Consider the following 123,764-nt stretch of genomic DNA (forward strand, 5'->3'; position numbering starts at 1 on the left):
ACTCGAGTAGAACTGTAGGTTAATAAATGAATATGTTTTAGAACAAGCAAGACTGGTGAATAAATAGCAAAGGACAGGACAAATCAAATCAAATGAAATAAAGAATAAATAAATTGCTAGGATGGGTTGGCCATCTAATGCAGCACTGAGAAACAGACAGCAGAGATAAAATACTAAGAATCAGGTAGCAAAATTAAGGCTTCTTCATCCCATTATTTCTCAATTTCTGAAGAGACTGGCTTGGATGACTAATGGTGACCTGATTGCAAATCTCACACATCCTTTTTCTAGCCTCCCCCCTCCAGTTTTCTGCCCCTGGGTTTTTCAAAAAGCCTTTTTTTCCACTGCATTTGCAAAAACAGTTTCAGTGAGGATGTGAACTAAGGTCATATTGGCCCATTCAATTTTAGGTCTGTGAAAATGGTTTCCCAACTACCCTGCTTCATCTCAGGATTTGAGTATCTGCCCAATCCATCCAATGTCTGTACCTAGAATTGTCTAGACCCTTTGATAAAACCTTCTCTGTGAATTTTTCTTATTTTATTCTCTACCTCAAGATCACTTAGAGTATTTTAGTCTGAGGGAACAAAGCAAGATTTCAGTGTCTTCTCACTAAGAGTGATTTCTTTGCTAGAATCAATCCCTTTTGAACTTATTTTACATTTTTGATTCCTTGATGAAAAGAATTTAGTTTGGTCTTTCTTTTTCTTCATAATTTATACTCAGAGATGGACATATCCCACTGATTTCTCCATTGCACCAGATTTCCTGCAAATCAAAAACTCTTTTTCACAAATATATCTATGTATAATAAACAGTGTGAGAAGAGAGGAAGGAAACAATTTTCATTCATTTTCATTTTCATTTTATTAAATTTGTATACCGCCCTACTCCCGAAGGACTCAGGGCGGTGAACAGGCACAAAATAAAACACATAAATACAAAAGTTAAAAAAAAACAATGATGAAGGATCAGAAGGAGAGAACAAAGGGAAGGAGGGCGAGAGGGGGGAAGGAAGAGGGAGAAAGAGTGAAGAAGAAATGGAAGGAAGGGTGAAGAGGGATGAACAGTGAGAGGGAGGGAGAAAAGAAGGAATGGTGAAAGAAACTAGAAGGGAGAAAGAAGGAAGGTAATGACAGGGAGGGAGGTGTGAGATGACAGGCTACCTACCAAATGGCCAGCACCTATCCCTTTAAGGCCTCTCCCTAGCCAGTTCAGCAATTGTTGGGTATAAAAGCAGAGGCAGCTGGGGTTAATGGAGTTGGTGTGTGGAAGAGAGGGAAAGGTGTGTATGTATAAAGCAATCTCAAGTAGATAGAAAAAAATACTGCTCTCCAGCAGTAGGATTCACAAGGAATAGTAACTGAAGTAGTAGTAAAAGAGGTAGTAGAAGTGGAAAAGAGCAGAGTAGTAATCAGTGAGTATTCAGCCTTTGAGTGTTTGTGTATGTGTGTTGCATAAGGACCTGTGTGGTTGTCTTGACTGCCTTGAGTTTTAGAGCCCACTGATTTGGGTATACATAAAAGAACTGTGACAGGAAGGGAGGGAGGGAGGGAGGGAGAAAAGGAATTAAGGAAGTGGGAGAGGAGGCAAGGAAAGAGGAAGGGAGCGGGGAGGCAAAAAAGGAAGTAACCTATAACAATATAATATACAGCTGTATGACTTATTTGCATGGTGTGATGAACGCCATCAAAGCACTGTATAGCTAAAATATAAACAGAAAAATGCAATTAAAAGCATATTAAAACATTTTAAAATATTAAAAGCCACTAGTGATTATAAGACAGTTTGGGGCACCATATTTCTAATGATTACATTAAACAAATATTTTTGTGTCTACACTATGATTTGGAGATTCAGCCAAAAAAGAAAAGTTCAAGTCCTTGCCCAACACCCACAAGTCCATCACATGGTCTAATCAAATATCGTCCCAACTGGGGATGCCTCCCAGGTCCAGCCTCCCAGGTGCAGGGCAAGTTGTCCTTCTTGAGAAAGGAATGTTGTTATGACTATCACCCATACTCCATACAATTCCCCCTCCCAATTTCCCACAATAGTAAACGTGGCAGGTCTGAAGGCCTAATTCAAAAGATGGCTTCCAGGCTTGACATATTGATCCATCCAGAAGTATGAATTTCTGGTGAAAATACACTATTTTCCTACTCAGACTGAAAGTTTTCTAAACCACATTGGCTGCATTTTAAAAAAATTGAAGATTACTTGAGAATGTTATAATATCAGAGATTTCCCAGGTTGATTATTAGGTCAATTCACCCAATTTTTATTAATACAAAGATTGGACTGTCTTTGTAGTGAGTCTCCCAAAATCATTGAGAGTCAGGGGACATATAAATTTAATAAATTATTTTGATTGGTTAGAGAATCAGCCAGATGTTTAGACTGAATTTGGCAATTTTGTCCACCTATCGAATCCTTCCCAAGGACCTGGGATACTAAAATGTTGTTTGATGGAGCAAAAGATATTGTAGCAGGATATAAGCTTTCCAAGTAAAACTATCTTTTGCAATTGATGGATGGGGATTTGGTCAATGCTAATAGTGCTGATGTTTCAGGATTGCACCTAAGGCGCTAATCACTATTAGTATCATCTTTCTTTTCTTTGCCACAGTCATTCTACTTCTGTTTGCAGATCTTTCTATTCTGTGATTTTTCTTCAGTCCTTTCTATTCTTATCTTATTCCTATTCTTATGTCCATAGATGCTTTGGGAAAAATGAAACAGTTATATTGTAGTCATTTTCAGTTTCCTATTATACAAATTTCTTCATGCAAAGAAATAACATATTCCAGAAAGAAAGAAATCACGATGATGGACTTTAGCATGAACCCAAAAACTTGGAAGAATAAACCTTTAGTCCTGGTGACTGACTCAGACTGGATCTTGCAACAATATCCTGGGACACACATGTGAATGAAGGGACACACCTTCATTCACGAAAGAAGTAACTGTCTAAACCTTATTCACCAATATTCAATATTCAATAATATGAGCCATGGTGGCGCAGTGGTTAGAGTGCAGTACTGCAGGCTACTTCTGTTGACTGCTGGCTGCCTGCAATTTGGAAGTTCAAATCTCATCAGGCTCAAAGCTGACTCAATCTTCCATCCTTCCAAGATGGGTAAAATGAAGACCCAGTTGTTGGGGACAATATGCTGATTCTGTAAACTGCTTAAAGAGGGCTGTAAAGCACTGTAAAGTGGCATAAGTGCTATTGCTAAGTGCTATTCATCACTCTATGTCAATAGAGAAAAGTAAAGCAAAGGGAAAGAATTAGAACAGTAACTGTTCTACTTTGAGATTTCTTAATTTAGGAACCCTAGATAAGCAAACATATGAAAAGAAATTATCTTGCTCTCATGCTGATATGACATTCTGCATTGACTTCAGCATTAAGGCCAAACACAGTCATATCAATCAAGACACACAAAAGTTGGGACCCAAATGTTTGCATCAGCATTAGATTAGTGAGCTGTTCTGTATATTGGTATAACAGGGTGTGAAAGCATGTAGATTGATTAGCAGCCCTGAATGAAAGTAATGATTCAACAATTGTGGGAGACATATATCATGGCCATTCATCTTAGATGGATTTTATAACTGAAAGAAGAGGCAAGCATTGGACTACACAGTCCCCCCCCCCCCCCAAACCTGAGGCTCCTTGGCCTGGATGAATTGAGATAGCAGTTCTCAGAATTTCAGCCAAAATGCAGAAAATTAGTGTCCCAACATATTGCAGTGAGGAAGGCTGTGGAAAGTTGAAAATATACTGTACATAGGCATAAACTGATCAAAAGCATAGTCATGGTGTAACTTCTTCACAATGATGAATTGGATTTTGTTATTTTTAGTGCCAACCAAAATATTTCTCAACTCTATTGAGAAATTGAGAAACTCAAATCAAAAATAAAATTTAAAATAAAGTCCTTCCCTCCCTCCCTGCGCATCTGTAATGCAGCCCTGGACTATCTTCTGCTGTTGATGTTCTCTGACAAGTAAATACTCTGCTCATTTTTATTTAGCTGGGAGTTCCTTTTTGGATTTAAGATTGGCAGGGTTATAACCAGATATCTCATCTTCCTGGATTCAAGAAATTGTATTCTGATTCTGTTTTCAAATAAAGTACACAGCTTCTATTGTTACCATATATAGTTCAACTACCGGTACACAGGCAGACATTACATAGGCAATGTAAACAGTAGACTCTGCTAGAGTCATATACAAGTAAAATGGTTGGCTATATAAATTGACTTAATTAATTGCCCCTATGCTTTTGCAAAAGAAAACTAAGATCATGGCATCTGGCCCTCTCAATTCCTGGCAAATAGATGGGGAAGAAATGGAGGTAGTGACAGATTTTATTTTCCTGGGCTCCAAGATCACTGCAGATGGGGACTGCAGCCAAGAAATTAAAAGACGCTTGCTCCTGGGGAGGAAAGCCATGGCAAAGCTAGACAGCATACTAAAAAGCAGAGACATCACCCTGCCAACAAAAGTGCGTATAGTCAATGCTATGTTTTTTCCAATTGCAATGTATGGATGTGAAAGTTGGACCATAAGGAAGGCTGAACACCAAAGAATTGAGGCCTTTGAACTATGGTGATGGAGAAGACTCCTGTGAGTCCCTTGGACTGCAAGGAGATCAAACCAGTCAGTCCTAGAGGAGGTTAACCCTGACTGCTCTTTAGAAGGCCAGATTCTGAAGATGAAACTCAAATACTTTGGCCACCTAATGAGAAGGAAGGACTCACTGGAGAAGAGCCTAATGCTGGGAAAGATTGAGGGCAAAAGAAGAACGGGATGACAGAGAATGAGGTGGCTGGATGGAGTCACTGAAGCAGTCGGCATGAGTTTAAATGGACTCCAGAGGATGGTAGAGGACAGGAAGGCCTGAAGGAACCTTGTCCATGGGATCACGATGGGTCAGAAACGACTTCGCAACTAACCACAACAACAAATGCTTTTGCAGATCAGTGTTATATTTAAGTTTCACATAAGAGGAGTCATAAACTATCATGAAAAAATATTTGGAGTAAAAATACTTTTACACACAATCTAAGTAAATTTTGCAATAAATACTGATTTGTATCAGAATGCCCAACTCCTTTTCTTCTGATCCCACTCATGAAGACAGTCACACCATTAAAGCCTTGGCTGGAAGCATAGTTAGTAACTTTAAATAGAGTGCCCAGAACATTTCCCTCGTGGTCATCATGTCATCCTTGCTTCTTCTTTTTCTCTGCATGTTTGGTTATCATATGAGATTCAGTTGATATTTGGAAGAACAGAAATTCCCTTTTCTTCTTTTTACCAAGGAAAGCAGTTTTCAATAGGAAACTGGAAACAGAATTTTCTATCGAGGGACATTTGTGGGTCAAATTATTACAGAAGCAATACTCTAGTTATCCCCCTTTTAAATTCAGAAGAGCTGCAGTAATACCTATCTCTTGGAATACTTTGGGACTTTGTTCTGGTAAGTTGTGTGTGACATTTGAAGTGTGCATCAGAGCAGGATGGCACTACTGAGAACCAAATTCAGTTTTAAAAATCCGGTCTGAGATGAAAAAATACAGAGAAGGAGGCAGTGCAGCAATCCAAAGTTGTTGGACAGTGTGTGCCAAAAGTAAAATATGTACAAAAAACACAATACCTTTGGGGGTGGGGAAAAACCAGATGAAAAATAGTAAACAGATGAGAATAATAGAAAGTATCATTCCAGTGTTGAAAAGCTGCTGGGATAGTAGAGAAGGGTAGTCAGGAAATGATTATAATCTGTCGCGAAAAGCAGCTATCTTTTCATACCGTTTGTCATGCAAAAAGCCTCTGATATATAATTTTTTATGCCACCATCCATGCTCCCTTAATCAGAAATCAAGTACATTTTCTTTCCAATTTTAAATGTTGTTTTTCTAGTGGAAGGAGAACAGCTCAGCAAATTTCTAGTTTGCCCTATACTCTCTGCTTTCTTGATATGCCTCATGAACTTTTGTGTACAGCCCCTAGATCTTTCCCCCAAAGCTGGTATATTATAATTTTTAATAAGATAAAAACTCAAATTAATTTTTAAATCTTGTCTTATTTTGCCATTACTTTGTCCTATTCTCCACTCTTCATATTTTGGAGGACAGCCTTGCACTTGAACTCAAGGGTGAAGTATGACCTTTTCTCCCATCAAATTATGCAGAACTCCATACTATAGTGTTAATAGAAAAATTTGATCTGATCATGGATTAGATATATAGGCTATGGACTTTTCTTCAGAGGAATGTACAATAGCCTGGTATCAAACTATAATTTCAATTAATCAAAATAATCACAAGACCATACATCCAAATTCCTTATTTAGCCATCTCCCACCTGTTGGTGCAAGATGAATAGGTCTTATCAATATGAAATGTATATACAGTATAATAACAGGGAACAAAGGAAGTAAAAATAAGTAATTAAAACTAAGAAACTAAATTATGGAACTAAAACTAAGGAGCTAACTAAAATTAAAAAGAGCAAATGGCTTAGAGTCAAGTTGTATGATCTTTAGTTGAAATGATTGTGATTGTTGGTTGATTTTATAGTTGGCTAACGGACAACAGATTAGGAAAAGGGAATGAATGCCAGGGTTTAAATGGAAAGGTGAGAATTGGCAAGGATGTGGCCAATCCACTTTTGGGTTATGAATCCCAGCACTGATACCCAAGGGCTAAACGTTATACTACTGTAGAGATTGTGCAGGTCTCCCAGGCATCACATAGGGAAATTATAAAAGACAGATTAGTCAGTCTTCTTTCCAGCATTTAAAACCTGATAGAAAATTCAAATGGTGAACAGGATATTCTAAACATTCAAAAATTGTTTGTGGATTGAATAATTTCTACAATAAAGACCCAATGTAATTTTCTAAATCATAGTAAAACTAAGAAATGTTGACAGCTGCCTGCCTGAGTAGATGCCACAGAAATGTCATTGTAGTTGTAAGCATTCAGATGATTGGATTTATTACATCAGTTATTTTTCCAACAAAATGGAAGAAAATCTTTATAGTAAGTAATAGTCAAGGAATGACATGAACAACACACCCTTTGCAAGCAAGATTTTAGAACTGATAAGAAGGCAAAGGCAAATACTCTGCTGAGTCACAGAAATGATCTGTTACAGAGAGGGTTTGTCTTTGTCTTCCAGGAATTTTAGTCAACTTTCCAGTCTAGCTTGTAGTCCTAGGATTAAGCCAAATCAACAATTCCTACCTTCTGGTTGCTCTGACATCTGTAGTTATGAAAACCTTCAAAAGGTTAGTGTTGGCCCACCTGGAAACTATCACAGATGTGCTGTTAGATTCCTTGAAAATTGCCTTCCAAGCAAATAGATCGGCAGAGGATGCTGTTAATATGGCTCTGCACTACATCTTACAACATCTTGAATCTCCAAGAATCTATGCTTTTTGTTGACTTCAGCTTGGCATTCAATACCATCATTCCAGATATTCTTCTCACTAAACTGACTCAACTAGCTGTGCCTGACCACACCTGTAAGTGTATTATAAGCTTTCTAACAGATAGGAAGCATCAGGTGAAGCTAGGCAAAATTGGATGCCTGTACAATTAGCACAGGTAGCCCCCAGGGTTGTGTGCTCTATTACTCTTCTCTCTATATGCCAATGACTGCATTTCAAAGGATCCCTCTGTTAAAGTACTGAAGTTTGAAGATGATACAACAGTCATTGGTCTCATTCAAGATGGTGATGAATCTGCATACAGATTGGAAGTTGAACAATTGGTCCTGTGGTGCGGCCAGAACAATTATGAACTGAACACACTCAAAACTATAGAAATGATAATAGATTTTAGGAGAAGCCCTCCTATTCTACCACCTCTTACAATACTAGACAACACAATATCAATAATAGAGACCATCAAGGTTCTGGGTTCTATAATCTTCCAGGACTTGAAATGGACACCTAACATCAAAATGTCGTTGAAAAGCACAAAAAGAATGTTCTTCCTGCACCAACTCAGAAAGCTCAGACTGCCCAAGGTGCTGATATAATTCTACAGAGGAATAATTGAGTCTGTCATTTGTACCTCTATAACTGTCTCTCTTATGTACTGGAGACAAATTCTTTGTGTGTCCAATCACTCTTAACTAATTAAGAATTCTTATGCTATGCTATGCTGTGCTGTGCTGTGCTGTGCTGTGCTGTGCTGTGCTGTGCTGTGCTGTGCTGTGCTGTGCTGTGCTGTGCTATGCTATGCTATGCTATCCTTCTAAGTGTCAGGGCTCTAAGTAACACCTCCAACAAAAGAAAACTCAGAGGCTAGCAATTCCTCAAAGTTCCATTTTATTAGAGATGTCATATTGGCACATCTGGGAAAACCCGAATCTGAGAGTTCCAGGTTTTCCCCACCCAAAAGAAAGTCAAAGATCCATCTCCTGAACCCACAAGTCCATCACATGGTCCAATCAATTCATCGTCCCAACTGGAGACAGCCCCAGTCACTCCCATCCAGGTCCAGGCTGAATGTCCTTGACTCCCAGAGAAAGAAATGTTGTTATGGCTAATCCTCCACCGACTCCATTTAATCCCCCCTCCTGTTTTCCCAGGCACTAAATGTGGCAGCCCTGAAGCTCCAAAGAAAAAGATGGCTTCCAAGGCTAACACTAAGATTATCTAAAGTTGGTTACTTGTTAACACCTACTTGGGTACTCCAAACCTATTTTTATTTTACTTATTTTTTGTGCTTTTGAGTTTGTACTAATTCCTGAGACTGCCTGGATAAATTCCTGCAGTTCTTTTGGCAAAATTTCAGAAATGGTTTGTCTTTGTTTCCCTTCCTAGGGGGGAGATAGAATGAGTGGCCCAAGGTCACCTCCCAGGTTTTGTGTCTAAAGTGGGACTAGAACTTCCAGTCTCCAAGTTTCTTTCTCTTAAAATTGCCAGACATTTATATTTAAATTGCACTGGTTGTGGGATTAATATCAGTTAATTAGCACAAAACAAATCCACAAGGCATATTGAATCCATTGAGGTATCCATCTCTTTAAATGTAAAAATAGAAGATGCTAAGGTCTCACATTGTAGGATATCCTTTACATGTTAAAGAGGGCCTCATATGAAGATGGGACATGTAATGGCATCTCAATATTGCTCACATTTTATGAAAACAGAATCTTCAATGGTCCTGAAAAAGCCAAGCAGGATCACATCAGGAAATCTTGGGGAATGACGATGCAGGCAAGTTTAGAAGTTTAAAATATCCAAGATATAATGGGAAAACCTGCCCAGTTGCCAAGATAATTATGTGGACATGTTTGTAAAATCATAGTCAACTCAAGGAATCTCACAAGCCTCTGTTGTGTAAATAGAAACTCAACATAGATAAACAAGAAAACTGTATGCAAGAGGAAGATTTATTTATTTATTTATTTATTTATTTATTTATTTATTTATGAGATTGGCATGGCCATCCAACTCAAACAGTTGCGATTCTGGGCAATGTATATTAAACAAAATTAAAATAACTATAAATAGGTGCTCAGCAACCCACAAATTACATTAGAACGCTCTACCTGGGAACTCCAAAGATAAGCAGCTATGTCACACTCTGCTGAATATTACCTACGAAGGAACATCAGCCTTGCTTTTTGGCAGGTACTTCTGTTATGCTAAAAATTGGTTCATTTCCACATTTCAGCATTATTTGCCCCAATATTGTTTTTCCCATACCTAAAGGAATGATTAAAATATATTTTTAGCAGTGGGAGACAATGACACTATCTCTCCGACTTCCACGTCCCGAACAAACATAATTTTTTTAGAACATAAAAAAATTTTATTGCAGGGGATGGTTTTTTTCACACATGCTCCTGTGAAATTAAAAATATAAATTCATTCAATAGATATTGAAGGTCTAATAAAAGACCAAAGGGTTGGATAGTCATGGTATTTTTCCTTCCTGTGGGTCTTTTAATGCTGATGATTGCTGATTATTGTCACAGAGCTTACAAATTAGATTTGAAAAGATATTTGGACACATACAATAGGGGCTATTGAAGATTTAACTGTGGAAAAATACAAGCAGCACACCTTTTAAACAACATAATGAAAGAGTGAACATGTGACTATTTCAAATGCTACACCATGCATGACAATCAACTTTTACTGTGCCAAGGTGAGCGTTTTTCTAGTTTGCTTGTGTCTGTGGAAGACTATGACTCAGTATCCAGCTCTCACATTGCCCTCCACATGATTGCAAAATGTTGATAATGGTCCTCTAGGTAGGCATGCAGGTTTGTTTTAGTTCTAGTCCTATCTTGGTCACAAAGCCAGCTTGGTGACCTTGAGCTAATCATTTTCTCTCAGCCCCGAGGGAGGCACTGGCAAACCACTTCTGAAAAACCTTGCTAAGAAAACTACAGGGACTTGTCCAGGTAGTCTGAGATTTGGAGATGATTGAATGAAACAAAGACAGAGAGAGAGAGGGAGAGAGAGAGAGGTGGGGGAGGGATGGGTGGGGAAAGAGAGAATTTGCTTTTTTTGGATCAACCATGTGTTGATCCCTCGGTTGTAACAGGAATCGACCAACTGGTTTGTTGCCCAAAGCATGATGTTGTGGGATGAGAGAGAGAGAAACTAGCCTAAAGTCACCCAGCCAGCTTTCATACCTAATGTGGGACTAGAAGTCTTTGTCTCCCTGTTTCAGTCTAGTGCAGGGCTCCCCAAACTTGGCAGCTTTAAGACTTGTGGACTTCAACTCCGCAAGTCCACAAGTCTTAAAGCTGCCAAGTTTGAAGACCTCTGGTCTAGTGCCTTAACCACTATTTATTTTATTATTCATATTTCTATGCTGCCCACTCTCTGGGGACTATATAGGATTTTAAAGTGATAATTAATCCATGGTGTTCTAGTGCCTGATCACACCTACTATGTGTTACATACTTGTGCCTCTGGGAAAAACCTCTGGTTACATGAGTAATTTCCATCCCCCAGTGCCTTTCACAATGAACAGCCCTCTAATCTCCTATAATTATGATGACCATATTTTCTTGGGAAAAAGTAAAGGACAACCTCAAAAGGGGACAAATCTGAAAAGCGGTTCATAACAATGAAAAATGTAACTGTTTATATTTGTACCTTTTCTTCACAAAGGAAAATTCAATAGCTAAGACAAGAAAAAACTGTGCAAAAACCCATATTCTAAGATAAGTACATTTGCTTTAAAAAGACAATTCAATTTCCGTATTTTTCACAAGACTGTGCATTAAGTGGTTCCCTGCCTGTCTACTGTAAAAGTTAAATGACGAAAATAAAGGACAAATGTTGGCTTTTGAGAAAGAAAGAAATCTAAAAGACTGCTTTCTGAAATACAGGACTTTCCTTTTACAATAAAGGGCGTATGGTCACTAGACCTATCATATACAGCTTGCCTCTATAAATCCCTCTCTATGGATGATTTCACCCCGCTAGGCCTCTGAACGCGAGAAGTCCAAGCATCCGAGGGTTTGGCGAACTTCTCAGCGGAGTAGTGCCTGCAGGTGTGCGATTCGACAAAAGGGACAGGTGAGGCAGGGGCGGGGCGCCCTCGTCGCGTGTGGCGGGCGGTGCAGGTGGCCGTTCCGAGCGTCCCTCGCCTTCCTGTCTTCGCGGACTGGGGAGCAACTGTCGGAAGGAGGGTGGGAGGAGTCGGTGTGCAGAGTAACGCAGCGCAGCGCAGCGCAGCGCAGACACCCGGGCGGCCGTGCAAGGCCCCTAGTCTCCGCCGCATCCCTGCAAGAACTAGGAAGGGAGGCAGAGAGAGAGAGGGGGGGCGCTTGCCTCGCCTTTCTTCCTCCGGAGCAAGCGCAGGTTTTGTCCAGAATCGCCGCTGCGCCTGGAGAAGGTGGAAGGAACAGCCTTACGGCGAAACGGGAGACTGGAATGAAGCGCCTGGAGCAAGAGTCTCCATCCATCCGTCGCCCCGAGTGGAGATGGCGAGTCATCTGACTTGAAGTGCCCGTAATCCCGCTGCTTCTTTGGGGTACTTTTCAGTGAGTGTTTGAACCGGGACTCTGATTGCATTTCATTTGCCCCGGTAGCTTTGGAGGCAGCGCTTCGGAGAGTGTGCAGGTTTCCTTCCGTGGTCGCTCCTGAAGCCAGAGCAACACGTTCACTGCCATTTGATCTCCCAAGCCTATTTCAGTTCGCCCTCCCCGCCGCCCGCAATAAATTAGCTCCTGTTTGAAAGAAGACCTCTTCGTGCTCTTCTGTTGCAAATGATCCTTGTTTGTTTTTTTTCCGGCAGACTTGTTGTTCTGGGTGGGAGTGATTGTGTTTGTGTGTGTACATGCGCGCGCGCCCGCGTGTGTTTTGTTTGTGTCTTGGATTCGTGGGCGGCGGTGACGTTATGCCGCTACATCTTCCAACTGTGATGTGTTGCTTACAAGTAGTTCTTGCAACGGTTTGGGATAATGAAGAATCTGGCAGCCCACAAAGTAAGTACGGGGAAACGGTGAAAACCCTCGTTTTCCTTTGGGCGATTTGGTCTGCTGGTCTGAGCGGAGAACTCAACCTGAGTGGATAAACCCTCCTTTCCCTCGGCTTCGCCGTGACGGGTCCCAGGCAACTTAGTAGAAATCAGAATTCAGAGGCGAGAACTGTAAGGAGGCTTTGTAATCACAGGCAGGCATGTTGGGAGGAAATCCTTTCGAAGTGTCGTTTGCATAATACGATTTACTGCTCCTCAGAGCTGTGATAATTTCTACCCAGAACTATAAGAGAAGAAGGACTTCTTGAATGATCCTAGTGGAGATGAGAGATGCAGCCTTGTTGGAAATTTTTCCTTCCTTGTTCTTCCTTTTAGTTCATTAGCCACAGGAATGCCTCCAGACAAGTCCCTGCAGTTTTCTTATCAAGATTTTAGAAGTGGCTTGTCATTGTCTTCTTCACAGAACAGAGAGAGACTGCTGACACTTAGAACTCACAATATCCTGATTTCTAGCCCTGTGCCTTAAGCACTACACTAAACTGGCAGTCTTGCATCTTAGTTGTTCATAGGGCCTTGGAAAATTCAATGACAGATAAAAGGGTAAAGTTATTCCTTCCTTCCAACAAAATCCACAGCAAGCATAATTAAAACAATTGTAATGGCTGCTTGTATGTTTTGGGGAACAATTTACAGTCAATCAAGTGACCTCAGCTAGTTAGGCATCCAACCTAGAATTAGAAATAAATTGCCACCAAGGGGGTGGATTCGAACTGAGAGAGGCAGCATCAGTTCATGTGCTCCTGTTGTTGTTTTTTTTTTGCTATCCGTATTAGAACTGAGTTGGTTCGAAGATCTAGCTCCTGAGGAAATGAGTTCAGTTTCATCTTTACTGAATTTGGGGGACTTTTAATAACCTGCAATGTTTGGGGATATGGGGGGATTTTTTAAAATATTGTGTTGGGATATTACTCTTTTTTTAAGAACATGCTTAAATAATAACTTGGAGGTTACTCATGAACAGAAAAGCAATTTATTAATCCTATTAGTTAAATACAGTTATACTGTTCCTCTCTTTTGCGATTGTAGAAAACTACTGCTAGTTTTTCTGAATGACTTCTAGTAGTTTTTTGTTCTTTAGTATATAATCTAAACCTGAGTTCCCTGTTTGGTCCTGAATCTCTTATAGCTAATTTATGACATGTTATTTTAAAATTAATTTTTAAAGTTTAATTTTTGTACTGTTTTTTCCTTAGTGTCTTTACCCAGCTTTGATTAAAGGATAAAAATATTTTAATTTTAAAAAATATTAAAAAATATTGCTGTCACATGGACAAAAAAAATGTTTGTTTATGCTTCTGGCATTGACTCCAGACAGTTAGTTTAGTGCCAAGTAATTCTTTTTTCTTACTCCCAAACTCTAGTGTAAAATAGACAAGCCTGAATGAAAATTCAGGAACAATCTTAATTTGCAGAATCTAGATTGAAAAATCATTAAAGTTCTGGAAAATGAAGCTTGAACTGTTTGGGTACCTAATGCGTAATTCATATGAGCATGGTGCAGTACAAGAAAATGGATTCCTACTATGCAGTAAAATGTTTATTTATTTGATTTATATCTTATCTTTTATTTTGTAGGTCAAGGTGGCATACATACTGTAGGGTTCCCCTGTTCTGTTTTTCCCCACAACAACAATCTATGATTTAGGGTGGTCTAGGATGGTGTGACTGCTCCAAAGTTACCCAGGAAGCTTCTAGATTTGAGGATAGGCTAAGATCTGGTTCCTGCTCATAATCCATCTCCTCAACTACTATGCCACAGTTCAGCTTGGATTAGTTTTTTACTTCCCAATGTAAATATTACTATTGATGGGAAAAGTGGATTGTTAGACATATAATACATGAAGCTATATTCCATATTTCTGTCTCAATTACCAAACAAATGACTGAATAATAAGTAAAATTAGACGGGAAAACATGGAGCCTTGTTTCAAAAGTTGAACATTTTGGGAGTTGACATTCCAAACATCTGGAAAGATACTAGCTTGGAAAATGGGACTCCCTACTCAGTACAATACAAAATTATATTCATCCAAATGGGAATTTTTCTTCTTGTTGTTAGGCAGTTTTTGGACAATAGGCATAGAGTTTGGCTTGGATATCCAAGTTTCTTAATCCTTAAAAATTCTGCAATATTCTGTAAAATTCTCTAAAACTTCTGGAACAGGATTTTCCCCACTATAAACAATTACCAGATAATATTGTACATAGAAACATTTGGTAAAGAATGCTGAGGTTTTGCCATGGCAAATCAATTGTTTTCTTGGTAGTGTGGGTCTATGTCAGGGGTTGGTTAAACTTACATTTACTACCAGTTCGCAGCGGGAGTGTGCACACACTTGCTTTGCTCATGCGCGCGCTTCTGCATATGCACAGATTACCCACAATGATGTGGGTGGGCAGAGCCTCCCACTGGCTTTACTACCGGTTCTATAGAACCGGATCAAACCGGGAGCAACCCACCACTGGTCTATGTTGAGGTAGAGTTGGTATGGTGGTTAAGGCATCAGGCCAGAAAATGTGAGTGTGTGAGTGCTAATCGTGCCAGCTCAGTGACCTTGAGCCAGTCACTTTTCCTCAGCTTTAGGAAGCAGGCAAGCGCAAACCACTTCTGAAAACTTTGCCAAGATAATTGCAGACATTAGTCCAGGAAGTTGCCAGGAGTTAATAATGACTCAACATGATAGAGAGATATAGAGAGATAAATAATAGATTAGGTTAAATTAGATTAGGATAGATAGGGAGAGGAATAGGGAGAGAGATAAAAAGTAAAGTTGAGATTGAAAACATGCTTATTAAAGGTTAGATACTTTGCTGCTTCCCATTGGCTATACTGGTCCTGCATACAGTATAGACCTCGCCTTCCTGTTCTCTGGAGGCTCAGACAGGATTTGCATAATCCTGTGATGAAATACAATTGTAAGTGAATCGTTGCTCTCATTTGTATTTTTCGCAAATCCCATTTTTTTTTACATTTATATCTCTTTTCTTGCATTTTTCATAATCCTATTTTTTTCAGTTCTTGGGGCTGTTTATATTTGTTTTCTTTTTTTCTTTTATTAAAAAGTGTGAACTTATGTGAAAATTCTCTTCAGCGCTATCTCATCATGTTCATCATACTCTGTCTCCCCAGAGGATATTTAATTGATATACACTACACTTGATCTTAGCTAAAAGACTGAGAAGTGATATAACCATTATGAGCATATTTTCTTGCTATGTGAAAAAAACTCATACATTTTGTAATGAGCTTGTTTGAGTCATCTGCTTACTTGCGTTTCTTTTCTGAGCTACATAGGGGAAGGTTGATTCCTTCCTCAGCCGCAAGCAGTGCTGGGCTTTTCCTTATTTTCTTTTGCTGAAATTTCCTCTGCTGAATTTCGGTGGCTTAATGATGAAATATCATTGACACAATTTCCCATCACGTTGAGGTTGTTTCTTACAGAATTATAAAAAAATGTCCTAAAATAAGCTGATTTTTAAAATGATCATACATCTAGAAAAAACAAATGGAAAGCTCCATCCTCAGTGTTAGGTGGTGGCATTAATTATCAAAATGTTTCCCAACCCAGTTCACAGTCTAGGATTTGACTATTGAACAAAACAGGTATGTTGTTTTCATTTTTTGGCAAAGTCCAGCTCACACAAGCTATGTGTTCAGAAACAAAGTTGGTCAATAGAGTTGAAATAAATGCTAGTTAGATTGAAGGAAATATATGCAATCCTATTTCCCCTTTTGGGGGAATAGAATACGAATTGACATACTTGTATTCCCTGATCTGGAGACTCAGCTTGCAAAACTGAATCCATCAGGCATTTTTATTGGCTTCCTGGTGACACTACTAAACATTAAGTAAGTTTTTACTGTACGAGAATAATGCTGTTTTTCACTCAAAAGGAGGCAAAGAGATACTAAGCCATTATAGCTGGAGGATGCCACCCTATATTCAAAATGCAAAGAGTGATGCAATTTATTGTTCTTGGATTGCCAATTCATCATAATATTAATACTTTTTCAAATTGTTGACCTTTTATATTATTGATTTATAGTATGTTTTTATTGTACGTCACTCAGAATCTGATGAGCAGCCATATAAATAGGATGACTAAATAAATAGTATGTGTGTAAATATTTAACACTGGACATATGTGTGCCAATGTTGGAGAGCAACTGTCCCAGTTGGGAGGAGGGTTCAAGCAGGGAATTAGTCTGGACTCATTACATAAAAAGAAGAGGACAATGTCTGATCTCCCCTGAATTTCTTTGAGCCTTATCTAGTGTTTCCCAGGCAAAGCTGCCAGCCTGGGGAGATTCCTTTGAAATAGGCATAGAACAATAAAGCAGCTAGTTTGATGAACCCTACATGTGTAGGTCTGGTTTGTTCACACCTGACAACCCATAACTGTTAAGTTTTTACTGCTGGTTGCTAGGACAGTGAGGAGTCTTGAAGGGGTACTTTCCTTAGCTTGAAGCAACCATTCAAGACTTACTGACTGTTGAATCTCTTGATATTTACCAAATGTGTGACTGAGCAACTATTTCAAGGGCTTTTTAACTATGTCCATAGATGCAAAAGTAATGTTGAGAGAAAATACCTTCCCATTTCAAGCAGAGCCACTACTACTAATTGAATCCATCTTTTAGTCCAGCTTGTGGTGGCCTTGCAAAGCAGGCACTCTTCTTACAAGTCTACTGGACAGCGGAATCATTATGTAACCTAGATGCTTATGTGAAGGGCAAATCTGAAAATATCCTCCTGCATGTTAATTATTGAAATGGCCCATATATAATTGAGTGGTCATTGTCATTCAGATTCTGTTTTCAGGCGTCTGTGTGCACTTCTGATTGAAGTTATCTACATATCTAGAAAAGGGGTAGAACATAAACAGTTCAAATTGACTTTATTTTTCAAATCAAAATAAATACATAGAAAAAATTGTCAGGTTCAGTTTGCTGTTTATGGAGGTTATTTTATACTACTGATTTGAGAGTGACACATAAAAATAAAATATTTAGAATTCCTTATCAGGAAAAAAAATTTCTAATTAAATAGTTTGTGGTGGATTATATATAAAAAGAAGAAATAGAGGAAAGCATTTATTACCTGAATTCAAATTTATTTTTCTCCTAGAACTATTTTAAAAGTAGGAGAGAAAAGTATTCCAGATCCCAATTATAAAAATAGAGAACTGGTGGCTGGAAACAGTTTAAAAATTAAACAGGGATAAATTCTGAGCCACAAACATTAGCTTTCAGAATCTACTATAGAAGGAAAGAGAAGGGTGAATGATTATGACCTGCATAACTGTCCCTACTTCTGATTAGCATGATGATAGCATGAAAATGTGTTCAAGGGACACAGTTTGTACAAATATAGAACTCAGTTCTTTTTACGTAGAATGTTGATAATGTTCATTATTAAAAAAATTTGCAGGAATGAAAAATCAACATGTTTATTTAGAACTTCTATTGTAGTGTGGTAAAAAAATAAAAATAAAAAAGGGTACTTGAGGAGATATCAGTGCTGTGGAGTCGGAGTCGGAGTCGGAGTCGAGGAGTCGGAGTCGGAGGAAATTTTGGGTACCTGGAGTCGGAGTCGGAGTCGGCAAACAATGCACCGACTCCGACTCCGACTCCTACTAAATTTAGATTGGAATTTTAAAAAAAGCAAGTTTAAATGTCCCAATTCACAAAAAGTTATAATTAATGACTTCTCTACTGTAAGAATAAAGACCAATGCATGCAGTGCCTCACGTAACCGCAAAATGAACACGTTAAGTGACCGTGAAGAAGCATGCTTTTCATGTGCTTCACTATAAGGCACGCAACGCACAATTAGGAGTGGCAATACTTATACTTTCCATAGTGTTGTGTTCTGCTGTTACAGGGAACGCAGCGCCCATGGGTAACCTAGCCTCTCACTGATAAGGGATTAAGTAAATATGTTTTTTGCAGGACTAGAGACACTTGCATAAGTGAAGGGAATGGAGGGTCAATAGTTCAAGACTGAAGCTGTAAACCATTGGAAAAACTGCTGTCATTCAGCTAAGGCTATAAAAACTTGTAACTCTGATTGTTAGCTTAAACTTTAAACATGACTAAACACTGTTTAAATTTATGAACCGGCCAAATACTCTGTTCAAAGAAAATACATTGTATGTTTGTATGTGTGTTTCTAATTATTGTTATTTATTCATATTTGTTCTCTTTTATTCTTTAAAGTTTAACAATTCATTCTTTATCTTAATATCTTTATATTTGTTTGGGGTTGGCTTTCTTCCCTTTCATCTTTTTTATTGTACAGCAATCTTTCTCCTCAAACCTACCACCTCTCTCTTTTCTTTCCTTCTTACTTTCTCTTCCTCACCCTCTTCTTCTCCTCCCTACTTCCTCTTCCTTTCTCCTTCTCCTCCTCTCTTCCTCCCTCTCTTACCCTCACTCCTACTCTAATTTCCCTTCCCTTCCTTCATCCCTCTCTATTGCTGTATCCTTTTATGTATATGGACTACTCAGAGGGCTGAAAAAGTTATTTCTGACTGGTCCTCTCCCTTTTGACCAGTCCTCGAACTTACGACTGTCCTCACATTTTACGTTTTTGCCCTATCTTGTCACCATGGTGAAGAGAAGCAGTTGTGAAATGAGTGACATGGTTGTTAAAAATGCTGCACGGGCATAAATGTGAGGATGGTCATAAGTGTGAGGACCAGTCAAAAGTGCGAGGACCTGTCAGAAATGACTTTTTTCAGCCCTCTATACACATAGCCATGGCCACCCGGTCACATGACCAGCTAGCCACACCCACCCAGTCACATAACCTCCAAGCCATGCCCACAAAATAAGCCACGCCCACAGAACCGGTAGTAAAAAAATTTAGAACCCACCCCTGGTTGGGGGTCACCACAACATGAGGAACTGTATTAAAGGGTCGCGGCATTAGGAAGGTTGAGAACCACTGGCTTAGAAGAACTTGGTGGAACAGCTTCTTGGATTCAACTGTAAGTGTTTATATTGTATAGGACAAATCATGTCTAGGTTTAGTGCTGGGATATATAGCTTATTTGTTTGTATAAAGCCATGTACGTACAACTTACAAGACTGTGTATGTTGATATTAAAAATCTAATTATATGCCAGTTAGTATAACATATTTTATATTTTAGGGAAAGAGGCATCCTAAACAATGGCAAAAAGACTGCTAACAACAAACACAACAAAGTCTACTGTTTATGAGCACTTTGCATTATCAAGTGATGGAAAACATTACGTGTGCCAATGTATTAGAAAAGATGATGATGGTGAAAAACAATGTGATGCAAAAATTAGCAGTTTCAGTGGGCCTGATAAAAATGCACCTACAAGAGCATCAAATTTGAAAAGACACTTACAGCGTTTTCATCCCAAAGTGTTAGAAGCCGTGAATGAGAAAGATAGCAATGAAAACATTGCATCTACTTCTGTGACAAAAAACGTTCAGAAATCTACTGGAGAACAATCACAAATAAGAAAATTCTTTATATCTGACAAAGTTACCATAAGGATGACACCAGAAAAATTCAAACACCACATTATTGAAATGGTAGTAAAGAATAGTGTACCACTATCCTTCTTTTCACAGACAGCCTTTTTAGGCCTAAATGGAGAAATGGCAAAAAAACTTGGTGTTTCTCTGGAAAGAGAAAGTATAAGGAAACTTATAATTGAGGAGGCCAAATGTAAAAAGGAAGAACTACAGAAAGTTATGAAAGGACGTTTTGTCTTCCTTAAAATGGATGCATGCACACGTCACAGAGTCAATTATTTCGCTATTAATGTTAGATTTGTGGATGAAAATAACAAAACAATAACACGGACCCTCGGAGTAAAGGACACTCAGGCACATCACACCAGTGATTACCTTCAGAAGTTAGTGGAGGGTGTTCTAGAAGATTTTGAAATTAAAAAGGAACAGATTTTATGTGTTGTGACAGATAACGCTTCTAACATGTTGAGCACAATTGAGAAGATGAAGGCAGATGAAGAAGGTATCAAACAGATATTAGACTTAGAGGAAGACAGCTCTGCAAGTATTAGAGAAAGTTTAGAAACTGAAGAGAATGCTGACATTTTTTTAGACAACTTTGTTGAAGAAGCATTGAAGCTTGCTACTATTCATCATATGCGATGTGCTGTTCATACACTGCAACTTGCCATAAGAGATGGATTAAAAGATCGCCATGCAGCTACATTAATTGGCAAATTACGGCAAGTAACTGTTGCAGCCAGGGCCCCAAAAACAGATGCAATTTTGAAAAGACGTGCAGGAAAAGGAGCCATTTTGGATCAAACAACTCGCTGGGGAAGCACTTATTTAATGGTGAAGCGTTTGCTTGAACTTAAAGACTTCATAGAAGAAATGGACAATGAAAATCTTGCATTAACTGCAAGCCAGTGGACACAAACAAAAGAGCTGGAGAACCTTCTTTCTCACCCCTTCACTGTCACCAAGAGGTTGCAATGTGATGATCTAACCCCGGGTAAATTCCTCTTGGAATGGAAGAGCCTGTTATATCGCCTGAACAAAAATGGAGGGTTAATAGCTGAGGGCATTGCATCTTCAATGATGAAAAGAGAGAGTCTTTTGCTGGAAAATGAAATCTTGTTAGCGGCTATTTATGTCGACCCAATGAGCCGACTTTTATTGAACAGTAAACAGATTGCTACTGGGAAAAAGGCCCTCTATGATGTAGCAGTTCGCATGAAGGGATTACGACCTGAAATACCTCCACAGGAGGATGGAGTTCTTTTAAGCAATAGTGGTAACTCAGAATCATCTTCTTCAAACGAAGAATTAGACTTTGATTCCTTCTTAGACAAAATGGAAGTTGCTAAAGGAAAGCGACGTCGCATAAGCGTTACAGAACCAGTAAATGTCCAAATAAAAAAATTCCAACAGGAGTTTTATAAAGCACTAAAAGAAGTTGAAAAGTATGATCGCTCATCAAAACTTACTGTTGAAGAAGCCATCCTTGTTTATCCAGAGATCGTTAGTGATGTGGCCAGAATAGTTACTGCAATGCCACCCACCCAAGTCAGTGTCGAAAGATTATTTTCAGCCCTAAAAATAATAAAGTCTGACTTAAGAGCCTCTATGAAAGAGGATCTGGCAGAGGCAATTCTCTTCCTTAGAACTCTACATTGAATTGATTTGCATTTGCTAAGCCTATAACTACATTTCAAGATTAATATAAACCATTTCTAGGTTTTACAGATTTTGTTTTTGGTTCATATAGATAAGCTTTGTTTTTGTTCTAAAACAACCAAATAATGTGGTTTGTATTTTTGAACTGGTAAAGTTCCTGTTCCTGATGTTTATGCCTGCTGCTACTATCCAGCAACTTGATTAATTAAATTAATAAAAAAAAATTAATAAAACTTTGTTGTTTTCATTGTGTTTGTCTTTTGCTTAAACTGTTCAATACAGTAGACTGTTGGCTTCCCAGCCAGTAGTCCTGTGGTAATGACATGTATGTTGCCTTTCTTTCCTTCAAGGAATGTATAAAATACATTCGCATATTAATACAGAGGAGTCGGAGTCGGGGAGTCGGAGTCGGAGTCGGAGTCGGAAGTACAAAAAACTGAGGAGTCGGAGTCGGAGTCGGAGTCGGAACATTTATCTCCCGACTCCACAGCTCTGGGAGATATTAGAAAAAACTCGAGATTTTAAAAAAATTATCACACACTCCTAATTATGTACACCAGACAGTGTCCTTTCCTGCCTGCTTTTTTTTTTTTTTTTGCATTTGAGTTACCAGGCAACTTGCATACAAATGCTGTTGTTTGGGACTGAGGCTGAAATACATGCCCTCTAAACTGAATATAGCTTTTCAGCAAAATGCTACACCCACACAGAAAAGAAGAGAATAGAAGCTTTGTGGAAGTGGAACAGTAAATGCTGACCAAGGATTTTCCCTCTGTAATGTTAATTGCCTATTGCTTTGTTCATCATTGGCACATGACAGCTGAAATTAAGCAAGTTCTTATTTTCTAATACTGTAGCCTGGAATCTGGCATGAAGGAATCTGTGAGTTTTGTTAACTTTCTCTTATTTTCTGTTTATTAAAAAGTTTATTTATAATCCTGGCATTATGATGCTTATTAATTATTGTTGTTTACTGTTGTTGCTGTAGTTGAAGTTTGTATAACTGAAAAATTCATCTAGCTGGTCCAGAAATTTTGGACCATAAGGAATTTTGGATGCTTCAGGAATAAATAAAACATTTCATTGAACCAAAAGAAGGAAGGAAGGAAGGAAGGAAAAGAGGGAGGGAGAGAGAGAGAAAATACCTGAAATCCTGTTAGTTCAGATAAAATCTCAGATATATTTATTTATTGCAAGGTGGAAGAAGTTGTACCTATTAGTAGACTCCAGCTTTCTTCAGCTTATGAGGATGGCTAGAGTCAAGTTGACAGGAGGAGCTCAAAGCCAGTTACATATGAAGAAACACATCTTAACCATCACTAGGTGATGGAAGTATATGAATCTGATAATGGATAAACACTCTAGATTTTATCTTATTGAGAAATGTGTTTGATGACCAGTTTGAACAAGTATTTGGTATGCAGTATAATTCAGTAAAAAGTGAATCCTCAGTCAAGTTGAGCTATGGACACATCTGTTCAGTGTTCTTGTCATCATGCATTGCCTTCTTGCAGGACTTTTTCCTCCTGATTTCCTATTCTTGCCCAAAGTAGTTTCCCACTCAAGTGCTAGCTAGACTATTCCTTTATAGCTTTCTGAATTGGTTAAAGTCTGCTGGGTGGTGTCACTGCTGATTCAATAGTTATAGAAAGTACTGTATAATAGACATTTTTTTCTGTTGTAAGTTATTAAATGTAGTAGACTAAAGATAAGTTAGTTTGGCATAAGGAAAAAAATAGCTTAGGTAATGGATGTTGAATAATAGATATTTCTGCTCAGAAAACAGAAAACTATCGAAAACATAAAATGGAGTGGAGTTATATTAGTATATTACTTTAACGTCCCTCCATCAGTGTGCTGTGATTGGAAAACTATGTAAAATGATTCCCTCCGATTAGAAGCAAGGTGTCACAGTACAAAGCCAGTTGGGTGACTTTCGGCCAGTCACTCTCTCTTAGCCCAACCCACCTCACTGGGTTGTTGTAGGGAAAGTAAGAGGAGGAAAATGTGTTGGATATGTTTGCTGCCTTGAGTTATTTGTAAAAATAATAACATCAGGATAAAAACAAAAAAAAAACACTCTTTTTTTTCACCTTACCCTAATGTCTTCCTTCTTGTGAAATCTTGGATCAGAATGCTACACCTTTGTGGTCTGGTCTGTTTTTCTATTTGTATCCAAATTGTTAATTGAACTTGGACATCTCTCTGAAACAAGCCATTAATTTGGGATAGAACTAAGCATAACACATACTCAAATAAATAAATGAATGTGATGTACAGGAACATTTAACTGAAGTTTCTTCAACTGTTTCATCTATTGTTTTGTCAGCAATGAGAGTATAAAAGAGGGCAAGAGGAAAAATGGGAACTCTTCCTTGATTTCAGTCTATCTAGGGTAAAGCTAAGTGTATATAATTTGTTTTATCACACTGGCATTTTGATAATATTAAGAGCCTCATAAGTATATGAGAAAAAGAGACAGATGGATCCTCCTTAAAATAAATGCTGCAAGACGGTCTCTGATTTTTTTAAACTCAGCTTTTAATTAAAGTTAACATGACTATTAAAATTCCCAATGGCATTTTTTTAATTTGAAGGGAGAAGAGTATAGCAGATGCAATCCTCTTAATCTGTATTTGAAAACAAGTCTTCCCAACACTTTACAAACTTTTAACATGTTAAAACATATATCTATCTATCTATCTATCTATCTATCTATCTATCTATCTATCTATCTATCTATCTATCTCTGTGTGTGTGTGTATGTTCGTTAAAACAAATATATATATATATATATAGTAATCATGTCTGTCTGTTTTGTTCCCTCCTTAAGATCAGACATGGACCAAGTGAACTCGTGAGGAGAATGATCCAGGCAAAAATTGTCCCATATGCTATTATCCAAGAAGAATCTCCCATTGGTGCCAGTAGGTTTTCACATATGTGTATATAGGTATGTGTATAAATAGGAAGATACTAATATTAATGGAAGGAAATTGGGAGGAAGGAGTTGAGCTGAGCTTTCCCACTCAAGTGTTACTGTCCTGATGAAATTGAGGACCATCTGCATTTATTAAAGGTAGAAAACAGCATTGTTTCCTAAACTCATTTAGTATAGCATCACATCTAATTTGTTTTTTTAGTGCTGAATGAATGAAATTGGCTATATGGAAGGGGATCAGCATTACAAAGCTTTAAAACAAATGGATAAAAAAATAATTGTGAGATTTCCTTTAATGTATACAACTAATATATGCTGAACTTTAAGACATGAAAGTAGAAAATCAGGCTAGCAGGTTAATAGCACTTGTCTTAGAATAACTGAAAGTAATCTGAGTTATTTGAATTGAAGACTTTTTAATTGGGAATGGTGACTTACAGTGTGATTGAAATAGATTATGTAGTCTTTTCCCATTTTAAGAAAGGTGGAATGGTTTTACTGAAATCTAATAATGAGATACTATTCAAAAAGTGAATGTTTCAGAAAGGAACTTCCAGAGAACGAGGTCAGTGTAAAAAGCACTGAGATATTAGAGGTAATACAAAACTCAAGAACAAGAATATCACACAACAATATGATCAGCAGAAATATTCTTATTTTCCAAACAAATGAACATATTTTTCTTAAGTATTCCTCATGTTTTATGAGATACGTCTATATCATCTAGCATCATGCTTAAAACATAAGCTTTAGAAATACAAATATCCGTCCTCCATGCTTGCCATTGAGATATCTGGCACAGCTATTACTTTATATTTCTGAGACAGTCACATTAGTCATTACTCCAGTCATTACTGACTCTGAGATTCAATACATGGTTAGTAACCTATGCACTTTTGTAAATAGGGAGTATTTGAAAAGTATTTGAACTAGGACCCAGGATGTTGAATCCTGCAGTGATTTACTTATACTGAATGTGCTAAACTTGAGATTTCAATCTTTGTTGTTTCATTTTAGCTATCACGAAACTTGTTCTTGACATTTAGGGATGCAGCATTATTTTGGATAATTACCACTATAATTATTTTGTAAGAATGGGAGATTGATGATATAAATCTCACTATTTTTTGGAAGTAATTTTTGGGGGTGAATGTGGAAATAATTTGGGGCTACTGTTTTTGAACACCCTTTATACCTCTATACCTGACTCTTTCTCTGGCATTATTTTCTGATGGAAATAATTTCAGTATACCTGCTGTTTTTCCCTGAATCAAAATTTAGGAATAACTTAGATGCAGTACTTTTTTTTTTTTTTTGGTAGAACAGTCACAAATGTAAATGGTAGTGATTTTTTGAAGATTTGTTTCTTAAAACTTTGTTGTGGGCTTCAAATTATACACTTCTGAAATACATTAATTTCACAATGGTTGTAATGTATCCAAATATTCTTTTCAGAATCAAGTGACTTTAAAAAAATGGAATAACAATGCTAATTTTGATTAATAAATGGAAATAAACTTGTAAAAAGCAAGGAAGGCAGTTTGACTGTTCAATAAGATCCATTTATGTTCATTTGGGATATAAGTCTGTAATACAACACAACATGAAAGAGAACATTATGGATTAAGCATCATTTTTTTTTCTTTTTTTAAATGGAAACTGGGAATGCAATTTTGAATCCTAATTGAGTCCCATCTTACCATCCTTATTGCCACCTCCTTCCTCCAGTTGTTTGTCCAAAGAAACTTTGATAGTTTCTCTAAACATGGTGACATATAGAGATTGTAAATATTTGCCTCTGTGTATTCTTCATTTTCCCTTCTTATTAATATTGTTCACATTCTTATCACTTCAGGAATCATCTAAATGATGACGGCTATTCTGGAACGGATTAGCACCTTGTCCATCAGTGGACAACAACTCCGTCAACTTCCTCTGCTCCTAGAAGAAGGCTTTCCCAAGATGCCTTGCACAGTTAAAGAATCTGATGTGCCCCAACTTTTCAGAGAACCCTACATCCAAGCTGGCTATCGCCCCACTGGTCAGGATTGGCGCTATTATTTCTTCAGCCTCTTCCAAAAACATAATGAGGTTGTTAATGTTTGGACTCACCTTCTGGCTGCTTTGGCAGTGCTGCTGAGATTTAATGTATTTGCTGAAGCAGAGGACTTGTCTCTGGAGATCCGCTCCTTACCTCTCTTCATCTTCGTCCTTTCCTCTGTTACATATCTGACATGCAGCCTCTTAGCTCATCTTTTGCAGTCCAAGTCAGAAATATCACATTATACTTTCTATTTTGTGGATTATGTTGGAGTCAGCATCTACCAGTACGGAAGCGCCCTGGCCCATTTCTACTACAGCTCTGACCAAGCCTGGTATGACAAGTTTTGGCTTTTCTTTTTGCCAGCAGCTGCTTTCTGTGGATGGCTCTCATGTGCTGGCTGTTGCTATGCCAAGTACCGCTACCGGCGCCCCTATCCCATCATGAGGAAAGTGTGTCAGGTGATCCCAGCAGGATTGGCATTCATCTTGGACATCAGTCCCGTGGCCCACCGTGTAATTATGTGCCACCTTGAAGGCTGTGAGGAGTTGGCTGCTTGGTATCACACCTTCCAGATACTTTTCTTCCTAGTCAGTGCTTATTTCTTTTCTTGTCCAGTTCCTGAAAAATATTTCCCTGGATCCTGTGATATTGTTGGTCATGCCCATCAAATTTTTCACACCTTCCTTGCTATTTGCACACTCTCACAATTGGAAGCCATCTTCTTGGATTACAAGAACAGGCAAGATATCTTATTCAAGCGACATGGATCTCTCTCCATCATCCTGTCTTGTGGCTCCTTTTTTGGCTTAGTTGCTTGTAGTGCTATCACTGCACTCCTATTGCAGCGCAAAATCAAGGAAGAACTGGCCATGAAGGCATCCTGAGAGACTGACATAGAAACGGGGTTCAGTCCTGATGTGCTTGAAGAAAAGTAGGAAGAGAGAAGTAGTACTGTACTGTATATAAGTAACTTAACCAAGTGGTTTTTTTTTTTATAAATTGTAATCAAGGAATTGATTACAGGCAGGCACTAATTTATTAAATATGTCTTATGCCCTAAACATTTTTACTAACTGTGCCTATTGCTGGGCAAAGGGCATTTAGGATACTTAATTGAAGGCAGATTTTTCTAAATGGTCTTTTATTTATTTACAGAAATTTGTATTATATGAAAGGGGATACTAATCACTAACTAGAAGAGTAGAGGATTGCCATAGACTTGCACATTTATAAAGCTCTTATCTCATTGGGAAATTGAAATTGTGTCTAGGTTATACTACTTCAGAATATAAACTAGGATGGGGTCACATAAAAGAAAAAAATTCCTTCATACATTGGGTCAAAGTTCCTAATTTACTAGTTTACATGTAGGGATTTTTTTTTCATGTTAAATCGTAAGACTCATTTCTTGCAATCTGAAATGATACAGAGTAGTCATAGGTTTATGACTTCAGTGATGATTAGAGCAAAGATTATGGTGAAGGTTGACATAGTTGGTAATCTCATTTGGTCCGTTTCATTTTAGCTGTGGCCTTGATACCACTGGTACAAGCACTGGTACAGCTTAAGTAGTGCTGAATCTTCTCCTGAGTTGTAAGCTTCAGAAATAGTATGGTGGTAGAATAACAGTCATAATTTGGTAGTTGTCAGCTCGAAATGATTCAAGCCCAGGTTAGCTAAAGCAAAGAAGGGTAGAATTCTCAAAGGTAGTAAAAGTTACTAGCCTTTTCATGAGTTGTTTTATGATGTTCATGAAGAAATAGTCATCTGAAAACACAGGACAAATAGCACTCATTGCTATCAAAATAGGATGCTATTTTCATGGTTTATAGTGCCGCTCAAAGGAACTATTTTATCATTTTAATACTGATTAGCAGCTAAGACTATAAATAACATCTAGTGTTTTTCCTGTTTGTTGTCCATAAAGCCTCTTTTCTTCCTAATTCATTTCTGCATACTTTCACTCATATTGTCAAAATGTTAGTTTTCCTGGTTCCTTCTTGATTTTAGGCATCATCATGTCACTCAAACAAAGCCATTCAGGACTTTTACAACCTGAATGTTATTCTGACAACTAAGATAAGGGTACAGTACTTCTTCCCTGTTTGAGCACCAAGTTAAATAATTAGAAAAGGAGCAGTTTGATTGTAAAAAAGTATTACATGGACAAGTACCATGCCATAGTACCAACCACACATTTTCCTAACCAGTTTTATTTGTGCTTTTCATCACTAGGAGTCCAGTTGGGTTGTGCTTTGAGTCTCATGTGGTATTTAACTACTAAACTTTTATTTCCTCTCTTCCAAACACAAACACCATATCCAAACAGAAATTGCAGCTATGGAATGTTTTATTTATTTAATGTTATTTCCTGTGAAATGTTACTTGCGCATAGCAGACTAGCATATAATTGAAAGGTGTGTGCCAAACTTGGTTTCTGGTGGTGCTGGGAAGTGGAAATCATTTTGCATGTGTGGACATTCATGACAATGAGTAACCCCATTTGCAGTCTGGAAATGGTACACTCAGAATTCTAATTCTAATTTCCCATCTTATTCTCCTTAATATGCAGTATATCAGTTATCTAAGATGTCTATGTTTACACCTACTCAAATTTTGGTGAAAATACTTAACATATAGGTACAAAGACAAGTGCAGTCCAAGCTGGATTCAACAAAAATAATTAATAATAGTTTTTTTTAATATTAGAAATGGGTCCAGTCACAAGAAATTTAAACCATTTTCTGCCAACATAAACACTGAAAATTTTTGTTAAGAATATATAAACTATAGGAAGAAAATAAATAAATCCACCAATTAAATCCGATGGGCTGTATGAAAATTCTTAGTGATTTTATATCACCACCTAGTGGCATAATCAACTAAGATTTTTCTAATAGTTGGAATGGCTTTGAGAATTTTAATTAGGTTGCTACTCAGCAGAGATACTTTTCATTAAGATGAAAACTAAAGTCTAACTAAAATCAATAAACTATGCTTATTTTTTCATAGAACATACATTATCCTTACTGTTAACTAATTTGCATTATTTTCTGTGATTTCATAAATGATATCTTTGTTTCACAGCAGTTCTCATTGAACATGTATTTCATACCTCTAACTTGGTTGCTTACAAGATGACATACATTAAAAAGTTTAAAATACTCCAATTTAATCCATTGTAAAATGTGTACTATAATCAGCATTAGTCAAACTGCAGAGATCCCTCAAATATAATTTTAAAGATGAAAGCACTCTTAAAATATATGGCTGGTTATTTAAGAAAAATTGCTGCGTACTAACTTTCTTAAAATTGTCCTTCAGACTTTTTCGGATATCTGCCTCTGATAATTCCTAGGTCCTTTTACTGCTAGTTCTGTACATACACAAAATGTTTTAATTCCGACTGATGAATCCAAGTGAATCTGTTACTATTAGAAACAAATGTGATGAATAAAAGGACTGGTTTTTAGGACCTTTTCAAATAGTTAAAGCAGCCATGTCTTGAAAAAGGTTCATTGAGCTATTTCAGGAGCTAATCCTGGTTGATTTTGCATACTTGTGCTTGCACAACAACTTTGTTTCCTCCAAGCCCAGTGATGCAGAGATCACATGGAGTACTCCTGAAGCAGCCACATGCCATTTTGAGAGACTTTAGAAAGCCTTACTGATTTTACTTTACAATTACATGGATCTAAAGCAACTTTTTCTAATTATTGTTTTTTCATTCCAAAGTGGTATGATCTGGCTGGTTTTAGATTCTGGAAATTGAAGTCTAGAATACACAGAGAACAGTAGGTTGGGCACTGCTAGTTTAATATTAATAACAATAATTGCAGATACAATCCAAATTATTATTAGAGTTCCACCATTATGAACTTTTTTTTTTTTTTTAATAAAACTAGCCTTGCTATCTACAGGGTCATGCCTATTTTGCAGTTGTTAACTTCAGCTTTATTTGGATTTGACATCCAGACATTGTGGTAGCAGACTTACATGTTATTTCCAATACTTCAAATAAAATGTGGTGGTTTCAAGTGTGCCTTGGATGTTTATATCTTTCAGAGGCAGTTTTAAAAATATATATATTTATGATAGGCATTATTTGTTACTAAAATGAAATGATAACTGAGTTTTTTATTTTCTTTCTTTTAAAAAAAGTGTTAGTTTTAGAATTATATGAACAACTTCTGTATTAAATTCTTGAAGTCTGCATTGTTGAGAACATTTGAAAAACTATACTGTGTTATAAACTGTTGAAGTGTAGAATGGGAAGAGGATATCTTAAGTAAAGTTTAAGAAATTGATGTTTTATGTGAAATTTGTTTATATCAAAATGTTTATATATCAAAATATGGCTTCTGTATGATTTGCAAGATTAAGGGAGAGTGTTAGTAAAAAACTGTTTGGAGAAAACCTTGATGCTTCTGCAGACATACAAGTATTTAATGCTTTTATCATGCTAAAAATGCCATTTTCATTCAAGGTTCTGATAGATGTAATTATTACAACACTTGAGTTCAAAGTAATATTGCACTGTTTCCCCCTGTGGAGACCTCAGAAATCAAATCACAATCCATCAGAAAGTCTTAGAATTGAGCAAATATTCAGGTGAGCGACAATGATGTTTCCTTTTTCCATTAAACAAACTCACTGTGTATGTAATAACAGAATATTCTTGTGGTTAAAGCAACCAGGAATGATTGAATTAGTCTACTTTAGAGATTTACACAATGCACTGAATGTGCTAAACAGTGGTGGGATTCAAATTTTTTAAATTTTATTACCGGTTCTGTGGGCGTGGCTTGGTGGGCGTGGCATGGCATGGCATGGCATGGCTTGGTGGGCATGGCAGGGGAAGGATACTATAAAATCTCCATTCGCTCCCCACTCCAGGGGAAAGTTACTGCAAAATCCCCATTTCCTCCCAATCAGCTGGGACTCGGGAGGTAGAGAATAGATAGGGGCAGGGCCAGTCAGAAGTGGTATTTACCAATTCTCCGAACTACTCAAAATTTCCGCTACCAGTTCTCCAGAACTGGTCAGCACCTGCTGAATACCACCTCTGGTGCTAAACCATACTGGGTAGCTTTTTGCAGGACACTGAGCCATAAAATATATTTTAGCTTAACACCCAAAGTGCCTTCACATTTCATATAATACCCACACATCTAATTTTGTAACGGCTATTGTAAGAGTTCAGTACATGTAACAATACATTAAAGACATAGATTTACTGTGGATAGAAGGTTTTCTCACTAATTTTTCCCTAAGGCAAGCATGCTTAGATATGAAGCTTTTTTCCAACTAATTCCCAATTTTGTAATTTCCAAACCAAGATTTATTTATTTATTTATTGAATTTTTATTTTATTGAATTTTTATACCGCCCTTCTCCTGCTGGACTCAGGGCGGTGAACAGCCAAGAATAAAACATCTGATACAAAATTTAAAATTATTAAGAGAATTAAACAAATTTTGGCCCAGATTTAAAACATCCCAACTAAAATTTGTTACAATTAAAATATCTAAGGGGGGGGGGGGGTTACGCCAGCCCAGCTTGGTGAAATAAAAAAGTTTTGAGGGCACGGCGAAAAGCACGGAGATCTGGTATCCTATGTATCTCCGGGGGCAGGTCGTTCCAGAGGGCAGGTGCTGCCACAGAGAAGGCCCTCCCCCTGGGGGTCGCCAGCCGACATTGCCTGGCTGACGGCACCCTGAGGAGTCCCTCTCTGTGGGAGCGAACTGGCCGGTAGGAGGCTATCGGTGGCAAAAGGCGGTCTCGTAACCCAGGCCCTGTGCCATGGAGCACTTTAAAGGTGGTAACCAACACCTTGAAGTCACCCGGAAGACCACCATTTACCCTTGAAAAAAATGTAATTTTCTGCTAATTTTATTTTTTAATATTTTTCTCACTGTCCTGTGAGTGGAATAATCATCATTCAACTTTACGCCTCTGAAAAACTGCACAGATTTTTCATTAAGTCATACAAATGGTAATCCATATAGATATACTTTCTGTGATTCAAAATGACTCCCCTCTTAAAGTTTTATGAATCCTGTGGGTCACACATAGTGACTGGTATGCAAAAATATTATATAACTGTTGTGCACAAATATTTTCCTGAACGCTCATCTAACAGTGCTTTATCATTTTTAAAACAACGGTTTTCTGTCAACTTCATTTTTTTCTTGAATACTTTTGTACATATTGCTGTGTGGGCCAATATGTGTGAATCTAAAGATAATGACAAAATGAGGGTGAGTTCTGAGATTGGATCATGGAAGAAGGAAATGAGCCTGCTATGCTCAATTAATATTTGAGATCTTATATTACCTGGACAAGTGGTGGTTCAGTCCTTTCTTGAAAACCTTCAATGATGGTGCATCCACAACTCTGGGAGTCAAGCTGTTCTGTTGATTAATTGTTCTGTCAGGAACTTTCTCCTTAGTTCCAGATTAGAGGTCTGGAGAAACTTCCTGATAGAACAATTAATCAATAGAACAGCTTGCTTCCTGGAGTCATGGCTGCACCATTGCTGGATGTTTTCAAAAAAGGATTTGACAACTATTTGTGCAAGTTACTTACCTTCAATGTTCTCGTATTTAACCTCTGCATAGAAGTCTTGATATACGTTCTTCCAATCTTTCTGGTTTTGGTGTAAGGGCACCTCTTCACCATGCTTCTGGATTTTCACATATGGATGTACATGGTTTCAAGAAGGCTATTTGCAATGTTTGAGTTTTCTAGGAGGTTTTTTTTTTTGTAAATTGTAATTTTTATGGAGATGAAACCTCAGTTTATAGCAACCTTGATTTAATCAAAGGATTCATGTGCAACAGAAAATATGCATTTCACTCTCAAATTTCCAAAGTCTATCCAGACATTACATCATTAAATGTAAATTGATGCAAGGGATACAAATTATATTATCTAAATAATTATGCAAATGACATACTACTGTAATAGCATGCATTTAGATTCAGACATTTAGATTTACAGATATTCCCTCCCCACAAATCATCCATTAATTCAAGTTTCACTATAGATAAATTATGGCATGGTAAATAGAAAGGGCAGGTTGGGATGCTACCCTCCTTATTTTCCAAAATGGTCTGTACCACCATGCAAACAAGAAATTAAGCAATGTTATTTTTTGCAAATTGCATCTGAAGAAAAAAATGACATGGTAGAATATTGGAAGTGGGAAGGGAATACAGCATGATGTTATGTAGTATTGCATACAGCGGACAATCAGGAAGGCTAATAGAGTTCTAAGAGAAATAACGTCTTCCTAAGATAAATTCACATTCTTACCGTCCTAATTACCCAGTTTTTAAACCCATGCACCTACTCTCCGCGTGCGCCCCCAAACTCCGCCCGAGGTAAACTTCGTTGCATTGAATTAGGCTTTGCTCCTATGTCAATCCTCTACATAGGACCAAAGCTGCAACTGCCAAACCACAATAAAAGCATTTACAGTACAACCAAACTTCAAGCCAGCCTGTTTATATCCAGACATTTCTTTCCCTCAATCTAGCGCTACTCAAAGACGATACGAATGGGTGGTAGGAGGGTGGGTGAGATAATCTAGCAACACAATGACTCGAGCCAAACTCAACCGCGGGCTGAAGAAAAGCGGCACCTGAACCTACCAACCGAGCTGAGCGCCTCGGTCGCTACTGCGCAAGCGCTCTCAGAAAAAGAAATGAAAGCCGAACTGTTGATGGTTACCGAGGAAACGGCGTTGCTTAGTTACCCGTGGTAGCGGATCTGTCCCTTGCCAAGCCCTTCGCTGCTCGACCGTCCATCATGAGCCTCCAGCCGGTGCAAGGCTTGCCGCTTGTTCCGGGCTCGTCCTTTCGGGACCCGACGGTGAGGAAAATCTCCTTTTTTCTTTCCACATCACATTTCCTCCGAAATAGCTAGCGGTGTGGCCCATTAGACTAAGCGTCTCCCCTGAGTCTTGCGGACTTGGTCAGAGACTCCGATCGACGCCATCCTTTAAGAGTGAGATACTTCATACATAATCCCACCTTCCTGTCATTGAATGTGGCAGCTCTAGGTCTTTAAAATATGGCTTTACGGTCTCTAAAAGCCTTTCAAGCTATTTTGTAGCCATCTGTATTTTTAAAAGTCAAACCCGATAGCGCCAACGTTAGAAGGTTTCTTAACAAAAGTTACAGAGGGGCGATAACATTTTAAGAGAAAAAACATTGAATAGCCTCCTGCCTTTTCAGCTCTTACTACCAAATATTAAAATGATTGAATGTTAGTAAATGTTTTTAATGTTTTTAATTTAATATTAAACGTATCAGACGTGGATGTGATACGTCATCTTATGCAAACTCATACATCTCACCAATAAAGGAGAATATTTGTAGCTCAGGATTGAAAGGAGGGGTCTTTGAGCTTGGTTGTTTTCTTGCAGACGTCTATGGAGATTCTCAGTCATCCAGGTCATGGTTGTCTCAAAGGAGCTTTTTTTCCTCCCCCCCCCCCCCCCAAGAGGCAACTGGACTTTTCTTTGAAGACGTTTTGCTTGTCATCCAAGAATCTTTTTCATCTCCGTTTTCTTTTCTTGCAGATGTTTCATTATGTTGGGACTGATGATGTTACTTAGTTTGGGTAGTGAAATATCTGTAAGAAAGCAACCAAGCTCAGAAAGCACTAAGGAGTCCTCATACGTCTCATTAAAATGTACATCAATATGTTAAATGTAGTCTAAGAGTATTATTAAAGAGTATTATTAAAACATATTTTACTTCAATATTCTTTTTATTTTTATTTTTTCTAAATATAGTCCTCATTAAAAAAACGTTTGAAACTCTATGGTGCTGAAGAGTTTAAAACTGTTCTAGAGGTTGTGAACTATTATTATTAAAATATAATTACATATTTTTGAGGTAAAAAATTACCTTAATGTATTTTTTAAATTGTTACTATATGGGAGGGTCCTAAATGAAATTTAGCTCTAAAGACAAATATATTTGAGACAAGGCAATTGAAAAATAAATGTGTTATTTTAGATACATCAGTCTGGTCAGCATTTGAGTATGTATTTTTGTTGTTGTTCTGTAGAAAACTGCTTTTCATCGTTCCCAAACTCTAGATTTCAAGAATGGTTTTGCCTTTAAGAAACTTCCAACTGTGGGGATAGGTGGAAATCGGCTTTATGTAAACCAGTTGTCTCAAGCTGAACTTGATGAATTATCCAACAAGAGACCCACCTTAACTTATGGTGAACCTAAACAAGCCCCACCTTCAGATTTCATCCCAGCACACGTGGCTTTTGACAAAAAGGTATTTTCTCAAACATCTGATTTCAGGTACAGGTATTTATTGCAAAATTAAGTGTTTAAGATTAGCTGTTTATTTCTGATATCTATTTGTTAGCCCATGAAAGTAGTCCATATCAAGAAACAAACTTTGAAAAGACTTTTGGGTATCTCTTATTTGCAGGTTATAATCATAACCTGCAAATAATAGTCTTGAAAGACTGCCATTCTTCCCTTTTTATAATATACAGAATTAAAAATGTCTTTCTCAGGCTCACTTCTTTTTATCTATTAACAGAAAATGACATTAAATATCTTGCTTTCCTTCACCATCATTAGTCTACTTTCCTCTATACTATCAATAGTTTATTTACATGTTTTAAGACCTGTAGTGTAGAGCCATATTCAAGTACATCCTCTTCCTTGCAGCACATCTCTGGCCCAGTCATTCGGTTTAGCCTACTTAATGGAGACAAAATGGATCAACATATGAGCAACCTCCAAGTTATACTTTGGGGGTGGGGGGGGTTGTAGGCAGTTTTAATTCTACAAAAATAAATGTTACAGTGCAGAATTTAATATAAGCCGTTAATGCTGTGTAAAAAGACTTCCGCTTCTACATTTAAAGTGACAATAAAGTTATTCTAAGTCCAGCATGAACACCTATAGAAAATTAAAACATGTTATGTTGGTTGTATTCTTGTCAGTCAAAAGTTATTTATATTTATACTTCCATTTATAGCTGTATCTTCCACAATTATACCATCATAGGATACAAAAGAAAATTTACCATAGTATTAGCTTGGTGTTAAATAGAAATTCCCTAGCTTCTATAAAGATAGTGCAGCTTTTTGTAAACTTACATTTAATATTAATAGAATATACAGTAATACATTTCTGTCATTTGATGATCTCACACAGCATCAAGTGGGTTTCCTGTCATTTTTATCATTAATATAATTTTCCTTATATAGGGATTTGTTTGTTTGTTGCTAGGTGCTCAAATTTGATGGATACTTTCAAGAAGATGTTCCTATGTCTACAGAAGAGCATTTCCGCATTCGTCAAGTGGGCATTTATTACTATTTGGAAGATGATAGCATGTCTGTCATGGAACCCATTGTTGAAAACTCAGGGATTCCTCAGGGCAAGTTCATCAAGAGACAGCGTTTGCCCAAAAATGATCGTGGGGATCATTATCATTGGAAAGATCTGAATCGAGGAATTAATATTACTATCTATGGCAAGACTTTCCGGATAGTTGACTGTGATCGATTCACCCAGGTACTGTAATCTTGATTGCTAATCTACAGCATTACAGTAATAAAACTATTCCTAATCTGGGGATAAAATAAATTTTAACTATAGTAAGATATATAATTTGAAGACAGAAATTAACATCCTAAATAACATTGTGTATATGTGATTTGTTTTTAGAATTATGAAACATATTTTTACCCATGCTAAAATTATCAGCTGAGTTCTCATAATGGTTATTTTTTATTCTTGTACACTTTCACAGTAGTTTTAGTAATTTATTTCATTTACATTTGATTGAGATCTCTGTCTGTCTCTGTCTGCCTGTCCCTCTCTCTATATAGGATAATATAGGAGGTCTGTTTTGAGAATAAAAACAATGGGATCTCTTAAAAAGAGCCTAAACTTCAGTTCATTCATAGAGTAGCATTTTACTCAGTTTTACTAAGTTTAATAAAGCCATGGCAGATAAGGCAGTGCAGGTTTTTTTGCAAGTTCTGAGGTTTCTTGCCTTATTTCAGTAACATGGGAAGACATTTTTAGTATGCCCACTAAACTGCCCAGATCGCAGTTTCACCCCCAAATGCAACTTTAAGGCAGTCTTGCTGTATGATTTCTTACTGTGCTTATTTGTATATTAACAATGTGATTACTGCTTTACAGACTTTTTTGGAAAGCCAAGGAATTGAACTGAACCCTCCAGAGCGAATGATTTTTGATCCTTATATAGAGCTACGTAAAATGCGTCCACGTATGTATGTCACCCCCTCAGATTTTGATCAACTTAAGCAGTTTTTGGCATTTGACAAAAAGGTGAGCTTTAGGTTTGTTTCATATTACACATAATCTACTTTTTGTCTATTCAAAACATTTTAAGCAGCAAACAAAATCTATCCCCACCCAAGAAAATAAATAAAATTACAGTAAATGAAGCTGTGAAAAAGTAAGTAGCAAGTACAATTGTAAAACATACTTAAAATGAGAGAAAATTAAATTATAGGGGCTATATAATTTTCATATATTTAGAACATACCAGAGGAGATGCTCTGGAGTGCAGAAGTGAAACTCCAAGGGCCTCTTTGTCAGTGATAATAAGCTATGTAATTGCTGAGTGAGTTTTCTGCTTTTCATCTTCAAAGATAGTAAAGATATTTTTGGTGAAGTTTACAAGTCATTTTACTTGTAGTAAAATTTTATAAATAGTAAAGTTACAAATAGTTTTCATTTAACAGCATTTGGGACTGAAATTTCTGTTGCTAAATGAGGTCATAAAATGCAATGTCACATGTTTGTGCCACTTAGCAACAGAAATCCCAGCACACTCAGACGCCATTATTAAGCAAATCACTGTGGGTTGTTAAGCGAGGACATTACATGGTTACCTATTGTAACCTGCTGACTTCCCCGTTGACTTTACTTGTAGGAAGTTGGCAAAGGTCACAAACTGGGGTGCTGCAGCGTAATTGCAAACCAGGTATCAAGCCTCCAGTTTATGATCACATGACTGGGAATGCAATGCTGTCTATGAGGATTGGTCATACCTACCACTCATTCAGTGCCATCATAAAGTTTGAATGGTCACTGAACAAATGCTTGTTAAATTAGGACCATCTGTATTCATTTGTCTCCAAAATCATATGAGCCTACACAGTTAATAGATTTAATCAATGGCTTGCTATTTTATGTTGTTTTGTTGAAGTTTCAATGTGACTTAACTGTAATTGTAAGGAAGATATGATTTTGTCCTCTTTATTAAGTTGTGATTCACTTTGATTGTGAGACATCATGCTTATATGAGAAAAGTTTCTATTCTTCCATGAAGAGAATGAACCCTTCACATTTTTTTTCAGGTTCTTCGTTTTTATGCCATTTGGGATGACACTTGGAACATGTTTGGTGAAAGCCGGAGATTTATTATCCACTACTACTTGGCAGATGACACAGTGGAGGTGCGGGAAGTTCATGAACGAAATGATGGCAGAGATCCTTTCCCAGTCCTGATAAGACGCCAGCGCCTGCCCAAAACTTTTTTGGAGAAGAAAGGTAATAACTTTCTCTGGTTGACAATTCTAGGATAATATGTATATAAATAAATATTTTCTAGGATAATATGTATATAAATAAAAAGTTTAGTGCCTTCAAGATCTTCATACAAATATTTTTAGATATAACATGAATTTATTAACATTTGCTACACAAAGTATACAACTTGGGAATCAGCTGTAACAAGATAAGGAAGGCATATGTTTTCAGAGAGGCTGATGTACTAAAATTAGTAAAGTAAGAGTGCATTTATTCAGTCAGTCAGTCAGATGCACTATTGAAGTACTCATTTCTAATTATACTGTTTTATAAAGTATTGAAATGAACCCATGCTTGCCTTTCCTAAAATTAATGCAACTTTTTCAGATGCTGGCTAAACGATATTTGGCAATATGTTCTCAGATGCTATGGAAATTAGGCCCATGATAATACAAAAAACTGATTGTCTTAAAAATGTGAGCAAGCCAAGGAAGGTCTGCATTTTCCAGTGTCTAAATATGTCTTCATTTGGAATAAACAGCAGCAATGGAAATCTTACTAAACTGCCTTTTTTTTTTTTTTTTTTTCAAGAAAACTTCCCAACCTGTGTGCTGGAGATTTCTGATCAGGAGGTCTTAGAATGGTTCACAGCTAAAGATTTTGCAGTTGGCAAACCCACTACTCTACTTGGACGTACTTTTTTCATCTATGACTGTGATGAGTTCACTCGACAATTCTATCAAGATAAATTTGGCATCACTGACTTCCAGGCAGTTGATGTAAAGAAGCCACTCCCAGAGGAAATCAAACAGGTAAAGGAGAAAAATAAAGAAGAAACTGCAAAAGAGGCCAGTTTTTAATTAAAGGGCAAGGAAATGGAGGTCAGAACATGGAGTAGGACTGAGAGGAAGGACTGACAAGCAGTGGAAATGAGAGTTGATAGAGAAATTCCAGAAAGCAAGTCAGTCTTCATAGACACAAAGAATAGAAGTACTAGGAAGCATCACTTACATTAAGTCAAAGTATTACTGTTTATTCACTTGCCAATGGATAAAAGTTTCAAAATACACAGTAGAGAGTTTAACTTATTATGGTGACAAAGACTGCTTTTCAAATGTTATTTATTTAGAAATAATAAGTAAGAATGTAGTAGAAATTAAAAACAGGTAGGAAGTGTCAGATATCAATTTAGCTAGACTATGTTTTTTATTATCTCTTCCATCTCTTCTTTTCAAATGAAGAATGCTTTTTGCTATTTTTTACTCTCCAAATGCAGTTCTTCCAGTTGGAAGAGTGATTGGAGATGAACATTTCATTTGCATCTGTCCCTTGAATAAAACTTCCACATTTATTAGAAAATAAACAATTCTACATTGAATTTTTTTGTCAGTGACTAGAGAACTAAGATGAACAGAAACATGTCAATGCTATTTCCTAGGAACAGAATCTCCTAGTTATAAACATAATGGTGTCTTACCCACCCCATTTCTGCTTTTACTGATGCTTCACAACAGAGTACAGTAAGGTTCTTTAAAAAATTTAAAACATTTGAATTTATTTAAATTTATTTTTAAATATTTTTTTAAATTTTTTTAAAACATTTCATTTTACAATATTGTGAGTGAATATTGGTTCAATATTGTACTTTTTTTCTTGGTTTATTTTATGTACAGATAATTCCTCCCTACAATGGTTATGGTTTCCTTGAAGACTCTCTTCAAAACTGTTTCAGTTTGATTCCACAACCCCCTAGAAAAAATATTATTAAAATGCTAGAGAATGACCACAAAATTTTGCGCTATGCTGTTAGAATGGTGAGTTGTCATGATTTACAGTTTTCAGAGTGATTATTGAGTTGGGGATTAGAAGTTCTTTTAATTTTACCTCCAATGGTAAAGGTCCAAGGAGTAAAATTTCAGTGTAATAAGAAGTATTCATATATATGAGTTTTTAATTTAAACTCTTTATGACTTTGACAACCTGATGAAATTGCTGAAAGAAGATCAATCCCTAATAATAATAAAAACTCCAACTCTATTTCTCACAAGTCAATGAAAAATAGAAGCAGATGTTAAAATATTATATCAGATAGTTTTTCAATTCAAAGCACTATGGATACATAGAATCTGATTAAAATTTCAAACTAGGGAGTAATGGGAAATACATATCTATTTATGTATACAGTATAGTTTGCCTTGGCTGATTGAGGATATCTATTGGGGCTCTATATTTAGTTCTCAGCTTAAGTAACTATAGTTCTTTTATGTTGCTTTCATTTCAGAACACCCAATCATTTTATTACTATAAGATTGCATTTCAGAAGATTTTCAGTAGTGAGAGCAATTGTAATGTGTATAAAACCAGAAACAAGATAAAAGATAGATGTCCTGTCAAAGGAATAAATTTCCACTAAGTACTCAGGTCTGCCACATGGTATAGGAGCTTGATTAAATCATAAATTACACAGGGTCCATCAGTGTGATGTGGCTGTTAAATAGGCTAATGAAGTCTTAAACTGTATTAACAGAATTATAAAGTCCAGAAAATTGCCGAACAAAATTTGTTTAAATATTAGGAGAAATTTCTTATGACTCACAGCTATTTAACAGGAAAACAATTTCCCTTTACTCAGAAGTGGTAGGATCTCCTTTCAATAGAGATACTGTATTTAAGCAGAAGTTATATAGGCATCTTCATGGAGAGTGATGTAAATGTAATTTGCTTTGAACAGAGAATACATGACTTCTGAGGTCATTACCTGATCTATAATTTGAACAATTTAAATAATGATTCAATTGGCTATTCAGTTGCTTTTTACACAATGGATTAATTCAGTATGACTGAGAATTCTGGGAGTTTCAGTACCTTCAAGAAGATGTAATTTTGGGAATAGCCAAACATGAGCAAGCCCTTTAAGCACAGCATATTTTGCAGCTTACATTTGACCTTTAATCTGTCCAGGAATCCTCAAACCCTGATGACAGCAAGAGGCATTTTGTCCTCTCCTATTGCCTCGCTACTGACATGATAAGCATTTATGAACCACCTGTGCGCAATTCAGGAATTATTGGTGGCAAATACCTATGCAAAACCAGAATCCCAAAGCCAGGATCTTCTACAGATGACCCTGTTTATTATGAACCTGCCGATTTAACCATAGGCGCTATGATAGAAGGTAAGTAGAAAGATGGAGTATAAATATTTTAGAAGCGAATATTTTGGCACATATTCATTCTTCATTTTTTGCATAAGAAATAATGTTTTTCTCTGTTAGAATTATTCAAAAGAATATAGCAAGCTAGATAAATTTTTTCCAATTTCCCTTGCTTTCATTAGGTACTGTTGAGCTATTTGAGCTGTAAAGTTCACAAGTGACATATCTTTTCAGATTATTTACAACCTGGTTTTTGGAGAGGGATCTGACTTCGATATCCCTTGAAATGATAAAATGCCATTTTACTGACAAATAAACAAAGCACTAAGAAATGGCAGAGGGAAAACATATTGTTAGTACTCTTGCAGCTTATTCCTATAGCCGTACACATTTTCCTCAGATCAGAATAGAAATCAAAATGTTGATAGAAAGTAACTAGTCACATGGTTCTTGTCCTGTTTTGGCAGGTCTGGCTAGCTTGCTTCACATTTTCCTTCAGTTGTTTTGCAAAACAAAAAACAGGTTGTTGAGCTGCAAGTTTAATTAAAACCTTTTACTTCTTGGACTGCAAGAAGAAAACAGCCAGTCATCTATGGCAAGGGTAGTTCCATACCATCTTTTCCATTTATGGAGCTTCAAGGATTCCACCAATGCAATTCAATGGCATGTTGATACTTTCCAGATTTTTATTTTTCATGCATCACTGAAAATGTTTAAAATAAGCACATTATGCTATTGCTAGTCTTAAAGCACCTTTGGGTGCTTTTAAAAATTCCAAAATATTCAGCTTTGCCCCTCCACCAATATTGCCACATCACTACCAGTGTTGTTGAGAATTTAAACGGCTGAAAAAATGTTCACCATCCCCACCTCTGAAAAAGTTGCACAAATTTAATCTATATTTCTGGAACTGGCAGACAGTTGGTCATGATGATGACAGATTGTCTCTTTTATGCAGTGTTTGGCCACAGGTTCATTATTGTGGATGCAGATAATTATGTGTTGAATTATATGGAAAGTAATTTGGAAAGCTTCCCAGCATCTGTTGTGCAGTCTATGAGATATCATTTTGCACCCCGCATGGCAGCAATAGAGGAACTAAAGAGGTGAGCACTTGAAGAAAATATCCATAGAAAATGTTCCATATCTAATATTAATTATGCTGATTCAGCAGCTATTGGTCTGAGGATGATGGAAGATCTTCCCTTTACCTGATCTTAGACAATAAATCAATAGCTATTATCACTTTACCTTCAAACATCACAAGTAGTCGCAGCTTTCATAAAGATGGGCTTACACTATGGACCCATCCCAGTTACCAGAGAATAGTATCAGGAAAAGGTACTTGCTTTCATCCTCCACCAAAGATGCACATGGTTATTGTGAGTAAAATAATGCTGGACATGATAAACTATTCACATTTTCTTTCAAGTTCCTAGATGAGTTAACTATCCTTGTAGATGATGTTCAATCAGATTGAATAAATCTGAGATAATCATTACTGAAACATTTTATTTATGTCACTACTACTTGCATGGAATGAGAAGTAACAGTTCTACTAGAGAAAAATTGGAATTGAATTTTAATTTTAATTAAAAAAGACACAGGGGAAAAGAATGGTGATTTACCTGGAAGAGTAAAAGCAAAAATCTGATAAATCTGCGAAAGTTATGTTGAAATGGTTTATGATTTGTTTTCAGCCACCTAATTAGTAGGCTGATTAAAAATTTAGTAGAGTGGTCAGAGTGCATTGCAAATTGGGGGTATTCACTGTCGGTGTAAAATGTGCCTGCATTACTGTGACATAGAAGTAAATCTTAAGAATGGCTTTTCTTTTGAACGGCAGATGATAATTTTTGTCCATTTAATTGTAAATCCTAATATCTCCACAGGCCCACAATGCTATCCATAGAGAATGTGCCTCATCATAGTTAGATTAAAATGCAGGTGATTGATCATAATTTTAAGAAGCATTTCAAGATGCTTGAGTCTTGAGGACATCATATGACATCCTAGTTCTTTCTCCCTCTAGGTTAGCTTCCAATGAGCCTGACCCGCAGGAACTAGCTGCATTATTGGAGCAGATTCAGGAACACATGAGGCGGCATAATTATCTGCCAGACAGCAGTATGCAGGAAGCTTTCCTTCAGCAAGATAAAGATGGCTCAGGGCTTCTAAACAAAGCAGAATTCTTTGCCCTTTGTGACCATTTTAAAATACCAACTGATGACCCAATTTTCCAAAAGGTAAAAGTATGAGCTGGCAATCTGTTCTATCTGTAAGCCAAGATTGATCAACAATGAGAACAATGATAGAAATGTTCAAAAGGAGAAATAACTGTATTTAGGCTTTTGAATTTGGAAATACAGGTAACGGGGTATTAATAGTGTATGGAGATACTGGTACATCTGTTCCTTCCATAATTCTATCCATATGACTCAAGAGACTGGGACCAATCTAAAATCATTGTGGCTATACATTTACTTTCATTTCTTTATAGTACCGATAAAAAAGATAATTGTGGCATAATACAGAATAGAATACAGAATAATAGAGTTGGAAGGGACCTTGGAGGTTTTCTAGTCCAAACCCCCCTGCCCAAGCAGGAGACCCTATACCATTGTGGACAAATGGCTGTCTAATCTTTTCTTAAAAACCTCCAATGTTAAATGTTATATGTCCTACAGTCAGGTCCAGAAATATTGGGACATTGACACAATTCTAACATCTTTGGCTCTATACACCACCACAGTGGAGTTGGAATGAAACAAACACAATGTGCGTTAACTGCAGACTGTCAGCTTTAATTTGAGGGTATGTACATGCAACTCAGATGAACGGTGTAGGACTTACAGCAGTTTGTATATGTGCCTCCCACTTGTTAAGGGACCAAAAGTAATGGGACAATTGGCTTCTCAGCTGTTCCATGGCCAGGTGTGTGATATTCCCTCATTACCCCAATTACAATGTGCAGATAAAAGGCCCAGAGTTCATTTCAAGTGTGCTATTTGCATTTGGAATCTGTTGCTGTCGACTCTCAAGATGAGATCCAAAGAGCTGTCACTATCAGTGAAGCAAGCCATCATTAGGCTGAAGAAACAAAACAAACCCATCAGAGAGATAGCAAGAACATTAGGCATGGCCAAAACAACTGTTTGGAACATTCTCAAAAAGAAGGAATGCACCGGTGAGCTCAGCAACACCAAAAGACCCGGGAGACCACAGAAAACAAGTGTGGTGGATGACCAAAGAATTCTTTCCCTGGTGAAGAAAACACCCTTCACAACAGTTGGTCAGATCAAGAACACTCTCCAGGAGGTAGGTGTAAGTGTGTCAAAGTCAACAATCAAGAGAAGACTTCACCAGAGTGAATACAGAGGGTTCACCAGAGGGTTCACCACAAACCATTGGTGAGCCTCAAAAACAGGAAGGCCAGATTAGAGTTTGCCAAACAACATCTAACAAAGCCTTCACAGTTCTGGAACAAGATCCTATGGACAGATGAGACCAAGATCAACTTGTACCAGAGTGATGGGAAGAGAAGAGTATGGAGAAGGAAAGGAACTGCTCATGATCCTAAGCATACCACCTCATCAGTGAAGCATGGTGGTGGTAGTGTCATGGCGTGGGCATGTATGGCTGCCAATGGAACTGGTTCTCTTGTATTTATTGATGATGTGACTGCTGACAAAAGCAGCAGGATGAATTCTGAAGTGTTTCGGGCAATATTATCTGCTCACATTCAGCCAAATGCTGCAGAACTCATTGGACGGCGCTTCACAGTACAGATGGACAATGACCCAAAGCATACTGCAAAAGCAACCAAAGAGTTTTTGAACGGACAGAAGTGGAATGTTATGCAATGGCCAAGTCAATCACCTGACCTGAATCCCATAGAGCATGTATTTCACTTGCTGAAGACAAAACTGAAGGGAAAATGCCCCAAGAACAAGCAGGAACTGAAGACAGTTGCAGTAGAGGCCTGGCAGAGCATCACCAGGGATGAAACCCAGCGTCTGCTGATGTCTATGTGTTCCAGACTTCAGGCTGTGATTGACTGCAAAGGATTTGCAACCAAGTATTAAGAAGGGAAAGTTTAATTTATGATTATTATTCTGTCCCATTACTTTTGGTCCCTTAACAAGTGGGAGGCACATATGCAAACTGCTGTAAGTCCTACACCGTTCACCTGAGTTGGATGTACATACCCTTAAATTAAAGCTGACAGTCTGCAATTAAAGCACATTGTGTTTGTTTCATTCCAACTCCATTGTGGTGGTGTATAGAGCCAAAGATGTTAGAATTGTGTCGATGTCCCAATATTTCTGGACCTGAATGTATATCATGGAGAGTTACAATTTTTTTTTTAATTTGATTTATATGCCGCCCTTCTCCGGAGACTCAGGGCGGCTTACAATGTGCTCAGCAATAGCCTTCATCCTTTTGTATATTTATACAAAGTCAGCTTATTGCCCCCACAACTGGGTCCTCAATTTACCTACCTTAGAAAGGATGGAAAGCTGAGTCAACCTTAAGCCTTGGCGAGATTCGAACCTGCAGTAATTGCAGGCAGCTGGTCTTAATAACCAGCTTAATAACAGGGTGCCTTAGACCACTGTACTACCAAGGCTCTTCAATCTGGAATGTATCTTTATATAGAGATTTCTTGCCAATTCATGTTGTAATTAATAGAATTTTTCTAAGTTTATCAAAGCAGTGGGAAGTTACTGCATATTTTCATGAGTGTCACTTGCCTGATTTCTGTTAGGAGTTTAGAAGTGACAAATTTTAGAATTTAGAATAGTTTGTATTAGCCATTTTCTGAAATCCCTTTATATACTCACAATTTAGGTATTATTATATGATATGCTTTTGCAGTTAGCCTGTGGCATTCCATGTTTTTAAAAATTGATTTATCTTATTTGAGTCCCAGTACTGGTGATTTATTATGTGATAATTGTCATTTGGAGCACTAATTATTTAGATAAAATGTTCCAAAGTCATTTCCAGATCGTTACTTACAAATAGATATGATGGGAGAATTTCATTGCTAAGCAATGTAGTTCTAAAACTTGACATCATGGGACTACGTTGTTTAGCAACAACAATTCTGGCACTCACCATTGCCGTCATTAACTAAATTCCATTGGTCATTAATCAAGGATCCACCCTAATCCCAGCTTGATCCCTCTCAGCCCCAGGCCTCGGTTCTTACAAGGTAAGGGACTCCCTTCCCTACAACTCCTCTCCCAACTGCCTATTCCCCCAATCTCTGCCCTCTGGGTCAGCCTGCACCCTGTATTGTGGAGTAGCAAGCAGCTTCAGAACCTCACAGTTGTGGACTGCTTGCTATGTTGCAGCTCAGAGGCTGCAAGAAATCCTTGAGCTGCAGTCACCTTGGGAAGCCACAGCCTTGCTCAGCAGTGTGATGCAAAGCCCCAGCTGTCCCAAGAAACTCCAGCCAACCCAGCTTAAGTGACCCTGCATTCAAAGTCCCTGGTGCTGTAGCTGAACTTTGCTGTCTTCCTGCTGCTGCTGCCTGGCCACTTGAGGCCTTCTTGCCCAGGTCTCATAGGGATATTGCAACTTGTGAATTGGGAAAAGCCTCATGTGGCTAGCAGCAACAACCTTGCAAAGCCCGGGCATTCTAGGTCAACAGTGGGAGCAAGAATATGGTAAAGTTCAGGTAGGGTGGTGGAGCCCAGAGGCAGGGGCTGTGGAGAACAGGGAGCCAAAAGGGCAGAAATGGGGAAGATAGGTGGATGACGAGTGTTAAAGTGTCCCTGCAGTTGTGTGGGTGGACTGCTAAACACCTGAATTTTGATCACTGGTGAAAGGGGGCCCTGCAACAGCCATAACTTCAGAGACCGGATATAAATACTATTTGCTCAGCACTGCTGTAACTTCAAACAGTCACTGAATAAATCATCATAACTCAAGGACAATCTGTATTTAACTTAATTGTACATGTTCATTACAAATCCTATTGTTATTCATTTTTGTTTCAGTTTAAAAGAACATTGATTACCCCTGATTTTCCCCCCCACTTTAACAAGTATGCTACTTAGATACCAGATTTTATTTGAATAGCAGGGACTTTGTTTGGATTTTGTAACAAGTAATAGATTTGAAAACGAAATTGAAATGTAAGAATGAAAAAGAAAGAAATGTGATAAAAAAAATTATCTGGGTAAAACTGCATTATTTCAGTATTTGGAAGGCATTTGGAATTGTTTCCTTCTCCCAATAGCCTATTATGTCTGTGTTTTCACATACTCCATCCAGCAATTAAAAAAAAAATATTAGAAAAGGAAACAGCCTACTCTGAAGATTAGAAACAAAAAATCTTACTACTGCAGATTAACTGTACATGCTCTTAGGACATGTGGCAATTTTAAAAACATGAAAGTACAGCATTTGCAACTTTTCATTGATTTCTCTCTCTCTCTCTCTCTCTCTTTTTTTTTTTGCAGCTTATTAAAATGTGTTCTCATGGGGAAAATCAGATAAGATACCCTGACTTCCTCAGAGCTTTCCAGTGTTGATTAATTCAAAACTAGCAGTTACCAGCTGTACAAGATCAATTTCAATTAAAAACGCTAATTATTGAAAGCTGCTCTGGTATTCCTTTCTTTTTCTACCATATACTTAACTTACTTGACAAAAAGATTTTGTCCAGATTACTTGACAAAAAGAGTCTATTATAGCTCTGATCCTTCTAGTAGAGTGAGGGTGGTTATCTCAATTCATATAATTATGGGTAGATCTTAATTTTATTACCCGGGAAGCAAATGACACTTGTGGGCTTCTGTGTCAATGTAACTATTCTTTAGTCCTTTAGTAATAGACCTACTTTATCAGTTATGAACAATATTTATTTATTTATTTATTTATTATATTTCTATACCGCCTTTCTCCCGTAGGACTCAAGGCGGTGTACAGTCAAGAAAAATATAGACACACAAACATCATAAAATTGCTAATTAAAATTGTTACTTAGTTTGGTCAATTAAATAAAACCCAGAATTAGATAACATTTAAAAAATCATTTGCATGTTTGTATGTTTAGCCCCGCCTGTTGGAACATCAGGGTCTTGAGGGCACGGCGGAAAGCACGGAGATCAGGGATATTCCGTATCTCCGGGGGCAGTTCATTCCAAAGGGTTGGAGCCCCCACAGAGAAGGCCCTCCCCCTGGGAGTCGCCAGTCGACATAATTTGACTGACGGTACCCTGAGTAGTCCCTCCCTGTGAGAACGAACTGGTCGGTGGGAGGCTATTGGTGGCAAAAGACGGTCTCGTAGGTACCCAGGTCCTAAGCCATGGAGCGCTTTAAAGGTGATAACTAACACCTTGAATCGCACCCGGAAGACCACCGGGAGCCAGTGCAGCTCGCGTAGGAGAGGTGTTACATGGGCGTAATGAGCTGCGCCCATAATCACCCGCGCGGCTACGTTCTGGAGACCAATATGCCTGTCTCCCACAGTATATCCCAGTTGGTTCAGTCTGGCAGGGTTGGCGTGCTCTGGGTTCCATCTTTCAGGTCCCTGGAAGTGTGTTCTCTGTAGCAGCGCCTGTGTTCTGGAATGCGGTTCCCCTGAGTATGACTCTCACACTACTGACTCCAAATGTGTGGCTTTTCACTGGGGCCTTCAGTGAGTGCAATTGACACTCCTTTTCTTTCTTTGTTTCCATCCAGAATTGGGTTGTTACTTGTTTTAAAATGTTTTTAACAATTTGTAAACCATCTGGAGTTGCTGGGAGTCGGGTGGCATGTAAATTTATTTTATTATTATAACAAATGCACAGAAAAGTTAAATCCCTTAACCATTTATCTTATGCCCCAGTGAAGTTGAAAACATGTATTACAAGAACCTCAGAATTCAGAACTTTCCAGTCCCTAAAGCGGGGGGGATGGAGGGGACAGGACGGGGGGGACACGGATATTTAATGGCAGTCTGTTATTAATATGATTTCCTTTCTGTTGCCTGAAGCAAATAAAATTATAAGCCTTCATTTAAGAAAGGATAAAACTTACTTAAGTTTACATATAAGAACCAAGCAAGCTTTATCTTATATGTTTCAACAGAGCCACTACACTTGTTCTGTCCAGAATTTTCTTCTTTGGGACTTCTTACAATCTCAGCATATTCCATAGGAGTTTCAAACATGTTCAAATATTCTGATATTACTCAGCCAGGCAAGCAGGAAGCCTGCAGCAATGAACACCAAGCTGGTTAAGAACCATATCTGCATAGTTCATGGCGAAGAATAAATTAGTAGTGAATGAACAATGGTACTTTTCATCATTCTATGCCTTTTTTATTTCAGAAAAATAGTTGTATCACAGATTGCTTTCATAAAAGCACTTTAACAATAACAAAAAAATCATAAACAAATTGGATTTTTCAATGGTGGGAATAAAACGTTGAGAAAAAAAAAATCCCCCAAAATTGTCCCTTCTCTCCCTGCAAACCAGGAGACAACAAGATTAAATTTAAATATGCAAAATTAGGCTTAGATTTGGTCCATAATTAGAATTACTAATGGGAAAAAACCCAGCCATGTACACTTCTAATATAACATTTTTTGCACTATACTGTCATTTGTAGAACAATTATAATACTTAATTTCTGAAGAAGGTCAACAAAACAAAGCCCTTAGAAATAACCCTGATGTAGCTGTGGTTTCAGGATAATAAAGATTTTTTTCTTCTTCTGGAAGACACAAAAGAATGTATAGAGGTAAACGGTTTTCCACTTAATAGTATCAGAAACAGAACAAAATCTTAATTTCAACCAGACTGACAGCAAATTATTTGCAACCTTCACAATGCATTTTACATAACACTACAATTTGTTTAAAAAACAAAGCCTAAAAAAATTGTATGGGTAGGACATTTAATTATTTTGCTAGCTGCTTTATCCCATGAATAGTTCAAAGAAAAGCAAACCATATACTATTTCCAAAATCACAAAGATTTACTACTTACTGAGCTTTGGAATGCTTAGTTAAATCTCAATATTATGCTACAAAACTTTATTAGGCCAGGGATAAGCAAATTTGTGTCCATTGCAACTTCTTGAACCCCATCATGCTCCCTAACTTTTTAAAAACAGTTTCAATTTTTAAAAAAAATTAATAAAATTGGGAAGGTGGCATACTTTAAAGTGAAGCACCAGCCTCTAGCATTATCTGCAACCCTGAGGTCCCACAGGGGTAACAAATAATATCTGGGGGCTAGTTCACCATTTGTTAAATGGGTATTTTGTGACCGACCATATCTAACCTGACACTCATTCTGCAAACATGCTCAGCATATATTCTCAAAATTCCAGACATACTTTGACCCAAAACATTTGCTTACCCTTGACCTAGAACAAGAAAGAAAGGAAAGGCACTATGAGGTTCTCCGCACTTAATCCTGTGTTAAAGGAAAAATAAGTCCCAGAGCTAATGATGTTGCCCCAACCCAAACAAATATAATTACATTATAGAGAACTACTTTTCCCATTTCTTTCCCTCAAGATGAGATCACTCACAACAGATCATAAATCGATACAACCTTTTTTAATTGAGTAGTGGGAGAAGCAGAGTATAGAGGAACCAAGTAAATTAAGATTCAGGCTCTTATTATTTAATTTAGAGTGAGATGCTTAGTGTATGCTTACTCATACAAAGGCAACCTTAGGTTAAAATCCCATTTGTGTTGGTGGGTTGTCTCTCTTTAGATCCACACACAATATCTACTGAGACAGCAATTTGAAGCAGACCATTAGTGCTGGAGAGGAAAGATAACTCCCACCAAGTTATTTTCACTTGTATTGTAACACCAAGATCTTTTATTTTGAGAATGAAAGCACCCAAAGTAAAAGGCAATTCTCCATAAAAGGTGGCACAAATTGGTGATGTCTTACGTATGTGTAACTTTTGCTTAGAATTGCAGTTTCAATGACCGCATAGTGTTTTTTAAAGGCCCTGTTCCTAAATAATTACAAAACTAAGCAGAACATCTAATTCTAGCAACAGACGCTGTGAAAGATGCTCAAAAGCAGTTGTTCAAAAAGTTTTAGAACTACAATGACACATTCAAAATTAAAACCAAGAGCATCTAGTCTGCTATGAAAATGTTTGTGATATTATGGATTGTTCCATATTACAAAAGAGATTCTTGCATCTAGAATAGTTCCAACAATTATACTTATCAAGCAACTACTTATGGTCAAAAAGGCATAGAAATTGAAGCAAAGCATCCAGCAAAAACTGCCCCCTTTTTGAATAGCTAAACTAGTGCATACAGTATAAGTGAACTACAACAATACATATACAAAGAAAAACCAATATTAAAGATAAAAAGATTGGAAAGTCTATTTGATAATGTAAGGCACTTGCACAAAATTGTACTACAATTGAAAACCTGGTGCTGGATGAAAGGAGTTGAACTAACTGGGTCAAGGTAAGGCCTGTTTGGAGGCTTTTTTTGCAGCTTTCTAGAACAAGTTCTTTGGGAAACCTAAGTCTTTTGACTGAGTTTGGTGCAAAGTCAGAAAGCTCCATTTAACTAAGATCAGAATTAACAAAAAGGATAAGGAATTCCAATTTAGAATTGGTGATGATGTAAAGAATTGGTGTATAAGAAAGCCTACAAATTGCACATATATTTTGGGACCCCCAAAGCACTCCCAAAAAGATGCAAGTAAAATATTTGGATTTTTATTTTATTTTATTTTATTTTATTTTATTTTATTTTATTTTATTTTATTTTATTTTATTTTGCATTTTGGTAGCTTTGGGGAAAAACTGAAGAGTGCAGTGAATTCATTATGTTTCCAGAGACTCAAAACACTTAAAAATCAGGGCAATTTTATTACACCTACTATTGCAAGATGATCATCAACATGCCATAGAGGCCCAAGAGTGGTCCTTTTGGTGGTAGAAGCCATACATATCTGCTTTGCAATAGTGGTGGGCTTTCTGTTAGGCGCAAGCAATAGAGTTATCACATTCACATAAGCATGTAAGTTGGCTCACCATATCTGACCTACTTAGCACCATCCCTAACCCAGTTTACTCCTTCACTCCTGTATAAAAATGATACAGATGAGGTATATTTAGAACTCAATAAGAGCTAAGGAATGACAGGCACACTATGGTATAGTTGATTTCAGCTCAGAAGGGCTCTGATCTGAACATTTCAAGATTTTGGTTTGGGAAAAATAGCTCTCTGTACAGTATCAAGTAGTGCCAAGCAGCATTAAAGTCCATTGCAAGAGAAGGATAAAAAGAGACAAATGATTCTTCAGAGATACAAATATTGTAAGCAGTTTATAGAGTCTTCTTCACCTCTTAAAGTCCCCCCAAATTTTACAGCTAAGCCTGACTCATGAAACTTACTGCTACTCATTAATCATGCACTGCTGTCTGCTAAGACTGCAGCAATCCCTCTTAACAGTTGATCTAAATGCAAACCAGAGATGCTCTGGCAGGATGAAACTCATGGCTAATGTATTTGGTTTGGCAGGTCTTAACTTATGCAGACCTACTTTACACACAATAAAAGCATTCACAGAAAGGAGTAGTTGGGTCAAATCCTGGGACACACTACCACTAAGTATGTATTCTATTGATTTCATTCAATCTATTAATGAAATAGATATTTCTATTCCAAATTATGGCAAAAGAGCATTGAAATCCAAAGTTTCTTCTTTGTATTATTTAAAAAGCAGAACAACATTGTAAGACGATCCAGTTACACTAGGGCTTAAAACAAGACATAGTTATGAAGCAACTCTGCTGAATAAAATATGTTTAAGCATACACAAAGGAGAACAGTAGACACTTTTCATTAAAACAAAAAACATTAAAGATGTACAAAGTAACTCTAAAAGTTTTGTTTGAACAACCCCAATTTTTTTGTAGGTGCCAAATCAAGTTAATTAAAAGAAATGTAGGAATGGGTGGCTTCCGAGGTAGATTTCACTTTTTAATATCATCCACCAGCTTTACAAATTGTGCTCTCCCCTTTTGAGACATTATTCCTTCTCTCCCCTCCCCTATCTTTCATAATTGAACCTCATTGAACCTGCTAAGCAACTAGGAACTAAATTGCCTTCAATCTGAATAAAAACAATCTCTATAGTTGTAGAAATAAGAACACCATGACAGGCGTGGATTCAGAACCTATTAGATGCAACTTAGAAAAAGAGATGCTTGGGAAAACAAATGACAGATTGCAATTCTATACCACAATGAAATGGAATAAGCCTATCTGAATTTGCTGGAATTTACTTCTCAGAAAATATGCATAGGAGTACATTTCATAGACAAAATATTACTATTCTATGATTGGATGATGTTAAACATGAATGACTCAAACAACAAGGCTACACTAGCACTTCCTTAAGAAAGTCAACAGATAAAATCTTCAACATGAAAGATATTATCCTATTGTGAACGTGTCTTCTCTTCTTCACTAGTAAAAATGCCCTGAGCTCCTTTTTAAATGAATGGAGAAACTTCTCCCTTCCCTCAAGATGCTATAGGCTGAGACTTCCTAAGACAATGAAGATGAAAATCATACTTCACTCATACTAAACTGACAGGACAAGAGAAAGATAAGAAAGAGGACCATATCTGTTCCAGTCTTCAGAGGGTAGCTAAAGCTACAAATGAAACTTTAACTTTGAAAACTGAGCATGATAAATCACAAACAGATAAAAGTAACCATCTGTATCTTTCCATCATGTTAGGAAATGGTATCCTAACCATTTTACAAAGCTTACTGAATGGGTAACATAATTACAGAATTCAGATTAGAGGATGCTCTTTGAACAGGACTAAAACTGCATTTCTTTCAAAACCTATCCTTGCAAGAGTGCATTTTCTAGAGAAACCAGAATTTACAGTTCCCCAAATCTACTCTCAGAACCAAATTCCATCATGGGCTAAAGCTGTAATCTCTCCAAGCCAAAAAACAGATGTAAGGAAGTGAAGGAGAAAAACGGTATGTTGGGAACAGAGTTCTAACCCCCCCACCCCCCAATTTCTGGGGGCATGAAAACAAGCAAAACTTTTTTTTTTTTTTTTGAATTGCACAATACACAACAGGACAAGGAAAAGCTTTTGGTGTTCTTAAGCCTCTCTGTCAAGGATGAAGGCCTTTTGGTTATTGCAAAAAGAGACAGAGACAGAAAGACATGAGGATGGGGGAGGAGAGAAAGTGAGCTTGTTCACTCTGTGGGCACATCACTTGAGGTGAGCATTGTGAGGACAGAAGAGAGGAAGGTGCTTCATATTTCCAGAGTCCTCATTCTTGCACCTCTCTGTCTCCTCCTCAAACATCCCATGTCGGCTGTGCTTTGGCTCTACGGAGACTTGAGTTTCTTGTTCCGTGGTGAGGTACCGTTTTCTGCCTTTACTACTCCATTTTCATGGTAACCTGTAATGGAGAGTGGGGAAGGGGAATAATAACGAGAATTTTGTTTTAATAGATTGGTTTCCCTATCATGTTTCTTGAAAGAGAGACAGTGGTAGCTGATAAGAGGCTTCCAGTTAGGACATGGCGACACAGTCTTCTTCAGAAATGTCATGTCACCTCATTGCCCACTGCAGATTTCCCCAACCTTGTGCTCCCCAAATGTGTAGGACTGAATTCCCTAGAATCTTCAGCTAGCAGAACTACTGAGTGAAATCACAGTGAAAGAGGCTCCCTCGCATAACCCACAACACAATAAAGTAGATAGAAGCAGCATCACAGGAAGTATTTCTAGCATAGCAGTAGCACTGATGCCACTGCTGAACCAAAAACCTTGAGCCAGCATAAGTCACTTATTTACATGCTTTAATTCAACAAAATATTTGCATATTGATATGCATTATATTATTCATCACTGCCTTTTATATGTATAATAAAAGTAAATTAAACTGTATTGCATATTCATGGAAATAATTCTTTGAATGAAATGCACACGCTTTGGTGCTGGGTGACTAGGTGCAAGTCACAGAAGGTCCATTGCTTAAAGGAGACATTTCCTCTCCCCTGCTTCCAAATCTTTGATATTTTTTTCCTATGTAGGAAACTCGGTTCTTGTAATTTTTCATTCTTATTAAATACTTTTATTAAAGTATTTAATTAAAAATCTACTTCCCAATTAGTTATTTTAGCCCATCAACATTTAGCAATTGAACTGATTAATAAGAGGCATTCTGCAGCTTTAGTACATGGTCAATCGGGCCGGATGCTCACCAGATTCCCTTTTCATTGTCTTTACTTGCTGTTTGAAGTGGACAGTGGCTGGAACCCTTTTTCTAGTGTTCTGCTCATTCCAGTATTCACGCCAGCGTCGCAACTGGAAATGAATGAAGCGCCACATCATCCAGGCCTGTGAGAAACACACCAGTAGCAACACGCCCATCCTAGGAGGAGGCAAGGCAAACATATTTGGAATAAGCACATTTGGATCTGGTCTGTTCTAGGGTGAGAATCATCACCTGCATGCAGTCACAGTTCCTTCAGGGGTGAGCCACGGGGGAGCCTTGTTCACTCTTCCTCAATGATCACTTGATCAGTCCTCTGTTAACTGAGAAACAGGGAAGAGATGGCTGTTTCTCTGCCATTAATGGCAGGAACCAGTGACCCTGTTTAGCATTACAACTTCCCCAGGGAAATAAGCATGGTCAGCAGGAGGGATGGTAAAGCTTTACTGCAAAAGTCAAGACCAATCCCACAAGTTAAAGCAATTTAACTGTCTAGGAAATGGTTTTCTTTTTGGAATGACTTAAGATAAGATAAATTGAGGTTTAAGAAACCGGGCCCTCTCTACAGTCTACTTGTATATTGGTAGGTAGGATTTTTGTTTTGCTCTGCAACTATGCACAAAATCTTTAAAATCTTTAAAATATGGTAGCTGTCTTTATTCAGATTCGCACAACAAATTATCAAGCTTATTACTTTAAACTTGTTGTCTTCATTTACCTAGAACATGAGTTCTATAATAATATCATTGTTATATATAATAGCTTTAAGCATATTCTTCACACCCATTTTTTGTATGCAATAAAAATCCAGGAATGTAACAAAATAGTGACCAATTAATTTTTATGATTACTTTATGATTAGTCAATCACAGAAGATTGGGCTGGGCTATGGGAGACTTCATGCCCACCCCTTTCTAGAATGAGTTCCTTACATGCCTTCCTATTGATATTAATCCTGGTTAAGCAGTGTATCAAAATTAATGCTACAAAGCAATTTCCCCCTAGCCAGGATTGCTTTGTCCATCAGTTTTAAAACAGTAGTGAAGAGGGGATTCCTCAACAAAGGCCAATCCCCTACCAACAATGGTGTCACTGTACTAGTTAACAACATTAAAGCCATCAAGGCAACCATTTTTACTAAAGAAATATGTACAGAAGAAGAAGCAATAATGCTGTTACTTTTCCCCAATCTATTTATCATGAGTAAGTAATGTGAATAATTACATCTATTCTAAATGAACAGAGAGATGAAATGACAATCCCTATTTTTTTCTAATCATCAAGGCCCCAAGCCATCTTTCTTCAGCATCCAGAACTCATAAAAAAACTTACCTGAAAAGCAAAGTGTTGAAGTTTCCTTTTTCAGGGTTAAATGCCTGGTTCTCCACTCGAGCCAGCCCAAAGCCAATGACCAGCACAGAAAGGGTGAGGGTGAAAAGTCGTGAGATGACAAAAACTACTGCCCATGCATTAAACCTTATGAAATTAAAAAAAAAATGATTCTTGCATTAAAATGTGTCATATTTCACTTTATAGCAATTGTCACTATGCACTGTTCTCTGGAAGATTGTCAAAGTAACTCGACTTCTGCATCAGAAGATCTGACATATCAATCACTCAGAATGCAGATCTTCCAGTAACATCGAAAGCTGAGATCAATCATCTCATTTTTGATAAACGGATTTGCAGCAAGTATTGAATGTTTGAGTCAAAAAAAATTGTCCATGTAATTCTTTATCCTCATAGATTTAAATCTACGGTTTTTCCTACTTAGTAGAAAAAGGAATTTTATTCCCAAGCTAATAAGCCATCATATTTAAGTTATGTTAGCAGTTGCTTTATTTTAGCAGTAAAACATGATACTGCACATTAGAAAGGACAATCCAGCTCCAGGATTACAAAAAAGTTTACTGGTGAATTTTAAAAGAATTCTTTGGCCACATTATCCAAAGTTCATCCAAGAGCACTTACAACTTTTCATTGTTTTCATCTGTGAAATAAAAAAGGCGAGCCATGTGGAAGAGGAATTCAGCAACATACTGCAGCAGCAACAAGATTAGTCCCAGGCGTGTGAGGCTAGAGACAAGGAGGAAAAATGTTTCATGTTTGTTGAACTTTCTCCATGAAAACTCTATGAGTGAGCAAAACTAGGTATGGATGATGGACAGAAGTGTTAATAAATCATAGCTCACCCTTCCCTTACAAAATCCATCAATGAATCCTGATGTGTTTTATCGAACACCTGCAACTCCTAAATGAAAATAACATGATATGTGCAATATGGACTAAAGCCAATGGCATTTGTTTCCGAAAACACTTATATTTTAAAAAATGTAAAAAGTTTGAGATTGGTCCAAAGTCACTCAGAGACAGCTTTTGTGCCTAAATCGGGATTGGAACTCATAGTCTCCCAGTTAACCTGGTGTATTAAGAAAAGTAACAGAAAACAGAATAACAGAGTTAGAAGGGACCTTGGAGGTCGTCTAGTCCGACCCCCTGCTTAGGCAGGAAACCCTACATCACTTCAGACAAATGGTTATCCAATAGCTTCTTAAAAACTTCCAGTGGTGGAGCATTCACAACTTCTGGAGGCAAGTTATTCCGCTGATTAATTGTTCCAACTGTCAGGAATTTTTTCTTTAGTTCTAGGTTGCTTCTCTTCTTGATTAGTTTCCACCCATAGCTTCTTGTCCTGCCCTCAGGTGCTCTGGAGAATAGCTTGACTCCCTCTTCTTTGTGGCAGCCCCTGAGATATTGGAAGACTGCTATCAGGTCACCCCTAGTCCTTCTTTTTATTAAACTAAACATACCCAGTTCCTGCAGCCATTCTTCATGTTTAAGCCTCCAGTCCCCTAATCATCTTTGTTGCTCTTCTCTGCACTCTTTCTAGAGTCTCCACATCTTTTTTACATCGTGGCAACCAAAACTGGATGCAGTATTCCAAGTGTGGCCTTACCAAGGCATTATAAAGTGGTATTAATACTTCATGTGATCTTGATTCTATCCCTCTGTTTATGCAGCCTAGAACTGTGTTGGCTTTTTTGGCAGCTGCTGCACACTGCTTGCTCATATTTAAATGGTTGTCCACTAGGACTCCAAGATCCCTCTCTCAGTTACTACTATTGAGAGAGGTACCACATATACTGTAAAAGTGCTCAGTAACACTTACTTTAAGAGATATGCTCCTGATATATGCACTAGATAAAGGGTGATATATTGCAGCTGACGTGGAATTTCTTCCTAGGAAATAAGGAAAAGTCAGTGTTAATTTTAAGAATACAGGAAACTGGTTGTATATATCTGCATTATCTTAAGTTGCTCCCAAAGCAACTGGGGATTAGAATCAGGATTATTCATAAGCATTATATGAATCCATTTTCAAAACCTTCTGTTCAACCTGATCCTGTGAGTTATCATGGTAATATTATAGCTGAGTAGAGGAGAATGATTCTGTCCGGCAGTTTGGTTTCTGTTTGAGCTACAGGAGCAGGGGAGCTCCCTGTATTTTCTGCCACACTGGCAGATTATGCATTTATTTAACCAATTTGCTAATGGACTAATATTAGGGGTCCCTGTTGTAGGTGGAGAAGCGGTAGTATACTTATACTACAAAAGAACAGTTTTGTAGTAGTGAATTTGGGGGTAATTATTTCAGCCTTTGAAACATATCTTAAAGTAAGTGTGAAGAGAAAGCTCCTTGAGTTGGCACTCACCTTTCGCACCTTCTGGAAATATAATTCAGGCAATGTATGCAGCCAGTAGGACAACTGACAAAGGTAGAAAAACTTAACCTGGAACCTAGAATGTAACAAATAATAGCATTTGGCAAACAGTTACTGTAAATATTTCTTCTGTTCTTCCTACTGTGTTATGAACATCTCTTTAGGAAGCAGCCTGCTGTGAAGTTGTTTTAGGAAACAGCAACAAATTTACTTTGGAATATAGCAACTATCCATCAATATGTAGCCTCCTACAGTAGTTGGTAATACCTACTCTACTCACAAATAATTAAATTACCAAGCACCAGTGGTGTTATTTGTACCGTAATTTCTTTCTATGATGGAAGGAGAAGGGAAACAAGCTATTTTTGCTAATTGTATGCAATACCCCACTGTATTTTGATTCCACATACAGAGAAGCATATATCCACATTATATTACTATGCTTTCTCTAGGAAGAGATGCAAGTTTCATGCTTGAACAGGTTGTTATCTATATAATGGGCATGAGCTTTTGCTGGACTTCATAAACAGGAATCACAACATTAGTGGCAGTCAATTTTAATTCAATGCAATTGTTTAGTTCCTTATAGGACAAAAGCTTTAGGAACCCTGGGCTAAATATAGTCACTGTCTCAAACTACACACTGTATCCAAAGGATATACATGTAGAATCAGGTGGCAACAAAGCATATTAATAATATTTAGCAGTAGGAATAATGAAAGGTATTTATGCCCCAGAGACAAGTCTACCAAAAGTCCTCAGACTAGGAAGATCTTACTTCTATTTTCTGTTCTGAGAATCTTCTGGACAAGTTAAAAACTTTCTACCTATCTGTGGAATACCAACTAACTCAATGACTTTAAATACTAGTGGCTTATTTTGCTGCTGCATCTACCCACAAAAGAAAGATTAAAGTCCTTTTAAAAAGTTTAAAAATCCTTGAAGTATAAGGAGAAATAATAAGAGCTTCAGATATGGTTGAGGTCAACTTGGCTCACTGAATTTTAGGATTTAATGAAAGGCACATTGTTAGAGAAGTCTGTTAAACAATAGAGATTTATTTCTGAACTAGGCTACATACAGGGAAATATACATTTCTTTTCATTTCTTCTTTTCATGCAGAGTAATTTGTTTTGGAAAAATGTAATGCATGATATGGTACTTGGCTTCTGGTAAAATAATCACTAGAAAAAGTTACCAGAGTAATAACCAAACAAGGGAGGATTACAACTGGAAGACAACACCTGTAAAGTTCTTTGCTTGCACTATAAAATTCTTAATTGGAACACTTTCTCCCTTGGAGTTGTCATAAAGCATGAAAAATTCTTGGAGGGCAAAGAAATGATATTAAGAAGCATATTAAGAAACTGCTTGTTTCTTCGTATGTACATGACTTATATTACTATCGTTTTTAGATCAACGTCAAGAGTACCACCTTTTCTTTCCTAGCTGTATGCTCTTTGTGAAGCTGTTGACAGTGCATTAAATGGAGAAAGACATACATGGGTAGAGTCATCCCACTTCTCCATTTAGCCAATGGTGCTCTTCTTGCCATTTTGTCATAAAACTAAAATAAACCTGAGAGAGAGAGAGAGAGAGAGAGAGAAAAGAGAAAACTCCAGTCTTACCCAGATGTGTCAAGTGTCTGTAATTACCCTGTCTCATCCTTCTATCCAATACAACTCCTGTTCCTCTCAGAAACGTGAGGTGCCTCCTCACTGCTAGATAGACTCTGCATCTCTTGGAGCTTGGGATGTCTTAAAAAAGCTAGGTTTGTGCTTGCAATCTTGGGATTATTCACACGAGGGAGCTATGAGATTGCTTTAGAAGCTCTGAAGCCCTGAATGCCCTGTTTTTGCCACCATTACTCACTGCTGACCTCAGATAGCCAAGAGGAAGGAAGTGGTTTTGTTCAGTTGTACAATAGTTATGCTGTGGCTCTCTTGAAAAGTAGAAATAAAAAATTACCAAAGCATTAAATACTTACGGGAGATGAACATGAGGGTAGCTTTCCCACAGACTTTTGGGGTTCGATAAGTATCCTTCCTAGAGAGAGGAAGAAAATCAGAGGAAGACACATAAGTCAGCGGCCATCTTTGCTATAATGACCCTTACACAAATTCTTGTGACTCATGATAAACTATTGTATTTTTCGGACTATAAGATGCACCAGCATATAAGACACCGATTTTGAAGAGGTAAGCAAGAAAAAAAAGTTTGGCCCTCCCCAGGCATTTTCGCAGGGCACACAGAGGGTTTGGGAGGCCTGCAGAGTGCTCCTGGGGGCTGGGGAGGACAAAAATGTGATGCGTGGGGGGTTTGGGAGACCAAAAATGGGCCTGTTTTTGCAAAAACAGAGGCATTTTTGTCCTCCCCAGCCCACAGGAGCACTCTGCAGGCCTCCCAAAGCCTCTGCACACCCCATTTTTGTGAAAAACAGGCCCATTTTTTGCCGGTCTTTGCAAAAAGTGGGGGTGTTTTTGTCCTCCCCAGCCCACAGGAGCACTCTGCAGGCCTCCCAAAGCCTCTGCATGCCCCATTTTTGTGAAAAACTGGCCCGTTTCTCGCAAAAATGGGACGCACAGGGTGGGGCTTCAGTAGGGCAAAAGTGGCTGAATTTGGTGTGTAAGATGCACCAACATTTCCACCTTATTTTAGGAGGGAAAAAAGTGCATTTTATACTCTAAAAAGTATGGTAATGATCAGCAATCCTGATAATTCATCTAGATGTTTTCGATTGGATCTTCTGAACTGGTTCTTAAATTCTCCCTTTTCCTCAGAGGCAGAGGCCCACAGACTCAGGTGAGAGAAAAACTTGTGGTCTCCAGCTGGGCTGCTCATGTGGGCTCGCTTCCTGGCTGCCCTCTATTTGCCATTACTGTGGCAAGGGATCAAGGCAATTCTGGGAATCCCAAGGGCAAGATCCAGAACAAGAGTCCAGTACGTTGGCCAAGCTGGAGGAAGAGGAAGCAAGAAGGAACTGGCTGTTGCCCTCAGAACCAATTGTTGCTTAATTCAGATAATATTCCTGCTGATATCCAAGTGACTGGGAACTTATGTATCAAAAGCTAAAGAGTCTTCTGCAAAGGCAAATCAGTTGTAGATGAGGAGTCTAGCCATTCTTTTCTTTGAGAGCCCAGATAATTCCTATTATTGAATGGTTTAAAAGTAAAGGCACTTTGTTTAAAAGAAATGAGAAAGGTGAATTCATCTTGGGGAAGACTCACTGTACAGGTAGTCCTTGACTTATAAACATTGGTTAATGACCGTTTGAAGTTACTATGGCACTGAAAAAAAATAACTTTGGGATCACTGCAGCGTCCCCATAATCATGTGATCAAAATTCGGACACTTGGCAACTAGCATATATTTATGACAGTTTCACTGTCCCAGGGTCATATGGTCACCATTGGTAACATTCCCACCTGGCTTCTAACAAGCAAAGTCAATGGGGGAAGCCAGATTTGCTTAACAACCACATAATTCTGAAGTGATTCACTTAACAACTGTGGCAAAATAGTCGTAAAAATGGGAGCAACTCACTTAAAAAATGTCTTGCTTAGCAATGGAAATTTTGGGCTCAATTGTGGTTGTAAGTCGAGGACCATCTGTATTTTAAACTTAGCTTTAGATTATAGTAATGATTTCCCAAGCTACTTTATAATCTTAATCACTCATATAAACAATGTGGTGGGAAGGAGTATCTGCAAAGGGTACAGGATACCTCCAAAGATGAGAAGGAGTTAAAATAATTATTATTCTCCTTTTTTCCCCTACACTCTTTTTTCCCCATGACACTACATATGCTGCTTAAAAGGTTTAGATGAAAGGTCTCCAAAGTTTTGGGCAATTTTGGAATTATGAGACCGTTTTGAGAGTATCTTCACAACAGGCACTCTGGAAAGGCTTTCCTATTCACAAAATGTATGCAATGAGGATAATGTTACTTGCAAAACATTTATTAAGATTCTGTCACCTCTCCTAGAGCCCTCATCCCATTCTTCAGAATTTTCATTGCTTCACCTTTTGCTGGACAGATATACATATTTCAGAAGAAAGCAATAGAACTCCAGCTCCTATCACATTTGTGTTCTTCTCCATTATTATTACTTTAATCTACATTTTTATATATAACTCAAGGGGACTAACATATTTCATACTCCTACCTTCCAATTTCCCCATAAGAATAACCCTGTGAAATGGGTTAGGCAGCGAGAATGAGTAGCCCAAACTTAGCTAGCAGAATTTCATGCCTAATGAAAGTCTAGAACTCCCAGATTCCTAATTTCTAGGCCAGCACCTTGATGCTTCACCATTACACCAACCCATGTCTCTTGGAAAAACTTAATGCCATTTTTGGAAGCAAAAATACTTATTGGAAGCAAATATACGTGTCCCAGGATAACGTTGCAAAATCAAATCTGGATCAGTCACCCAAAAAACCCCTCATCTGGTGACTGACCCAGATTGGATCTTGCAAAGATACTTCTAGATTCTACTGCTTTGTTTTGCAGCAAGTTACTTTTCCATTTCTTTTAATTTAAATATTTCAAAAGTAGTTATTTATTAAATGTTTCCAAAGAAGAAAACCCAGCTCTATAAGGTGTTTTTTTTTTTTTTTTGTTATAGGCTACTCTGCATTTCAGAGCTATTTCATATGTTTGTAGAAGATGATCCAGAATATGATGTAGTTCAATGTGTTAACCCCTTCTGAGTTTTATCAGTTCAGTTCCCAACATATGGGTTTCTGGATACACTGCAACCCCAGAACATGTTCATTTAGGAACATAAAGTTGTTCCTGTTCCAAGCAACCCAAGAGATACACATATCAGCCTATTCAACAGGAAAATCCTACAACATTACATATTCTCATGTGAAATGCTTTGTACATCTCTAACATGTCAGATGGATTGGAAATCTGGTAGGCCCAAGGAAGCGGTTTGAAGGGACAAAACTTTGGAGATTTGGAGGGACCTTCAGGCATCATTTTTAAGAGCATTGTGTAAATTCATAATACAGATGCCAGAAAAAGTAATCCAATCAAACAGGAAGGAATAAAGCAGTTTTTATTAATTGTGTGATCATCAATCATTTGTTCTGATAGCAAATAAGACTGTCACAGTAGCATTTTTCTAATAGATTACCATCGGAAACAATCAAAGGCGATGGCTGCTAATTGTAAGCCCTATTTTTGAGCAGCATCATATATCTGCTTGGAAAAAGAGAAAGTGGGAATAGAAAAAACCCAGAGTTTCATCTAGCAGAACATTCACACACTCTTATGACTCTGTTCCTAGAAAGCAAAGAGTAGGAGCTAAACACATTAGTACCTCTTTCTACCCTATAAACACAGGTTTCTACCAGGATAGAACAAAAACTGGGGGGAAAAGCAAAACCTAAAATAGATTGGAAATTTAGACACAAAATCCAGAAACTCCTGAGACCTGAATTTACAACCTCAGAAGTGTATAAAGAAGCAATCCCAATTTCTAATATTATGTCTCTATAACTTGCAGATTAACAGCTTTAACCAATTTCTTAGGCAACAAGAGGCCCTAGTTAAGACATCAAGGAATAAAAGGGTGGCATGTGGAAAGTGCAGAAAGGGAAAAGCTTGATTTACAAAAGCCACAAATTAAAGTAATTCAGCTTGTTTGCTTTCAAGGCAGATGGACTGGAAGGTGTGAGAAATGGAAGCAATGGGACAGACACTCCCACCTCCTTCATTTTGAAAAGGACTTTTGGATGCTCAGCTGTTCCTCTCAGAAGCATCGCTTCAACTAATTAAATCAACAAGAAATAGAATGATGATAATAAATGCACTGTAATAACTGTAATAATAGCTGCTTTTAAAGTGGTTTTCCTAGCCATTGCTAAAAACATTTAACTTGCCAGTGTATTTACAGAGCATCAAATAATTAGTGAAAAATTAGGAAAAGAAAGCAGAACAGGAAGATTTGCTTGTATTTATTTATTAATTTACAAAAACTTATACAGCCACCTAATTCATTCTCAGTGACTCCATAACTATAACAAAATATTTATTATACACAACCCACATCAAGAAGATCAAGGAACTGAACCAAATGAGATTCCTATATCATTAATAATTGAAAGCATACTTAGTTCATACCACTGCACTCAACATTTTGCACATTTGGACAACACTTGAATATATAGTTCATTGGAATATTTGCTCACTTTTAAGTACAAGATGCAAACATAACTAAGATGGGGGAAATATATGTTCATAAGATTTAAAACCAGTTGAATTTCATCTAACAATCCAATCTGACACTTTTATGATAAAACATATGCAGCATTTGCATCCAAAGTAGAAGGTAATTCAGACCCAACACTGGCATGCTAATACCTCCTTAACATGCATGTTATATTTTTTTGGACTAGTCTGAATACAAAATGGCATAGCTTCTTAAGGGCATTACCAGCAGGTAAAACTGGCATGCCTATGATGAAGTACCTTTCTTGCTTTGGAACCAAATGCACACCTCTAAGAAAAAAAGTTTTAATTATGTTTTGAGGTACTAAAATTTATCAAAATATTCAAAGAGGAAGACTACAATTCTTGATTAGCGTCCCCAGAATCTGCTTCATAATAGTGCCACCATCTTTCAATGATATGACAATACTGCACTAATTTTGGAGTGATGGGAATTTAACACTGAAACTTCCCTTGATATACTCTCTGGTATGCTTTGATACTATCTGGTATACTCATTCTTCACATTATCTTCCCCATATTCCTAAACTTGCGATTTCTGTCATGCTTTCTGATGCTGCTGTGTTGCTTTTTTGCTTTACCACTCACTTTCTCCCAGTATTTAATACCTTTGATCTCCACCTGCCACTTTGCTTCTTCTATTTTCTCCAGTCATGTACTACAGCTCCTGATGTATTCCACAAAGTACAATCACTAATGCCAAAAAAGTTTAATGTTGATGCATCAAAATGATTTCTTCATATACTATTGCTGGGTAAGTTGAAAATATGTCTGTTTCCAACTTCTGAAAAACCATATATTGTGAGCTGTCCAGAGTTAATTTGGATTTGGGTAGTGCCTAAATTTAATTCAGTAAATAAAACCAAACCATGCAGGAGATGGACATTTTCCTCAAATTCATACCTATACTGACACAGAGGATTATTTAAGCCTCTATACTGCATGCAAATCCTCATTCAGCAAAGTTCTGCTAAGGATTTTTGACATTTACTGCAAGCTAAATTTAGGTCTAAAATACCATATTCTAGGGGAAAAAGTCAAGCAGTAACTTCTGAAACAAAAGACCCACAGATCTGAAATATTTTCACTGGTTATGAAGAACTCCTTCAATCAATTCATCATTGTATTGTTTTTATTGTTCTATAAATCATTCATATTCTGATTAATGTTTTGAAAGATGAAAATTCAGTTCTTTTCTAATCATGTCTTTAAAACTAATATAGATTAAAGCCTGTCACATTCTTTTTCTGCATAGATTAACAGCCACTAATGCAGAAAGAATGTGTGTAGTAGCACTCTTACTAGCACAGTTTCGAGGGGAGGGGGGAAAGGAGAGGAGAGGAGGAAATGGGGAGGGGGAGGAGAAGGGAGTGGGAATGAAGGAGGGAAGAATAGATTAAGGTAACTTACTGTTATTATTACATATAAGCACCAAACCATAGAGGCAAGATGAAATGCTACCAGCTGTCCAGATTCATTGAATTTGCTGTGCTTGATTTTGGAAAGATGAAGTCGACGGTTAATTTTCTAGGGAAAAAGAAGAAATCAATAAAAACAGGAAAAAAAGCCACAAACATTTCACCCCACTACCCAGGAAAAAAGCAAGGAAAAAGCATGAACAGAGCTTGACGGATATGCATTACACCAGCTCAGGAAATGACCTGGAGATCTAACATGGAGTGTCACACATTTTGACCTGGATTATGATTCAGCATCTATTATTGCTGCTGGCCATTCTCCTTCCACGCAAAATGAAACAGGATTCCTAACTTATTCATCCCAGGCTTCCCAGAGACAGGAACAGAATTTTATGCAGGATTTTGGACCAGGACGCAAAGACAGGCATGTTCATCGTGGGTGATAGTGGCAACTCTCTTTCACTTGGAAATAAGCAGAAGCTGCTGGATATTTTAGTATTGTTTTTATATCATAAATTCCATTTCTAAATTGAACAGTGTGTTTTCTAGGTAACAAAATTGCTAACATTAAAACATCCTCATGATCATTATGATCATATCAACATACAAACATATAGTAGATACTATCAATCATTGTTATAAAGAATACTATCTTCCATATTAACATCAATTATATAAGCATCAAAATGTTTACTAATCAATTTTTCTTTCTCATATAATCCATATAGCTGCTGGATATTTTAGAATTGCCTCTAAGCTGTAACCAAACATACCAGAAGATGCTTGAAGCAGTTTACAAAGGTCTTTGCCTCCTTTAATCAAACAAGCTACCAGATTTTTCAGAGTATAAGATACACCTACCTTTTTTGGTGACGAAAAGAAAAAAAAGAAATCTCCCTCTGCTCGTTGCAGCAAACAGCCTGCTTTACTTTCATTTTCGTTTTCAGTAGCTTGATTAGCACAAGGGAAAAAAAATCTGCTCCAGCAATTTACCTCTTTGCAGCAAGCAGCAGAGCCCTGCTCAAAACAGCTAAGAGCAAATCAGCTGAGAGTCGGGAGGCAGATCCAATCAACTTGTGCTAATTAGGCTGTGCTGAAGCTGAAAGGAGATGTTTTTTTCTTGCTGTTTGCTTGCAAAGAGGTTACTGCTGTGAGGCAGAGGCCAAAGGGTGGGAGCCAGTGGGTGGGCGGGGCTACATTTGGTGTATATTTCCCCCCTTTTAGGGGGGAAAAAGGTGTGTCTTACACTCTGAAAAATACAGTATCTTTACTAGCGACCCATGGGCAGGATGGAGAAAACAGGGTACTGCAAACACCAGCTGTGACCAGAAATTCTCTCCCACCCACCATATGGGATGTGGGAAGAGAGAAAAAGCTTTCCCACTCCCTCTGACAAGAAGGAACATGCCTGTAAAGAAAACTGACTTTACCCCAGGAAGGAAAATGAAAGGAAAAAAAGGAAAAACAGAAAAGATCCAAAGGTCTGATAGGTTAAAAGGACAGTTTATATAATTCAAGAAGGGGAAAATTCACATCTGCCCACCTCATGCTTCAATAAAGTTCACTGCAAAATGAAAACTTTAAAGTTACTTTACAATCTCAGTTGTAACAAAGGATTAGAAATGTGGAGGAAGGGGAGGTTTGTGCCAAAGGTTCATGCACCTTAGATTTTCTATTGAGCCCGAGGTAAGACTTACATCCAGTGCATATTCCTGCACCACAGCATGCAGAATGATTGCTATGAAGATGTAGAAGAGGATTGTAACCAAATCCTTCAGCCCGTAGTGATAAAGAACAATTTCACCATCTAAAGGAAACGAAACAGGGAGTGGGGGAAACAGATAAAAATAAAAAAATTAAGCTGAGAAACCATTTCGGAACCAAGGCTTTTCAAGACAAATACAAAGAAGCAGAACCAAAGAAGGAAAGAGAGAGTTTAACACTGGCAAGAGACAGAAATTAAACCTGTAAATATTAATCAGTTTGGCTGCATAGGGGGCAACTATGAATGTACACAGGTTTGCCCTCTGCTCCCACTAGTTCAAAATGAAAACTCATTTGATTATCCAAGCTATCTACAAGTATTTGTATGTATAGGTAGTCCTCGACTTACAACTACTGCTTACTGACTGCTCAAAGTTACAATAGCACTGAAAAACAGTGATTTATGGCTGTTTTCCACACTTATGACTGTGGCAGTATCTCCATGGTCATATGATCAAAACTGACGAGGGTTGCTAAATCCCAGGGACATGTGATCAGCTTTTGCAAACTTCTGACAAGCAAAGTGAATGGGGAAGTCAGCTACACTTAACTGTGGCAAGAAAGATCGCAAAATGGGGCAAAACTCACTTAAAATTGTCTTGCCTAGCAACAGAAATTTTGGGCTCAATTGTGGTTGTAAGTCTAGGATTACCTGTATATATCAGCAGGCACATACAGTATATCTGTTGTCAATCTCAGTACTCATTATCTGTGCTACATAAGAATTGTGACTCATTCTAGACTGAACTGTTATTAGACACTGAACAGATGCATTCTAATCTCTTTTTTACATTTTTTTTTTTACAGAATTTACTAACTTTGGCCCTGTGTTAGATCACTTTACAAGATTTATAGAGGAAATGACTACAGTACTCATTATCTGTGGTACACATGAAAGCTTCATTGTTTAGAAGCTCCTATGTTGGGAACTAGGGGATATGTAGTTCCAGCACATCTGGAAGGCTGATTATTTTACTCATATGGAAATATTTTTATTTTAAGTTTCCTTGGTTCTGTATGTCTGTGCATACCTATACATGTGAGCATGTGAATGTTTATGTTTGCCTATTAAATGCACAGTAAAGATATTTACCCCACAATTAATAGAAAGCCAGTTTGAGGTTACAACCACATAGGTTTCGAGTTGAGTGAAACCTGAGCGCGCTGACTACAAGGCAGAGGTTTTCAATTCAGTGGACTAAATACTCTTACCTGCTGTCAGCACACTGACATTATACTGAGGTAAGATGAACAAGAAGGCAGTCTTGGCTGTAACCTGTGAAGATAAAATACATTTCCCGGTTAGCTTGCTTCATTCCAGTATCATAATGACAATTCTTCTCATCGATCAGTCAAGTATCCTTTCAGGCAAAACCAGGAATTCCAATTGTAAGTCATGCTGATCATTAAGCAGGTCATCACTCGACTATGCCCAATTTTATGACCTTTTTTTGTGGCAGTCGTTAAGCAAACTCCATGGTCAAAAAGTGAACACATTGTCCTCAATGTGACTTTTTTTTTTTTTTGCCAGAAGCCAGAAGTAAACAGTAGTTTCTGGCAAGAAATGTCATTAATTGTGGTCATGTGACAGTGGGATGCTGCAAACATAAGACATAAATGTGGGCCAATTGCTGAGTGTCCCAAATGCAATCATGTAAGGGAAGGGGGGGTGGCAGCCATTGCATCTTTGAATTTAGGTCATAATTGCCTTTTGGGAGGAATTCATCGTAACCGCTTGTAAGTCAAGGACTACATGTAGTAGAAACGAAATATAATTTTAGCCTTCATGATTTTATGTTGACATCTGAAATAATATAGTTTCCTTGAACTATAGATTGTAAGAAATGTTTTTACAACCTTGAGTTCTCTGTCCTCCACCACTCTAATCTTTAGGAATGCCTGAGGAATAATAACTAAACAGGAGCTTTCTTTTCAGTATGTAGTTTGCTGCCCCATACAAATAATTAATGAATCATATCAGACTGGTTCTGTCCTAGAAGCTAGCTTTTGGCTCGGAACTACTTTCTGGTAATTCATTTTATTCAAAATGTTAGCTATGTGTGGAATATTATTTAGCTATAGGTGGAATACAGGTCTTTTATATAAAAGTCTCTGAAATACATGCATTTCAAACCTAGCATGCTATATTGACGAATATTAGAAGAACTGAGTACTACATGGACCCACTGGTCTGATAATCTAGCAATATGAGTTATCAGAAGTTTCTCATCATTGTACATCATCTGAATTTATAATTATTGTCGAAAACTTGTGGTAAATTCTGAATACCAATTTATTAAAATTTTAATAGATTTTAAATTAGTTTCTTTGTTATAGATGCATAAAAATTATTGACTGAAAAGTTTGCAAACTGCTTATCTAATTTTATTTACTCAATCACAGAAGCACCTTAATCTGAAGCACAGAAGCACCTCAACTCTGAAATTGATTTAAACTATTATATTTAATTACATTTCATGTATGTACAAGAAGACATCCCGTTTACTAGTGGTATCCTTTATTCTCCTGCAAAATTTACACAAACAAACATTATAATATTTATTGAATAGAATGGAATAGAATGTATCTATTCTTGATGAACCTATCTTTTCTTTTATGTATCTTTTCTTTTATGTACACTGAGAGCATATGCACCAAGACAAATTCCTTGTGTGTCCAATCACACTTGGCCAATAAAAAAAAATTCTTCTCTTCTCCTCTCCTCTCCTCTCCTCTCCTCTCCTCTCCTCTCCTCTCCTCTCCTCTTTATTGCAAGGGATTAGCTATCCTGGCAATATTAATCAAGTATTTCCATTACTGTCTGAAGGTCTGGAATGCAGTTCAACAGATAACTACAAGTTTCCAAATTCCTGATGGCTGCACTTCATTAATAAACATATCTCCACAACACAAATACATTCTCCAGACTTCACCAACTGACCTCGAATCTGGGAGATAACAACTGTTATGATAGATAAACTATTATGCTTATAACCATACAGATTCAACGCAACAGATCTGAATGTTGCCTTGAATCAAAGAAGAGACTTGGAAAGTTAAAATAACATAGCATATGAAGAGAATACTGGCCAAACTCTGTTTGAAGAAAGATAACTGGAGACTATAAACCTGCCAAGTAAGTGTCCCTGAAAAGAACTAATCACAAAACAAAACATTTGCTTTAGATAAATAGTACCAGTATTTAAGGGCCATCCTCGGCCAAAAAATGCTTGCTTGCAAATGATAATTTTGTTGTGTGAAATTTTGGAGGCTTATCCCTAAAAGATGGAATTGCACTTGTAAATATAATTCTTACTTCAAAGTTTCAAGAACCGGCCTTTTTACAAGGAGAGGGGGGAACAAATTCAAAGGAGTTTTGAAACAAACTTGGACCTTTCCCCTTACAATTGAACAGGTCTCATCATCCTAAAAGCATTTATGCGCTTACAATTTTTATCTCATTCACTTAAAAATTAAGAAATTACATCTACTGGTGTTTTCCTAGTATGGGTCAAGAAAAGCCATAGCTCTCATTTCAGTCAAAGTCTTGAGTAACTAGGCCCTGATTAAGCCTAACTCAAATCAGGCATTATTCTAAAGGGTTCAAACCAAATCATAAGATCAGTATTATTTATTTGTTTGTTTGTTTGTTTAAATTTGTTTGCTGCCCATCTTGCTTGAAAACAACTCTGGAAAACGTAGAACATTAAAAGCAATAAAACCATAAAAGACAAATATTTCTAATATTAATAAAAATTACAATCCAAGTGAAGTTGCAGTTAACAGATGGGGAGGGGGGAAGAAGGATGCTGGGGAGAGGGGGGAGATGGGATTTTCTCGTAATTCATCAATAATCTCCAGTGTAACACTCCTCTGTTGGGGCCCCACGCCAACTGGTAGAGCCAGGCTTTCAGGCCCTTACATGTAGTCCTCAACTTATGACTGATAACTTGGTGGCCATTCAAAGTTCCAATGGACCCTGCAAAAGGTACTTACAATCCAGTTCTTAAGTTCCAATATATGTCCCCTGTGGTCACATGACAATACTTTATGATTTTATTTTATTTTTTTGCTGGAAACTGACATTTGCTCCTGTTTTTGGCAAAAATGTCCCATAGCAAACACTATGTCCATTTTACAGCAAAGACATTCATTTAACAACTACAGTGTTCACTTAAGAATTGCCACAAAAAGTTATAAAATTGGGTCTGGTCATGGTCTATTACAGTCCTAAGTGTGACTGCAATTTCATTAGTTTCAACTGAATTTAAACTGCCAAGGAAAATCCACAAACAAACTTGCTGCCAAACAATTGGAGAAAATTCTACAAGTGATATTTCCTCAACTGTCCACCTGTGTGGACACATTCTTATCAGGTACACCAGAACTGCCCCACCTGTATACTCCAGACGGTTCAACACCTAGAACTTCCCTGCCAGCATCACCATTGCTCAAATTTCAGCAGCTAACTCCATACATCTGGAAGGTGTCTAGACAGAGGAAAGACTGATCTACATATTTGGACCATATATAGAAATGTGATAGAAGGTCAATGTTTTCTGTAAATAGAGCCTCAGCTTCCTATATTCGTTCAAGCTTCCTTTATTCAGGGAATAAAGCCAGTTTTGGGAGAATAAAACTTGTGACAGTACTGATAAGGAAATGTTGACTTCCACATGTTCAAAATTATGGAACAAATGGAACAACAGAAGAAAAATTCAAACATAAGAAACAGCTTTTAGCAGGAAGGAGATTTGTTTTACTGTATCTATTGCCTAGTGGCTACTACAAGAAGAGGAAATTTATATCATCTAAATATTAAACTAAACTTCTCATAATTCTTTCTTATTGACCCTGCTGGATGGGGCAAATGAGACACTACCACATTGTGTACCCAGGCTAAAAGTTTCATAGCTTTCATCAATTTGGAAAGGAAGGGAAGGAAATGAAATACAAGAAGCTAGCCAGTTTAGATAGTCAGAAATGCTATTTTAAACCCAAGGAAGGATAAAAATGCATTTTTGCACAAAGGATTTCACTCAAAGAATATTTAGTTGTTTCAGCTATCTACCCATACTACAAAGAAAAAAGATCATCTGTGAGGAAGGTCACATTCTCTCAGATATTGGAGGGACCTCATCTAGGAGTGAAAAAGGAATCAGAATTAGAATCAGAAAAGAGCTGGAAGGGACCTTGGAGGTCTAGTTCAACCCCCTGCTCAGGAAAGGAGCCATTTCAGACAACTGGCTGTCCAGTCACCTCCAGTGATGAAAAACCCACAACTTCTGAAGGAAAGCTGTTCTCACTGTCAGGAAGTTTCTCCTTAATTCCAGATTGCTTCTTTCCTTTAGTTTCCATCAATTGTTTCTTGTTTCTTCTCTCCTTTAGTTTCCATCAATTGGCTCATATTTAAGTGATTGTCCACTAAGACTCGAAGATCCCTCTCACAGTTACTGTTTTTGAAAAGGGTTTCACCTAATCTGTACTTGTAGCGTTGGTTTTTCCTGTCTAAGTGTAAAATCTTGCTTTTCTCCCATTAAATTTCATATTGCTGTTCAAGTCTGTCAAGATCTTTTTGGAACCTGAGCTTGTCTTCTGGGGTGTTGGCTATTCCTGCCAGCTTAGTGTCATTTGCAAATTTGATGAGTTCTCCCTCTATTCCCTCATCTAAGTCATTTATGAAGATATTGAAGCATACTGGGCCTAAGACGGAGCTCTGTGGTTAGATATGGAACTTGGCACTTACATTTGTTTTAAGAGAGTGGTTTAAATATATTAGGAAATAGACTCAAACAATATGGGGGCAATGACACTACAACTGATGATTTGCGAGATTATGTTGATGTTGTGCACAGAACCCAAAGGTCATATGAGATTGCAGCCACTTTGTGCTGGTTGCATGCACATCTCCATGTTTCATTTCTGCTGGGTTTGCATATTCTGTAGGAATCCCCATTCCCCAGCACAAAGGAGTTCAATACATAACATGGAATTTAGTGATGCTATCAGCACTGCAATAAAATGTGGCAGTAAGATCCTAATTTTCTTTACATTTTATATTAATTGAAACTTTTTTTTCCTAGCAAAGATCACAGCCGCATTTGAATGCACTGCAAAAGAAAAACATGACTAACATTTATTGAAACCTTTTGGTTAAATTGCTTGTGTGTATTTTTCACTTCCAAAAGTATTACTGTTTCTCATGATAAGACACTTGAAACAGAGACCCACAGCTGCATCCAGTCAACTGTAAGAAACAGATACTTGGGGGGGCGGGTTCGGGGGGGGAAGGAAAGAGGAAAACAATCCATTAGTCCATCACACTTATCAGGCCATGACATTTCTCTTTGAAAACTACTCCGTAATTAAATATTTTCTACTATTAGCCTTTCTTGTATATTTTTATTTTTTCAATGGACTGTTTCAAAAAAATAGTAACATCACAAATGGAATAAAAAGCAGTCATTTCAAGGAGAACCAGCATACTTCTGAGTTCTCCTAATATTGCTGGGCTATTCCACATCTTGAGGCACAAGGAAAATGTTGTGAGTGGCGTTGGACACTTGCACAAAATGAAAATTGTGTTTTGCTCTATGCTCTGATGAAACACTATGTGGCTAAGGAATTCAGGTGGACCATTTTTTGCTGATCATAGCCCAACCAAAGTGGAAGATGGATCATTTAGAAGATGAGGGGGTTCCTAAATGTTTTACTATCATACTGCCATTTAATCTTAATGTATACAACATCTCTAAAAATCCAAACACAAATGAACAATGAGAAGAATATGATAAAATTTTGGGAAATTTGTACATCCCTATTCTACAACATTAATTTTGAAGCTGAAAAGCTGTCCTAGCTACTTTGCTCAACCTCCCAGTTTATCAGCTCACTCAGTAATACTTGCTGCATTCAAGGCCATGGCACCTCCTCAGCTTTCTGCTGCCCTTTTGACAATGAGTGACAGGGACTTTTGGATAATGAATTTAGAAAAGGCTCATGGAAGGTTGATCTTGTATATGGTAACCACAGAAAGATTACTATATGCAAAAAGATGGAAGAGTCCTGAAAAGCCCACAATGCATGAATGAATTATGACAATGGCAGAAATGGCTAAACTGACCTACAGGAAGTCCTTATTTAGTGACCATTCAAAGTTATGACAGACACCCCCCCCAGCTACTTATAACCTGGTTCCAGAGTTCCATGGCTGCTTATTCCTCCGCTGTCACATGACCATATTTTGGGCATTGGCAACAGGCTCACCTTTATGGCCTGCTGCAGTGTTCTGTGGTCATGTGATCATGATTTATGGGGGGGGGTGTTTGCTGGTTTCCTGCAAAAATGCCCACAGGAATACATGGATTCACTTAATGACCGCCACATTCAGTTAACAATCACCATGTTCACTTAATAACTGCCACAAAAAAAGTAATAAAATTGGATCCAGTCATATAGGTACCTTGATTTACAATTGTCAAGACTTAGGACAAAAATTTCAGGCTCCATTATAATTGTAAGTTAGGGCAAAAACTTTTCTGAAAAACTGGAAACCTTTTATAGATAGTTTACTAAAAGAAGAATAAAAGTGAAATGATGATTTAATGACTGAAAATGATTAGGATTAAATAAGGGGCTGAAGGGTTCTAAGCAATAGTCAATAGGAAGGAACATAACAGTTAATATCTGTTAAAAAGTGATTTGGAAACAATTTGGTTTCTTTAGTTATCTCTCTTTTTTTAGCTTTTTCTTTGTACTCTTTTCTTTTTTTCTTTCTTTTTAAAACTGTATCTTACCTATGTGAAAAAAAAATTAATGAAAATTATTTTTTAAAAAGACATCAGGAACTTGTTTGCCCAATTGCATCATTTTGTCCCACTCGGTCAGACAGGGAGAGTACGTTATGTTCTAGATCCCATTAATTAAAGATTTTGCCTGGAGGGATCCAGGAAGAGAATGTTCTCTGCTGCAGCAGAACATCTTAGCCCCAGAGGTAAGGCAGGTTCCCACTCTCTTGGCCTTCCCAAAGAGAGTTAAGACCTGGCTCTGTCAACTGGTATGTCTGTCAAAAACTGATATGCAACCCTGTGGTAGTTGGTGACATGAGGGTCACTTTCCCTCCTTTTAAATTTGTAATATTTTAATATTAACTTTGTTCTTAATACTGTTTTATTTTTGTTTTTTATTTATGCCTTTATGCGACTTTTTATATTTTTGTGGTAAATGGCTCAAAGTCACTTAGATGAGACAGGCAGTGTAGAAATGTAGCAAGCAAGCAAGCAAGCAATCGTGTGACAAAAAGAGAAAGAAATTGAATGACTAGTTGTTGCAAAAACAAACCTAGCGTCAGCCCTATGAGGGAGACACAGAAAACCAAAAGCTACTTTTATTAGATTGCTTTAATAATGGATCTTCCTTGGATCATCCTTCTCTCTGTGAAGGTCATCCTCTTTACACTCTACATCCAACAAGACAAAGATGAGGATGAGATTCAGACTGAAAGTAATTTTGTGTCCCTCACTGGTCAGCTGAGGTAGAACTAACCGTTGACGGAAGATGCAATAATCCTCTTTCTGTGGGCAAACATTGCATATGAAGCATGGGAAGGATGAATAAACCAGGTAACTATACCCCTCATTATCATCCCCCTCATTCTATCAAACATCCAGAAGAAAAACCTCCTGAAGTAGCAGGAAACTACAGAAGGCTCACCACTGATTCCAATGCTGCTGCACACTGAATGGGAATAACTTGGAGAGAGGGGAATCTACTTCTGTTCATCTGATTTCAAACCAACTCCCTAACTGGCCAGGGAATGGTGTGTGTGTGTATTTGTGTCTGTGTGTCTTGCTTCTTTTCTCTGTAACCTCGGTCTTGGAAATTATGTGGGCTGAATGAAAAGTAATGACTATACCTTCATAACTTCAACTTAAATAATATTTAATAAATGAAACAGGAAAATAATCCATGAAATGAGCTCTTTTGTTAACCTATATTTAATTTTCCTCATAATCACAACCATTCACTATGTATGCACTTCTATTAACAATGAGCAAAATTCTTAAAGCTAACACAAAGGAACTCAACAAGGTTCTAAAAGTTCTTTCCATCTCTTCATTTGAGTCCAACAGACTCCCACAAAACTTTTCCTTCAGTTCTGGAAATGCTCAATGAAACCGTGGAAAGCTGCATGGTGTTAAGTCTGGACTGTATAGCAAACTTTGCAATTGCCTCAACTTATGACAAATATTGTGGCAAGCAATTCAATCATGACACATTGTTCAAAGCACAGTCACAAGTACCCACTGCAAGCTTCCATTTCACAAAAAATAGCAGCACAACCTTTTATCACAGCAACCCACCATCAACTGAAGCAAAAGAATCTATGCTAAAGAACATACCAAAGCTTGTAGAACAATAGCACCTATTGATGACTTATAATGGTGGAGGCACTATTTTTCATTCATACTATATAGAAATAGAGAGCTGATTTGGGAGGGAGGGAGGGAGAAGATTGTATGTGATCATATAATCTCATTCTGTAGGTGGAATGAGTTAGAAATATTCCAAAAAAATTTACATGAAATTATTTGAATAATTTAAGTATTTTTAAATCAGCTGTTTGAAATAACATTAGTAGCCATAAATACTATTAATAGGTTGTTTTGATCCACACTCAAACAGAATAATACTAGCTGTAATAATGTATACTGAATTTTCCTGAATTGCAATGTGAGAAATATTTTATAGTTGAAATGATGTTGTAGAATATAAAACATCTTCATACAGCTGGTGTTAAAAAGTGAAATTCTGCGGAACTTCTATGCTCTTAAAACAAAGTCTTTGTACAACATAGCCTCTTTTCCTCATGCTTCTCAAATTCTTCTGTCTTTTCATCATTCAAAAGATGTTTGATGTTTTCAAGAAAATCAAAGCATCAGCCAAAAAGTAGAGGTATGAGAAGTTCCTTCAATTCATATACATTCTCTTTCCTTAAACTCTAGATTTCAGAGCAAAACTTTAGTCCAAATTAAGGGACCATGCCTGTTTCAGACATGGTTCCTGACTGGGGGAAAATTATTATTTTCAAATATGTGTTGACAAATATAAAATTATATTTATACCACATGTATACCTAACTCTATTTATCTAAAACCAAAGTACGGTATACTTGGAATAGCAAAGTGGTTAAAAGAGTGCATTTGGCTGATCTTCTTTGATAACTGTTTCTCCGAAAGATCCAAAAGATCAAAATTCACTCTTCTGCCATTATAACCAATGGTATCAATATTAATAGCTAAAGCATATGACAATTTCTTTCCTGGAACCAGAAGCAGAAGTAGAGATTTTGCAAGCTCTACCACCTCATTTTTTTTTTTTGCTACCAACCTGCCTTCCATTGAGGACCTGTATACTGCACGAGTCAAAAAGAGGGCTGTGATAATATTTACAGGCCCCTCACATCCTGGACATAAACTGTTTTGACTCCCACTCTCAAAACGACTCTATAGAGCACTGCACACCAGAACAACTAGACACAAGAACAGTTTTTTCCCGAATGCCATCACTTTGCTAAACAAATAATTCCATCAACACTGTCAAACTATTTACTAAGTCTGCACTACTATTAATCTTCTCATCATTCCCACCACCCATCTCCTTCTGCTTGTGACTGTATGATTGTAATTCTGTTGCTTGTATCCTTACAATTTATATTGATATTGTTTCCTTATTGCTTATTTGTACCCTATGACTATCATTAAGCGTTGTACCTTCTGATTCTTGATGAACATATCTTTTCTTTTATGTACACTGAGAGCATATGTACCAAGACAAATTCCTTGTGTGTCCAATCACACTTGGCCAATAAAAAATTCTATTCTATTCTATTCTATTCTATTCTATTCTATTCTATTCTATTCTATTCTATTCTATTCTATTCTATTCTATTCTATTCCATTCCATTCCATTCCATTCCATTCCATTCCATTCCATTCCATTCCATTCCATTCTCATGTGTGGAATGAGGACTTGGGCTTAATGAATAACAAGATAAAGAGTTTGTCCCTGGCTGTACAAAATAAATTTTATTCATTTGTGCCTTTAGTAGATGTAATGACTGTCTTTATCTCAAGGGTCAAAGCACAATGGTTGTTCAAGAGAAAGAAAAAGAAACCAGAACACTAGCCCAAGAGGAGAACAGAGTTTGTTCTATGAAGAGAACGTGGGAAGGGTCTGGAGACTAAGCAACACTTGGGTCAGTCTCAGAAGTTATCAAAATCCCATAAGCCTGAAGGACAGAAGAAAACAGACCCTTGGTATCCAGAGTTAAGAACAGTTATGTTCAAAATAAAGAATATTTTGCTGCTATAAAGCTGTACGAACAAAGAAGCAAGACAATAATCAATAAAGATCCAGTACAATGAAGGCAGCCTCAGGGGATTCCTGATTTCCCAGGTGTTTTAGTTTTGATTGCTAGAACAATGCAAAGGCCACAAAAGTAAATACTGACTGGAAAAATACACGTTGTCATGAGAGCTGCCCCAATAGTACTTTGATAAAGGGATCATTCTCGGAGACGGGAAAGCTTCCAAATTATGCAATTTTTCCAGTGAAGGCTATATATCAATCACCTTATCAGTAGTCAGGTGGTGACCACGCAGTTAAATACATATTTGCATAGATCATAGACCACTTAATGTAATCAATAATGGAAAACAAAAGTCTTATTAAATTAATCAAATCAATAGAGAAAATGAAACACTTATCATCTGACCTTTCTACAATAATTTGGTATATTATTCTGTAAGGATGGAAGTATATGATGCGTCCATTTTTTTAATGAAAGAATTACGTTATAAAACAAAAACGGCCAAGAATTTATGAGTACAGATAGTCCTCGACTTGCAACCACAATTGAGCTCAAAATTTCTGTTAAGTAAAACATTTGTTAAGTGAGTTTGCCCCCATTTTACAATCTTTCTTGCCATAGTTGTTAAGCGAATCGCAGTAGTTGTTAAATTAGTCAAACTGTTGTTAAATTAATCTGGCTTCCCCATTGACTTTGCTTGTCGGAAGTTCAGGACTGCCTGTATTTCAGCTTGGCAACTGACTCACTTTTATGATGGTTGCAGTATTGTGTGGTGATCTTTTGCAACCTTCTGACAAGTAAAATCAATGGGGAAGCCAGATTCACTTAACAACTGTGTTACTAACTTAACAACTGCAGTGATTCACCTAACAACTGTGGAAAGAAAGTTCATAAAATGGGGCAAAAGTCACTTAACAAATGTCTCACTTAGCAACAGAAATTTTGGACTCAATTGTGGTCGTATTTTGAGGACTACCTGTAGTGTATAGGGCTGGTGAAGGAAAGGACGATTTGTAAAGGCAAAAGGTTTAAAGAAATAAAAAAAAATTATATTGGTATGTATTACTCTTTCCTTTTCCTTTTTCTTACCTCCTGTTTTTCTTCGGCCTAGCATTTTTTATTTTTTTTAATGTGCTTTTTATGACATTGCTTCTTTGAAAGGATGACAGGGATGTATGCATTACAAACTGTTGGTGCACAGATCTCAATTTAGCAGATGGTGGATATATTGTAACAGGCAAAATCAATTGTAACTAAAATAGTATGAATGGTTTGCATCATTTTTATCAATTTATACTACTGGACTTAGCAACACAAATTGATGGAAATGATACAATATATATTTAACAATTAAACAAATGTACACTGTATCATTTCTACTAATTTATGTTGCCAAAGAAATTATGCAAAATGGACAGAAATATCAAAAAATCTGAATTTAACAGACATTTGGGAGTAATGGGCATAACGTTAATGGTCTGTTGAACTGAGGATTTAGTGTATATACGTAGAATTAATTCTGCTTCCATAAGGTATCTATCTGTATGGCTCAAAAGTTCTAGACATTTACAATATTTTTGTGATTTCAAATACAGTAAATTAAAGTAATAGAGAAGTCTGATAAGGTAGAACCAATATCTGGAGAAGCCTTGAGTTTTCATTTATGTATAGTGCAGTTTTAAAGAAGGAAAGTATAAATAATATCTTTTATGCAACCTTTTGTGTTTAAAGTATTTTGCAAGATTTGTTTCCTCATACATAAGTGTCGAGCAGGACAACATTCACCCATTACAGAATTGAGAAGCTTGAAATGAAATTTACTTTCATTTCTCTACGAAATCTCTCATTTTGCAGATGGAGGGGGGGATTCATTTTAAGCTAAGTGTTAGTAATTTATGTAGCAGAAAGAAAAGAGAAGCACCCCAGTATTTTCTTGAGGCTCACCCACCTGACTTTCTGGCTAGTTTAAACTGAGGTAATCTTCTAAGATCAACAAACTACCGGTACTAATTTTTGCTTAAGCAGTTACAAGATCAACAGCACCTTTCATTTACTGATTAAGTGATTTATCACTGTACATTTCTTATAAGGAAACTTATTTACCTCCTTTTAGTATAAGTAGAAGCAAACAAGACAAATCTAATCAATATTCTAGTTCACAAAGAGAAAAGGTCCTTTGGAATCCTTAATGCTTATTTAAAAAAAAACAGTTTTATGCAAAGGATTTCAGAATGAATATCTTTGCCAACTCAGTTTTCTAATTAAAAGGATCCTGTTTTTCCCTCCCCTTTCAAACCATTAATGTTTCTGCCCATTGGTAATGACTTGTTAATTCAAGGGAATGGAACTGAAGAGGAGAGGAAGGGGAGGGCAAGAGAGCAAGAGAGAGGAGTAGAGAAATTTCTCCAAGTTGCAAGCTTAAAGCCATCTGTCTCTCCCCCTCCTTTCTCACCTCAGTTTGCTTTGAAACGTGGCACTGAGCTGCAAGGGATGGAGGTGGGGGTGACGGGCAGGAGGAGTGTGCATGCATGTTAACTGTCAAGTTCTCAATCACAGACTCCACTGAGCCTCTCACAGAGGACTGTTGGCAGGAGCAGCCAGACTCCAGCCAGGATAGTCTGAAGGACCCAGGCTTGTGTCGCAACAGCCAGACCCCCTCCCTTGCCTGGAAAGCAGTGGGACAGCAAGCTGGAAAGCTGAAGGCGGAGTTCAGCATTCCTGGCATTTCTGTGCAAAGTGGCAGCACTGCAAGGCAAAAGGCCTCGGTCTGCCTGGAGAGAGTGCTTGGAAGGAGCCCCAGTGAGGCAGAGGAGGGGGAGAGAAAGCCTCCATTCACAACTCTCCAAATCTGGTTGCAGAGATGGAATTTGGGATGGTCTGAAGTTCAAAAAAGAACGTTCCAGCTGTAGCCCCAAAAGGCGGGCAGGAACTAGAACCAGACAAGAATGGAGTTCAAGAAGGGAAATGAGAGGAAACAAAGGCTGAGGGAAATGTGCATTTGGTTTACAAAGAAGTGGCTGGAGGGGGGGAAAAACAGAAAGCAAAAGGAGGAGGAGGTGGAAATGATTTGGGAAGTAAAGCAAGTCAGCCTTTCTTAAAGCCAAGCCTGTATGTACAGTAGTACTGGCCTTCTTCCCGTGAAGGGAGTTCGTTGGGCTGCGGGGGACCGGGAAGAACAAAACAAGCAATGAAGAGGAGGAAAAAAAAGAATGGGGGGGGGGAAAGAGGCAGGATTAGGGTCATACTGCACTCTAAGGTAGACAGACACAACCTGAGTTCCAGAAAGCCTTAGGGGCAAGTAACAGAAGGGGGGAAATTATAAAATCTGTGACGTGTGTATAATCTCAGTACTTCTCTTTAAATGGAAATAAATTGAAATGAATATGAGATCTAGGCATTTCCTGGCCTCATCCACTATGTCTGCTCTCTTCCCAAAGTTAATGTGACTCTCATTTCACAAAATCAGCACCTCATGCTAAACTACAGTACAGGTTGGGTTGGGTTTTGGCTTAGCAAGTTGTGTGAACCCAGAAAACTGTGGGTTTTGCGGAATCAAGATTAAAAAAACACAATTTAGTTAGTCATTTCTATAGAAGGCCACCTGGGTCAATATAGATCCAGAGAATGCATCTGCTGCTTTCCAAACACAAATTTGAGAGATTAAAATTAGTCTGCCAGAGCTTTCCTACTTGTGCATACAGAGTATGGAAGAAATAAAGTTAATATACAGGCAGGGATTTTAATTGCAACTTTACCAGCCTGCATAAGTGATAGAAGTAGTATAATCCACGCCATAGGTCTTTTTGCCCACATGACAAGAAGCCATTTGAAGAAAAAAGCCTTTTCCCAGGACATCTGCCACTTTCTGGGTCAGTGCCCCCATCATTTTTTTTAACAAGCAAAAGGCAATCATCCAGATGCCATTAATCCCATGAATCAAACAAGTAAATAGAGCAGACACCCCTCACTCCAGGCAACTTGGTTCCCTCCAATGAACCAGAGAATGCTGGGAGTCATAGCAGAACTTGGAAGGGATCAAGTACTAACATGCACACCTATGGGACCAGTGCCAATATTGCAACAATGATCAGCATTTTTTCTTGGAAGGATAAAGCAAATACTTCTTGGATTTGCAAATGCTCCCAGACAACCCAGAAAGGAGCCAGCTCCAACTTCCACAATATGCATGCATCCAAGACATCTACCTCAAAGCCAAGACTGAGTTGATTACATGTGGAGAGCTGATAGTGTGGAGAGTTGATAAGTGTCTGACTCCAAACCACACTTCAAGGGCATAGACAGGGCAATCCAAAACTGCAAAAAAAATTATGGCCTTAAACTCTAACATTTTTCCTGAGTTCTTGTTGCTGACGTGTTGCTTTAAAACATCTCTACCTCTGTGCATGATACACTCACACTTTTGCTCTCTCTATATATAGAGTGTCTCTTAATATTGTTGGTAAAGTGATCATATTAATCATTTCAAGGAAAGAGATTGGCATAATTGGGAAATAACGGGTTTTTAGCCAAACCGGAAAAAGCAGGGCTCATGTTTCATGGTATGAACCATTCAATACTGTCTCTGATATAACCAAATATAAGCTGATAATATTATGGGATGGATGGATTTGGATGGAGGATGGGTTTTTTCCCCCAAACTTTCAGACCACAGGACTTGTTAATTCATATCTGTCTGTCTCTCTCCCAAAATCCCTGATCAAGAGGCAGTCACTCTCTGTAAATCTATCCTACCTCATAAGGTTCTTGTGGGAAAAGCTAGGAAGACAGAATGTAGTATAGACCAATTTAACCCTCTTAAAGTAAGGCAGGATAAAAATCTAATAAATATACTAAAATAAAAGTAATGTCTTTCCCTGCCAAAGGAGAGAAAGATCTAAATATGATATGAACACATCATATCAGTGGATCAGCAACCCTTTATCTTTAAAAAAATCTCTTTTACTTTCATGCTTTGAGGACAGATTGAAATAAATCTTTTCATCCATATCAGTCCTAATCTTGCTTCAATGTCCTTCTGCCAAATCAATTAGGTATACTGATTTAAGGGATAGAGCCATTTTACTAATAACTCTAAGCTGTGTAATATTTTCTCCTGTGACTGCAAAGTTTTAAACAGGTTTTTAAAAGTCAATAGTTCAAAATAATGCTGTGCATAACTTTTCATTTCATTCGCTAATAATTTTATATAATAATTTTATTTGAAATGTTGTTTTATATGAAATGTTCATATATAATATTGCAGTTAAATAAATCTAAGAGGCTCAATTAAAGGTTGCAAGGCAAAAAATCCAAAAGAATGCTCTTTAGTCCTTGTTGATATTATACAACAGCACATGATAGAATACAATTCCTTAGATTGTAGGATACTATTGCTATGGAGGTGATAATATCTAAGTCAATTTCTGTTGCATTACTGATCTAAAGATCATTACTAAATATTACATTGCTAAAGAACATTCTCATAATTCTCTGGATTCCAAAGAATATTGAGTGGGACGATCCAAGTACATTAGACAGCAATAAAATAAAAAGATCCAATAACTGAACTCAACCATAATAATCTTGATAATGTAAGGCTGTTGACATCTCTATTCTTATAAGAAATATAAATGATGAGACATAGAACAAAGGTTCTAAAAGCACATACCAGCCACAGTTGCTTGCTACTAGTGATCACATATAAACAATGTTCTTAGAATCCCACAGGGATGCCCAAATAGAAAAATTAATGGAAGACAAGGATAATAATAATGTTGATGTATGCAGATCTCCTGCCCAGATCCAGAGGAGATCAGTTAAAATAAATCAGTGTTCAGATTGAGGTAGGGAAGATTAAAGTAACATACCATGAAGACTTGAGTACAGTAGGCAAATGAGCAAAAGAAGCCTAGTCAAAATATGATGTTGAAAACTCAGGGAGATGCTTGTAAAAGAATATTGAGAAAGAATGACAAGTTGGGAACAAATATACAGTATATCTCTTAATGAAGAGTCATGCCTGGCTCAAGAAAGCTGCTGTTACAGAAAAAGGTGGAAATCAGAAAAATCCAGATCTTCCAGGCAGATCTTTTTAAAATCAATCCTCTTTTAATTTTAAGGTAGTCAAAAAGGAAAAATGCAAAATGGATAAACAAAACTTAGTATGACACTGCATTTTCTATCTTTCTCAGCCTACATCTGCATTTCACAATTTCAGCAACTTTAAGATGTTTGTACTTCAACTCCCAGAATTCCCCAGCCAGCCAGCCAGCCAGCAAGACTAGACTAGACTGGACTAGATGACCTGAATAGAGAGAATACACCAAAATGGAATGCAGTCAGCCAGACCCTTGCTACAGCATGAGTCCCTCTTCTACACATTGCTAGAGAACAGAATTAAAACAAACGAATAAAGGAGGTGGCCTAAAAGCTGGGATAAGTCTTAATACTTTCAATCCCTCCCTGTCACAGTATTGCACATAAATTATGAACAACAGGATTTATTTATTTATTTGCACTGGAGTCACTCATTTCAGGATCAATTCTGAACAGTATGTACCTACAGCCAGGATTCTGAACAAAACCGATTCAGGTTTGTCCACATTCTAGAGGGAAAATGAGAATGTGAGAAAGTCATCTCATTACTTCTCAAGACCCTAGCTCCAGATGCACCTGATGCACATCCCGATTGGCAACTAGTCCTCATGTCTAACTTCCTCTGAATAACAGTTGTCAGGGAACATAAACAGAACAGTGTCATTGTACCCATGCCCTGCTGGTGAGCACTGACTGTGGTGAGGCTAGAATGCTAGACTAGGTTGGCCTGATCCAGCAAAGCTCATAAGGGGAGTAGGAACCAGGTTCAAATTGCCCCTGGGTAGTGGAGATACAGGAAAGAGGCCATTAAACATTTAAATGGATCTCAATTCGATGAATTTCTCTTGATGAGTTATCATAGCTTTAAAAAGATCTGTATCAGTTCTTTGCCCTTAGGGCAAGCAACTCTGCCTAATTCTGGCTCCTAGTATCCTGCCAAACAGTGGAAGGAAGAGTTGCTGCCTCTCTGGTAGTTCAATATGAAGGGCTAAACACACTCCATCCAGTCTTAACAGCTGTAGTATGGGTAGGAGAGAGGAGCAGCTGCTTTTAGCCTTTTGCTTATTTGAGTAGACAACTGTGCATTAGAGGCAATTGCCTCCACTGCCACACACCCTCTCCTCAAGGCAGGAAGAATAAATCTCTTCCCAATTGTTTTTTATTCAGGGAAAGAGGACAAAGACTGAGTGGGGTGCTGTGGACTCAGGTCTTCCTTGCTGCACCTCCACAGTTCACTCATGTTGCTTGAGCAGGTGAACAGATAAATCCTTCCCCTCCACCCTCCACTTTTCCTCCAAAGGGGGAAAAGCTACGGTATGTATTTGTTTAACTCAGGGGTCCCCAACCCCTGGCCCCTGGACTCAGGCCACGCAAACAAACAAAACCTCATCTGAGGGATGCAGGCAGTATGAGAAACCACACCCCCTCCAATCCACAGAAAAAAAAACACCCCCTCCAATCCACAGAAAAATCTCTCTCCATTGAACTGGTTCCCTGGTGCCCAAAAGGCTGGGGGCCGCTGGTTTAACTGAGCCCTTAAAGAAGCCACCCTTCCCTCTCTCCCTCTCTTTGGACGCTAGGGCTATGTGGAAGTGATCGTTATGTTCACACAACCGGCTTTGTCAGTAAATTGAAAAAGTTAAGGGAGAGCTATGTGCCTTCATCTTAAAACTGCTTCCCTCGCCGCCGCCCCCACCCCCACCCCGCAAGCTTATTCACTACTAGGGCCAGAAACTTTCAAATTATTTTGGTTTTTTTCCTCCCAAATTCAAAACAGAACCAATTCTGGTTCTAATAATCTGATGCTGATTATTAAATCACAAATGACCAGACTAAGGTGACAACGCATAAATCTTTGTTGATCCCTTCTGGTGATTAGTTTGTTGTGCGAACATGACCCAAGCTCGCTTTTCACCCAAGAGCAAAAATCAGCAGAATCAGAAGTTCTTGGCAACTGTCTCTCCTGCTTGTTTATCTAAATGGGCCTATGAGTAACAGAGATGGCTAAAATAAGCTGCTGCCAGTCTCTTCACTCCCCCTAATGGCACAGTATATGAGATTGAATGCTGTGGACAAAATGTTACTCCCCCAGCCTTCTAGAGAAAAAGAGCAAGCAAAGGAAGACTAGTTGTTTTTCACAGTTGCAGCAACATGGCTTGCTCTGTCACCCCCGGCTGGGAATCAGCCATGGAAATGGTCATCTGCACCATCCAAAAGGGGGCTGGGTTCAAACTATATTGTAACAGTTAGGTTTCTGCAGCATATTGAGCCATAAACCAAGGTTTACAGAGCACAGCAACTGGGTTGGATCACAAACCACATCATGACTTAGTGCAATGCTAAATCCATTCATAGGGTGCCAACAACAGGTGTTCCTTACAACTGATGCTCTTCCACTCACCATGGAGCAGTAACCTCCACCATGCCAAACCCAAGTCAACCAAGGGGAAGATGGCAGCTCCTCTGATCTGTCACTCCACTGTCTGCTTTGGTAGGTGAAGAGAGTTGCTGAAGGGACAAACTTCCCAAGAAGCCCTCCTGCTAACAATGACAACCCATCAAGATTTGGTCTTGATGCAGTTGCCTAGAAAGTCTGGCTCTCCATGAAAGGCTCTGAATCAGGACAGGGCAAAGATTTAAAGCTTGGGAGAAAGTTCGGAGAATAAAGAGAGGGAAAATCTCAGAATGGAAAGCGGATTTCCAGGCTAGATCTTCAAATCCAGGCAGCCAAGTTTAAACTCCAGAGGCGGGAGGGCTCCCAAGCGGGAAGAATAAATAGCAGTGTAATTCTCTGGTTTAATACCGTATCATCCAGGAATGGAATCCGGGAGAGCGATTGAGAGATAAGAGAGCGAGAAGGGAGCGATGTCCCAAGCGGGAAAGACAGAGGAAATGGCAAAAGCCTTCGCGGTGGAAGGAAATCGCTTGATACCTCCCGCCCCCGGAGCCAGGGGGCGCATTCATCGGGAGAACATGCAGCCGTAGAACCCGGCAGGACCCCCTTTTCCCAAGGAGAAGACGACTGGTATCCCCCCGGCAGGGGCTGCTCACCTCGAACATAAGCGAGATCAACACGCAGAGCACTAGGCAGAAGCCGATGTCAGCGTGGTTGTGGATGAGAAACTCCTGGCTGAAGAGCGGGTGGCTTTTCGCCCGCCTGCGGAACGCCATGGCCGGCAGGGACGCGAGCGAGCGGCCCGGCCCCACCGCCCTTGCCTCCGCCCAGCGCCGCCAACTTCTCCCGGGCCCCTGGACAACTTCGCAAGCAAGGCAGATCGGGGCCAGAGCCCGACCCCCACCCTGCGCAGGCGCCGCTCTTGCCGGCTGGCTGGCTGGCTGCTCGGCCCCGCCTGGCTTAACCCTCTATCTGCCTGCCCGGGTTGAGGCGAGCGAGCGGGCCGGAGGCTCTGGTCCTCGCGCGGCGTGGCTGGAGACGCCGCCTCCTGCCAAAGTCCGGCCTTGCAGATTCTCCCAGACCAGGACCTCCCCTGCTGAAGCCCAGCCTAGTTTCGTGGCACCATCATCCTTCCCGGGAGAGTTCCTACTGCCGGGGATGCGAGCAAGCTTGGTGGACAGGGAATCTCTGACCATGGTTAAAAGAACCCCGCAGTTCCATCTAGACGCTACTAGATGGTAGCTGTTGAGATAGCAGCTCGTTAGGGGTGCATGGTGAAAACAACAAAAAAGGATTCAAAAGTTTCAGTGTCTGAGATTTGAGTGTGTAGGGAGAGTCTAATTCTACTCAGGTTTTATTCTGCAGTTAGTGTCATCAAACTTATTCCCAAATGTACATGATCAGTGTGCCTTCCAAAAGTGAACTATACACATTTTCCCGTTGTCGCCCTGTTTTTGAAAAAATAAACTTCTGGGGGGGGGGGGGGTCTGTTAACTTTTATGTCAAACTACCTTAATAAAACATAGATAAATAAGCTATTTTTCCTCCATAGGGATCGTCCCCATTACTATCCAAGTTGCTCTGGATAGCAAGATGGGTGGCTTATATATGTAATAAATAAATGTAAATAAAAAAGGCTAATCGGCCAGATAATGTGCCATACAGAAAGGGCCTTAGGAGCTAGCTTCCCATGTCAAAAACCGATATAAGTTATTTGTTAAAAGGAAAGGGCTTTTTTTTAAAGGCAGTAATGAGCACACATACAACAAACATCTGAAATATTATTTTTTCCTTGTTCTGTTGTTACACTATTACAGCCACTGTTTCATCTGCCTACCTTTAATACAGTCTTCTATAATATCTCTGCTCCTAATAATTCTTGAATTAAGAGCTGTTAGTCATGCTGCTGTCTGCTCAAGACAGCAAAGAAGGGAAAAATCTTGGACAAAGGAGAGGCATGAAAACAGCCTGCATCTCAGGATCACCTTTGAATAGAGACAAGCAAAAAAACCACAGAATATCATTAAGAATTCATAAAGCTAATTTTGCACTATAGGGATAAACTTCACTTACCAATCAACTTGTTTAGTGGCCATTTAAAGTTATAATGGTGCTGGAAAAAGAAACTTTATGACCAGTCCTTGGATTTATTATCTTTTCGGCATCCATACAATCACATGATTTCCATTTGCCTACTTCATAACGGGTTTCTAACAAGCAGAGTCAATGGAGAAGCTAGCAGTAAGTTCGCAAGTCACAATAATGTGACATCTCACTTAATGATCCATGATAATTTGCATAAAGATGGCAGCAGAAGTGACCCTCACAGTCACATGATGTCTCAGTGACTCTGTCACTCGGCGACAGAAGTGGTGGTCCCAGTGGATAGACAAGGTCTATCTGTAATTCTATCTTTCTTCTGAAAAAAATCAGGGTGGCGTACATGAGTCTTGTCAACATTTCTGCTCAAGACAAATTTGTGCAAGTCTGTTGTAATTTAGAAGAATAACAACAAGTGTCTTTCCATAGCTGAAAATGAGGCCTTCCCATCCTAGACCAACAGGCTGTACCACCCTGGTTCAACTATGAATAGAGGTTTTATACAGTGTCCTGGAGCTAGAATGCTGCACACAATATAACCCACCTACAACTTAAGAACCTTTTTACAGATAGTCCTCGTCTGACAAGCATTCGTTTAGTGACTGTTTGAAGTTACAACGGCACTAAAAAAAGTGACTTTTGACCAATGTTCACACTTATGACCATTGTAGCATCCCATGGACAAGTGATCAAAATTTGGACACTTGGCAACTGGCATGTATTTATGATCATGTGATCACCATTGGTAACCTTACCATCTGGTTTCTGACAAGCAAAATCAATGGGGAAGCTGGATTCATTTAACAACCATGTGATACACTTCAGTATAATTTTCTAGGGTACCACTGCGGAACAGCTGAAAATATTAAAATGACTCTGAAGCCCAGGATCAAAAATTGTCTTTTTCTAATTGGATCATCCATTGTGTACATATAATCAGTAAACAGATTAACAGAGTTAGAAGGGACCTTCATCTAGTCCAGCGGTTCTCAACCTGGGGGTCGCGATCCCTTTGGGGGTCGAACGGCCATTTCACAGGGGTCGCCAAAGCCCTCTCTCGCCCCCCCCCACGCCTTCATTCACCCTCACCCTCTGTTGGATTGCCTGTCGCCGGTCGCTTACCCCGCCCACTCCCAATCTATTGCTGCCTCCGGAGTCCCAGCTGAAGGCTAGAGGGAAAAAACCTTTAAATTCTTGCCGCAGGGCTTCAAAGAGCTAGCTGCAAAGAGGTAAATTCCTGGAGCAAATTTTTTTTCCCCTAGCTATGCTGAAAAAACGAAATTGAAAGTAAGGCAGGGTCTTTGCTGCAACGTGACAAAATGAGGCAGAGAGATTTCTTTTTCTTTTTCCTCACCAAAAAAGGTAGGTGCAAAACTGCAAACAATGGGAAATTTAGGGCAAGAGGAGGTTCAAGATTTTAAAACACAAAAGAAAAAAAGCTCTATTTAACTAGGGAATTGTAATAATTGAGATACTATTAATTGTATATTGTGTTGAAAGCAGAAATGGTTAAGTTGTGGTTTGGAGGAATATATGGGGGAAATTATTTGGTTTATTATTATTGGTAAATATAATTAATTGATTTGTAAGAAATTGGATTGCATGGAAATAATTGGAATATTCATGTTCATATTGCTTAATATACAAAAAAGATAGTTATATAACTAATTGATTTATATTAAAATGTTGAATTTGTATTAAACAACTGTATTACATAATTACATAATTAACCAATGTGAGGATGGATATAAAAATAGATGACAATGCGAAGGGGTATAATATAGAATAGAAGGAAAAAATTGAATTTGATTAAGATTAGAGATGAGGATGATGGGTAAATTGGTTTTTTTAAAAAATAGATGAGGAATAAATATGGTAGAAAGGAAATATAGAAATTGTAAATTTAATTGAAATGACTAAACACTGTGTTGGAAGAAATGTCCTTCTGGGTTCTGCTCCAAGTGGGGAAAAAGACACTGGAAACATGGAGACTGCTTGGAAAGATGGTTTAATGGTGGACAGGATCACATGGCTTGAGTTCCTGAACAGAAAAGGGGCAGATACAGTAAATCCTCGGGTTTTTATGCTCTCTCTGGCTTTGCATTTCTTGGGGCCCTGAAAGAGTATCCTGATTGGTTGTCAGACTCCCAGGGGGTGGGGGTCTTAGCTAGCCTTGCTGGCTGACGGTCACATGTGCTTCCCAGGTCACATGCTTCCCAGGTCACGTGTGGTGAGTTTCGGTTGCTAGATGGGGCCCATTGTGTTAGTTTCTGTTGCTATTGTGTTGCAAATGTCCTTTGACAAAGGATTGACTTTTTGCCTCTGGCCCATTAACAAAGGGTGGGGGGCAGGAAGGTGGGAGCTGCTTTGTCTGTAAAATATGCTTCTCCATTTCTCATCCAGGGAAATATAATATTCTGCCTTTTTAATATTTCCCAAAATATTTCATTCTTCTAGGAAAGGGGTGGGTGCTAACCTCCTACAACTGTTTAAATTTGTGAACCGGCCAAATACTCTGTTCAAAGAAAATACGTTGTATGTTTCTAATTATTGCTATTTATTGCTATTTGTTCTCTTTTATTCTTTAAATTTTAACAATTCATTCTTTATCTTAATATCTTTATATTTGTTTGGGGTTGGCTTTCTTCCCTTTCATCTTTTTTATTGTACAGCAATCTTTCTCCTCAAACCTACCACCTCTGTCTTTTCTTTCCTTCTTACTTTCTCTTCCCCCCCTCTTCTTCTTCTCCCTACTTCCTCTTTCTTTCTCCTTCTCCTCCACTCTTCCTCCCTCTCTTACCCTCACTCCTACTCTAATTTCCCTTCCCTTCCTTCATCCCTCTCTATTGCTGAATCCTTTTGTGCACAGGGACTACTCAGAGGGCTGAAAAAGTTATTTTTGACTGGTCCTCGCACTTTTGACCAGTCCTCAAACTTACGACTGTCCTCACAATTTACGTTTTTGCCCTATCTTGTCACCATAGTGAAGAGAAGCAGTTGTGAAATGAGTGACACGGTTGTTAAGAATGGTACAATGGGCATAAATGATTACCAGTCATAACTGCGAAGACCGGTCAAAAGTGCAAGGACCTGTCAGAAATCACATTTTGCAGCCCTCTGGGTAGTCCTTTTGTGCACAGGGACTACTCAGAGGGCTGAAAAAGTTATTTTTGACTGGTCCTCGCACTTTTGACCAGTCCTCGAATTTACGATTGTCCTCACATTTTACGTTTTTTGCCCTATCTTATCACCATGTTGAAGAGAAGCAGTTGTGAAATGAGTGACATGGTTGTTAAGAATGCTGCACAGGCATAAATGTGAGAATGGTCATAAGTGTGAGGACCAGTCAAAAGTCCGAGGACCTGTCAGAAATGACTTTTTTCAGCCCTCTGAGTAGTCCCTATACACATAGCCATGGCTACCCGGTCACATGACCAGCTAGCTACGCCCACCCAGTCACATGACCTCCAAGCCACGCCTACAAAATAAGCCACGCCCACAGAACCAGTAGTAAAAAAATTTAGAACCCACCCCTGGTTGGGGGTCACCACAACATGAGGAACTGTATTAAAGGGTCACAGCATTAGGAAGGTTGAGAACCACTGATCTAGTCCAACCCCCATGTCCAAGCAGAGATCCTACATCTGCCTCTACCTAAGATTGAACTCACAACCTCCTGATTGTGAGGCAAGAGCTCCATCTCTAGGCCACCAGGTCTTGTTGTAATCATACGTGTCATGCTTTGTATGTAATAATCAGAAGGGAATGGTTTAAGTCAGAAAGTGTAATGTAGGGGCAAAAATCTCCATGGCATGGCCATAATAAATATTGGGGCACGAATCTAATGTTAAAGTGTTTGATATTGTTTATGCTATTTTTTCTCTATTTTTTGTTATTTTAGAATGGCTTTGCTATGTTTTTAAAATTTGCAAGCTTTGTAAACTGTTCTGAAAACTATTGGTGACTTAATAAAATTAATGCACAATTTCCAGTTTCAGTCATGAAGTTGCAGCCCTATGCAGAGTTAAGTGTTCGGTGTATGTGTCTTTTAACCTATTTATTATGATGATTTGTCCTGAGGCAGTTACTCTCTTTTGAACCCAAAATAGGAGGAGGGAATATACAATGGCTTGAACTCCTGAATAAAGTACAGGATATAGACAAAAGCAGACAAATAAACCAATCTCCTTTCAGTTCAAATCATAGTTTAGGTATTCTCTCCTAATGAAAGTGAAACTATAGTTTGAACTCTCTTACAGTTTCATGGCAGGAGGAAACTACTAAATTTAGAAATCGACAGTTTACACCTGTCTAATATGTACTGAGTCTTTTGAAAAGTTTTCTGAGATTTTAATTCCACTCTGCATTGAGGCTTCCTTAATGTGTGGAGAGTACAGTGCAGTCCTTAAATATTTACTTAGCAATACGGGGTTTTTTAAAACTTCATTTCTTTATTTGTGCCATGCCAGGCAAAATGGTATATGGTGGCAAATCAAGGTTGGCAGACATCTCAGTGGCTTTGTAGCTGCCCATGACTTGACCAATGCTTTTTGAAGATTTTTTCACCTTAAATATGTTTTATAATTTTTTAAAAAAGTAATTGGAGGGAGGGAAGACTGAGGTTCATATCCTTGGTGTTCTTATTTTTTCTCTGCATAACCACACAAATAAAAAAAAACAGATGAAGTTACTGTGGTTGGAATTTAGTTGCCACCTCTGCCTCCTATCTCTATGGCCAGTTGTCTGAAGATGTTTTACCTTAATCACACTTTAATCAATGGTGTGGTTCAGATGTCATGATTGTCCTAACTTCCATTTTGGTGACTACTATGATTTCAGAAATCCAAGCTTGTGCGTTAAAGCAACTAATAGAAGAACAAATGATTTTCAGTATTTTTTTTTATTAATACAGCTTTTAAATAACTATTATTACCTTGTCTTGATTTTGAATCCAGATATTTCCAAAGTAATTTGGAAGGCATAATTGAACAATCACAAAGAGAAATTAAGGTGCCTCCCAGATCCTAGATTTACATTCTGACAATGGAACAGCTGAGCTTGCTATATTGCTATCACTTAACTTCCATTTTCCATAAAAGGAACTAATGCTGGATTAGCCTTCTCTGTCATGAGACTGGAAGAAATTAGTTGCTGTTTTGTGAGTGTGTTTCTTTCCCTTAAAAGTTTTTTTTTCCAAAAACATCTGAAGTTCTAGATTTTTTTAAAAAAAAATCTTCCTTGGACTTAAAACATATGTTTTAAGTCCCTAAAGCTTATGTGATTCAGCAAAAAGGAAGAGACTGAAACAATCAGTTGGGCTGAGTTACATTCAACATTCCTGATCTATTACGTGTCAGCCTGCTGCTACATGGACCTGGGGGAGTCTGTCTTTCAAAACTTGCTTCAGTAGAGACATTTTACCATTGATAGTCTTTTAAATTTCCTGAAACATGACAAAGAGCAGAGGACCCAAAAGATTATATTTTCAAAATTATATGTAGATATGTGAGACTCCAGACATAACAAGGGGCTCAGGAGCTGTTGTGGAAACAAAATCAACTGCTAGTTAAAGGAGAGAATAGCAAGTCTCTAAACTCAAGTATCAAGAAATACAGGAGAATTCTTCAATCTGCTATAAAGCCTGCTTTCTCAGCATTTACCTCTACTGATTTCTGCAGGAATTACTTTAAAGAAAGAATTGGGATACAGTGCTAATGCAGCTTAATCTATTTACAGTTGAATCCAACATTTCCATACAAAGAATACCACTATATTCTATGAGATCAATCTACAAAAATGTTTAGAACTGCAACTTTACCCATTTTCTATCCTAAACACTTTCCTAGAATAAATAGGGGAAAAAAATACTCTCTTCAGAAAAATTGTAAAGAAAAAGATCCAGGGTTTTCATTCATTTGGTTTATTAATCCAAATAGACAAAATAATAGTGAGATCAATGCCTTAAAATTTCATAGAGAAATAGAAAATACAATTAAAATAAGCTGAAATATGGTTGTATTTCTGTATCATATTAGACATTTGGGTTGTGACAGTGATTTTACCAGAGGGAAAGTCATATTTTTTATTGATTTGGAAAATATCACAAGAGGTTAAGTCCCTACAAGCCGCTTATTTGATTGCTTGTACTATATCCGTGATGGCAAACCTATGACCTCTGGCACGCAGCACCCTCTCTGTGGGAACGCAAGCTCCAGCTCAGCTCTGCTGTGCATGTGTGGCGCCTCCCACTGGCCAGCTGGTCTTCGGGTCTCAGTTGTGCATGTGGGGGGGAGGGGCACGTGTGGGGGCCACGCGCGCATTCACAGGGGGCAGGGGGCATGCACAGGGCTGCACACGCATTGCATTTTGGAGGTTTGGGTGCGCTAGAGTACATTTGTACACATGCTTTGGGCACTCGGTCCAGGAAAGTTTAGCCATCACTGTACTATATTGTCAAAAAAAGAGAAGAAAAATATATCACTAAAGCACTTCATCAGATCCTGCCAGCCTTCTATTCTAGAATGATTACTTATGGTGGTGACTACCCTCTCAATTCCTGGGAAGAGTAACACATTGTTTGTTTATTTTCTTTGTTTATTTTGGTTGATTGGTTGGTTTGTGCCTTTGAGTCAGTGTTGACTGTGGTTTGCCATTGCCTTCTTGCTAAGGCTGAGAATGAGTGACTGCCCAAGATCACCCAGCTGGCTTTGTGACCAAAACGTGGTTAAAACTCATGGCCTCTCAGTTTCTAGGCTGATGCTTTAACCACTACATCAAACTGGCTCTTAATCCACCCTTATCTCTGTTATATTAAGAAACTGTTCACAAGGCCCATCATTTGCCCCAACCCAGGAGGGATTTAAAGGACATACTAAATCAGGAGAGACAGATGAAAACTCCAGACCTTTATCTGAGAAATGATTGAGTTTTGGTCTTTTGCATGCTAGATTAGACATTTCAAAGCCACATATTTCAAAACCTGAACAGTGAACTACAGTATTTCAGTTTTTTTAAGGACAATGTCACTAACCCCAGTTTTATATACAACAGCATAACCTACTGTATATAGCAGTGGTGAGTTGCTACCAGTTTGCCCTGGATCAAACTGGTAGCAGCGGCAGCAGGAGGCTCCGCCCACCTGCCCGGACGCTTCTGCGCATGCATAGAAGCGTCACGCATGTGCACAACCAAACTGGTAGCAACTGGTTTTGAAACCCACTACTGCTATATATGATTCTCAAATATTTATGCAGAATATGTTGCTATTATAGATTAGAGCAGGGGTGAAATGTAAAATTTGTTACTACTGGTTCTGTGGGCGTGGCTTGGTGGGGGGGTAATGTGACTGGGTGGGCGTGGCCAACTTTTTTTTTAACTTTTCAAAGCATTTTTTTCTAATGCTTTGAAAAGCCTCTGCCGATCAGGCAACTCAGCTGGGATGGTCAAAGAGGCTTTTTAAAAAATGCTTTGAAAGCCTCTCTGACGATCAGGCAACTCAGCTGACGATCAGGCAACTCAGCTGGGATCGTCAGAGACTTTTCAAAGCATTTTTTTTACCACCTCTTCGGCCAAGAGGTTGCAGAAAAAATGCTTTGAAAAGCCTCTGACGATCCCAGCTGAGCCGCACAATCATCAGAAGCTTTTTTTTTTACTTTTAAAAGCATTTTTTGGTCGGAAGAGGTTGTAGAAAAAAAGCTTTTAAAAGTAAAAAAAAAAAGCCTCTGATGATTGTGCGGCTCAGCTGGGCATGGTGGGAGGGGGCACAGGGATTTTTGCTACCGGTTCTCCGAACCACCCACCGCCATCGCTACCGGATCGGGCAATCCGGTTCGAACCGGGAGCTTTTCACCCCTGGATTAGAGGCTTTTGATGTTTAGCATTTGTTATGGCAATTAGTAGGCAATTAGTTGTTTTAATAAGAGTTACTTACCCTATTATGATTATAATCTCTAGATGCAGGATTATTGTAGCTCCAAGAAACCCTGTACTGAATTGCCATTCAAAAAAAGAATTTCTGTGAGCTACAGTAATCCTATCTCTAGAGATATTATAATTTACATTTATAGACTCACAAGCCAGGACCAATTCCAAAACAAACTGACCTTTTCCCAGAACCTTTCTTAGATGCATCTAATTGAATTCTGAGGAGTATTACCCAAATAGTAGCATCTCCATGCTGTGTAAATTACTCTGTACACCCACTGAAATGGATTATTATATACTGCTAATGCACCATGTATCTACATTTGGAAAATAATGCTGAAACTAGGCAAGGCAATTCTATCTCTAAGTCTAAGATTTCATTTCTCTTTCCTGATCACATTTTTGTTTTAACCCCGGGACTGGTCGGAGTAAATTGGTGCTTGGTAAACATCCCACCCCATGCCCTTTGTCTGATAGTTTACCAGCATCAAAAAGAGTCAGCCTCAGAAAGGTGGAGGAAGTGGGAGGGAAATGTGATACTGGAATTTATCCAATAAAGTTTAAGCTTACTCTCTGATCAAAAGGGAAAAGGGATCAAACACAATTTTATTCCCTGGTATAATCAGCCTCTCTTGAAAAAATGTGTGAGAAAAATGATGTGAAAAATGAGTGCCACCTATTGGTAGAAACACAGATGAAAAATTCCAGAAATCAGCCAATCAAATGCAGCACAAATAATAGTAATTGTACATAACAATGAACACCATTTATTTCACCAACATAAAACAATCAGGTCTTTTTATTCTTTGATGCTTACTTCCAAAATCACAAGCATTGCTTTAGGCTGCTTATTCTTCTTTCATTGGTGCCATGACCAGCAGAGTTCTTACTGCTTATATTTTCTAATGTCTTCAGCATCATCAACACAGCAATTCCCCATCCCATTGTTGCATCGACCAACATAGACTTCGACAGGATGGCAGAGGGTATGTCGGCAAACCCCCTTTAGTCTTCTACATCGCCCGGTGCCTTCAAAGAAAACAGGAGGACCTATTAATTTTATATTTTCTTTTCTAATTTCCTGCTTTTAATGTCTTTGGCTTAGTATTTTTAAATCCTTTTCTACATTTATTCTGTTGCTAATCACAGAAAAGAACTGTTTAATAGGAATGTACATCTGAATTAATTTTTCTAGTGCTCCTTTGCAGAAGAGATGTTATGAAACCTGAGAACATATATGCATATATGTACACTGATAAAGAAGATTAATAATTAGATTTCTAAGTAAGAAAAAAAATGTAAGGAAGGATTTTTTTAAAAAAAATATTAGTAAGCCAATATCCTTGCCACTATCAAATATAGACAAAACCAGAAAACAATATGCAGAAATTAATTAACATTTTCATTCCAACTATTACTGGGAATATCTAGTAATTGATTGCATTGGGAAGTCCACATAATTTTATTTTATCACAGAATGATGCAGTTAGCTTTAGAGTGCATAGCTATGTTCTATACATCTTCATGTCCTTCATGTCCAATACTTTGTGTCAGAGCACCATTTGTATGAATACAAATTATATGTATAATTTGCAATTTCCTTACCTGTACAGAAATCACTACAGGTAGTCCTTGACTTAGCACCTATTGTTTAACGACCCCTCAAAGTTACAACAGACTCCTCCCCCCCAAAGGTATTAATATTGATCCGGTTTCAAAATTATGACACTGCCTCTCCCTGTAGTCACATGACCATATTTTGGATGTTTGGCAACCACTCCGCACTTGCATTCGTTTGCAGCAGCCTGAAGTCACATGCCCGTAATTTATGATGGTTTGCCAGAAACTGGTGTTTACTTCCAGTTTCCAGCAAAACCCACCCCTTAGCAAACAATGGATTCACTGAACAACCATGACAGTCACTCTATGATTGGGGCATTCATTTTTCAACTGCTTTATTGACTGCCAGGCTCAATTATAGCAATAGCAATAGCACTTAGACTTATATACCACTCCATAGTGCTTTGCAGCACTCTCTGAATGGTTTACAACCTCAGTATATTGCCCCCAACAATCTGGGTCCTCATTTTACCGACCTTAGAAGGCTGGAAGGCTGAGTCAACCTTGAGCCAGTCAGGATTGAACTCCTGGTGTGTGGGCAGAGTTAGCCTGCAATACTGCATTCTACCACCAATTATAATTGTAACTTGAAGACTCCCTACCAAGAATCTTTGGTATTACCTAACAATTCAAATACTGTTTTGTTTTTTTTAAACGTAACAGTTTCCACATTCAGTTCAGTGAACTGAGCAAAGAATAATGAGCATCCACACATGAAGCTTGGACTGTATGTTGCTCTTGAATATTTCTTCCAATTGTCACACTTTATTTTCTTCATCATCTGGCATTGGACCTGGATACCTTCGAGACCGTCTTCTGCCACCAGTAGCCTCCCACCGGCCAGTTCGCTCCCACAGAGAGGGTCTCCTCAGGGTGCCATCGGCCAAATTATGTCGGCTGGTGACACCCAGGGGGAGGGCCTTCTCTGTGGGAGCCCCTGTCCTTTGGAATGAACTGCCCCCAGAAATTCGTAAAATCTCTGATCTCCGTGTATTTTGCTGTGCCCTCAAAACCATGTTGTTCCGCCAGGCTGGGCTATCAATATAAAGATTTTAATTGGTTTTAAATGGGATTTTAAATTTGGAGTTTTATAAATTGGGCCTATTATTTAATAATTTTAATTATTTTTAAATTTTGTCTGTCTTTGTGTTTTTAATTAGGCTGTACACCACCCTGAGTTCTTTGGGAGAAGGGCGGTATAGAAATAAAATAAATAAATAAATAAATAAATAAATAAATAAATAAATAAATAAATAAATAAATAAATAAATAAATAAATAAAATCTGTCTCTAACCATTTCCTAGGATAAGTTACATAGCTTTACACAACTGTGGTTCATTACAATTACAATTACAGTTTAAAGTTGGAAAGTAAATGTGTATATAACTGGTTAGAAATTGTACAGAAATTTCACTGAGAAATACTCAGTTTAGAATTTAGAGTGAAATTGCATTGAACAATTGTTTAATTAGAACAAATTATCTAAATATTTCATCTAAACAACACCTTAGAGTTAAAAATGGGAAAAAATTAATTTAGATTGCCTTCTAATGCAAACATGCATTTTTACAATCTACAGAATGAATCCCATGCATACTAGGCACAGGTTAGATGTCAAATAAATTTAACAAATTAAATCTTGGAAATAATAATTCCTGTTTTTTTAAATGTCATAAAGCACAAGTCAGTAGTAGAAACAATGAAAAAGGAAATGTCTCCAAAAGGAAATATCTGAGAAACATTGGCATTCTTACCTGATTTGTCCAGGTACACTGAATGGAACAAGAAAAAGATAAGTAGAAAAACATAAAAAACCTTCATGCTGACTGAGGAATAACTGGGATTGGTTTGACACTAGAGAAAAGAAAAATTAAAACAATATAAGGACCCAATAGAGATAAAACATTTCACTACATTATTTGTATTTTAGGAATTTTCCTCAGGCTGAGTTTGATTTGTTTGTTTGCAATCAAATGGATGGTCTGGGATTTTCTCATCATACTTTCTGGTTTCTGTGAATGCCTCAAAAACCTAATTTCTGTGGCTCTTAGAGCATGCTATCATTGTACTGCTGAAAACTGGCACTACCATTTTTCAGTTTTCAGGCATAAATTAACAGGCAAGAAAGGTTTCACAGATACTTTTATTCTTTAAAAATTCATACTCCCTTAACTGAAAAAATTGGACCCAATATCCCCCCCTCTGTTTTTTTAAAAATAAATTTTATTAATTTTCTATTAATTACATTTCTTAGTGCTTAATAAACATCGTGTTGCCTGGGTATCCACCCTCTCTTAGCAATGACTCCTGATTGTTGCCATATCCCAAGTGATTCTTGGAAACCAACATTTATCTATCTATCTATCTATCTATCTATCTATCTATCTATCTATCTATCTATCTATCTATTCAAAGAATCTGGGTACTTAACAATAAAAAATCAAGGGAAAAAGAGGCCCCTTCAAAGATAATAAAAAAACTCACAAATTCACTCATTAAATAAACCAAGTACAGAAGCAAAATTATGAAGGAAGAAAAGGAAAAGAAAAGAAAAGAAAAGAAAAGAAAAGAAAAGAAAAGATTTGCCAAATTCAAATTTTCAATCATACTGCACGGCACAGAGATAACACAAACAGCTGGCAGTTCAAACCAGCCCTTTAGTGCTCTAAATCTCCCCAAACAAACCTCAAACAGCCTCTGGTCGCAATTAGTCCAGCCCAGCGCTGTCTGCACCAAGGCTGCACGGCAATAGATCCCAAATTTATTTAGCAAAACAAGAACAAAGCAAGGAGTTCAGGGAGCAAAAGATCCAGATACACCACACACAAATGCAAGGATTCTTGACAAATTCAAACGTCGGCACACAACACTCCAGGCACTCAGCGTTTGTTCCTGACAAATGCCCCTCCCCACAGCATCTCCTTAAGTCTCATTCCCCAGGTGTGCCTGGTGAAGTTGGGCGGGGCACTCTTGTGAGCGGCCTTCTCCATCTAAGCCACTCCTCCATCGCAGGGAGGCGGAGCTGATTAAATGGTTCCGTCCCAGACGCCTAATGGACCCTGAAGGGTTTCAGAAGGAGCTTGGGGAGATGCCTGACTCCCTTGTACAGAGTCCGGCCGAAACCCTAGTGGCTGCCTGGCATAAGGTGGCATTTGGGGCATTGGACCAGATTGCGCCTTTGCAGCCTCTCAATGGCAGCGTATCCAGGAAAGCTCCCTGGTTTACTGAGGAGCTCCGGGAGATGAAGCACCAGAAGAGACATCTAGAGCGACGCTGGAGGACCAGTAAATCCGAATTTGACCGAACACTTTTGAGAGCCTTTGTTAGGACTTACTTAGTGGCAATATGGGTGGCAAAATGTTCACATTTTTCCGCACTTATTGCATCCGCGGATTCTCGCCCAGCCACCCTATTTAGGCTAACTCCCTCCCTCCTTAAGATTGGTGGAACGGAGGAGCCCCTGCAGGGTAGAACTGAGGAGTTTGTGCAGTTTCTGTCGGATAAAATCACTCAGATTCGGATGGACCTGGATTCTGATTGGGCAATACCGACTGAGATGATGGAGACGGGTCTTAGTCCTATTGTGTGGGAGGAGTTTGAGCCAGTGACTACTGAGGAAGTGGACAAGGCTGTAGGGGCGATGAGCTTCTCCACTTGTTTGTTGGACCGGTGCCCCTCCTGGCTGGTTTCGGCCAGCAAGGAGATGACACAAGGCTGCTCCAGGCTTTAGTTAACGCGTCCTTGAGGGAGGGGTCCTTCCCGCAACCATTAAAGGAAGCAGTTGTAAGGCCCCTCCTCAAGAAGCCTTCCCTGGACCCAGCAGAATTTAAAAACTTTAGTCCAGTCTCCAACCTACCATTTGTAGGAAAGGTTGTAGAGAAAGTGGTGGCACTTCAGCTCCTGTCGTCATTGGATGAAACGGATTATCTGGACCCTTTTCAGTCTGGTTTCAGACCTGGCTACAGCATGGAAACTGCCTTGGTCACGCTGATGGATGATTTCTGGCGAGCCCGAGACAGGGGTCATTCCTCTATCTTGGTGCTACTTGACCTCTCAGCGGCTTTCGATACCATTGCCCATGGTATCCTTCTGGGGTGACTAAGAGAGCTGGGAGTGGAAGGCACCGTGTTGCGGTGGTTCACCTCCTATCTCTCTGGTCGATCATAGTCGGTGCTGGTAGGCCCCTTGTTTGCGGGGTGCCTCAGGGCTCAGTCCTCTCTCCCCTCCTATTTAACATCTACATGAAACCACTGGGTGAAATCATCCGACGACATGGGGTGGGATCTCAACAATATGCTGATGATACCCAGCTGTATATCTCCACCCCTCGTCAGTTCAGTGAGGCGGTAGATGTGATGTGCTGGTGCCTGGAGGCTATGAGGATCTGGATGGGAGTCAACAGGCTCAGACAAGACCAAATGGCTCTGGCTATTGCCCCTAAAGACTATGTCGATTGTCCATCCTTGGTTCCGGGGGGAGAGAAAGTGCCCCCCTCAGAACAGGCTCGTAATTTGGGTGTCCTTCTAGACTCACAGCTGAGATTGGAACAACATCTGACAGCTGTAGCTAGGGGGAACCTTTGCACAGGTTTGTCTGGTGCACCAATTGCGACCCTGTTTGGATCAGGAGGCTCTCCTCACAGTCACTCATGCCCTTGGCACCTCACGGTTAGATTATTGCAACACGCTCTACATGGGGCTACCCTTGAAAAGTGTTTGGAGATTACAGTTGGTTCAGAATGCAGCCACGTGAGTTATAGTGGGTGCACCTAGATACACCCACATTACACCAATTCTCCGTGAGTTGCACTGGCTCCCTATTGGTCTCCGGGCACAATTCAAGGTGTTGGTTATTACCTTTAAAGCCCTACATGGCTCAGGACCAGGCTATCTTCGAGACCGCCTTCTACCACATAGCTCCCAATGATTGGTAAGATCCCACAGAGTTAGTCTCCTCCAGGTCCCGTCAGCTAAACAATGTCGGCTGGCGGGCCCGCGGGGGAGGGCCTTCTCTGTGGCTGCCCCGGCTCTCTGGAACCAATTACCTCCTGAAGTCTGGACCACCCCCACCCTATTGGCCTTCCTGAAAGCGGTGAAGACCTGGCTCTTCCGGCAGGCCTTGAGCCATTGATCTCGTTATAGTGATCTTGCGAGACCTGGCCACAAATTGGAGTGTATGTGTTTTAACGTTTTAATGTTTTAATGTCTTCTTTAACTTTTGTATGGGATATTGTTGCATTGTTTTATTCTCTGTTGTAAGCCGCCCAGAGTCCCTCAGGAGTTGGGCGGCATAGAAATGGGACAAAATAAATAAATAAATAAATGTCATGGCCAACTCTGACTCAGGGGAGTTGGAGTACTGTTGATGTTGATGTTATCCATTTCACATTTTTCTAGTTTACCATGAAATAGATTGTGGTCTACTTTGTCAAATGCCTTACTGAAATCTAAGTATACTATGTCCACAGTATTTCACTGGTCTATTAATTTAGTGACTTTATCAAAGAATGAAATAAGATTGGTTTGGTATGATCTGTTTTTAACAAACCTGTGCTGGCTACTAGTTATAACTTTATTTGCTTCTAGTTGTTCGCAGATCTGTTTTTTCCAGATTATATTTTCCAGAATCTTCCCAGGTATTGATGTTAGACTGATTTCAGACTGAGGAAACTTCAAGCACCCAATCAAGCTGATCCACCCAACAATCACCAGGAACAGTTGTTCCCCTCCTGCCCCCTCATCTCCTCCCGTCCAAAGATGATGAACTGGAACTGGAAAAAACACCTAACTCCAGAACATCCTGTATGCAGAACACTGGTGCATAGCATCAGTGTTTACCATTTATCTTTACATGGCAGATACTGTATGTTCCCAGCTCTAATTAAATCCACCAAATTGGACTCTATTTAAGAACAGCTGCTAGTTGACTTTGAGCCATGGCTGACAATCTATTCACAATGTTGATAATTTTGGACTGTGCCCTAATGACATATCTAACAAATGCATTCAATTCTGGATACTGAAAATCCTTTACAAGCAAGTTTCCAGGAGTTTTGGGGACTGCTGAAAACTGTGTGTGTGATTGCACACTTGCCTGCTGCTGCTCACATTTGCATCATTTAAAGTAAAGCCTTTCAAATGAACTCTTTTGCATGGTGTAGAAAAGGAGTATGAAGCAATAAAGTATCAAAAGGCTGAGTAATATGTGCTCCCTTCTCAGCACCCCTAAGTGAAACTTTACCATATGGGGGAGGGAGCTGTTCTATCACCACTTCTGAAGAAAATGTAACCTCCATTATCCATACATGAAAATATGAAGGAGATTATCTTGGTCTTCAGCACAAGAAGCAAAATGCCAGTTTTATTTTTGATGGCTGCATATACCAACCTTCAGTTTGGTATGAGTAATATATTGTTAAATAACAACATGTGGTTGGTTATGATAGTTTTGGAATTAAGCAACTGCAAGTGCCATAGAGTAGACAAAACCACGGTTGAGGATGTGCAGCTTACAAATAACTGATTCAGGTACTTCTAATGCAATTACTGAAAGTCACATTCTAATGAAAACTGGGATGTTCAAAAACATATATGTAAGTACTGTACCTGAGGTCTACTTTGAAATTGGTCAATGCAATTATATCTTTGATTTGATTACAACTACCTGATTAGCATTTGATTATTTGATCCATGGTCCTGTTGATGAAAGACAACTCCTGGCATTCTTTACCTCTGGCTATAGTAGTCCTTAAGTTGCCAAGTATTCTCTAATTCCGGAACATTTGGAAAACTACAAGTTCTCCACACTAATTTAATGTTATTTATTTATTTATTTATTTTATTTATTAATTCAATTTGTATGCCGCCCCTCTCCGAAGACTCAGGGAGGCTCACAATGCATTTAAAATCATTATAAAAACATTTAAGAATTAAAAACATTTAAAACATTAAAACTCATTCACACCATTCATGGCCGGATATCGCTGGATCGCAAGAGCAAGATCAAAGGCCCCAGACCTGCCGGAAAAGCCAGGTCTTCACTGCTTTTCGGAAGGCCAATAGGATTGGGATGGTCCGGACCTCAGGAGGTAACTGATTCCAGAGAGCTGGGGCAGTCACAGAGAAGACCCTCCCCCGTGGGCCCACCAGCCGGCATTGTTTAGCTGACGGGACCCGGAGGAGACCAACTCTGTGGGATCTTACCGGTCATTGAGAGTTATGCGGTAGAAGGCAGTCTCGAAGATACCCTGGCCCTGAGCCATGTAGGGCTTTAAAGGTAATAACCAACACCTTGAATTGTGACCGGAGACCAATAGGGAGCCAGTGCAGCTCGCAGAGAATTGGTGTAATGTGGGTGCACCTAGATTGCACCCACGACAGCTCGCATGGCTGCGTTCTGGACCAACTGTAGTCTCCAAACACTTTTCAAGGGTAGCCCCATGTAGAGTGTGTTGCAATAATCTAACTGTGAGGTGACAAGGGCATGAGTGACCATGAGGAGAGCCTCCCGATCCAAGTAGGGTCGCAATTGGTGCACCAGGAGAACCTGTGCAAAGGTCCCCCTAGCCACAGCTGTCAGATGTTGCTCTAATCTTAGCTGTGAGTCTAGGAGGACACCCAAATTGGCCCGTTTTGAGGGGGACAATTTCTCCCCCCCCCGAACCAAGGATGGACAATCTTTAGGAGGCAGTACCCACAGCCACTCGGTCTTGTCTGGGTTAAGTCTGGGTTAAGTTATCATGCAAAAAGCTCCTTTTTATCAAATCCATACAAAAGAAATAAAGCGAAATGGCCAATTGAGCTGACAATCTTTTAGAAGCTGCATCATGTTATTAATGGGTTTAACTCAATGCTCTCTGTATGTGTTGAACTTCAACTCACAGAATTCCCAGCCAATACAGCCTTTAAGAATGGGGTTTGAAGTCCTCTCAAGTGCAGCAGGCTGGGAAAGACTGGCTTCAATATACAGAGGTTTTTATTGCCTTTGGTTCTGGGGGTATTTCAGCATATTTTCAAAGGAAATATCACTCATGAGGCCAGAGCTTGCTTGGGGGAACTTGTTTCAACAAAGTAGCTTAGTAGGAAAGTCTCAGCTGGCTTCCGGATTGCTTAGACTGAAGCATATTAAAATATATGGATATGAATATACATCTGTCAATGAAATAAAGTAAAGCTTGATTCAGGAAAATAGAAATATACAATTCTGGAGAGATTCAAAAGGATACTTTTTCAGGTATTGGAAAGTAGGAAAACAGGGACTAAACATTCTAGAACAAATGAGTGACTACTTTTAACTAAGCGGGAAAGTGTCCACAATGAATTTTATTGAAAAATAAAAAGCAACTCATCTCACATATGACAAACTCTTTTCTTGTACCTCCTTTCTACCTCTTTTTCATGTTTGGTGTATGTATTGCCAAATCTTATTTATCTCTATTCATTAATACATTCCAGTGAATTTGGTAGCCCCCTCCAATAAAAAGCTTCTCAGCAGATTTCACTGATTGAATAGTTTCTAAAAGTTGGGAAATTGTGGGTAATTTCCAGTTTGATTGGCACCCAACAAACAGTAGGCATTCCCTATATCCATATCATACATGCCACTCAGTTCAGCTGGCAAAAAATATAGCTTGAGGTTTATTTATTAAACACCAGCAAACTTTAAAAAACAATTAGCTGACAAAACCCAGATAAAAGGCAGTGAAAAAAGAGAGAGACATGAGTTACAGGCAGCAATTTATATTATTCCATCTATCTATCTCTATATATCAAAAGGCTTCATAGAGTAGCTTTTGGTTGTTCCAAGTTTAATTCAAGAGCACAGCAATAGCAGAACAGAGATGGAAAGCAGAACATATGGTCACCTCTCCTACACTCTAGGTGTGTATCATTAAAGAAAGAATTTGATGGACGGGCACGAAATATTCAACATTGTATTAGGGGTATAATTCTCATCACCCCAATCATCAAGGCCAACTATGCTATCTTACAATGAAGGCACATGTAATCTAAAATGTCTGAAAATCCTGTAACACATTTGGACAATTCTTAAGGAGCACCATCGAAAGCAATTAAATTCAATGGGGTAATATCATATAGGGGTGACCTATGAGTGAGTTGACAGCTATATAAATTAGTTTAATTCAGTTGGACAGCTATATACATTTGTTTAATAAATTAAATCAATAAACATGAATCTTTACCTGATTTTTCCTTTTTTCCTCTGGTGATGAATCTATAATAATAGGCTGTTCCCCAGCAAGATGAAATTGGAGTCTTTGTGGTATTTATAAAAATATATCCCACCCTTCAAGAGCAGCCACCAGCTTCTGCCACTAGTCTCAGTTTGGCCTCCAATGGATGCAGAATAGAACTTTCAGAGAGCAGCCCTGTGACGTCATCATTTGTGACATTCCAGGCAAGGCTTTAAAGAAGTCCCTCCCTGGCTACTTGCACCAGTGGATTTGCTCATTTGAATGTTCTATATTTAATCTTTATTTATAATCCACAAGGTAGGAAAAATAATGTATCATTTCAACAAATGGAGGAAATGTTTTGTTTTGTTTTTATTTCTAGAGCAAAAGATGCATTTGAACAATATGAATGTGGTCCTAGCAACAGTAAAATAGGGCAAGCGGTTGAAATGCCTTAACCTAGTTTTTTTTTAAAAAATGTTGCTTTCTATAACTACACTGTGATTGTAAACCATCAATTTAAATTATAAGCATATTCTTATTCTTTAATGTCATATTTCATTAATATACATATAAAAATTATGTTTAATTTTTTTCTTGCATATTTCCATTGAACTAGAACCAATTAGCATATTCTCTATAGACAAATATCAATTTGAATTGTATGAATTTAAATAATGCAATCATATTGTGGGATTCATTAACTACACTAATCAAGACCTACCTGTATATAGCAATTGCCAAGGTGGTTGCAATCTCTCATAAACCAATAAAGAATTATGTCTCCATAAGAGCATAATTTTCAGTTTTCTCAGATTTTCTGCTAAATGTTATTTTCTTCCAGCAATCTATAAAGCTTGAATACGGGGAGAAGAAGATAAGCCAAAAAGGAAGTACATTTCTAATCATTGTCAGGCAAACTAACCCCCTGATTTTTGTTATAGACGTTTGATTGCATGTCAGGTGATTGGCTGATCTTTCACCCTTATCTTCCCACTTCCTCCAGACAGCTTGATTTCCCAAGAAGCCCACCCAACAAGATTTCTATCTCCACAACCAGGGAGCACCATCTCTGAAAATACTCAGGCTTGGCAAAGCTTTTCCAAAGGGGATTCAAAACCTTTGGTTCTATCCTGAACACATCTCTAAGCTGGAGTGTACATCCATCAGACTCCGTCCATGTTAAGCATACGTCATGGGTTTTATTTCTTTTCCTAAAAGAATATTGCTCTTACAGGAAATCAATAATCACAAGGCAAACTTCTTAGCTTCTCTGGAAGGGGGAACTTAGTTACCTTCAGAACTTTCCATGCCATACATTCAGAAGAGTATTCAGTAGTTGACATTTCTATTCAGCGGTGAGGCTTATTGGGAGGGGAAAAGATGGCACAGAATACACCAATCACTCCCCTGAAACAAAATCACATTAAATTGTGTAAATGGGACAAAACTGTCCAGCTTCATTGCTGAGGTGTGGGCCTGAGACTAGGGAAATTTATGTTGACATATTTTTCTCCTAACTTGACTTTCCAATCATTATGGAGGCATTATTTAGATGAAAATCTTATACAGTTCCATGCTGTCTCAAATCAGAGATATATTTCTGATGGCCTTTCCAAAATTTTCATAATCCAAATAATTTCCTCTGGGTAACTACGATTGAATCTTCCTGAGAATGTTTAAGAATGACAAATGCAGTGCCGAACTTGCCACCTATATGATGTTCTCAGCAAATCATCTTAACTTTCTGAGCACAGCTACTGTATATTGGAAGATTCTTTTTTCCCCATGACATGGATACAGCACATGCAAGTTTGTTACCTGTTTCAACTATTTGGAAACAATCTGTTTACCAGTTTATGAAGGGTATTGTTCACAGAAAATGGCAAATGGTGCTGCATTTAAAAAATGTTCTGCATTCACAGCTCTGTTCTTGGATTCTGTGAATTGGATGAAGAGCTCATTGATGCTCAGGGGGACTTTAAAATTATTTGATTTTCTATATTAGTCCTCTGTGGTACTTTACAATTCCCATCATAAGGTATTGAGAAATCACAAGCACATATTTCACAGAAGTAATGGACATTTCCTTTCTTGAATTGTAAGTCTTCTGCTTTTTGTGGAATATGAGGAACTGGGTAGTTCTGCTTGATCAAGCATAGTGAAGTAGTATGTTCTGATTTTCCTTTCCTTTTTCCCATATAACATTCCCATGCTACTGACTTCCATAACTGATTCAGCCTCAGTTGTTTGCTTGACTTATATCACATCTTTAGTTCAGGAGTGTGACATAGGGTAAGGTGAGAAAGAGTGACTGATACAAAGGTAGTCAATGAGCTTTTATCACTGACTAGGGTGGAGTAGAATCAGTTATTAATCACCTGTATTAATCACTGGTATTCAGCTGGTTCGGACTGGTTCAAGTGAATCGGTAGCAGAAATCACGGGTGGCCCACCTGCCCTGGCTCTATGCTGTCATATTTAGGCACATTTTTGAGGCTGGGTGCATGTACGGAAGGCCGGGCGCATTTGCTGGGTGCATGCACAAGCAAAGTGCATGCGCGGAAGACCAGGCACATTCGCAGAAGTGCGCATGCTCACATTTTTGGTGCTGGGTGAACTGGTAGGTAAATTATGTGAATCCCACCTTTGCCTATTGTTGGATCTATTGCTTTGCATTTTGGGAGAACAACTACATCCTGGAGGATGGGGCAGGTGTGAGGAGGAGGAGAAAGAAAAACAAAAATCTTTGGGTGTTGGCCTGCATAGTGAAAGAACTATGACCCTATTTCTAAATTTAAAATCATTAAAACAATGTGACATGCTGCAAATTCTCTTCCTCCTTACCCATCTTTTTATTTTATAAAAAGATTAACAGAATAACAGAGTTGGAAGGAACTTGGAGATCTTCTAGTCTAACCTCCTACTCAAGCAGAAGACCCTAAACCAGTGATGGCTAACCTTTTTGCCATTGTGTGCCAGGAAGGGAGGGTGGGGGAGGTTCAAGAGCGTGCCCACATCCATAATTCTATGTGCCCTGCCCTGCACATGCATGCATGACCCCCCTCCCCGCCCCCCCGCTCCTGGCACACGAAGTGACATTTTTTGTTGTCCCCAGCCTCCAGAGACTCCTAGAGAGGCTGAGCTGGCATGCCAGGTGATATGGCTCTGTGTGCTACCTGTGGCATGCGTGCCATAGGTTCGCCATCACAGCCCTATACCATTCCAGACAACTGTCCAATCTCTTCTTAAAAACCTCCAGTGATGGAGAGCACTCACAACTTTTGAAGGCAAAATGTTCCACTGCCTAATTGTCAGAAATCAGAAATTTTTTCTTAGTTCTAGGTTAGATCTCTCTTTGAGAAGTTTCCGTCCATAACCTCTTGTCCTGCTTTTGGATACTTTAAATTAATTTAATTTAATTTAATTTAAATTAATTTAAATTTAAATTGGGTACTTTACTTTAAAAGAGGTTGACCCCCTCTTCTTTGTGGCAGTCCCTTAGATATTGGAAGACTGCTATCATGTCAGTCCCAGTCTTTCTCTTTGTTAGAATAGACATTCCCAATTTCTGCAGCTGTTCTTCATATGTTTTAGCCTACAATCCCCTTATCATCTTTGTGCTCTTCTCTGCACTCTTTCTAGGGTCTCAACATCTATTTGTATCATGGTGACCAAAACTGTATGCAATATTCCAAGTGTGGTTTCACCAGTGCAACATAAAGTGGCACTAACATCTCATGTAACTTCGAATACAGAAGATAAAGATTACAAAAAGTAAACAAATATTGAAATAAAAAAAGAATTAATAAAAAACCTCCAAATGACTAAATGATACTTTATACTTTTTCAATTTCTCAAAATAATTCTGCTACTATCCAGGAGACAAAAGACAAAATACTTTTGCCTCCTTCTTCATCAAAAGGGGAATATCACAACCAGGCTATAGTAGATATAATTACAGTTAATCCTGGAGTATTTGATACTGTGCCAATTATTGTTAAATAGACTCAATAGAATTTCTTATTATATTAGAAAGGATGTTAAAATTATGGTTATCATTAGATTTGCCATTAGATGGCAGTAGCACTTCTCACTCAATGAGCAAAACATTACAAGGCATTGATAGAATGCATGATTTTACACACTGACTGTTTCTCAAACTTGGCAACTTTAAGATACATAGACTTCATGCCCCTGAATTCCCTAAACAGTTGTTTGAAGAAGGTGGAGAAACACTGCCTAAACAGAGAAGCTCAACTGATGGAACTGAGCCAGGTATTCTGATCAAACTTAGCCTATGTCCTAATTTGAAAATGAGATAAAGTATTTGAGGGAGTGGAGACATTGGGAGAAAGCACAGCTGCACCTTCAGAGGAATTCTTATTGAGTCTGGCCAAGACAGATTAGTAAGAATATTTTTTAGTTTGTGCTTTTTAAAGTGTACATTTTCCCAAATCCACAAAATACCTTAGACAGCCAGGAAATTCCAAAGTTGTAGCTAAGTTGGGAATCAAAGCAATAGTGCAGAAAACAATCACAAACTATTCTCTATAATGACCAAGAAGACTACATGGATTTATCTATAAAGTCACCCAGAACTTTAAAGAAGTTTTTTTTCCACTGTGATATCATCAGCAAAATCATGTTGGCTTCCATAATAGCATAATTATGATTTGGCCAAATAAGAACAAGGAAAATATGGTGGAAGGGGGAAAAATGTCAGAAGAATGGCATCAAGAAGTTTGACTCAGTTGGAATTAGTCAGAAAAGGGTTATTTGTTCCCTAACAAAGAAACTCATTTGCTCACTTCAACTTGGCTTTGAGAACCAATAAAGAATTCATTGTGGAACTGGTGAAGCCCACACCAATCAACCAAAATAAATTTAAATAGGATTTTCCCTACACGGAAAAGGAGGTAGAGTTAGATGCTTGGTTACTGCAAATAATATTAGCCTACAACCTGGGATTTTGCATTCTAGAATAGCCAAACATAACACACCAGGGGAAATTTTGAATAGTTTGGAGAACCGGCAAATACCACCTCTGTCTGGCCTAAGAGTGGAATGGGAATGGAGATTTTGCAATATCCTTCCCCTGCCACGCCCCCCCAAGCCACGCCCACAGAACCGGTAGGGAAAATTTTTGAATTTCACTCCTGACTTACAATTATTGTCAATCAGGATTATCACCTTTATTATCACTGGGAGAAAGTGGCTAAATTTCAAATCAAAACAATTTGTGGCATAACTTCCTTTTATTTCTAAATTACACAGGCATAGCAAGTGTTCTCTCAGAAAAGATATAAAAAGAAATAATTTATTTTACTGACAAATTTACTAACTTTAGGAGGAAGATAGAACCAACAGCCAGCAATGTGCTGAAAACAGTAAGATAATATAAAAGTTGTTAATAGATATTGCTAAAGGTGTCTCCTTAAACCTGTTTTTTTCATAAAACTCAAGATTGTAATGTTTGACGTATTTGGATAACATAGGCTCCAATCATATATAGCATTTAGGGCATTATCCCCAACTTCAGAAAGAGAATCAAATTACTCTTCTGGTTTTTCCTCTTGGCCTCCAAGGGTACCACTTTAATCAGAAAATTTGGACTTTCTAAAGCCTTGAAACAGATGTGCAGCAGAAGATGCCAAGGACATGAAGAATACTAATTGGAAGAAATTTTGTACCAGTTCTTCAGCACAAAGAAATGTTTTGAAAAGCAGGAAGTGGTAGAGAGCTATAAACAACTCTCAAATTACATTCTGGCAGGATTTTGAATTATTTGGAATGTTATGATGTCAATGCTAGAACTGAAGATTTGTTTTTAGCTTGGCATTCCTTTATTTTATCTGATTTATATCCCATTATACTCTAGGGGCTCATTTTAGCTTTGGGTAGTTTTTCTGTGAACCTTTCTGAGTTGTTGAGTTGAAATGTCCACCCATCTTTGAATCCGCAAAAAACTATAGAGCCATGAAATTTGCTGCTGCTCCATTGCCTCTGTTTTGAGTCCTTACCAAATAGTGCTATCTTAATTATGTAAGTAATAAGCAAACTGACTAATTGATTCCAGATGCCCTTCCTCTTTAATATGTGACAAACTGATCATAGTGCCTAAGCAGGAATGAGGTGGATTTGTCAGTAGGATTCTACTCACTATTTCCATATTCCTTCCTGGTCCTCTTCTTTTGTGCCTTATTTGGTTATAATCCCAGTTCAATAAAATTAATACTTTAAAGAAACAGATAGGTGTCAGAGTCACACTCAAAAGCAGTACTTTTATCTAGAATGTACCTTCTTTTTTTTATGTATGTAATAAATGCTGGCATACAGATGCTTGAGTGTTCTAGTAGAGACCGTGTACCGTGTTTCCCCAAAAATAAGACCCTGCCTTACATTTTTTTGAACCCCAAAATAAGTGCTTGGTCTTATTTTCAGGAAGGTCTTATTACTTTGGGGTGCATGGAGCAAGACGGGGCTCCTCTTGCCATCTTACCTGATTTCCAAGTCTGTCTCCCTAACCCTAACCAGAGGAAATGGTGGGGACTGTCTGCGCATGTGGTTAAATATTTTCGGGGAGGGCTTATTTCGGGGGGGGGCTTATTTTAGTGCATGTGCTCAAAAGCTTGATTGGGCTTATTATCAGGGGATGTCTTATTTTCAGGGAAACAGGGTAGTTAGGGAATTGGTCCTATCATGTCATGTCAGTTCATTATTATGCCATTTAAATGTTCCACTATTAAATATTCTTACAAACAGTTTCACATGCAAGTGTCCAGCTCTTTAGCGAGAGACCATAATAGAACGAGAGCAAAGAAGGCTGTCTAATGGTCAGAGCACATTTGAGAGTTCACATCAGCTTGGAACAGCCATTTAGAACCTCCCATCCATTTCTGATCATCTGACACTGCTACTAATGTAATGTATAGTATGGTAAAGCTTAATATAATTTACACATCCTGTGGCTCTTGGGGTTGCTTTTAGACAAATGAAGAATATAGAATTTTAACACTTTTCTAACTATTGACAACTTAAACTGTCTAACTAATAGGCTGGGGATAAGTTAGAGGCAACATTATGGGGATATGGCAGAAAAAGAAGATCCAAAACATATTTGTACCATGGTTAGGTAAACATGCAAAAAGATCAATTTGATTCTCCTCCAAATGGATGGATTTCAACTCTGGAATTTTCTAGCCAACGTGGCCATTGCTAAGAATTCTAAATGTGGAAATTCACAAATTTGGAGAGAAATCTGAAGATGGTGCAAACTGGTTCAGAGGATAAATGAGACTAAACAGATAGAATGTTTATTATAAGCAGGCCATTTGTTTAAAAATGCATTGAGAGCTAGTTTGGCCTACTAGTTAAGGCACCAAGCTGGAAACCAAGAGACTGGGAGTTCTAGTGCTGCTTTATCACAAAAGCTGTCTGGGTGACCTTGGACCAGTCATTCTATCTCAGACCACTGAGGCAGGCTCAGATAACAATTTCTGTTGGTCAATTTCTGTCACAACCAATAAAACTCTCTTGATGGGGGGGGGAGGAAAAGGATTCTGCAGGTAAATACTAAAAAGAAAAAAACAATCAATTTAAAAATGCATCATAAGTAATTTGCCAAAAAGCCACCCAAAGGTCAATGCTTATTTCAAGTTTCATACAGGAATCTCTTCCACTGAAAAAAATGTGAGCTTATTAAATGTATTGTGTATATTAGAACAGATGAAGCAATATAACAGTATATCTAAAATACAGACAGTGTGTGTCTGTTTAATTGATAGAAATGTGCATGTGGTTATTATACCTGAAACCATAATTAAATATGCAACCATGTATGTAATTTAAGTGCTATCAATATAGTATCCTTCAATAGCTGTTGATACTGGAGCTTTTTCTTGAAAAACAAACTTGTGTCTTAGAAATTTGGAGAGGGAAAATGAGGACATAAATTTGAACTCCTGCCAAATGGCATATTATTTATTTAATTTTAGGATTAGGTTTTAGTTATAGTTTTGAAATTCACTGTAAGCTCTGTCATGACAGCTAAACCTGTCTCCTTTATATTTAAACAATGTGGTGGGAAATCTTCCAACAATGCTAACAAAGAAGCTATAAAAATGTAGACCAAAATCTAGTCACAGAGAAAAGTGAGTCGTGGATAGTAAGTAAATATAAAGACTGTATTTTCTTTCAAATCCAGAGTAGATTCCATGTATTTTATCTCATTACCAATCACTGTTGGAATATTCTACGGAGATACTATATATTACTAATTTGTAATTCGCATTGCATCAAAAACACTCTAATGTTTTATTCTTTACACAGTACATGGTATGAAGGGTTTCTGTGCACCTGGCCCAGGTTGCTTACTCATTTTATTGGTAGCTGTAAAAGGGGATAAGTAGTAATATTGTTTTGTACTTTTGATTACACACATTTTAGTTTCCTGCAGAAAATCCTGTATGACTTAATTTCTGAGACAATGACACCTTTGTATAAACTGAAATATTATATGTACAGAATAGAATACTATTGTCATTTAGGAATTTCGTATCACGATGTGATTCCTATTACAGGCAATAATGAATATATTTAAGATTTGTTTTAGAAATGATTCCTAGTTCTGTACCAAGGAAAGAAAATAAAAGATCTTCTTGCTAGATATGTTTATAAAAACTGTTTATAAAATTGAAACAAGGAATCTCAGATATAATATTAGCTCTTGCAGTTTATAGAGGATAAGTAGCACCATACTAATATATTGTGGCAAAAGCTATAACCTGAAAAACTAACAACTTTTTGCTAACATGAGTTTTGGTGGACTGAGGAGTGTACTAGCACATGGGTCATCAGATTCCAAAATATGATTCGGCTTTTCAAATATCCCATAGAATTTATTTTATCGCATAGAAATATAGTGCTATTGAATGCTGGCAGCTCATTAAAGCATTCTATTCCCTCTGAAATAGTTTCTCGTTTTTTTTATTATTAAGATTATGTGTGCATGTGGGTATTTAATAAATCAAGAACTGAACAGTGAACTGAGTGACTTTTAAGAATTCTATAAAAGGCAGACAACCTTATTGAATTATGAGGAAACAAGACAATGCACCCAATCAGCATTCAATTTGGCAAATAATATCCCTGTCATGCGGAGGAAGTTGACTTAATGCCACAGGGGAAATTTTGATTTGTTTTGTGGCATATTTGTACATAGCCTTAATACAACTTTATCTTCTTATCATTTTATCATTACTTGCAGAAGCCCTCCCAAATAATACAATTGACTTGAGGAGAGAATTAATCTCATTCTGGGTGAAGTCACAATCCCAGATTTTAACCTGATGACACATCAGCAATATGTAGAATATCTCACACTCATTGTTGAACACAGTCATTTAAAAAATGAGAGGCAAAGTGTACATTCCCACACACCTAACATCACTTATATAACATGAACTGTAGTGCCTTTGGACTGGATATGGTTACTGATTAAGTATGCCTAAGATCTGGTAATGTTGCTTGGTTACTTTGGGCTGCCCATAGACCAGAATGTCCATAGAAGCTGGAAAGTCCATTAGAATAAAGAAAACATCACAATGCAATTTCTGCCTCTTAGGTCTATGTATGCAACTTCTCAATCCATATATAGAAGGCTTGGAGTTTGTGTTAATGTTGCAACGCACATTTTGCTTTTCTTCCCCCTATGTCTTTGTGGATGCCAATGCCTGTATGTGTTGCAGTTCTTGCACTCTCAATAAAATTAGTTTTTCCTGAAATTTCAGTCACACAGAAAAACTTGCTCTGATTCAAGTGTCCTTTGTTCAGTCAATTAAAAAAACCACATTACTAATCAAGTATGTAAGGGTAACATTTTATTGACTGTATTTAAAATCAAACCATGTTGTTTTTCAAACATTAAAAAAAGCCATAGACAAAAATGGTTCAATTCAGCTAAAATTACTTTAAGTTACAATCTAAAACTACTTATTTTTAATTCAACTCATATTAAATTGAAGTAAAATGTCAATGTGTTGCTTTATTCTTTATTTAAATTATTTTTTTTATTTTTTGAATAATGTTCAAAGATGTTTACCTTTTACAATAGTAAGAAATTGAGTAAAATGGTGGCTGACAAAAACTCTTCTCTATTCAATGTTGTTTATATTGACTATAAAGCCTCAAAAGGAGACAGCACCTAACTGATTTAATTTGTGCTGATCTCAGAAGCATGGGTACATCTAGGAATGCTTTCTTCAAGGAATTTATTTTATTCCCAGTCTAGCCAGTTGCACTGGAATTCCCATATGGTTTCCACATGCAAGTATTTAGTAAGGCTAGAAACTAGGAGACTATGAATTCTAGTCCCACCTTAGGACAAAGCCAGTTGGGTGACCTTGGGCTAGTCACTCTCTCTCAACTGTAGGAAGAAGGCAAAGGCAAACCACTTCTGAAAAACCTCAATCAGAAAACTGCAGGGACTTGTCCAGACAGTCAGCAGGAGTCAACACTGACCTGAAGGCAAAAGCAAACAAACAAAAAAATTCCTCTGTCAACCTGGCTTAAGCTCTGGATCAGCAAAATTTGGGAAGTGCTGCAGTGGTGGGATTCAACCGGTTCGCAACACTTCAGCCGAACCGGTTGTTAAATTGCTCCATTGAGAAAAGAGGCAGTTTTCATTGAAACAAACTATCATTTCAAAGTACATTTCTTTTTACAAACTTTAGCTGTGACCAACAGAGTTGGGAAGGAATTTCTGTGTTCAGAGTTGCTTTCATCAGGGTGGCTTTTTTTTTCCTTTGGCCTTCTATAGAGAGATAAGAAAGACTGACAGCTGTTTAGTTCATTCACATTAATGTTTATGTGCACACACAAAGTTTGTGTTCTTTAAACCCATCCACAACTGTTTTTGGTGCCAGAGTCATTTGGGTCAAATTTATAGGAAGAGCAGGCCTGTCACTGAGAGTTTTCTGTTACAGACTTTAAGTCAGGGTTTTAAAATTACTCTAATTATTTCGCAGAGAATGAAAAATATTATCGCTGATTACATTCATCCAGACCAAAACAGATTTATCCCCAAAAGACAAATTAAAAACAATACAAGAACGATAATCAATACCCTCGAATATTATGAACAGAAACCGGATGAACAAATGGCATTACTTTTCCTTGATGCACAAAAGGCATTCGACAATCTCAATTGGACATTCTTAACATTACAATTAGAAAAAATGAGAGCAGGCAACAAATTCTTAAATATGGTTAAGACAATATACTCCAACCAAATGGCGAGAATATGGATAAATGGTGAGACAACGGATCAACTTCAAATATCTAAAGGGGTGAGCCAGGGTTGTCCCCTATCCCCCCTACTATTCATATTAGCATTAGAAGTATTATTGAACGAAATTAGGAAAGACAAAGAAATAAAAGGATTAAAAGTAAAGAATCAGGAATATAAATTACAGGCGTTCGCCGATGACGTGGTATTTATCCTAGAGCGACCAAAACAATTGGGAATGAAATTATTAAAGAAAATAGAACAATATGGAAAAGTAGCAGGATTGAAAATTGATGAACAAAAAACAAAACTACTAACGAAAAATTTGATGAAAACTCAGGAGAAAGAATTGGAAGACATATTAGAAATACAGACAACAACAAAAATAAAATACCTAGGAATCTGGCTCACCAACAAAGTATCAACACTCAAAGAAGACAACTATAATAAATTGACCAAACAAATTCAAAAGGACCTAGAGATATGGAGTAAACTACGATTATCACTTTTAGGTAAAATTGCCTCCATCAAAATGAATATTCTGCCGAAAATATTGTATCTATTTCAAGTAATACCAATAAACCCAGGGAAATCATACTTTAAAGATCTCGATAAAATGATATCAAAATACATCCGGCAAGGAAAAAGGGCAAGAATCAAAGTGAAACATCTTCAAGACACCAGAGAGAGGGGTGGTCTAGGGTTACCAGACTGGCAAATTTATTACAATGCAGCATCACTTACTTGGATAAAAGACTGGATAACATTAAAAAACAAACGTATGTTGGCACTAGAGGGATTCGACCTGTTGAAAGGATGGCATGCATTCTTATGGGAGGAGAAATTCAGGCAACATGAACATTTCAGAAGACACTTTATCAGAGAAGCACTTGCAAAAACTTGGACAGAAATAAGGAGAAACCACTATGACAAGGTCCCGAGGTGGATCTCAACCATGGAGGCCCAAATTTATCCAAACACAATGGACATAGATAAGATGAGAACATACAATGAAGTACTGAATAATGAAGAAGAACTGAAGACAAGAGAGGAACTGAAGGAACAGGGTACAGACATTGATTGGTGGCCATATTTACAAATAAAATCAAGACACAAAATGGATATGAAAAAATTTGGAATCCAAAAAGAACAGAATGAATTGGACAAAATTCTATTGGGATCAGATGATAAATTAATAACCAAAATTTATAATTATTTACTAAAATACAAATTAGAGGAAGAGGTGGTAAAAGAGAATATGATCACGTAGGCAAAAAATTTCGGATACAATATTGAAATCGATAAATGGGAAAAAATGTGGAAAGTAAATACCAAACTGACAATGTCTGTACTCTACAAAGAAAATACATACAAAATATTCTACAGATGGCATCTCCCCCCTGCATGTTTGGCAACTACACAGGACTGTTGGAAATGTAGATCACATAAAGGGACATTCTATCACATGTGGTGGTCATGCCAAAAGGCAAAAATTTTTTGGAAAACGATTCAAAAACAGTTGGAAGAAATTACCATCCAGAGAGTGCCATTAAGACCAGAAACATACTTATTAGGAATATTAACCAATCATTATGAAAAGGAAATACAATATTTGATAATCCATATTCTGACAGCTGCAAGAATCATGTTCGCACAAATGTGGAAATTGGAAGATACGCCATTAGAGGATAAAATAATACAAAAAGTAATGGAATGTGCGGAGATGGACAGGCTTACCAAAGAAATACAGGATAAGGAAGACACAGAGTACTATCTAGTTTGGCAACGATGGTATGATTGGCTAGAGAAAAGGAAAACGAAATAAGAAATAATCAAATAGGACAGGAAGGGAATACCAACAAAGGAAACCAAAATTAAGAAATAATCTTAAAATATCGTTATATAATGAAGGATGTAGATATATATATATATATATATATAGAAATATAAAATACCAAAGTAATTTTCTTTTT

General features: G+C 38.0%; 3 protein-coding genes across 4 annotated transcripts; 2 read left to right on the top strand and 1 right to left on the bottom strand.

Annotated features, from left to right (window-relative positions):
* Window positions 1–12,006: 12,006 nt before the first annotated feature.
* On the top strand, window positions 12,007–27,577 carry PAQR8 (progestin and adipoQ receptor family member 8). Its single transcript, XM_070956617.1, has 2 exons — window positions 12,007–12,036; window positions 26,505–27,577. Exon 2 carries the CDS (start codon window positions 26,516–26,518, stop codon window positions 27,575–27,577), a length of 1,062 nt encoding a protein of 353 aa, XP_070812718.1. The 5' UTR covers window positions 12,007–12,036; window positions 26,505–26,515.
* A 6,928-nt stretch (window positions 27,578–34,505) lies between these two features.
* EFHC1 (EF-hand domain containing 1) lies at window positions 34,506–48,968 on the top strand. 2 transcript variants are annotated; one of them, XM_070956613.1, is made up of 12 exons: window positions 34,506–34,568; window positions 35,775–35,996; window positions 36,968–37,255; window positions 37,892–38,041; window positions 39,079–39,271; window positions 39,842–40,062; window positions 40,924–41,064; window positions 42,212–42,425; window positions 43,363–43,510; window positions 44,137–44,143; window positions 44,453–44,650; window positions 48,878–48,968. In XM_070956613.1, the coding sequence occupies exons 1-12, from the start codon at window positions 34,506–34,508 to the stop codon at window positions 48,947–48,949; spliced, it is 1,917 nt and encodes a 638-aa protein (XP_070812714.1). In that variant the 3' UTR covers window positions 48,950–48,968. The 2 variants fall into 2 exon arrangements, with proteins under 2 accessions (XP_070812714.1, XP_070812713.1); XM_070956612.1 differs by lacking the exon at window positions 44,137–44,143 and having other exon boundaries at window positions 44,437–44,650.
* Window positions 48,969–50,700: 1,732 nt separating this feature from the next.
* On the bottom strand, window positions 50,701–90,507 carry TRAM2 (translocation associated membrane protein 2). Its single transcript, XM_070933096.1, has 11 exons — window positions 90,324–90,507; window positions 71,018–71,081; window positions 69,739–69,848; window positions 68,034–68,150; window positions 62,369–62,427; window positions 60,373–60,457; window positions 59,829–59,899; window positions 58,631–58,735; window positions 57,992–58,135; window positions 56,649–56,818; window positions 50,701–55,841 (listed from the first exon to the last, which is right to left on the bottom strand). Exons 1-11 carry the CDS (start codon window positions 90,441–90,443, stop codon window positions 55,768–55,770), a joined length of 1,119 nt encoding a protein of 372 aa, XP_070789197.1. The 5' UTR covers window positions 90,444–90,507; the 3' UTR covers window positions 50,701–55,767.
* Window positions 90,508–123,764: the final 33,257 nt, after the last annotated feature.

The sequence above is a fragment of the Pituophis catenifer genome, unplaced genomic scaffold (assembly GCF_029215685.1).
Source record: "Pituophis catenifer annectens isolate HBS135680 unplaced genomic scaffold, rPitCat1.0.hap2 SCAF_1, whole genome shotgun sequence".
NCBI classification, from domain to species: domain Eukaryota; kingdom Metazoa; phylum Chordata; class Lepidosauria; order Squamata; family Colubridae; genus Pituophis; species Pituophis catenifer.

What these genes read in the sequence shown, in the direction of transcription:
- PAQR8 (XM_070956617.1), top strand. Translation starts at nt 26,516, where the DNA reads ATGATGACGGCTATTCTGGAACGGATTAGCACCTTGTCCATCAGTGGA.
- EFHC1 (XM_070956612.1), top strand. Translation starts at nt 34,506, where the DNA reads ATGAGCCTCCAGCCGGTGCAAGGCTTGCCGCTTGTTCCGGGCTCGTCC. An exon ending in GCAATAGAGGAACTAAAGAG is followed by an intron (nt 43,511 to 44,436) that starts GTGAGCACTTGA and finishes TTCTCCCTCTAG; the next exon opens with GTTAGCTTCCAATGAGCCTG. An exon ending in ATGACCCAATTTTCCAAAAG is followed by an intron (nt 44,651 to 48,877) that starts GTAAAAGTATGA and finishes TTTTTTTTGCAG; the next exon opens with CTTATTAAAATGTGTTCTCA.
- TRAM2 (XM_070933096.1), bottom strand. Translation starts at nt 90,443, where the DNA reads ATGGCGTTCCGCAGGCGGGCGAAAAGCCACCCGCTCTTCAGCCAGGAG. An exon ending in TGCAGGAATATGCACTGGAT is followed by an intron (nt 68,151 to 69,738) that starts GTAAGTCTTACC and finishes CTTTTTCCCTAG; the next exon opens with AAAATTAACCGTCGACTTCA. An exon ending in TCAGGAGCATATCTCTTAAA is followed by an intron (nt 58,736 to 59,828) that starts GTAAGTGTTACT and finishes CCTTGTCTCTAG; the next exon opens with CCTCACACGCCTGGGACTAA.